The 144,179-nt window shown below is 42.0% G+C and overlaps 4 protein-coding genes across 8 annotated transcripts in view; 1 reads left to right on the plus strand and 3 right to left on the minus strand.

The window, feature by feature from the left end:
- Positions 1–6,975: 6,975 nt before the first annotated feature.
- On the minus strand, positions 6,976–7,699 carry soti (scotti). Its single transcript, XM_064693819.1, has one exon. The coding sequence runs from the start codon at positions 7,549–7,551 to the stop codon at positions 7,069–7,071; it is 483 nt and encodes a 160-aa protein (XP_064549889.1). The 5' UTR covers positions 7,552–7,699; the 3' UTR covers positions 6,976–7,068.
- Positions 7,700–17,805: 10,106 nt separating this feature from the next.
- On the minus strand, positions 17,806–112,259 carry cv-c (crossveinless c). Of its 4 annotated transcripts, XM_064693076.1 has the most exons (17): positions 111,296–112,259; positions 90,109–90,285; positions 78,763–78,804; positions 65,949–66,038; positions 58,659–59,971; positions 53,303–54,009; positions 41,940–42,572; positions 35,915–36,555; positions 34,918–35,845; positions 34,436–34,478; positions 25,467–25,538; positions 21,912–22,063; positions 20,216–21,854; positions 19,673–20,159; positions 19,336–19,608; positions 19,094–19,273; positions 17,806–19,028 (listed from the first exon to the last, which is right to left on the minus strand). In XM_064693076.1, the coding sequence occupies exons 5-17, from the start codon at positions 59,944–59,946 to the stop codon at positions 18,914–18,916; spliced, it is 7,158 nt and encodes a 2,385-aa protein (XP_064549146.1). In that variant the 5' UTR covers positions 59,947–59,971; positions 65,949–66,038; positions 78,763–78,804; positions 90,109–90,285; positions 111,296–112,259; the 3' UTR covers positions 17,806–18,913. The 4 variants fall into 4 exon arrangements, with proteins under 4 accessions (XP_064549146.1, XP_064549145.1, XP_064549147.1 ...); XM_064693075.1 differs by lacking the exon at positions 65,949–66,038; XM_064693077.1 differs by lacking the exons at positions 65,949–66,038; positions 90,109–90,285.
- natalisin lies at positions 44,101–47,876 on the plus strand. The gene is made up of 3 exons (XM_064694032.1): positions 44,101–44,781; positions 46,304–46,704; positions 46,935–47,876. The coding sequence occupies exons 1-3, from the start codon at positions 44,222–44,224 to the stop codon at positions 47,747–47,749; spliced, it is 1,776 nt and encodes a 591-aa protein (XP_064550102.1). The 5' UTR covers positions 44,101–44,221; the 3' UTR covers positions 47,750–47,876.
- A 29,891-nt stretch (positions 112,260–142,150) lies between the features above and the next one.
- Positions 142,151–144,179, minus strand: part of HtrA2 (HTRA2-related serine protease) — a 3,372-nt gene continuing 1,343 nt past the window's right edge. Inside the window, exons 2-3 of one of the 2 annotated variants that reach the window (XR_010437444.1) lie at positions 143,823–144,179; positions 142,151–142,428 (exon numbers count right to left, since the gene is read on the minus strand). The exon at positions 143,823–144,179 is cut by the window's right edge and continues 42 nt beyond it. Coding sequence is in view for 1 of the 2 variants with exons in the window: in XM_064693104.1 (XP_064549174.1) it covers positions 144,056–144,179 (124 nt within the window). In the remaining variant the exon portion in view is untranslated. Of the gene's footprint in view, positions 142,429–143,789 lie in introns of those variants that run through there. The other variant, XM_064693104.1, reaches the window with a different exon arrangement.

Below are 144,179 nucleotides of genomic sequence, written 5' to 3' on the forward strand. Positions count from 1 at the left end.
TAATGTCAATCGAAGCACTCCCCCTGTGCAATTGTGTGTAAGTAATAATGGCGTGTGTATGTGTATTTCTGAAAGCAATTTCCGCTTGTGTCCGCAATTAAAAAGCAATATCGTTCCAAGTAGACGTAAACACAGAATTGAATTGAATTTTTATGATGTGTTTGTTAAATGGTTTCATAAATGGCAAATATTCTAGCCCGGCGTTTACACCATACCTAAATACTTACATTACACACCCACACACACACACACACACACAAAACACAACACACAAAAGTCACAGGCGCACAGCATCAACGTGCCACGCTCCAACTCTTCAGATACATTTGTTTGTATGTGTACGCATGTGTACATGTGTGCACACAGCTGTAGCTGCAAAATTGTGGCTGCAGCATAAATGCGACCGTAACGAAATCAAATTGTAAAAGGCAACGGCAACAAATAACCAGGGCCAGAGTTGGCATATGAGCACATATTGGACTTGCCGCAGGATGGGTTTGCTGTATGATTTTTGGAATCTATCTGGGGGGACTTTGCTCTGGAGCACGGTCGTGCTGTTTGCGTCCATGTGTTTCATTAGCGCATTTATGCAATTTTTAAATGGACTATGACATTTCGGATGTGTGAAAACTTTATTGAAAATGACTAAATGAATTGAATTCTTTGCAAGTTATTTCAGATATTAAGTATCATCAATGTAGCTGGAATGATGGAATGTTCATATATACTTGTTAAGGTACTTATGCTCAAAAATATTTAATTAATATTTTTGTTAGCTTTCCTTTACTTAGCCAACTCTACAAATATGATTTTAATTATCAATTGATATATTATTATAATATATCAACTTTATTTAGTTTTTAAACACATATCAGCTTGAAAATTGATAAGTTGGTTATATTATATATCTCTATATATAAAACTGTTTGTCCTGACTGACCGACTGACTGACTGACTGACTGACTGACTGATTGGTGATCAACGCACAGCCCAAACCGTAAGAGCTAGGAAGCTGAAATTTTCACTGTAGCTACCTTATGTGATGTAGGTGCACGTTAAGACGGGGTTTCGGGAAATTCCACCCGCAAGTGTGGCAAAATCGCGAAAAACGTTTGTATGTAACTTTTTGTTTACCATCAAAGATCTTTGTTCAAATTCATTTGAGGGGTGTTTCACACTTTTCGAAAAATACGTTCCTCCTTGGTGGAAATGGAGGTCAAAGATTTGGTGGGCGACGTTTCGCGCTCAATTTCATTTCCAGAGATCTATAAGAAAAATCATTTGATACGTGTTTCACACTTTTCGCAGAATTCAAACTTTTTCGGGTGGAATGCGACTCAAAGATTTGTTGTGCGAAGTTTTAAATTGTGTCCGATTTGCTTCAAACCTATTTTCAAAGCTCTACATAAGAATGTAATGAATACGTCTTTCAGCGATTTGGGAAATTCCACTCGCAACAGTGGTAAATTGGCGGAAAACGTTTGTATGAAAGTTATTTGTTTACCGTCCGATCAGTTTCAAAATCATTTCAAATTTGTTTGAGAACATTGATTTTATAACATACTTACCACGGGCAAGGCCGGGTTATACCCGCTAGTATATTATATATATATAAGTATGTAGAATCCTTTTGTGTTTCATCATCATAACTGAACGAATTTTATTGTATAACTAGGCGATATACTTATAGGTATATTTAAATACGGCAGTATATCTTCCAATTAAGCTTCAACCTAATAAAAAAAACTTTTGAGTATCTCGAAAAACAAATTCTTTTGACATTTTCACGGTCTCTTATGCTTTTACGAAATAAACCTCCTCGTGAAAACTCAACCTGTCTTCTGTTGAACGCAGCTTCTCCAAAGCTTCATTTGTGGCATGCCACGACCCTGATTAAGTTTATGCACAATGAAATTTCGCAACCCTGCTCATTAACATCGTGCCGTCCCACACCCCCTCAGGGGCGGAACAATAAGGTTTTTTTGTGATTTCGCCATTAATGTTCAGTCAATAAAATGTCATAATTAAAAAATAATTCTGCCCATATTGAGAATGCGGCATTTGTGGCTGCAACTCCTGCTGTTGCTGTTGTTGTTGCTGCTGCTGCCAGAATGACCTTAATTGCTGGCGTACGTGTGGCAGCGATTCATGTGCAGCACTCTCAGTGTGCCAGTGTGCGTTTTGTGTGAGTGCCAGCCTGTGTGTGGCAGCAAGTGAGCCTGTGTTGCAACTGTCAAATGAATAAAATTAAGTGTAGCTGTGTGCTGCTGCTGCTACTGCTGTTCGTGTTGCTCTTTCGCACGATACAGCAGCAGCAGCAGCAAGAGCAGCTGGTTGGCAGGATATGTTGTTGCACTAATTGAATGTGGCAGGCATTCAGTATACGGACAGAAAGTTGAGCTTGTCTTTCGCCACAGACTGCTGCACTTACCATCTCGCTCTGCCTGGCAACGAGATTGTATGTGTATCTCTGTGTATATCTGTGTGTGTAAATGTGTCTGTATCACTGTCGGGCAGACAAGTAGCTTCATTTTTCGCCACAATTCGTATTCGCATTTTAAGTGCAACGGCATACAGATTGCGATTGCTGTTGACATGGCAATGCAATAAAAGTTTGCCTCGTTCTGCTGCAAATGCAGCAGTGGCAGCAAAAGGCGACTGCCAACCCGGCTGCATCAGAAGGCAGAAGGCAAATGTCAGACGACGGCAATTGTTTCCCATTATTGCTTATGCTGATGATTAAGAGCACCAGGCGCAGTACGTTCCACATTGGGTCGACGACGACCACACAAAAGCCATCAGCTGGCGGCAGATTAAAATGTGTTAATGGTTCGTCCTACACACACCCACACACACACACACACACAGGCAATGAGAGAGACAAGCACACATATTTGTTGATAGCAAGGAGTTTGCGAATTGCCATCAATTAAAATTACAAATTCAATTGCATTGCTGAGTGAATTCACATTGCAGTTGCCGTTGTTGACTGCCTCGCCAGAGAAATTAGTGAACATCACTTTTAAATTTAATATGCAACTCAATTGTTTATCAAATATAAGTTTTCATGCTATATTTGTATTGCCTTTTCGCTCGAAACAATAAAACGGAAATCTCATTGGGACAGGGCAACGCCAATGCCAAAACAATAACTGCCTGGCATTTGTGCTGCAACATTAAAGTTTTTGAATATTTTCTAAAATATTTATAAGCATTTTGCCAGTCAAAAATGCTGTTCAGGCATTTTCCTGCCCGACTACCTGAGCTGAGTGTTTGCACTGGCGTATTGTCTATTTACTTGGGCAACAACAACATCTGCCTTCAATCTGTGTATATTTCTGTCTGTCTATCTAGGTGTGTGTATGTGTGTGTGTATCCATTCATTGTATATCTGGCTATGGAAGCTGTCTGTTTGCGCATCTTTGCCAAATTCCAACAAGTGCTTGACTGCTAAGCGCAGTGAAATGAATACTATTGTGCTGTAAAATCAGGCTAGTGCACTTTTTAGAACGCCGGGAAACTTGATGGACATCAGCTTGAAACTGTTTGGCTATAGCAATGTATTTTTTATCCGCCAGGTATTGGCTCTCAAATGTAAATTTTCAAGATATGTGTAGCATGTATGACTTGGGCTTGGGTTGGTCTGATTGCAGAAATCTTTACACAGCACTATGACTTATTGATTATATCTTGTATTTTTTATGTAAAAAGGTAACAAATTATTGTTTTCTTTCTAACTTCAGCTTCGGGGTGTGTCAATTTATAAACATAATTAAATTGAACTTTGATATCTAATATTTTGACTTTAAGCTCTTCATCTTTATGAAAAATTTATAAAAATGGCATTTTTGCTAGTGAAAATAATATAATTCAACCTTTATATCTTGGTGTGTTGTACGTCAGGCTTAGTAAAATCTCGACTGGCATTCTTATCCCCAGTTACCAGTGGCAACTTTATGCAATACTGAATTTGATACATTCCTTAGAATATCAGGGCAAATGCTGCTCGAATAATGTACTCAGCGGCACGAACGACGACTTGAAAGGACTTTACAGCCAACACACACAAATAAGAAAAGAACTGGAGCATCTGTTGCTGCATTGCGAACAGATAGAAATACGGCTCAGGCTTAGGCACAGTCAGGCTCAGACATTGTTAGTTGATGTTGCAGGTCTGCTGCTTGTATTTAGACAGACAACTTGCTGCAGTCGCAGGTATCTCGATCTGCATTTCCAAAAAGGAAGCCGGACGACCCAACGGATGTGCCAAGCGGCCCACCCACGCCACTTACGCTGAAAAGCATGTTTAATGTTGCTTACTTTGCTAGCCATTTGCTGTATCCCATGGATGTCGTTGGCTCTGTTGCTGTTTTTGCTGCCGTCTCTACTAAATGCTTGCATACATATATTTCCAGCAATTTGTAACATGTACTTGGCCCTGTGTCTCTCTGTGTGCGTGCGCAATATGCTGCAGGGGCACACTCGACTTGCTTGGTAATGGTCGTAGTCGTAGTCGTAGTCACCGTCTTAAGCTCCGATTCACTAGACGCGCCCCCGCCCACGCCCATCTTCGCTCTCCTTGGGCGGCTTCGCAAAAGTCAAGGTAGGTATTTTACTTGTGAACTGTTTGTAAGTGGAAAAGTTTGTGCACACGTTGCGCCATAAATACAACAAAAGCAACTCCGAAGCGAGCCGAATTTGCAAGACACTACAAAAAATATATAAAATATGTATTAGATAATATCGAAAGATACAAACCTTTTGACGGCTTACAACGCATTTGAATATACAAAAGAAAAAATCAGTTTTAATAGGGTGAGTACCGCAACTAAAATGATTTAATTTAAAAAGAGAGCATCAGAAGTTTTAGCTAGTTGTTAAAATTTGTTGTACGTCTTAATTTTCCGCGTAAAGTTCAGCAATTTCTGTCGAAACTGCGAGTTGACATACTCGCATATTTATAAGAGAGTATTCTTGTAATTTGGCAAGCTATTTGCCATTTGCCCATGACATTGAAATTACACTAATTGATAAATGGCGTTAATGGGCGGCACGGTGAAATTAGCCATGAATGCACATAGAAGGGCAGCAAAGGCAACATCAATTACTCAATAAAAGCCAGGTACGATGAAGGGAATTTCCAGTTGGAATTGCCAGTGGTAGATAGATCAAAAGCCATCAAATAACGAACAGAGCGACATACAATAAAGCAGTAGCAATCACATTTCATGCATTCACTGCTGTCGTGCTAACAACCCTGCCCCAACACCGAACCAATGTTAATTCGCAACCCCCCACTTCATCCTGCATTGACAAATGACTTTTATGGGTGGGAGCTGAGGATTTGCGGGTGAGGCGGGCAAAAAGCACCACTGTCATGGCCAGATTGCTGTTGCATTTGGTAAATTAATCAACCCTTGCTGATTTACACAGAGCTTGGGGTCGTGGGTGAACTGTCTGCTGCTGGGCGACAAGCCATAATTACGTTTGAAATGCAACCGTTGCTTTCTTTGTTTCTAGTTCTAAGTTCCCAATCCCTTAACAGAAGCTAAACAATTCGAAAATCAATTGCACTCAATTCAATTAGAAAGGCTCGGCAACATTGTTGCAAGTGCCGAGCTCTAAAATCAAATGTCGAATAGCCAGAACAATTGGTTGGTGGCATGCCAGGTTGGCGTGTGTGGTTGGGTGCACCACATAATATTGTTCAAGTATCTTGCAATAATAGTCGTGAATTGCCAACGCTTTGAGCTCTGCGTTTGCATTGTTTACAGCTACAGATAAAAGATAGTAGATACAGATACAGCAGATACTTCACATGTTTTATAGAATGCATTTAAATGAAAACATTTAACTTCTGAATAAAACAACACATGTTGTTTATTACTGGAAATGAACGAAAATGGAAAAATCCAAAGTGACCGTTTTTCACAAAAGAAAATATTTTGTTAAATAAAAAAATATTATATCTACATGCATAAACGAGTTTGTTCTGACTAACCGACTAAACGATGACCAGGTTGAAATCTATACTAAAGCTTCCTTTTGGGTCGAAAGCGACCACCAGGACGGGAAAATGGGGAAAACTTTGGTGTAGCTTATGTGTCGGAGCGTCGAACTAACAAGCAAGAGGTTGCTGGTTCTACCTTAGCAGCATTTGTTTTACTTTTATATTTCTATATTTAATTTGTTATTGTTCATAAATTAAAATAAATAAAAAGCAAATTGAAAAATAAAACAGATTTTTTCTTAAGATTAAAAGAAAAAAATTAAACTTATATATTTTTGTTGCGATTTACAGAGCATCTGATAGTCGTGCTATTTAAAAGTTTGTTATTGCGGCTGCTGGTGGTCATATGCAAAATGCGTGTAATTTAAAAATTGCATTGTTGTTGCTTTTGTGTGCAGCAGCATTGCAGTTGTGTTTGTGTTGCAATTGTGTTGTAAAATGGGGTGTAGCTTCTGTTTCGATTTGTATGACCATCCAGATATCCATAAGCCCGTGCGTGTGGTTGCATCCTATGGTGGCACAAGCCCACAATTTATAAGCCTTTTGGCTACATTTTGTGGCTTTGATTGCAATTATCTTTTGAATTTTGTATTTATTTGATACACTTTGCCCAATTGTACGGTCATCGGCTTTTGTATTGTCAATGTTATTGTCATTTATATCCATATGTGCACATAAACTGCAAGCAAGTTGCAAATGAAAGGGCCACAGGGTGTTAGCCTTTTGCATTGTTTTTGCATCGCCCAGGCTAGGATTGCGGCGCTGCACTCTGACTGATAGCAGGTGTGTGGGCGTATGAACCCAATTCAGTTTTCAATTTAGCAATTTGCCGTTTATTAATTGGCAATTTCATGCACTCTGTAAGCTATTTTGAAGAGCCCTGGCCTGATGCTACTACAATAGACAATCTTGTGGCATTCAATTGACTTTTAGAGACAGGATCTATTATAAAAAAGTCATATGGCTTAGATTGGTTTTTATAGGTTTATTGTTGTTTAACCCCCTTCTCCACAGTGTCTGATAACATATATGAAACTAGTCGAGGGCTTGCCGAGAGCTCAGAACTGGCCCCAGCGATTCGGCAACCCTTCGCCATTTGGATAGTTTCGACTATTCATATGCTTAATCAAATAGTTGGCAAAGTATTCACCGCGTTTCTCCGGCTGGACACACTGCACTGCTCTCCAGCCATTCGAAATGAGAGCGCACCTCTCCGGCTGCACATGAAAGGGCTTTGAGATGGTCAAAAAGCTGCGTTTCTTGCGCGGCCGTTGAGGTACGTTCACCGGTTCCAGCATGTGGTGCAATTCAATTGGTGGCTCGTGCGGGGCATCCAGCAACATGGCCACTTGGGGATTCTCCAAGCGCATTGCTTGCATCTGAACCTCATCCAGTTGCCTTTGCCAAGCGTCGTTGCCGTCACCGTCACCGTCGCCGTCGCCATCGCCGTTGCCGTTGCCGTCTCGCACGTTGACAACGTTGACAGCTTCCACCTCGGGCAACTGCAGGTGTATTAGTTCTTCAACAACTCTCTGCTCCATGTGGGTGCTCTTCTCTTCTCTTTGCGTTGATTCGATTAAATTAAAAACTCAGTTAATACGGCAGTTTGAATAATAGCTGCTAATTCGAGAAAATTCTTTGTTTTATTTTTTTTTTGTGTTGTGCTTTCGTATAATAGATTAAAACTGAATTTAATGATAGTAAAAAGAAAAACAATTGCCCAAATTATTCTCCAGGCCTGCCTGACTTGTACTGAATAACTTAACATACTGCCACTTACAGCGAAATGCGCACATTTCTCTCAAATTTGAAGTGCAAACTTCTGATCAATGCTATTTGGGACTCGAAATCAATTTTATATGCGATAAGATACAACTGTGTATCCATTAAATACATACACTCGCTGACACACACACACAGGTACACATACACAAAGTCAGAAGACACATATACATATATATGCCCGTATCGACAACTCAAATGCCATAGAACCGTCTGGCTGCCCAGCGGCAAATGCTGCTGTTGCTCCCCAGCGTCCAGCTACAAATGGATAAATGCTGTCTGACATTTACCCGTTTCTCCCCTCGAATACACGCTCACACCTACAAACAAAAACCCAGCACCCACCCACAATGATTGCACGCATTTAGCCCTCTTTAACCCGATGGCGTCTCACTTTTGTGTGTATGAGTGTGTGTGTGTGTGTGTATTGCCGCTGCCATTGTTGCTGTTGCTGCTGCTGCTGCTGCTGCCGTCACCATCATCATTACAAGCAATTTAATTCGTCTTAATGTTGCCATGAAGCGCGCGCCGCAGCTGCTGCTCCATGTTGCTGTTGTAAATAGCTGTTGCTGCTGTTGTTTGGTCCGTGCTTTTGATGTGCTGTAAATGATGACATTATGGCTGCACAATTAATAACTTTGATTATTAAAAGTGCTTATAATAATTGTAACCCGCAATCGCAAAATTGCAATCCGCGAGCACAGGTCATCAACTGGTAGGAAAGCCGTGCGGCAATTGAGGTGGCTAAATAACATTTTCATGGGGCGCTTAATTCGTGGCTTTTAAATAAAAGTCAGGCAAGCGCGTGGCAACAAGCACAAGCACAAGCACAAACAGAAACACAAACACACACATGCAAAGCTGCGCGCATCCAACAAGTTAGCTGTCAGCAACATGTTGCTAGCAACATTTAAGCAAGGCGCCGTCGCAGTTGCTCACAAACGGCCAATTTGGCGCTCTCGCACTCACGCGCTGTCGGACTCTCTCCCTCCCTCTGTGTGCTACTGCTGGCAATTTATTAAGGTCTATCCTGTGGCACTGTGTGTAATCACATTGTTGCCATTTTCACTTCATTATTTGCCTTTATATGTGGCAATTTTGTTTTATTGCTGGCGGCCTGGCAGCATCCTTCGGCTCATGTTTGCGTAAGCTTTGGCGCGCTCTCTGGCGTCCCCTCACCTAAGCTCTTGCTTCTTCTCCCCCACAAACACTGGCGATTTAGTTGGTTAAGCAATAAGGCCAGGATATGCCACCTTACGCCACCCATTCGGAGGCAATTCTAGCGGCAGTTGGCCCTCAATGTCGCTTATTCGCTTCTAGCTACCTTGTTTGCGTGTGTGTGTGTGTGTCTGTGTGTGTTTCTGTGCATGTGCGTGTGGACAGCAGACGGTAATTATTATGCCATGTCCAGCGATAATTGGATTCAATGAAATGCCTCCATGGACGGTTTGTCTGTGCGCAGTAGCATAAAAAGTTTCCCCTGCCAATGTCTGCGCCACGCTGCAGTCGCACTCTGCACTGTCATTCCGGCTATGTGTATGTGTGTGTGTGTGTGTGTGTGTGTGCATAGGTGGGTTTCTGCAAGGATTTGTATGTTTATTAAATGCTTGGATGACAATTAAATATTGTCAACTAATTGCATACAGTTGGATAAACGCTGACTTATTCCCAGAACCACAGGATACTTATGCAACTCACTAAAAAAAGAAAGTGTGCATTATCTGGACTCGTTATCATAATAACTCTCTGCAGTAAATCATGGAATTGCCTTGTCGCAGTGAATAAATAAATAGCTTAAGAGTTGAGAGGTAGAGCAGATGCTCTAGTAATCAATTAAACAGAAATAAATCATTGTCAAAGACATGCATTTTGATGGGAACTGCATTCAATAAATTGGTAAACATTTTATATATCTATTTTTGTACTAAACTGATAAACCAATTATGCAGAAAATAGTATCAAATTCATAAAGCAGCTTAAGCATTTTTTAAATAAACATCCATTAAAAAAACTATAATAATTGTGGTATATATTTAATTTGTATAAACATTATAATTCATTGTAAACGTGTTTGCCAATCGATTGGTTTTTAAAAAATTTCATAAAAATGCTAAAAGTGTTTTTTTGCGAAATAAAAGCAGTTGACTTACTAAATATAAGTTCTTACTAAATGTGTGGCTATACACTACCAATGCAGTGATAGTTACATTTAACATAGATAGTTACATTGAAAAAATAAAATAAAAAATACAATATGGTTAACGATCACAGGATTAAAGCAAAATGTTATTAGACGATTTCGTGGAATTATTTATGCAAGCTAATTTACGAACAGTTGTCATTTAGAAACCAATTTCAGGAGCATCATAAAATTGTCATTATCAGTTCATGATAAATAAAAGCACATTAACATAACCCAAATATTATACTAATGAATCATTAAACATTGCCCCAATGGTATTTACCAGCTGCCAGCTAATTAAATTGAAATATTATTGCATTTAATTATCGGGCTGGTATTCGGCGTGGCACATAGGACTGCCGCCAATTGCTGAGCCTCCCATTCGGCTCGACCAGAGTCAACTGTTTGGGTGCATTCTCTGGTCTCGCATAAAATGTCAACTGCATTAGCGTCATCATAATGGCAACACTCTAAAGACTGCCCGGGAGCAGGCTGCCGGTCCGACCGGGCCTTTGATCTGCGTTGGCTGCGATGGCGGCAGCGTTTCGCTTGTTGAATCCAATATAGACAAACATATTTTTTACGGCGCGAGAGAAACTGAGATGCGGGATCCGAGAGGCGATATGCTAGATGGGAGCGCTGACTGTGTGTGCTGCGTTTAGCTTTTATATTTTCGTTTTTAATTACTTTTGCGCTATTTTTGAGCTGTCTGCGGTACAGGCCTATAGCCGTACCCTTACCCGTACCCGTACCCGGACCCGAAAGCAGCATCCAAGTAACGCAGAGGCTGCCTCTTTACTAGGTGTTAATTTATTTTTAATTTTTATTATTTATCTGCGCCATGCGATCTCTTGCAGACTGCGACGACAACAACGACAACGCCAACAACGACGTCGACGACATTGCTGCCAGGCCCGTCCCCTTCAAAGAGTCAGGCACACATTTAAGTGGATCGCAGTGCGAAGATACTGGTGCGCCATTCAATTCCATCATCAAAATGTTGACGTTTCTATTGCATGCCAGTGGCAGTTGGTCTCCAACTCTGGTCTCCGGCTCTCCGGGCTCTGCACTCTCGCATGCAATTAATATCATTTTTATGTTCTAATGACATTCGTTGCGCTGCATTTCGTGTGCATTTAGTGGCCCCCAACATCATCGCTCAAAACGGCTTGGCAGGCACGAATCTTTCAAGTTGTAAAAACGCCATTAAATTGGCAGCGAAGTGGATGCCAAGCTGATATTGCCCCTGGCCCCTGCCCCTGCCCCTGCCCCTACCCGGTGCTGATCTGGCATGATCACTCAACAGCCAAACAGCCTGGCGGGCTGCCATTGCCGCGGATGCCTCGGCTTCGTAGCCATAAACTCACCAATGCGTACGGCGCCCACCATTAATGGGTGCGGGGCGGGGCCCCTGTACTATATAGGAGCATGCCTCTTGTTTATTGGCATTAATTAATTTGTATGTTTTTATTTCGATTTGAGTCAAATTTTCTTCGTTCGTTCGCTCTTTTGTTGTAAATATCATAAATACTTCGTTGTCGGCCTCATAAACTTGCTGAAAAATAATAAAACCCCAAAAAATGTAGAGAAAGTTGCGCCACTGACGGGCAGCCACTGGTGGGTGTAGTACTTGGCTACTGTGACTGTGGATACAGTTATTGTATCATGACTGGAATCTTAATGGCCAATAAAGCTAATTAAATCTTAATACGAAAGAATCTTTGGGCCACGGCAACGAGTTAGACAAGTCGATCAAGTATGGGAAATTGTTGCATAAATCAAATAAATACAAATATCTTCTACGATGAGTGTAGACACACACATTACTTACCAATTGTGTGCGGATGAAATGTGAGAGTGTGTGCGTGTGTGTGTGTGTGTGTGTGCGTGTGTTGCGGGATGTGCTTCACAATTTTCACTTTAGGGCTTGCCTTTCGTTGACAGCCGACCAAAAGGCGAATCGAAATTGTGGGATGCTGCCGGCGGGGCTTTCTGTCTGTCAGTCTGGCAATGGCAACCGCCTGCATCTCTTTAACTTCGACAACGACTTGGCTCTCTTGACTTCTTGGCTGTCTTATGAGTGGCCGCCCCTGCTCCTGGCCGGAGTACTTTGGCCAACCCAACAAATCGTCGTGCGTTCGTCGTGGCAACGCATTTTCAAAATGATGCGGTGTCTGCGTTTAGGTGGAAAATTGAATTTTCATTTTCATTTCGAGTTTTTATTTTATTTTATTTTTCCTCTCGCTGCCGTCCGTCGCATTGCGTCTCGTTCGGGGTGTGCTAACTTAAATTTGATGAGCCCAAGGTATTTAAATAAATTGTTGCATGCGCTCTGTTTGACATTTTGTTATTTTTGTTGTTGATTGGTGAAGTTCCCGTCTCGAGAGTGTGCGAAGCCCCACTCCCATCCTGCTGCCTATCCCCTTCGGCTTCCCTTTCTATGTCACCCACTCATCTATGTTGTGCATTTTGGCGCCCCCCTTTGTGCACCTGCAGCGGATGAGTCGCCCACGCCATCGGTTTGGTTTTCGGTGCGTTATAATTTTAGATGAATGCCCACACTACCAATCCATAAATCTAGCTAGGGTGAAAATGTGTGTAAAACAAAAATTTTGAAATGCATTAATAATGCCATTTGGTTTCGAATATGCTACGCTTAATTGCCGTAGCAAAAGGTTAAGAAATTAATAAAAATTATTTTTGTGGATCCATAAATTTGTTTAATTAAACAAAATGGCTGTTAAAATAACATACTCTTAGTTATTAATTTAGAATACTAGGCGATTAAACGAGCCGAGGTTAGAATTCGATTCATTTGATCGAGTTCAAACTCATTTTGAAATGTCTGTTTAAATTATATTAGGTTTATCACAGGAGAGGAATCTGTGCAAATGTAATGTATAAAATTTGAAGAAAAAACATTACACGGACAATGGTGTACTTGTATATAAATATATATCTATCTGTCTAAGGAGGGAGATAGACTTTTATGAATATTATATTAAGTATAAGTGTATTAACATAACTAATCGAGTAAAAGTAGTATAGATAGGGTAAGAGTAAAATCAGGTGTAAAAAGAGGTATAAGAGAGAAAGAGAGAGATAATTGGAGAGACAGAGAGAAAGAGAAAGGGAGAGAGAAATAAAGAGAAAGATAGAGAGGGAGAGAGAGAGGGTAGAGGGACATCGAACAGGAAAGAAAGTATACCACTTATAATCGAATTACAAAATCCTCATAGTCTCATAATTAAAGCACAAAGTCCTGTGCGCTTTACTTGAATTCATGAGAATCGCATAGTAAGGCATTCCCACCCGTATAAAGACTTAAATCTCCTCCTCTTTCTTTAACCTCCTATTTGTTTTATTTTTATTACCATCATTTTCGTAGTTATAAACAGTCAGCTTAACTTATATTACTCTAGATTGAGACATGAATTACTAGGATTTAATTTATGCGAGACATGCTATTTATAATCTTAGTTTCTAAAGTCAGCGTCTGTTGAGTTAAATCTAGATAAGTTTTATAGCTAATTATAGGTGATTTCCAGTAGCTAAAAGTTTTGATTGCACATTTAAAGTTTATATTTCAAAGAGATAGTCAAGTATTTAGTTAAGAACATTTTTAAATGGTTTGGGAAAAGCAGAAGATATCTTTACTACTTAAATAAAATCAATGCAGTCGCAACGAATGCGGGCTGGTGGGTCTCCACAATCAAGCGCAGACATTGCTAATTGCACGGCACTTTCATTAAGTTATCTATGCCCATACCTGGACAGTAAATAGAATCATCAGAGTTCGATAAACGTTATCAGCCCATCACTTTTATAGTCTCTGATTAATGAAGTTGAACGTCGAACGTCGAGCGCCGAATGTCGAATGTCGATTGCCGGCGGCAGCAGCTCATTTAATTGCTCTGATGGCGACTTGGTTGTAAATAAGGCAAAGAGCAGAGCAAACTGAAGCAAAGAGCAGGCGGAGCAGACAGCTTAAAGGCCCACTCCAACATTTACAGGCAGCGGCAACAGTTGCCCCTGGCTGCAGCAGCTGCTGCTGCTGTTGGTGCTGTTGGTGCTGCCGTTGTGCCTCATTGTCTCCGCGTGTCTCGCGCTCTGCGCCGCCTGTGTCGACTCTTAAGCGGCCGACTGCAACATTCTTTGCTGACAACGCAGTAATTAAAATTCAATTGCAATTAAAAGTGCGCACGCAAAACGGGCAACGACAAACAAAATGAAGTGCAATGCCAATGGCGAGGGGGCAACCAGGGCGCATTGCATACAAATTTGTCGCATGGCCAACATTTTGCCTTTTGTTGGATGTCTGCTGATTGTTGCCTGCCGCCTGCTGTCTGCTGCCTACTGGCTGCTCTCTGGGCCTACCATGTGCGTTCTTTCAGTCGCGGTTATTCCACTTGTTCGCACATTTTCGCGTAGGCGTTTGACGTGCCGCTGATTAGGTTGCAGTTCTCAGCTCTAATGGGCATGTAGATGCCGCAGTTGCCGACTATTGATTGTTGCCAAATGTACGATATATGAGATGCTTTCGCATCTCTAAATATTTGTTAACGCGAAACTGCTTAGCCAACAGCAATCGCAATTGACCAGGCTAAGCGCCAAGCGCCGAGCGTCGAGCTCGCTGCGCCTGGGAAATGTTTTCTAATTGCCATCATCCAAACTTCGTGGAAGCCCGTCGAAATATTTGATAATTATTCGATATGTGCATTATATTACTTCGAATGATACTACCCGATCCGGCAACAAAAGCAGCATATTCGCTATTAATTTAACCAACATCAAGCAACTAGCGATTCGACCCTTTTGCGGCCTTCGCTGCCATTGCTGCAGTTCGCGTGAATTTTGTATGTTGTACGTGTCAGCAGAAATTTGGAATTATTAATAAGTGCAAAATTAATAGGAATTAAAAACAATTACATATTGTACAATGGCTTGTTGTTGCTGCTGCTGTTGTTGTTGCTGCTGTTGCTTTTGACTCGGCACTTTTATGCGCATTTAAAGGTTTATGTTTATGAAGCTAATGACCGTTTAGACAGGTGCCAAAAGAGCTCGAATCGAATGAATATGTATGTATGTATATGGATCAATGATTGGCAAACTAGCGTTATTTTAAATTGTATTTATTTAGCAATTAATTGTTATTATCGTGTGTATGGTAAATGCATTTCATATGCTTTTTTGTTCATATTTCATAATATCTACATGCAAATCCAGTTCATGGCAAACTTGTTGCGAATTTCAACATGAAACATGCCAATCAGTTTGTTTCTTTTTATGATTATTGTTTTTGGTTCATTAAATAATTGTAGGCACTGTTTGGCATATGATCTACGTGCAGACACACACACGCACACACACACACACACGTGGGTTGCTGCAGGGTGGATGCACATAATTAATTACGGGCTGCTGTTTAAATGCAATTTAATACCCTATGTCCATTAAATAGAAAATAAAGAGTATATCAAAGTTGGGATACATATTCATATCTATGTATCTATAAGTGAGTGGTAAATTGAATATTTGATACTCCATAAAGTTATCAGCTAAATTTACCGAAACGGTCAAATAACATTTTTGCATCTAGTTAAATCTAACATGACATCCATATTCAATTCACTTCCCCTAAAATATTGGAATATTTGAATATTTAACTTGACATAGCATTTACATAAATAAAGATAAACTTAAAAATACAACATTTAAACATCTACTGACTGGTTTTGGTGTTCTTCCGAAATTTGTACAGGGTAATCAATCAGTTTACTCTACAGTATTCTAAATAATTTGCTTTATTGTCTGGCGTTCATACACTCACCGAAATTTGTATCAGTAAACGATAAAAAAGCGGAGTTAAGGGTTAACATTTGAAGTGTTAAGCAATGAAGATTTATTGTTAAGTTTATAATGTTAACGCTATAAGTTTAAATAGTTACTTGATATGGATAATTTATTAAAAAATAATTCAATTTTTTTCAATTAACTGCGCAGTGTGCTCACGCATACGCATGTGGTAAGAGCCCCGCATAATTGTCACGGCACATTTGCAAAATAATTCTTAAATAATTTCATCAATTATGGTCCTCAACTGTAGATTGCCGTTCGCTGGCTGCGTTGTTGCCATTTCAATTATGTTGATATTAATTTTCATATTTAATTTAACACGAAAATAAAATGGCAAAACAGTAAAAGAGCAGAGAGCAGAAGAGAGAGGACACTCGCCATCATGCAAATGGACATACATATGTGGATGGGCGAAGCGTGAAGAGATACATATGCAGGAATACAACAACATTTGTGAAATCCATTTTGCAGTGAAAACCGCATGCATTATTTAAATTTTAAGTGAAATCAATTACAAGCTCGTTGGCATTGCAGTGCTAGGTACTGAGGGGCGGGTCCAAGGCTTTTTGATGTTAAATGCCAACCGCCGATGAATGGCAACAAAGGGGAACGTCGAGTCGGTGTGGCAAATGGTAAATGGCCACGCCAGCAGTAGCAGAAGCAGAGTGCGAGGGCGACGGAAGTGCGCATAAATGCAGTTGCAGTCGAATAAATAAATAAAAATATATTTTGCCATTAAATTTCAATTAATAACAACGCAAACACACACACGTACAGGGCATCAGCGAAAGTTGTTGTTGTTGCTCTTGTTGCTCTTGTTGCTGTTGCTGCTGCATTCACAGCTGCGACTGCTGCTGCAATATTAATACATTTTGGCAGTCGTGCGTGCGCTGATTGCCGCAAGCCCATGAAATTAAGTCACAAATTAATTAATTAGTGCAATCAATACGTGCGACATTTGCATTTGCAATTACAATTATGGCTTCGCATTGCTTGCCAGCCAGTTAAATCCAACAATTTCTTACGCTCTACATTTAGTTCACATATGTATCTATAAAGCTGATCAAACAGTTAAGGTCGCTCGCCAGATTTGCGAGACACACACATTGCTGGCACCACCTAAACAGGAGCTTGGTGCGCCATGGCGAACATAATTTTTTAATGGACTTTTAATGTTTGTCGCTTGCATTTCACTTGGTGTTATGTATATGTATGTATGTGAGTGTGTCTGTGTGTTGCGTGAGCTTTTTGGGGTCAACTTAGTTGCCTGGGCAAAATTAGCGGCCTCTTGTACTGAACATATGTAAGCTACATAGGTGGGTTTTCCGGCAATGCTGTATGAAGCACTTGACTATCTGGCTGAAAAACTGTACACTTTCAAACGGTTATGAGATGGATTTGCAATATATTGTTTCGAAAATGATTATGTAATGTCGCTCATATATTTTTCTTATTTGGAACCAAATGCAAATCGTAAAGTTAAATAAGTAAATAAGGTTTAACGGTAGCTAACTTTATAACTAACTAACTAACTTTAATTTTCAACACAAAAGTTTGAATATTTAATATTTCTTGCATTGTCAAGCTTATGTTTACTGCTTGCTTTTTGTTATGAAACTGCTTGCTTGAACCTCTGCTATCAGGCAACAGATGGAGCCACCATACAGTTACTGTTTTAGCTTATGGGCAATGGATGGTTTGGTTAATTAGCAGTCTTAGCAACAGCATCATAGGTGGCGCCAACAACAGTGTTCTAGCTTGCAAAACCTATATTAATCTGACCAGATTTTAATACCTTGAAAATGTTGTTCCCTCTTTGGCATTATATTAATCGAGAGATTGTAAAAGATGCTTTAGCATATGCTGTAGAGTAGAGCCACATAGTTGCCTGGGCTGATTGTAACTTCTGCTTCGCCATTCTGTCCCCTCCAATACTTATTAAGTTATTTAAGACTCCAAATTAAAAAAAAACATATTTTGTTTAAAATTATTTTGCACATTTGATAGTAATTTTATTGTGTTTCATTTTCAGTTGTATCTATTTGATTATGTATAAGTAATACATAGGTATATGCTCCGATTTCTACACACCATTCCTTGACATTGGTTGGTTAGGTTTTATTTGTCATTGCTGCCTGTAGTAGTTGATAACTCGTCCTCGCCATACATTTATATTATCGTAGTACATATAGATAGATATACATAGATATATATAAATAGAACTACATATGTGCCAAAATGGGCATTTACAATATATTGATCAAGGATCATAAGGTTCATACATGTACGTATGCATACATACATCAATAATATTTATACGAAGTGCCTAAAACTAGCAATAACTCCGATACTACACCGTATATATATTTATCATTTGCCTAGGCAATACATTTAGATGTGCTGTATATTATTAATATTATCCAATCAAATGGTTATTTTCTGTCCGTAACCGAATCAATGCAATTTTTCGACAACTTGGTAAACGATTTTGTTGAGTGTATGGGGTTAGTAATTTAACTTAAAATTATAGAATTTGACTAGCTGAATTTGCTTTACACATTAAAAGGTCGTTTTTTTCTGATTTCTAGAAGTATTTATCCATGTTTAACGTTTTACACATTGCGAAGACTACGAACTAATTAACATTAAAGATATTGGTGTTCCATAAACATAATTTGAAGCTTTTGTAAGAAATCGTAAAAGTACATTTGTGATATTTATGTGTTGAGTATTTTGGATGTTAGATTTCGTTTTATAAAGTATAAGTAAAAGTAAAAGTATGCATAAATTAAGCCCACGTATAAATATAATACAGTAAATTATAGTTAAACAAAAAACGTATTGAAGCTTCGTAAAATAGTTTTGGAATTATTATAACTAGTTAAGTATTTACAAAAATATATATTGTAGTAAAATATATATACCTATATTCCGTTACTTCTCTTTTTTTGAGTAGTGTACTTTAAGCTCAACGTGGTCCACTCCAGGTTGTTGGATTTTTGTGTACTCGTTAGGTTTACTGAAATGCTAGCGGGCTGTGTGTGGGTTTTATGTATTTCGATCTGTAAAGTTGCATTGTCAGCTTAGACCTTACTCTCGGGCCCATCCGCGACATGCTTGAAGGCCAGACGTATGCGGGACAAGTAGTGCGAGCAGATGTGCCCATAGTTCTTGTTGTACCACTCCGGAGTCTTGCCCCTGAAAGTAGGCAACGATTGACGTATATTCCACCTATAACAGATTGGCATTAATGATTTGCTTACTTGACATCCACGCGCGCCAAATGCATGACTCGCGAACGTCCACTTCCGCAGGGTTCGATGAGGTACCGTGATGCCAGGACGACACCACGCACAGCACAGAACAGCGGCTTGGCCTTGGCGTGGTCAATTGAGGTCTCCACAATGACGCAGGCGCCGCGCGGCAAATCCGTTTGCCAGGAGCTAAGAAAATTTCCAAATTAGGCATATGAGCTAGCTAAGTTAAAAAAATCCGCCAGTCTTACCGCAGCACGCAAAAGTCCGTGGTCAACTGACCATCGAGAGCATACTGATAGATTTCGGTACGATCGTCCAGTTTCTTGACGGTTTGGCATTGCAGCAGATTTGGATCCCAAGAGGCGCGTTGATTGATTATGTACTCCAGCACATCCCGCGGCGGTCCCTCGATCTCCGTAGAGCAGCGCCACAGCCGCAGGGGATGACCATCGCCAACCTTTTTGTACGCAATGTCCACACTGCTGTCGTTCAGCGAATTGATGGCGATCCAGCTACGCGTTCTGGTTGAGTGGGGAAATTGTGGGATTAATTAGTTGAAATTGAAACCGGATCAGAGATACTTACTTCTCGCGCCCCTCTTTGATGGTGGCGCTTGTGCACTCGTATAGGTATCCACGCCAGTTGTGGAATTGCATGCCCTCGCCGAGTGCCTCCAATGGCACGGGTTTCGACTCCTCCATGTAGCCAAAGTTGCATTTACCGAGTTTCTCCTTGGAAGCAGTATAGATTGGCTTGTAGTGCTCAATCATGAAGGACAGACATTCGTGCGAGGCCTTCGCCTCGGCTAGCTCCTTCATGTCGGGCATACCGGAACCCTTGCCCTTGCGTCGCGGTGAGGCCGACACCGATGCGGAGCCCGTTGAAATGGACGAGTGGAATATGGACTGGGCCAGGCAGACGCCCAGATTGTTGCTGGTCATTTGGTTCTGCTGTGAGTTGGCAGCAACAATTGTCAGGAACTCGAGCAGTACATAGAGTATTTCACGATTCTCATCCGGCAGCAGCAGCACGGCGCATTGAACCGCATCCAGACGTACATCAGCGGGTAAATCTAAGGGTAAATAATGTCAGTACCTGCTGAAGGAATAAAGTTGGCCGTTTACTTACGCTGAAAGATGGCCACAAACGTCTCGGACATTTTTGTGGTCAGCAGCGACTCGGGCAGCTCGCGGAAGTATTGCTTCAGCATGTCGGCCACATCGTAGGCCTGCTGTAGGTCAAACACATCCATGCACTCCGCTGTGGAATCGGTGAGCTCGATCTGCTCACGCAGTTTCATAATCCTGGATTTGCCGCCGCTCTTGCGGAAGAGTCCCACCTGGTCGAGGGCATTGAGCTGCAGCCAGCGCAGAGCAGCGCGCACAGCCAAAGGCAGGGCTTGACCGCTCCGTTGTAGTATTAAAAGCAGGGGTACTCCAAATACCTTCTTGTCCTTGTAGTCTGGCATCTTGATCTTCTTGATGAACTTGGGCAGCTCCCAGTTCCAGCCAGAGCGATGAGACGGGCAGTAGCGTTCCATGTAGCCCGTCAAAGTTACCAGTGCCAATTTGCGAATGATTTGCAACTGACCCGCGGACATGGCAGCAAAGGGAATGCCTGCATCCTCTTGCTGGGCATGTGGCTCGATCTTCTGTGAGAAGCATTTACGGAAGATCATGTTGGGACGCTCCTCCATCTGGAAGCTATGCCAGCGTACCACGGGCTGCCGCTTGGAGCTGACAGTGTGCTCCTCCTCGTTCTTTTGCTCCTTGCGGGAGGTGCTGCGCGAGCGGAATGAGGAGGAGCGGAAGCCATCGCGTTTCTTGGCATCTTTTCCCAAATTAAGCGAGCCACCGCGCGTCAATTTTTTTATCTTCACCTCAGTGGTATTGGAATTGGCATCCTTAATGAGCAGCTTCCGTCCCTGGTGGCACTCGGAGTCCGAATGCGCACCAATGTCATCCACCTTGCCGGAGCGCTGCAGAAAACGACGCGCTTTGGAGGGCTTGCGGAGTGAAAGCGACAGCTTTCCGCCCGTCGACGACTCCTGACTATCGCTGTAGTAGGAGGATGAGTCGTCCGACTTGCCCTCCTTTAGCTGTGTCATGGGGCTGGAGAAGAAGTGCAGCGGACTGGTACGCATTGAGCGCGGTGTAGTGGGCGTGCGCTTGGGGCTGGAACGATTGGGACTCAGGAAATTATCGCTGTGGCTGGGCACCTTCAGCTCGTTGCCAAAGAACGGTGCCTTGGGGAATGTGTGTATTGGACTTAACGCGGACGGGGAGGGGGGCGTGGAGTAGACGCCGTCCGGCTTGCGCATACTGCTACGCTGACCCAGCTGTGCCAGATCCAGCACTTGCGGACCACTTATTACTACATTCTCTCGATTTTGGCGCTTGCGACGCCGCGACTTGATGGACTCAACTCGCCGCAGGAAGGCCTTAGCGCCGTCCTTGAAGCGCTCACTGCCCGTGCGGCGCAGTCGCGTGGCGGCTCCATCCGAGCTCTCGTGGAGGGAACTATCATTGGCGTCGCCCTTGCTGCAGCCGGGTATCATGAGGGTAATGCCGCCTATGTCGTAGCTGTCATCCTCGAAGCGATCGGGACTGGATTCCTTGGAGGAGCTTTCGGTTTTCTCCAGGTTCAGATGACCCGGTGGCGGCAACTCGAGACCCATTTCACCTATACGCGACCAGCGTCGAATGTGTGGTTGGAATGTCCAGTTCTCGCTAAGCGCAAAGTTCTCATCATCTGATTCTTCCTTTTGCTGCGGGTATGTAAAGGTTAAGCTAATCTTGGCTAGGATGAGGCATATTCAACTCACCTGTGGCGTTTGCGGCTTGTGTGACTGATCCAGTCGCATATTGGAGCAGCGATTTAGAACACAGAGTCGCCTGTAAAGTGACTGCAGCTGATCGTTCTCGAGATTTGTGTGATCTTTGGCTACATTGTTCAGTTCGATCGGAAACTGATGATCTGCAAATGGCAAAAAATTAGAATAGTTTTGGATGGTTATTAGCCAGAGTTATGATGATGCTGCTGCTGCTGATGTTTGCTGTACACTGCGTCCGCACGCTTCGAAGCCGCGTGAAATTCTAATTGAGAAACCAGAAAAATCGAATCGCCCATAGCGCCTACAGCCGCAACGGCTAGGCGCCTATTAAACGCAATACACATATGCAAATGCATGAGTATGAGTGCGGGTATCGAGTAGAAGACATTGGCGCTGTGTCGCGCTACAAAATTTTCACAGCGCTTTTCCACATATTTGCGTGGCCAATTTGCACGTAGGAAATCAAGTTCCCAGACGACAACGACGACGACGACGAGCGAGCGAGCGACCACATAAAACAGATACGCCAGACGTTTACACATGTCGCGCCGCACTGTTACAGATACAGATGCAGATACATTTACAGCTACAGGCAGGCAGGCAGCGGCTGGCTGGCTGGCAGGCTGGCGATGCCGTGAGATACGAACTGTTGCAGTTCCGTAGGATGCACGCCTGGAAAAGCTGGCTCACTTGCCGCTTTTGTTTGTACAAATATTGTTAGCATTACAACAATAATCGTGCCTCTTGGAAAAGCCATTCACAGTTTGTTGAACTTTTGATGAGTCCGATTCCCCTGACGTCCCTATCCCTATGCTGGTACCCGATCCCTGAAAGCTTTATATAGCTTTGTTTACACTCAAGCGAACGCTTTGCCTCTGTGCGTGTGTGCTGGCTTATTTATAATTTCATTTAAATACTTTACTAAATGTTGTGTTTAGTTTCTAATTGTATGCACGAAATAAACAGAATTGCCGCATGCCAGCAGATTGGAGACCCAATTTTGAGAGTGTGCCACTTTATTCAATAATCTGTGGTGGCACCACCCAACGGGCGGTCCCAACACCACAGACCACAGCCAGCAGCAGGAGCAGCAGCATCATCTCATTATCAGCACCAATGCGCCCCGGGCCGTTGACGTCATAGAAATATTCTTGGGAAACTAATTTGAGCTTTTCGACAGTTTACAACAGTTTACAGGGCAACGCGCCTGCCCGGAACCGATCGGTCCCGGTATTCAGTTTATTGGGCCAATCATATGATGAATTTTTTTTTTCTCTGTGCCACAGTGGAAAAGCGAATTGTTTGTTTGTGTTAGAAAGCAGCAGCGGATGACGCAGCCTGCAGAAATATACATCTTCTGATTCTTTTACTATTTTTTTGTTGTTGTTGTAATAAATTCGTATTTATGGTCAATTTCGGAAATTTTTCAAATCATATAGTATAGATATGAATATTCGACAAGAAGCACAGCTGTAATGGCATTCATTGTGGGTATTAATACTTCTGCGGAAAGCCTGTTATTCACTTTAAATACAGCTTGCCTTATAAATCGTTCTTCATTCCAGCTATAATCGAACATCATTCGCTCTTAAGCACACCCATATGTGGACATGGGGCTTGCCCCGGTGCAAGTCACACCCTCAAATTAAGGCGGCCACTTTTAGGTGAATAATGTGCGTATGGAATGGGAACTTGAAGAAAACACAAAACAAACAAATATTACACACTATCTTATTTTCTTACTCTCATTTCGTTTGGTTATTTTTGTGTTTTGTCTTCTTCCACCTTAAGCAAATTAACAGTCGCTTACAGCTGCTACACCTCCTTTCAGCAGCGCGAGTCCAAATGACAGAGCAATAAAGAGCTGAACCGAACCGAACACCTACGGCATTTCAATCTGTAAATGTGCAGAGCCAGTCCCAAAGGAATCCCGAAATCCTGCACAGCTCTGGATATTTGAGGCGCTCTCTGCGCATGCGCCGCTGCCTTGTTTACACGAAACTCATTAAAATACGCATTTATCATTTGTGGCTTGACTGCGGCTGGGGCTGGGGCTGGGCTCTGTGGTGCACGCGCACCACTGTGCTGCAATTTAAATGCGCGCACAAATTATTCTGCCTGATACAAATTTGGCTGGGTTCTCTGCACGCTCGCCCTGGCGAATTTATGCAACCAAATGGGCATATTTCAAGGTCGGCGACAGCCACACATCCAAATGCATAAGAATATGCATGAGTGTGTGTGTAAATATATGTGTGCATATGTGGTGTGTAGTAATGCAGATCGTGCTGGGGCATTTGGGCGCCTGGGGATATGCCCAAAAGAGCGTGTTCTCCATTTCAGATTCACTTTTTCTTTTTTTTTTTCCTGTTTTGACTTGGGCTGGCTCATAATTCAAGTGAAGTCGGCGAACTTTTTGGCCAGCTCCAAGGAATCTGTTTTTTTTTTGTCGGCGCTTTATTTATTTGAATTTGGAGATTTGGCGGCGTCATCAATCTGGGCAGCCTTCAGGCGTTAAATGCAAAGCGACGGCGCGCAAGAAACTCGGCGACAAATGCGTAGCTGGCTGGAGGAAGGGCGGGGAGCTGCGTGCGGCGATTACGATTAAGAGACCCAAATAAATATGCAGCTCGGCTTGGCTTGGGTTGGGTTCAATGAACCCATACTAACATTTTGGCTAGTGGCTGCGCAAGGGCTCTGCCCTCTGCCGTCAAGAAAAAAAAATAAAACCATTTTAATTTCGGTGCTCGAAATCTTTTTTTTCGGATTCCCATACAAAGGTGGCCTTTATAAATTCTTGCGCAACGTGTCCTTTAGCCTTTTATTATATTTTATCTGCGCTTCGCGGATTGATGAGTTTTTCTGGCTGTTGCGCTTACCTGTGCTGAACAGTGTTTTATATTTTTTACTTTTCGATAAATTCTTTCAGGCCACGATCGCACAGAGCATTGCTCAAAGTTTGGGGCGTTTCTTAGCTTTCGTTTTCGCTTGAGCGGAGATCGCTCCTAATTGTTGTCGCGCCGTCGTGCTGGGCATATCAGATTCACTTGGCGGTTAGCTATCATATCATGGCATGCCACTGCCCTGGTGCTGGAATCTGTGGATGGTGTGCAGTTCATTGCCGCGCTAAACAATGAGCTGCGCGTGATCCAGCACTAACGCTGTGTGTTCTTCTTTATGTTTGTGGTGCAACAAAAGTTGCCACGTCATAAATGCTGTGCTTGCCCAACTGGGTCTATTCGACGGCTATTTATTTTTAGTGGCAGGCGAAAGTGAAAGTGCGCTTCATGGAATTAATAAACGCCACTTGGGAAGCGTAAAATACTACTGCGTGCTTATAAAAACTAAATGGCAAGGCAACTTCCCGAGTCACCGCTGATGACGTCGTCGACAACGTCATTGTTGGCGTCAAGCGAAACCATCAATTAACCCGCTGCCACAGTGCAGCCCACGTGGCCACGCCCACAGGGCAGGCATGTTAAACATGACAAGGCAACGTCTTGGGCAGACGGAAGTGCGTGCTTTTGGGGCACAACTCGTACTTACCTTCGTACATCTGCGCATATTGCGGAAAACCTGCTGCCCGCAGCCATTTACAAGCTTCCACTGCTTCGATTTCTGTAAGAGTGACAGAAGAGAGAGAGAGAGAGATAGTGAGTGTGAGAAAGGGTATTACTATTACGCATACGCCGTGTGGCCGACAAATAATGTTAATTGTAATTAAATTGCTGTGCGAATTCTTGCGCCTGACAAACTTAAATGCGGTTTGCCTGAAACCAATTAAGGCGCGAAATTCGCTTTTACTTAAGTGAAGTGTGTGGTGAGTGGAGTGTGCGTGTGTGTGTGTAGTGGTGTGACATGGCCACTTGATGGATTATGTTGTAAGCTGTCCAAATGATGTAGACGTTTAAAATTATGCGACTGCAAACTTTGCCGCTGACTGACGGCGATTTAAATTGTGTTTTTGTTTTCCCCCTCCCCCCTTGGCTGTTGCGGAGTTACCAACATATTTTGGCTTGCTGCCATTGACTTGATATGAAAGTAAAAGTTATGAAGAAATTAAGGTGGATGCGAAGGGCTGCAGGGCCAAAGTCAGCTTGTCCTTGGCATAATACAAGTCATCTCATCAAACGTTTTCTTTTGTTCTGCTTTGTTAATTTGAGCTTGATATAAAATAAAAATCATATTCACTGAAGCGCATGTAACTAATTTATATCATCGTCGTATGTCGTCAAAACCAATACAAATATACATTTATTTATGCACATAATATAGCTAACGCCAAAGCTAAATCAGTATTTTTTCAGCCACTGCTCAGAAATAGGCAACAATTTCTTTTGTAAGCGGCCAATGAATATATGAATGGCATTTCCTTAAAGAGCTTTCCTTTGACTCAGCTTGGGGTACTCGTTGCCAATTGAGGCAAGTCAACAGAAGAAGGCAGCTATCTATATCTATATCTATGTCTATGAGCTGTCACTTGGGCTGCTATTTTAAATGCTAATCTGTTTGGTGTTTTACATTGCTCGTTGGCTTTCAAAACGAACTCAATTTGAGACACTTCTGCAGCCAAGCCACGCTGGCAACTGATAGCTGGGGGACTGAGAGCTGAGTGGGCTGCAAGCGGGTACCTGGACTATTGATTTTTAATCAACTTTGTGAAGCGGGCGAAGCATATAGAGACGACAACATGAAACACTTTCCGGCTGCTTACTGCCAAAGCAGCATTCTATGCGATGCCGACGGGTTGTTCCATAGGGCGAATTATTATTGAATTTTGCAAGCGATTAACTTGCACGATAGCCAGAAGGGGTTGAGTTGAGGTGAGGCCAGGCAGGCAGGCAGCCAGGCAAGCAGCCAGGCTTGCTTCCTGTGTTCAGGTTTCTCTGGGTTTTTATATTCAAAAATAGCCACAAACCCCTTGACATGCATTTGAAATAAATTTAGCAAGATATTGTAACTGTTACTTTAATTGCGTCCACTTGACACGACCCAAGCTCAACGACTGTCAGTTTCGATTGCAGCAGAAGTATTGTTGGACAAACTGACCTGCTGGGTCTGTGTAGCCTGGACAACCTTACAATTAGCCATAATACAGCGCTCATAATTACACAAAGTGGCACCAAAGTGCAGGTGGCTATCCAAAAATAGCCCAGCAACAGCTCATTAATTATCCATGCGTATGCAAAGAATAGCTGGCAACAACTCTTCTACTAACAAGAGCACCGGCAACTACAACAACAATTCAGTCTGAACAATGCGAATCCACTTGAGCGTTATTAAAATTGCGCATACGCCGCGTTGTCGCGGCTGAGCCACTTGCTCATCCAAAAGCCATTTAAGGTGTGCACATTATTGTTATGGACGCTTGTCAGGGAGGCGTGTGCTACGCAGTTTATTGCGCTAGAGTCAATATTTGTTGTTTTTCCTGGTCGCACAATGTCGCCCACACAATGGGCGGGGGCGGGACCGGGCACAGAATATACGGGCCCTTTGTTGTCCTTACCGTTCTCCTTGTTCGACTCATTTTCGTCGCTCGTTCGGACATGTTAAAACATTTTAAAGCCAGCCTCGCGCAAATGTATGCAGTTGGCTTTACGTTGGATAATTATTATCCTATGTGTGCTGGTTTGCGTGGCGCGTTTAAGGGCACCAGCGATTACCTGCGTCTAACAAACAAAGCAGTTCTTGATTGTCTAATTAAAAGTATACCTTAGCCGGAATGACCTTAAATTAAACCGCAAGCTATAAAATGAGCAAAACTTTTGGTTGAAAATAGTTTTATGTGGCTGGTTAATTGTGAAAAAAGTTTCGAAATGTCAAACTAAAATGTAGTCTCAACTCTTTAACTAAATATTTCAGAACGAGTTCACATTTTCGCTTGCCATTTCGAAAGTTTCAAAGGATTTTTCATAGCAAATAACTAAAAATAATTGAAATGTTAAAATTTAAAAGGTCCAAGGACCACTAAATGGGGGATTCCTTGAATCTTAGCTGCGACTGCAGAAGCAGTTCTCGAATCATATCCGCACAGTTGGCTCCCTATATTTTGCCTTTTGCTCATAATGATTAAAATTCAAAGTATTCTCGTGTTTATTAAATCGCTTTAGTAAGTGCTTAGCTGTAAACTAAATAGACAAGCCTGTATGCAGTGCTCTTTGCTCACAGCAGTGTGTCATTGAAAAGTGGGTAGCCTTAACACAATTGGTGCCTCAAGGATATGCTGCTGCGAGGTCTGTTACTGGCTGACGGCTTCCTGTTGAGTTTGTGTGGGATTTGTGTGTGTTAGTGACATGCTTTGTCTTTACGCGTGCTCCAAAAAAAGTTAAATGAACCAAGCACACAAAACACAAGCACACACGCACACACACACACACACATACTAAAGCATAGAACACAACACGCATTGCATGGAAATGACACACGCTTCCGATTATGGCGAGCAGTTTACATACTCACAACCGGGCTAAAAACTTGCTCCGCTTTGGCATTTTTCAGTGGCTACAGTGAACCGCAATCCACGTTTGAACGCATGTGCCGCGCCGAGGTGTTTTGCCACACTGTTGGCTGTTGCACGTGGCGCGTGGCGTATACGCAACAAAAAGGCCATAGCGTTCGCTCTTGATTTGTTTATTAGAGTATTGCGCAAAAGTTTAAAATTTATCTAACTTTATTAAGTGTCTTACGGCTGCGTTAAAAGCCTTTTCGAAAAATTGACCTTTCATAAATTTCATTTGGTGGTAAATTGATTTTCCAACCCGAACACTAATTGCAAATTAATTGAGTTAAACCTTGCTTGTTGCGGCTGCCTACGGCATTTTGTAGCATTTTATTATTGCAGGCATTGTAAGCATTATTCAGCAAAAATTATGTACAAATTTTTGCCGCTAAATGCTCGCCGCCTGCCTTTCGTTTAGCCGTTTATGCTGATATTTGAAAGCTAATTGAATGGCCCCAGGAGCAGCAGTTATGTCCAATTTTTGCTATTATGATCAAATCAGTCAATGATTTTTACATATATGCGCACATAATATATTTGTGTATGCAAATTGGTTAAAATACTTCCTCTAAATGCAAAATGTGCAATTATCGAATGAATTCGCTTTGTTGTAGGTGTTTGCTATTTATTAATTGCTTTGCACAGTGCCGTTGATGGTCGTTGGGAAAACACGGCCGCACACAAGCAACTAACAAATCTTTGTCTAAGACGCAGATCAAACACTTAAATGCCATTTGCAACATAAATTTTACTCAAAACTGACAACAACTGACGTATGCAACACAGCACTGTTGCCTTGCATTGGGATTAGCCACTGAGGCAAAAAAGCTTTGCAATTTTTAATTAATTACAAAAATTTTGACAAATATAAACAAAAGACCAGAAGTACATAAGGAAACACACACTTTCTAAAGCTTCCTTAACCACACAGCGTTTTCCAAATTGAGGTCTTAAACAGCTTACACAGCATACAAAAATACCAATCTGTGTTATAAATATAGAAAGAGAATATAGAATGAGAGTTGGGGGCTATATGCACGCATTTCCTCTTCATTGGCCATGCAAAAGGCTCATGCCGCCGGCCAGCTAAGGATCAAGTTATTTATAAATGTGTGTGCACAAGGTACAATGGAAGCTGTTGTCCTACAGACCGTACGCGTGCCGGTGCCTGGAGACGAGTTGCGTCCAGAGAGTGGGTGCAACAAGTGGCAGGCTGTCAGTTCAATTTGCCGTAAACTTGACGATGAGCTGGGCGGTCAAAGGCTTGACTTGAAATTAGCTCGAAGCACGCATCAAAGCGGCTTATCCATGGCTACTGCCAACATCTTTAGATTCTGTATCCAAGTTAAGTCTTCTGCCTTCCCCCAGCTACCCCACCTGGCCTGCTTTGATATCTTCCTACAGAAATAACAGATCATTGAGCTTTTAATGTGTTTTTAATGTCAGCGTATTATACGCCGCATATTTCCTGCTGAGCTGTCGAGCGGGCGGTCGTCCACCCCTGCCACCCCGCCACTCCCCGGCTATCAATTCCGCCCGCATACAATAAAAATAATTCAGACAACTTGCTGTTGTTTTGCTACCAAAAATGAATACACAAAAAAATAAAACAAAAGCACACAGCGCGGACAAAAAAAAAAGTTCGCATATAAAAATAATTACATTTGAAAAGAAACGGAAAATAAAATATAAAAAAAAAGAAAACACAAAACCTGGCAAATCAGCAAAAGAGGCGCACAGTACGGGCAACCGGTGGAAAATTTATGCGTTTTAATGTTATAATACGAAATGGGTTAAGGAAAATCCATTTAAATTAAACACCAGCTTCAACGCTGCTGCGAACCGATTGCGAAAAACAACTGCGAGAGGGTAGAGATCATTTACATAATTCTGCTCATGACAATCAAGAAAACATGCTTGGGTGGGGGCTAAGCGCATTATATATCCTGTGCTCAATTAAAAAGCGTTTAAATGGTTGTAAATAAGTCTGCTAAAATCATTTTTTAACAGAAGAAGAAAATGTCTTGGGATATACATTCATGATCAGCATATATTGACGAGTCGATGTGGATAAGTTCAAGTGATTGCTCAGTCCTTAGACCTGGCTTCAATTATGATTAAATCAATCTCAACAAGTGTCTATAAATATATTGCTTAAAACTGGGAACATTTTAAAATACGATTAATTCTGTTCCGGTTTGACCTGCCAATCCCAACTGAGGCAGATCATGCGGAATTCGGGCCACATACACAGAAAACGACATCGAACTGTTTTTGCAGCCGAATGCTTATACAACATCACGGAATACGTTTGAGGGGCACGAGCCATGGAGGCAGGTGCTCATTACTTATTTTCTTTTTGGGGCTTATTTTTACTTATACTGGACGGTATATGTACTCGTATACTATGCACATATTAATTGTATAATAATTTTTTCCATTTATTACTACATGCAAACAATTTTCTTTATTTAAATGAATTGCCTCGCTTGACTGGCACGCAATTTCACTTGGGTGTAAAAAAAAGCGAAATCGTAGCGCAAATGATGATGGGGTTTTGAGTACGAGTAGCCATAGCACTGGGACAGACTGCCAAAGTGACTGACGGACAAAACAGACTGACTGACAAGCTGACTGACATACTGACTGAACTGACTGACAGATGTGGCCAGCTGTGGAGCAAATGCAAATGACAGACTGGCCATATCTTGTGCATGATATGGCAGCAACTTGTTGCAGCATGTGCCCTATTCCATTTTCCTATTCCGTTTCGCTTAATTATCGCTTAATAATGCAATGAATAATTCGATTAAATTGTGCGCGTTGCGGCGTCGATTGATATGTACAGGCTGTGCTAGTGCGGTCCAGCTGAAAATAGCCACACTTGGCTCCTAAAATAGTTGGCGGGGTACCCTCTTAATGTGGTGTGGAAAAACAATAAACAGCAAGCGGCACGCGTCCATACACAGTCGTAGTATTTCTTCTTCTTCATTTTATTTTAGTTTGTTTTGTTCTGTTTTGTATATAACCAATACGAGTTCAAATTTAATAATTTTTGGCCTTGGGCTCGAGCGGAAATCTTTCTGTGCTTGCGATCGTTTAAATTGCTCACCTGCGATTTTGCGCTCGCGCATTTTTCGCCACAGCGCCTCGGCCTTGCGTTTGGGCCAGTTCTCGAACTTCTGGGAGAAGCTCCTAAAGAACTTGTACTCCCTTATAGATACGGACATGCGGCGTTGCATTCTGGCTATCGTTGGCAGAGCCGTTTTGCCGTTTGTCACCTTTTATTAACGAGTTGCACGAACTAAGTAATTGGCAGCAGTTACACTGCCTAAAGTTACGCCTATGTGTGTGTGTTGAACGCAAAAGAAAGCTTCTCAAATCAATCACATTCTGGCACTTGCATGTACCTAACGCTTACGCACTGTGTACACTGCACTGCACAGCACAGTTTTGGTGTTGGCTTTGAGTTACCGTTAAACCGTAACACCTTTAAACAGCAATTGAGTCGCTGGCGTCGACGCGTTCCCGTTGCCTGCCCCTGACTCGATGCGGCCACGAATGCGTCTACCGTGCACGGCGCCTGTAAGAGCACTAATAATTTTGCCCGCGCGCCAAGCAAAATGGCCGAGCCGAGCCGAGCCGAGCAGTGTCCGTGCCGTGCCGTGCCCGACACGACGTCAGCCAGCCGAGCTGAAATGCTAAGCAAGTGAGCAACGGGGCGTATGAGCAATGTTGCTGCTGTCTGGCTGCCTGTGTGCTATGGCTGCTGCTGCTGCTGCCGCTGCTATACTTGTTCCTTGTAATGGCTGCTGGTGCTACTTGTGAATCGCTTGCCATGGAGATCTATCAGTGCCACAATCGTTTATTATTATTATTATTCTTTGTGTGTGTTGTTCTTTGTTCGGAAAAAAAACATGGTTTGCGGCCCTTGGCTCAGGCAAACCAAACAAATAAATAAGTAAATGAATAACTGCTGTCATGATGTTTATTGTTGATGTTGCTTATTTCAATTCAATGTTCATTAAAAGGACTCACACACACACACACACACCCAATATAGTTTCTATAGTCTCTGACAGCTTTTGTTTAAAGTAGTTGTTTTTTTTTATGGCCTCATACATATATGAATTGTGAGATGGGCTGTGAAAGTTTCCAGTCGATGGCCAACTGCACCTGTTGCTCACTAGATTGGCGGCGAAAAGGGGCGGCGCGCTTGTTGCTTTTGTGGCCGTTGGCATAGTTAGCCGTTGAAGGTCAAACTCTTCTATTATTTTTTTATGATTTCTGCGCAATGAAGTATTGAAATATTTATATAAAAACTTTAAGCGCGTTTAATTAAGTGCATTCCGCAATACTGACTTTGATTGGCTTCCACTGAACTGGTTAATAACTCAAACAGCAAATTACTATTGAAATCTTAGCCAATCACAGAAGTAATTTTTCCTATTAATTGCATTTCGTGGGGGGCGTGACAAGGCGCGTAAGATAAACACGACATTGACACATGCTCACAGCTCAGCGCGAAATACATATATGAAGATGTATGTATGTTCATGCTGGCGGGAATTTATGTATATCTCAAAGTATTTTCTCAGACGATGAGCAAGACAAATAAAAATAAAATAAATGCTGGTAATTTTTATTTGTGCAATATCTGATATATATCATGAAATACTGCGTGTTAATCTTTTCAACAAAATAAACAACAATAAAAGCAACAACAGAAGCGCCAGCTACTTGTGATGCCAGCTTCCGTTGTGCAATGACAACCACAACAAAAGGCAGCAGCAGCCCAGCCTCAATCTCAATTCTCATGCCCATGCCCAAACCCAAGTCCAGACACAGCCCTGAGCATATAATAAATGGAATGAGTGTCAAGTCGAAATGACCAAATGGCCATAATGCGATACATGCATACAATATAAATACAACTGATGCTAAAGGCCAGGCCACGACATTGGCACGATAAGAACAGCTTGTTCTCGCCTGACCTTTGCATGCGGCCAATGCAGACGTCACTCTAATGACGTCACACGAAAGTCAAATAAAAACGCGTGCAGATAGTCGGGCAGAAAAGCGCCTCATATGCTGCCACCTCTGACGTCATCGCTGGATGCTGCTCCTGCTGTTGGCATTGGTTCAATCCCAGCTGAAAATGACTCGAAAGAGGACCTCGCCAGTCTATTGAACGCTTCGAGAGGCGGTTGACTGAGAGCACTTTGCTGTTGATTCAATTTTAGTTCATTTATATGCCAGTTTTGGTATAAAAGGAGCTACCCACCCAACCAACACCATCGCCATTCACAATGCAGATGAAATTGGATGTGTGCATGTGCGTGTGCGTGTGTGCGAGTGTGGTATTTGTGTGTTGGCCAGCAGCCGCATACACATTGACAGATTGACAGTCATTTTTGGTCCGCCATTTGTGTTGAAGTGTTGACGGAAGTGTTGGAAATTGGCAAAAGTGCTGCGGCTGCCCGCCCCTCCCTGCTCTGTTAACGTTGTTGTTGTTGTTTTTGTTGCTGGTGCTGGTGTTGGTGTTGGCCAAAGAACATGAAAGTAATTTAAATGACAGCTGCCCCCGCCTTTAAGCTGTCGCAATGGGCTGCTGGCATTGATTGCCTTCAATTGTTTGCTGCAAAAATCAAATTATGCCAGCCAGAATGAAAACGAAAGTTCAGACGGACGCAAAGGGTGGGCTAGTGGGGCACATATTTAAGACTGATATATGAGCGTGCTTCTAGAGAAATATCTGGCCATAATTATAGAAATTATGAAACGCAGTCTTCACTGTTATTATAAACCACTCACGCTTAATAACAGGCCGCTAATTGGCTGGCAGGACCACCAGCGCATCAAATCAACAAGCCTCCCAACATGATGGCTGTTGCCTTTTTCTCTGCCTCGGCCTCGGCCTCCGGCTCGATCTTGGTCTCGGCCAGGCCATTTCAATAACTCATTTAGTGCACAGATACGTTTAAAGCTAAACAAAAACTCGTTGCTAGCCACTCACCTGCTAAATAGCGGTCACTCTGCGAACGAGAATAGCGCAGCGTCTGTGGGGTAGATGAGGAAAAGAAAAAAGAGAACATATTAATGTCTGTTGATCAAGTTTGCGCGAGGGCTGCTCAGCTTATATCGAGAGCACAATGTAAATCAGGCTAATTTGTCAGTCAGTATATAGTTAACAATGTACATACATCTAGTTAATAATTAAATAATTGTTTTGCTTTACGCTATGTAATGAATGTTAAGGTCAAAATATAAACAGTTCCTAGTTATAATACATTTTTACATTGCATCAATATGAATGAATTTCAGACATATGCATACATTATTAAGTAGATTTGTCGTTATATTTGATAGGTTCTATATTGGTCCAATTAAAAAAGTCCTTCATTAATATATTGTCATCTTGTGCATTTACTAACTCTCGATTTTCTATTTATTTAAATTAAAATTAATTTTCTATTATAGTCAGCCCTCGATACTAACCAAATGCTGTGCGGCAAAGTCATCGCAGCGGAGTCGTCGCTCACGCTCCTTAAGCAGAAGCGGTGCCGAGTTGGACTTGGTGGTCAGTTCCTGAATGCCGCCAGTGTCGCTGTGCAACGAGGCGCTGCTGGGCGAAGGTAGCTCCACAAAGTGATGCAGATGCGTGACTGTCGTGGCCGTGGGCGAGAGCAGCGACTGGAAGGGTTCCTGGCGCAGCGCCAACGACAGCTGAGCGCGCTCCTTATGATTGTGGCGTGGCAGCAGCTTGCGTGGTTGTAGCAGTAGTTGATGCTGCTGCTGATGATGGTCCAGCGAGAGGCTGCGCTGACTGCGGCGCGCCACACAGGGCAACGGCATCATGAGGGGCGGTGCAGCGCTGTATTTGCGACGCAGCACAACTGGCGTAGCAATGGAGGCAGTGCCACCACTGGCACTGCTCGCATCGCCGTCGGTGCAGTCGCAGTCGCAGTAATGCTGCGCCAGCTCGAACTCATCCTGGCACTCGTCATACTCGGCGGCAGCTGCTTTGTTTGGCAACTCTTTGACCGCCTGCTCGTCCAGCATGTCGTCCTGGGACTCGTTGGCCGCCTCGCCACCACTGCCGCACAGGCTGAGCACTTCAAGCAGATCGGGATCGTCTGAGGAGGCCACGGAGCCGCTCTTCTGGAATTTCATTTTGCGTAGCGCCTCCAGGCTGCTTACGGACTCATTGTCGGGCGCACTGCCTCCCGTCCTATGATGGTGGTGCGAATGATGATGCTGCAGATGGTGGCTCTTCCAGTATGACATGTCCTTGGGCGGTGTGGCCGTGCCAATGCCGCTCTCGTTATTGTCGTTGTCCAGTCCAGAGGAGTCGAGCGATATGCCGGACTTGCCGGAGCTCAGCACACCGGCAGCCTCCTCGCAAGCCGAAGACGACGAAGTGGAGCTGCGGGTGGACGGGAAAGTTGACAAATTAATATTGAACAAATTTGTAATGACTTCATTGGCTACTCACTTGTTGTCTTCATCGACGGCGCCAACGCTGCGCAGTATGGACTCCTCTGAAGTCCATATTGTTGAGGTGGAGCCTTTTTTGGTCACATCCACCAGATAGCCAGGCGTGGCGGCGCCTTTCGCCGAGGTCAGCTGCGTTCCACTTGCTGCTGCTGTTGTGGCTGCTGTCCCTGTTGCTCCTCCCGCCTTTGCTGGTGGCGGGGTTATAGCATTTCTGTTCGTCAACGTTGGCGACGTCGCGGCTGCTGCATGATTAATGCCCACCCGTTTTGGCATGGACATGGAAGCCGTTTCCATGTCCAAGCCGCTGAATTGACGCTGTCGCCTAGATTTCAAATCGTCCACGGTGGTCGCAGTGGTTGCTTCACTTGTTGCCGCCGTGCGCTCTTCGATTTTCAATGCACTTTGGAAATTTGTCAGCTTATGAGTTGCTGACGTCGCTGCCGCCGTCGACGTCTCTGCATGGCCATTAAATGGGGACAGCGCTAGACTCTTGCGCTGACTCTGCTCACCCGCCGCAGCTCTGGGTGTTGTGGCATGGCCGCCCGGCGCCGACAGCGTCCGCATGTAGGCAACGCTCGGCTTGGCGGCCACCTCGCTGCGTCCGCAATCAAGGTTAAACGATTGCAGTGGAATGGTTGCCTGCAAGAGAGAGAGAGCCAAGAAGGGAAGCAACGAATTAAAATATAGTCAGTCAGGTTTAATATAGAAAAGTCGACACAACACAGCGCTGACAGATTCGAGGGGCCGCAAACTCAACCTTAAGACGAAGGACCTTGAATGCATAATGAGGCTCAGGCTGGAGACCGCAGACTGGCGAGCCTGGAGCTGGTGCCTGGACCAACGTGTTTTCACGTTTTTAGCATGCCAGAAGACAGCATGCGCACAAAAACAATGCCAAAGGAAATATCAATGGCATTTTTGAGCGTTGTCAAGTGGCTGCGGCCAAGTACGAATACAATCAGAATTTGTATTTTATGCAAATGGCAAAAGAAACTGCGCTGCGAGTTAGTTTTCTGTGGAATCTGCTGAAAGCCATTTCAAGTGGCCGACGCGCAAAAGTCCCCTTTTAACCAGTTTTTTATAGTGTAGAAAAAATTTGCTATTGTTGTGGCGTATGATTTATATGCCGCAGCTGATAGCAGGCAGCCTTCCGTGGAACTATGCAGAGTATCCACTGTAGTCAGCAGCCAGTCACCTGTACCTGTCACTGGTCGTTTGCTGGCCAAAAGGGGTGGTGACCGTGGTGCATTCGTTAAGTTGGTTATGTCAATTCGATTTACAAGCCTTTGGCAAGCGATTGACAATTTGCTTTTTGCTTAGCTGCGAACGCAGGCGACAGCCAGCGAAAAATTCATTTTAAAAAGCAGCAACAGGCGGAAATTGATTTAAATGATTTATTGGCAGCAAAATAAAAAAAATGCCTGGCGAGTGCATGTATATGTGTGTATGTGCATGGCTTAAAGCATCAATGTGTGATAAAAAAAGTCTCTACAGCAGGTTGTTGTTTTTGTTGCTGCTGTGGCTGTTGCTGCTGCGGCTGTTGCTGACGCGAGCAATCTCAGCTCCTTGGGGGCTTTTGCGGCCGAAACTGTAACAGCAGTAAAACGGCTAACGAGCCTGGCAAAACTGTAACAGCAATATGAAGGGTGAGCACAGAGGATTCGGGGAGAATGAAAAAGGAAATTTAGTATACATGACCCTCGAGCGATTTGTTCTTGCTCCTGCGCCTTAATATGGCTGCTAAGCCCAAATGAAAGAATTGTATAAACATATGTGGCAGGCATGCAAATACTATTTGCAAACTAAAAGGTTTTGCAAGCAGGGTAACTAACATAGTCAGTTGTTCTTAAATTTTTGCAATATCTTGAATTAGGACTAAACAGCATCCAGCCATTCAATAGGAATAATTGTATGCCGATTTACTAACATTGACATTGCTTGTACGAGGATATATTCACTCAGCGCAGACGTCTATCCAAATATGGCATACCCATAATGTGATTATTTGCGCACAGGATGCGTTCAGCAAGCCTGGCCAAGAGGAGCATGAGTGCAAGCATATCCTTGGGGAATATGGCAAGCCAATGCAACTGTGCCTGTTCCAGATGCGGCAATCAAATTTGTAATGCATTATGGAGCAGCCAACCGATTGCAGTCTGTGTACAACAGCTTCTATGAATTATTAATAAAGGCTCGATATCGATGTCGATGTCGATACCAATACCCAATGGCATGGCGTACGGGCCAACTGCGTGTTAATGAGCCGCCAACTCTCGCTGGCGACGCATTAATTGGGCGGCCATCCGCCACGTCTTTTATGGGCATTCACACATGACTATGTATAGCCAGTCGGGCGCCAGGCCGCGGCTGCAGTTCCGAATAGTAGATCGAAAATTTTTCATACGATTGCACTAATAAAACTTTTACATTTTATGGCTATTTATTGATGCAGTGAGTCTGTCAGACGCTCGTTCTATTAATTTAGCGCTTTTATCAATCTAAACAATATTCTCATTTATGCGGCCCAAGTTGAACTTGTTTTACATATGTTACTCTACAACTCAGACTCTAGTTTTATTCATTTTGATTTGGAAATTTTGTTGTGATTGAAATTGAAGCATTCTACGATTGGGGCGAGTGACAAGGAAAATCAATTTTATTTGTATTGCAGTAGAACTCGATATCCGAAACGCAGCCAAATGCTATAAAATGTGAACATTTCTCACAACAAACTGACAACTCGCCGCACTCAAATGAAATGTTTTCCTCGGTTAGTTAATGAAAAATGCAATAAAATGAACACAAAATGACACAATATATAGCCCTAAAGGGGTTATCTGTGGACAATGCATTGGAAATAGGCAACTTTAAATGCCACTAATTGATCATAAAAGTGACTCGAAGAAATCTTGAGAGAGAGAAAAATTTGTGTGCGAGCTGTCAATGCACGTTTGCTGGTCTCCATATCAAAAATTTAATGACAAATGCAATGCAGGCAACGCCTCAACGTTCCACATTTATTGATGTATGACCCAGAAAGTAGGCCTACCCGTGCACCCGCCCCTGTCAATATAATATGTGGTATGTGGTACGAGCCTGTCCAGACAATCGCAAATCGATTGGACATGCCTCTGCCCGCCTGCGGTCACGCATGCCCACTGATAATAATTATCAAATCAAAACACTTAAACGCCTGCCCTGCCCATCGTTTTAAGGCAAGACCCGACCGCAGGCTGCCTTTCCTCTCGCTTCCTTTGCAAGCAACTGTTGCTCGTCATGTTTGTTTGCCTTGCAGTGATTTGCAAGTTCTACTTAAGTCAAAACTGTCCAATGTCCGCGCTCCATTGGTGCTGCAGCAGCGAGTTGCAACAACGTTGCACACGTTGCTCACGTTGCTTGTTGCTGGTTGCGATGCGTGAAAAGCTTTGTGTGCGCGCGGCCTTTGTGTTTACAGCGAATGCCCCATCTGCCCATCTGCATGGGTCGTCATCATTAACCGCGGATTGGATTGCACTGCATGCCACACATGCGAAGATTCACTTTCGCAGCAATCTGAGCGCGCCTCATAAACATCATGAGGGGCAACTAAATTGGGGCGTTGGGTTCCACTTGGTCTGGCACAGCAGCCCGCTCCAGCTGTAGCTACAGCGAAATGAAGTGCTCTGCAGTAGTCTCTGCCAGAGTTTTGATCTTTGTTTGAGTTTCTGCCGCAGGGCGGCATATTGACCCAATTCGCTGGCCCACCTTTCGAATGAAAATACATCTGTTTTTGCTTTACTTTCGTTGACATTTTGTTCGCTTGGGCCGTTATGGGGTCTGTCTGTGGCCTTTTTGGCAACCAAGGCACGCACTTGTGTCCTCGATAAGGTTGCTGCTTGCTGTCTGCTGTCTTTGATTTATACAGCTATTGGTAGCATATAAATCATCCAGCCAGCGCTCTGACTGACTGACTGACTAACTGACTGACTCACTGTGGTGCCTGAGAAGCGAACCACATTCTCGGCGATAATTAGTGCACTGCAGTCTTCGGGCTTAAGCGTTTTTAATTGGGACTTTTACTCGACCGATTACTGCGAAATATGACAGCTCGACTGCCTACATTTTGGGGACAACCACAGCAGCAGCAGCAGCGAAATGTCAAACAAGCGCCCACATATTCAGCTGCAATTCCTAAAGGAAATCAATTTCGCACAGCTGCTGCAGCTTGGCAACAGATTTTGCTTTTAGCAATTGAATCATGCCTGAAATTGCGCCAAATATTTTTCATGCATGTCATGGAATATTTAACAAAACAGAGCAGAGTCGACATGAGTTTCCTGTTGTGCCTAAAGTTAAAGCCGGGCCAACTGACAGACAGAGTGAGCAACAGAGATAATAAGTAGTAGAAAGGGTAAGCAGGCATGCATATCATTAGCACAGAAAATGTGACGGAATATACATAAAATAATTATATATATGTATATATTTATATATATAGTGTATGGGCTCCTTGCGCCTCTGCAGTTTAACGATTAATGGAAATTTACCTAACTCGCTTTTCAAATTTTGTGGCCTACAAAAACAACGTGAGCCATAGGTCGTGTTTTCATACCCTGCAGTAAGTACAAATAGTTGATATGGGGTATCATAGGTTTGTGCAAAAATATATCTTAGATAAAAGATAACTTCCACCTTTTATGATATTGGATAAGAATGGGGTCAATATGGAGATGTCGATTTCAGAGTCGACAAGACGTAGATATATCTACTTTTATTTACTTTTTGATTTTTTGTGCGGTATCTTCTAGTCGAGCAAATGCAACTCCAGTACTCATAATAATTTTTTTGTACTAATTTTTTTCGATTTTTGTGGTATTTTGGTGTTGTGTTTTTTTCCACTGGCACGCGTTTTGAAAATTAATATTTGCTTTGTTGCTGTTGTTGTTTTTTCAGCTGCAGCACCTTTTTGAGGTTTTACCATAGATAATCACAGCGAGCTCTGAGCGAAATGTATGCTAAGCGTATGCAACAAACAACAAGCAACAGACGACAAACAACAAGAGACCACAAACTCAGTGCCGTTTATGAGCTGCTTGGGCTTATAAATGTTTTAATTAGATCTATTTGATATGATAAGCCAGAGACAGCTAACAAGTTGCTTCGGTTTCTGGGCTTTGGTTTATGGTTAATGTCTGGATTAAGTGGGTCATCGAGTGAGTGTGGATTGAGCCCGTGTGATTGTGTGTGCGTCTGATGACCGCAGTCGAGTTGTGTCTTAGCCTAGTAGAGTTGTAATAGATGCAGTTGCATCAGTCTAGTCTTGAATTTGTTATGCATCAAACTTTTTAAAAAGTAAAAAATTAATGAGCTTCTATTTTTTGGGAACATTTTCTGTGCTTCCACTCATCAATTGTCTTTCAATAGTTGATTTTTAAAGAGTTCACTAATTAGCTTAATTTAATTACACATTTTATAGCGCTTCAAGTCAACGAATCTTCTTCATTCCAGCCCAAATGCAACTGGTAGTCATAAAACTCGCTTCTGTTTTATTCTTCATATATTTTCCCTATCTTTTCAACAGTTCAAAGTTTAACTCATTCAAGTGGCAGTCTGGAAGTGACTGTCTATCACCGCCCTCTGCACCCTGCCCCCCTGCCCCTTGCAACATTGCTGCTCATAAATTTCACGCGCTTCACTTGCGCATCCGGCACAGCCGCGGGGTAAAGCACATGGCACATATGGCGGCAGTTCTTGAGAGAAAATTCCTCTGTTTTTAGGGAATATGCTCGTGCCGCACTTTTGTGGGGCGTTTCGAGAGGAAAAGAGAGAAAAAGAGACAGAGGGGGTGGGGGCTTTGCGTTATGTGTGGACAACATTGTTTGGCTTTAGATTAAATGCCTTTGTTTTAAGCGCTTTTTATCTAACCTACATAAAATATGCTGGGCTTGCCTCATGTTGAATTCGTGCGAGAGATTACAAGAGAATCCAAGCGATTTCATATTATGAAATCTCAGTGCGAGAATTTATGATTGCGTTTAACTTACATGCTTCTCCGGTTTCAAGACGAGTCCGTTCTGCTGCTGCTGCAGCTGCTGCTGTTCGCTGACTACTGCGTTCTTGCCAAAGCGACTCTGCAGGGCTGCGCTGGCTGCTGCAGAGAGCAGCATGGGTGCTGTCCTGGACGTGGGCGAACTGCTGGTCGACGCTGAATCTGACCCTGTGCCTGCCATGGACGCCAGATGCGGTGGCAGCTTATCGCCGCCCATCAGATTATCCAAATCACGTAGAAATTTGTTTGCCCAAATGTTCACATCATCCGGTTGGGCAGCTACAGGCGACAGGCTAGTAGTCGAAGGACGTCGACATGAGGCTGTGCCAGGGTTCAGCGGTGGCGGCGGCAGGGCTCTTAGTTTAGTTGTCACTGGTTTGCTGTTGCTGCCTGTTGTTGCTGTTGTTGATGATGCTGTTACTGCAGTTGCTGTTGTTGCAGTTGCTGTTGCAGTTGCTGTTGCCGTTGTGCTGCTGCTGTCAAAGCCGCTATCAGATTCCGTAGAACGCGACAATTCATCAAGCTGTTTGGCTGCCGCTGCTGCCTGTCGCACTGCTTCGAGTTGCTCCTGCAGCTGCTGTTGCAAGCGCTGCGCCTTGCGTAACTCGAAAACCTCGTTGATTTCCAGCTGCAATTAGAATACGAGTTGTTAGTTGGAGTTGCACATAAATTCAGAGCGCTGCTGGCCGCGATTGGTTTTGATTAGCACTCTAATTGCGTACATATATCAAATGCAATAGCAATCGGTAGCGGAGACTCTATTAATCGCGCTGCGCCCAGAGCACAAGATTCTAATGGATCGAGCTATGATGTATGTTTGCTTAATTTGCCCAACAAAACAGAAAGAATGAGAGGGCGAGATAGAGAGAGAGAAAGAGAGAGAGAAAGATACGGATAGGCAAAGACACGATCAGACATTACTCACATTGAGTCTGTGGCACTAAGGCACAGAGACATGGGGCACAATCAAAGACAAATAAATTAGAACACGACCGCAAAGGCAGAAAAAGGTTTTTCAAGCAGAGAGCAAAGAAAACTGCAGCCACGAACTGCAAACAACAACAACAACAACAACAACAATGCTACAAGAAGAACAGCCAAGACGTGCAGCAGCAACAACAACAAATGCAAATAAATTGAAATGAAGCAATTTGTTAGCCAGATTAAACAAAAAGCTGCAACAACAAAAGCAGCAGCAGCAGCAGCAGTAGAGAACAGTTTCAAAAGAAGATCAGACAGAGGACCCACAGGGCTAACAAAGTCAGCGAATTACTTAATTAAAAAACGTGGCCCTAAGATACAAAAGAGCTACTCCAGCACGAGAATGGGAACGAGAACTGGCCGTAGCACCAGGCCCAAGTGACATTAATAACGTGCCGAGCTCATTACTCAACAATTGTGTTTGTGTTGCGTTGTTGTTGCTGTTGTTGCAGCCCCAGCAGCCCTTGTTGCAGACAAATGCGATCAAGCATTAGCAAGTAATAAATTCTCAAAGGTAGAGCCCATCTATTGGCTGTGCCATGAAAGAAAGCGCCGACGTGGACCGTCTAAGGCAGCCACATCCATGTCCGTTCGGTCTTCGACGGAGATTTTATCGCTGGGAATGTTTTTTGGCAGAGCTGCTGCCTCATTTGTCCTGCTCGTGTGAGAAGTTGCCAGCTAATTTGTGCCGAGACCAGGCTGTGCCAAAAATCTTTCCCATGACCAGGCTACAAAATAGAGCAAAACAATCAACAGTATTGTTAACAGAAAGCTAACGGATTGTTTTGCCGCCCACTGGGTAGCTAAGGCAAAAATAAATGGCAATTCTGGATACTCTTTGTGGGCCCATAAAACATTTGCGCATATAGGGTTAGGGCATAGAAATGTGTCACAGAATATTCTGATGCTGTAAGAAACCTCTCTAGTGGCAACATTCATATTTCCCAGTTCGATAAAGCGCGTCATAAGTACACTTACATTTTCGAATTTAATTTCATGGTGGAATGCGCTGGACAAACAATGGCCACACACGCGTGGTCCTCCACATGCGGCTAAGGTCCAGAGCGTATTCCCAAAACTCCACGTGCAGACTTGGCCACTGACCAGCCAGCATCTTGGCGGCTATAAAAAGTGAAGTTGCTCTGCAGCCACTTTCAGTTTCTAAGAGCAGAACACAGCGGTCGCAGCATCAAAGTGCCCGACGCGAGGCAAAATTGGAACAGCCATTCCGATCGAGGCAGCCCAGAGGCAGACTTCGAACAGCCACAACAGCCGCAGACGCGCAGCCCAGACAGCATGAGGCTCACGCTCGCCTGGCTCTGTGTCTGCCTGGCGATTTATTGTAGCGGCGGCTTTGCCAACAACGGCCGAGGCAATGTGGTCTTATCTTTGCCACCATCGCTTATCGCGGCAACGGAGGTGGTGGCCTTGAGACAGCTGCAGCAGCAGCAGCAGCAGCGGGAGCAACAGCAGCAAACGCTGCACGAGCATCCGCGCTGGAAAAAGGATGCACGCGTCCTGTTTGACAGCGGCAGCGATGCACTGCGCGATATTGCGCACAGTAAGGAGTCCGCATCCGAGGCTGGCAAATACATGTTGGCCTACAACAACGACGACGACGGCGTCCGCGTGGAAGTGGAGCAACAGCCGGCGGATTTAAATCGAAAAGCATTGAGCGAGGCTTATGATTTAGAGGCACGACAGCAATCAGCGCCGCAGGAAATTGCGCCGCAACATGGCCATGGACTTGAATTGAAGTCTGCCACGCCCACGCCACACAAATACTGGGCCAATCGCTGCCAGCCTGGAAACGGCAATTGTCCGCGGGAACACAATCGCGCCATGCTGACGGTCAGGTGAGCTCAGGATGTGTCTGTGCCTCTGGGTGGCAATCGTTCGGGTTAAATCTACATGGCAAAGGGTTCAAGGTAATCCCGGAGAGTGCCCAAAAAACTTTCTCGCCTTGGTGCAAGTCGGTTGTAAGCCAATTAAAGGCGGCTTGTAATTTATCAAGCGCGTTAAGCCCAAAGTTAAGGTTCAGTTCAGGTTAAACCTTTTGAATATAGCGCCTGGGCGCCAGGTTTTAATGGTAAAGTAAAAAGTCAACAATGAGAGCAACAAATCGTCGACAATTTGGCTGTCAGCCAAAAACACGCAAAACCAATTAATGGGCGTGAAAAAATCAGTTCGTCGATTGCAGTTTTGTTTCTGCAACACCGCGTCGCATACATATGTTGATTTATTTTGTTAATTTTCGTTAAATAACAACTGTCAGCAAATTCATTGGCCCGAAACGAAACGAAAACAAAACGAAAAATTTGCAATGTGCATTGAGTTTCACTTTTCATTCAGCATAAAAGCTGAAAGGGAGACGCCCCCCTTGCCGTCCTGCGAAAAGTGAGAAATTCGTCCATGAAATTTCCATTGTGACTTATAATAATTATGCTTAATTTATATACCCTACACCTATTCCACGCATTTGATATGCTTTGCAGACACAGGCATTTTTATAATTATTATACCCTGTTTTAAAAGTTTCAAGTGGTATATTGGCATACAACTAATGTAGACTACACTAAATAAGAGTCTGAATTTGGAAATTTGGCAAGTGAGAGGAATAAAGCAGGCCACGACTTGAGTCTTGTACAAATGTCTTCCTTTTTTCACCTAACCAGAATAGTAGACATACTCGAAGCAGAGTGTGCACAGTGTCCTGTCAACTTTAATCACAAGTAAAGGGTATACGTTATAGTCGAGGCATCTCCTCTTAAGTAATTTAAATTGTATGAGCAGGGCGTTGAAAAATGATTGGTCTTGGGCGCTGCTATTAAATTACAATTAATCATTTCTTGTGTTTTCTTCGTTGTGTGGCTTTGTTGATTTGTTAAATGCGTCGATTAATTGGACTTAAGCCCGCATAACTTTCAGTTGTTTTTTGTGCCTTTAATTTGTAATTTTACACAGCAATTTATAAAAGGGAATTGCCTAAAATTGACTATTGATTGGATGAGCCGACATGACAGCAAGATTACCACAGAGTCCATAGTTAATTCTGCATGGCATTTTGGGGGGGCTTTGGTGGCTTTTCTGGGTCAGCTGCTCGAGTGGCTGCCATTGTTATAAGCTGCCCACGTACACAAACATGTTCATCAATTTTAGGCAGGCACTGTATGTGAGAAAAAGAGAAACCCAGCGACAGCCGTGCACGTGTAATTGAAACCTAGGCGGCCCACGCACCATCAAAAGAAAAATGTTTTCAGAAATGATGCACAATGACGATCCTTAAACTGACGTTGAGCTACAAATGATGCTTCATTAATCTCAGCACAGACACTTTCATATTATAGAATTTCAAACAGCAGTTTCTCATCCCAACAGAAATAGAGAAGCCGTAGCCCGTTTGCGACATCAGCTAGGTGAAATGCAGGATCAGCTGGATTCCGGCAGTATAGATGCTACTGGCGACACCTTGGACACTTTGGATGATTCCAATGAAGATATTAGCTTGAAGAACAACAACAACGAGGTTATTATGCTGCTTACTGGCGAACAGGATTTGGTGAAGTTCCTGCACTGGGCCATGCAGCTGCTCTATCCCCATCAACATCCAATTGATGATTTGACCGGCAGTGCTGCAGACTTTTATCACCCGGGCATGTTCCTATGGAAGAAGTTCAACTTCTCGGGGCACTTGGAACCGCCGCTGATTGTCGACGAGCCACATTATTTGCTGGTGCGGCGCGAGAAGCAAAATCTAAAGCATGGCTACCAACTGGGCGGTGAGCATGCATAAATCATTATTCCCTGGGCGTAACGAGTACCAGGGTGTTGAAATTACAAAGTACCAGTCTCTAGTTCAGTTGTGCTCAGTTCTATTTTTGCTTCGCTTAATTTTAAATGCATGTGGCATGGTATATTCTTAATAATAACTTTTGTGGCCATTGCAACACGCATTAAGTGGGTCCCTCTCCTCTCCTCTCTTTCCCTCCCTCTTACTTTATGTTTATAGATGATCTGAAATCAAAGGACGATCCATTTATACCACCACGCGGCCGTAAGCACACTACGCCCGATCTGGAGGAGCTGTTGAATCGCTACGAGACCTTTGTACCGAATCGCGGCAAGCGCGACAAAGTCAAAGATCTGTTCAAGTATGACGATCTATTTTATCCGAATCGCGGCAAAAAGAATCGCGACATTTTCAAACTGGACGATCCCTTCTTTCCACATCGCGGCAAAAAACTGAAACTGCGCGATCTTTACAACGTCGACGATCCATTTTTTCCGAATCGCGGCAAGCGGCAAGTGACAGCAAAGCCAAGTCCGCTGCCGGCAAGCATGTGGGGAAAACTACAGTCCGGCAGTGACAACAGCTACGACGACAGCAACGACAACGACAAAGGCGACAACTGGCCGCAAAGAATGTCAACGCATGAAATTAATGGTAACGATCAATCAGTCAAGACATCAATGTCAACCGGGGATGCAACTGAGGGCGCTAGCTGGCAGCGTCTGGCCACGACCCAAGTGCAACTGCAACCGCCGCAGCCAGCTAATAGATTGCACTCGACAAGATCAATGTCAGCAAATTTACAACAGCAGCCGGACCAACTGCAGCGCCTGAGCTTCATTGTCAGCCCGGGCATGCGCCAGCAGCAAAGGCAGCAACAGCAGGTGAAAACATCCTGGCCAGCAAGAAGCTATCAGCGCTGGCAGCGATCTGCGAACGATGCCCGGGAGACACAATTAACGCGGGGGCTCAACGCTAGTCCCACTGGCCATGACACTGACTTTGACATTGATTATGGCCAATTGGACATGTAAATGGCGATCGTTTTGTGGTGTGAGCACTTTTCGAGCGAGCTTCCTTAAGGCACTCGAGTGTCGTTTTCTTTTTTGAGTGCACGAAGGTTCAGTCAGATTGTAAAAAGTAAACCAAAAATAAATGTAAGCCTGCAATTGATTTTGAGCAAATCGAAATAATCGAAGGTTATATGTCTGCCCCCGGTGCCTGGTGCGATGCTTGCTGCCAGCTGCTAGCTGCTAGCTGCCATCTGCCCTTGGGGCCTTTCTAGAATTGTGCTGTGAAGGTCTGTGCCCTTGTGGCAGCCTCTAGAGTATCTAAAGCCTCTTGGGCATCGCTTTTTTATATTTATTTTTTGTTTTTCTTAATTGTATTCATTGGCTAATTTATCGGTAAATGTAATCAGCATTGTGCTAGCAATTCAAGTTTAGAGTTCGTCGCAGACCCCAGATGCGGTCGCAGACTCCACACAGCTGCAACATGGAGACGCGGGCGTGGCACGCAGTTGCTGATGCCGATGCCAAGCCAGCGATACGGCTGCCACGCAGATATGCAGCCAGATAGAACAACAAACACTACAGCAACAGCAACAGCAATGACAGCAAGAGCAGCAGAAGCAGCCGCAGCAGCAGAAGCAACAGCAGCATTAACATTAACAAAGCTGTGACTACTAAGGTCAGGCTGCTGTTGCCATGTAATCCCCAAAACGCACATCAATCAAGCGGCTGTGGCTTTAGCTTATTAGCAAGCATTGAACCTACAAAATATCAGTCAGCCAGTTACCGACTGGCGGTTGGAGGAAAACCAAATAAGTTTTAAGCCTCCGTTACAACAGCAACTGAATTTTTCCACTTCAACAAATTTCTGACATTGACATTGACCAGTTGGCTGCTGGCTGGCAGTCAGCATCCAAATCGACAACAACGTCAAAATATTTGGAGAGACGCAAAGTCTGCTGGTCAGACCAGACCAGACCAGGGCAGGCAGCCAGTCAGCCAACTCAGCTTGGTTCAGTGCAGGCCAGGCCAGCTCTTTGTTTTGTACAAATGACCATTGAAGGTCATAGCAGCCAACAACAAATTGGTTAAATAATACTCACAGTACACACACAATCACACACACTTGTACACAAATGTTAAGCAGATGCGCGTCTGCGACTGAATTCGGGTTTTTGGTAGCTTGACGTTTGCGATCAGTCCAAAAACATATGAAGATCATTGTAATTTCAATGGCACTTCAGTCTGGGGGCAACCACCACAGCTGAACCGAACTCTGCGTTTGGCTAGAAAAATGAGTGCAGCAATTGTTGCTGTGGTGCTGTGGGCACTCAACTGGGCAATGACACTTTAAGTGATCCACCAAAGTGGTCAAGCGAGCCACACGTGCAGCTCTACCATGATGCAAAGACGTAGACATATAATATGATCGACTGGGACGCTATTAGGATTTGCTCTGAGTTGGGTCTGCACTTTGAGGGATTTATGTCACAAGCTAAGATATTCTAAATTAATTGAATGGATAGGTATAAAAGTATGTGAATTGCGGATTAATTAAAATATTATACCTAAGTATATTCGTAGCTAGTTAAAAGGAGCGCGGTATGAGACGAATCGTATTTAGGGAATAATTCTGATTGATAAAGCCAAATGGAAAATAACTCGATGAATATATCAATAACTAGATATATCCCCTAGCGGAAAATGTCGAATCAAAAACAATATTAATAAGTTTTCATATATATCAAGGGCCGTGCCCTATCTTTTGGCTGAGTATACGTAGAAAGGAAATATAAACTCTCAATCTAATGTGGATTCTTTCTCTCGAGTGAAAAATCTTACTTATTGATAATCTTTTAGCTTAGAAGGTGGTAAAAAAGTCTTTCAAATCGAAGTGACTGAACCCAACATGAGAAACTGTCATTGCCTTTAACAAGAACTTACACAATCGGCAACCACTTGCAGCTCAAACTCTCTTTGCCAATAAAAATGAAAAGCAAAAACTCATGTCCGTGCGTATCATTTTGTTGAATTTAAACTTTTCTCTTGTTTGTTTTTAAAGCATTGAACTAAATGTGTCAAAAGTGAAGATTGTATAAATCAAATATTGTTGGATTTGAGTTTGCGCATTTAAGGCTGCAAAGACTTTCAAGCGGATACTACAGCAGCATTGACTACTTTGTGTCACTTGGGCCTGACATTTGGCGAGGCAGCCACAAAAAAGAAGCCCAGCCATATGTCAGGCCAAAAAGAAAGTCGGTGTCCAGCTCAAAGCTGCCATGTGACGGAGCGTACGATCCGTGCAGCGGCAGCAACAGTCGAGTCGCGTCCAGTCCCAGCAAATTGGCGCAATTTTTGTGGCAATGGTTTTTTGTTGCAGCTGATTTGCTTGTCGGAAAATATCAACGCATTGTCAGCCATGCTGGAATGAGCCAAACGCTGTTGACAACACGCCAGGCACAGGTTTAGACACCGGCTCAGTTTGGGGCGAGGGTGAGGCAATTGCGCGCACGGCAGCAACATGCAACTGGCAACTGGCAACAGGCAACAGGCAACAGGCAACTGCAACTGTAACTGTAACTAACTCGAGCAGCATGAGTAGCTGACAATATTTGACAGCAGCTTAATTGCTGTCTGCAATTATGATTGCTGTTGGTGAAATTGTAGAAGCTGCTCAGAGACCGTCGAACAGTTGGGCAGTTGGAGAGTTGCTTCACTTTCATTTGATTTGTGGCAATGACAGCGCTGTAACATGTTGCTGCTGATTGTTGATTGTTGACTGTTCACTGTTGATTTTTTTTTGTGTCTTTGTTTTTTGGCTTCATTTGGCGCATGGCTGCGATTTCTGGTTTATTGTCTGCATTGGGAGACGGCAGCAACTCCTGGTTGACAAAAATAGTAACGTGCACAACGCTGGCACTGCCTTTTATTGCCATTTGTTTGCCATTTGCCGTTTGCCTTAGCCGTTTGCCGTTTGCTGTTGACGTTGACAAAAAAACGTCATTTGCAAATTGGGCAAAGACAACTTTCTCTAGGCAGCTGCGCAGACGCAGTTGCAGGCGCAAATTACCCAGCTCCAGCTTTAGCTAAAGCCGTTGCATAAAGTTATAGACTCGCAGATAAGTTAAAGGCAAAACCGTCGCCCACATTCATTAACAGCATTCGCATAATTGGCTGATATTTCGTGGGTTCACTGAACCGCCCGTCTCAAGCTGAGACAATCCCTAGGAGGTGCCCCTCCCCCAACTTTGGCTGAGTTGCTGACTTTTACGTCTCAATTTCAGATTGCCGCATTGTCAATATCTATAATTAAAATCGTTTGAGAACACACGCAAGCCTTGTTATTGCTGTTGTCGACGGCTTATCAGATTTTGTTGAATGGCTAAAAACGTTAGACGTTGAAGGCTTGATTGAGCTGATGACTCGTCGGCCGCGTCAATTATGATCGGTTGGTGCCGTAGTTAAATTATGGATTATGTATATATGTTTGTAGCCAAAATGCAACACAAACGCTAATTGATGCAGGAAGCGCGAAGCAAAACGAGTTGCCGAACGCTTGTCATATTGCATCTGTTTCAAAGGCAGCCCACCAGATTTGCTGCACGCTTCGCTGGCGCGTCCAAAATGGGTCAGGCAACCATACAACGTAGACAACAACAGCGCCGCCATCGCCGCCTCCACAAACGCATTTCATAACTAGGCAAATTAAGCCTAAGGCCACGACTACAACAAGCGTCTTACCGGAGTCTTAAGAGTAACGGCAATTTGGAGCTAAAGTGCTGCACTATTTGTCATAATAAACGCGCCGCACAAATGTTGCCTCGCGGGGTGGCAACGGCGGGGGCAGCAGCAGCAAAAGAAAGCGACTGACTGCCCCGTGTGGGCAGCACTGTGACACATTTTGTCATCATTAGCCACAGTTGCCGGCTAATAATTTCAATTTAGCCAAAAAATTAGCTGCATTCAGCTGAATTATGGAAAAAAGGCGTTTAAATCTAGCTAGTACAGGCCAGGGCCAAAGTCACAGCCAGAGCCAGAGCCAAAGCTGGAGCCATAAGCCGACAGCCCACGCCAGCTAAGCAACAGCAACAACAACACAAGCAACGCATGTAACGCCTCTCAGGGCGTGGCTGGTCGCCCGATGGGTGTTGAGGTGATGACACTGATTATAAAATGTGCATAGATAGCGTGCCGCCTAATGGCTGCCATTGACCAAAAAGAAATGTAAGGCGAATCCCATGTGAGTACAACCAGAAAACGCTAGAAAGACGCGCGCGCCTTTAAAGTGCGTTTTTCACGTGCTTGATATTAAAACGAATGTGAGCAGTTCACAAATAAAAACAATTGTTAATTAATAAGTGGGTTAGCTAAAATTTATAATCGCTTATGATTTCTTACAAAAAAACTTAAAAGTCGCGAGCGACTGTGCAGCCATTTATATTTGCTGCGCATAAGCACAGCCGGCAAGCAAGCTGGCGAGTTGAATTAAAACAATTAGACAGTTAATGCAATGTTTTGAAAATAAGCATGCATGCCATTTAAAAATTATCAATTAGGTGACACCCATTTCTGACTCAAAAATAACTAGATCCGAGGCTGGCGAACAAGTTCAGTTTATGGGAAATTCATAAAACTCAATACGTGCTAGTGAATTTGGTCTAGATATAAATGCAATCCCCATCTTACAGATAGTTTCCACGAATATAGACAATCAGGTCAGTTTAATGCTATTTCAATTAAAATGCAGGCGTCGTTTTGGGTTAACTAGTGGAACCGTTAGTTAATGCTCGCAACATACGAGAAACGCGCGCGGCTTGGGCGCGTTTTTGCCATATCTTCGCTCGAAGAGCGCGTCGAACTGCGCAGAACCATAAACGCAATGCTAATGAACAACGCGTGCGTGCGCTGCTTCCGCTGTGGGCAAAGAAGCAACTTGGCTGCGGACAAATTTCATGCGAAACAGTTATAAAAATAACTAAAGTTTCGGCCGGCCATTGACGTTGCCGCTGACTTTGGCGCTGACGTTGACGCTGTGTCTGGAGTTGACGCTGACGGTGATGTGTCTCTGAGTGTGTAATATTGCGCTTTCCGGTACAGAAACATAAAATTTTATGTACACGACGCTGACAACGCTAGCGCTAACGACAACGACAACCACAGCACCGAGTATCAACAAAAACCAAAAGCGGAGCGTGCAACGCGTCGTATGCGTTACACATTACGAATACACTGCCGCTGCTGCTGCTGCTGCTGCTGCGCCCCAGCTGTGTTTGCTTTAACACATTTTTCTGTCACGCAAAATAATCATTTGCAAAATCACGCACTGTTGACAGACCAGAGAGGGGACAGTTAGCCGGGGGCTGGGCAGGAGCAGACAGGAAGGGGACCGGCAAGTAAAATGTGTGTGGCGACAGCAACTGTCGCTTATCATTATGTGAAAATTTATGAAATTGAATATTTTCAGTCAGCAACAAGTGGAACGAGCCTAAAAATGGCCTGAATTCAATTCAAGACTGGTGCAACATGGAAACGAACATTCGTTGAAGTTCACAGCTAATTGAAAAGCCCAGCACTTACCTTTACACGCTCCAAGTAGTCCTGGAGTGCAACATATGGATCCTCGCCGTCGTCATCTATCAGGTCGAGGCTATGGGCCAAGTCCAGATTGTCTAGTGCGGCCAATTTGAGTTCGGCCTTATCGGCAAATTGCAGCTTATGATGTTGCTGTGCTGCAGCTGCAGCCGACGCTGAAGTGTTGGCGGCGGGTGAAGCACGGCTTAAGAATTTCTTATCAGCTGTCATGGCGTTGGCTGCCGCTGCTCCTGCAGCATTGCTTCCGTATTGGCGAGTGCGCGGCATAGTTGCACAACCGGTGCTAAAAACGCTTGCAGCTGGCGCAGGAGTGGCAGATGAAGTTGCAGTGGCTGTGGATGTGGCTCTGACTGTATCATCAACGTCCTCGTCGGCCGCTACATCACTTAATCCCGATTTGTAGCGCGTCGTGTCAGTTGCGATAGTCGCACTGGAGACTGACGTGTTGGCTGCTGCTGCTGCTGTTGCCGGCGGCGTTGTGTTGCCGTTGATAAGCGTTTGATGTTGTTGCTGTTGCTGTTGCTGCTGACTGCTGCTGGTGCTGATGGTGGTGGTGGTTGTGAGGCTGCCACTGCTAATTGCACTTTTCACATCGCTTGTCATGTTGTTTTGATTTGTATTGCACTGAATTTTACTAAATTTCTTGCCGCTGTCATGTTGCCGCGCCGCGTTGGCTCCAATTTGTTGTTGCTCTGCAAAGGTAGAGGAAGAGGAAGAGAACTAGTGAGACAGTGTTTAATTTTAGCGATAATTCTTCAGCGAGTCATATAAAGTTGTCACTGCTGCCAGGCCATGCACAAACACACACACACACACACACACACACAGCCATACAAATTTGCTGCAATTATTGTTGCCGCAACATGTTGATCATATTTTGCAGCAACACTTCGCTGAAATGGCGCGCCCAAAAGACACATTTTCATAATCTTTTTTACAGCAAATGAAAAATTGCGCCAAAAAGCGCCAACTCTTGGCTGCCACATGTGGCAAGCATCGGCGTGCCACTGTGCCGCTTAAGCCAAATCCGTGAAAATTTCTGCGCTAATCGCCTCAAATTGTGCGCCGAATGTGCGCCATTTAAATTGTCATAAATTTTCGAAACATGCCCAGCACATGTGTGGATTTAAGTTTTTCCAATTTCTGCCTTTTGTGTGCTTAAACGTATGTGTGTTGGTATTTGTGTGTGTGTAAATGTTTTAATTAATTTCTGGATGGCGAGCAAATGGCAAGCAATTATTTACATATTTGATAATATTGCTCACACCATTCAGAGCTTATCCATGCTCTCAATTATTCACAATATTTATTTTGCGCGCTGTTTGCTTAACTCGTTGCCGCACCCAGCAACAATAATAATTACAACAACAACAACTGTGCCAATGGATTTATTTCATGTCGGATATAGTTCTTACGGCCCAGAAGTGAAATACGAGTCTGTCAGCTATTAAATGAATACGAGTCACCTTCATACTTATAGAGTTTTGAATACGATATTTATGCAGATTGCAATAGGAATTTATTAAAACAATTTTATCACAAACAAATAAAATTTATCAAAAAAATCTTAAATAATTGTATTAATTGAATAAGAAACAAAAAGTGCATTCCTCACAGAATGGGTTTGGCTTGAAAACTGTGAACAAATAGGTCTAGCATTAGATGATTTACAATTGAAAATTTAATTTGCATACGACAAAATTTTGTTCAATAAAAAACGATTAAAACTCAGCTTTTATATATCGCACATTTTGAAAAAAAAGTTTAACTGATCCTGAAACTCTGACCATACAAAATTTGACCTTCATTTTCCGTCCAAGAGGGACAGGTTTTCGAAAATAATACGAAGCAGGTCTCAAATAAATTTCGGCCACCAAATCTTTTACCCCTTTTTCCACAAAGAAGGAATGAATTTTCTGAAAATTACTTTAAGGAAAGAATGCAAGAATGAGTCTGAGGCCAACGGAAACTGTTTCCCTAATTTTTTATGGTGAAATTTTCCAAAGCGCCGCTGGGCACCTTCATCATTTAAGGTCACTAGAGAACAAATTTTAGCCCATTAGCGAATCTTATAAACATATAGATGGATATACTTTTTGAATTACGAATAGTCAATATCCATTTCTGTTGTTTTCCGTATATCTGGTGCAAAGGTTCTGACTACATGTAACCTCCCAAAGATATAGATATTGTGGTAAATGTACACTCATTTTTCGCAATACTTCTCGGCACATTTGCGCTATGTACAGCCCACATGGAAATGCAAATAGGCGAAGGTATCGCCATAAATCGCATTAAAATTCGCATAGGGGCAAAGCCTCTGAAGATCAAATGAACTTTTTGTTGCTGTCCGTCAGTCGCTGTTGTCGCCAGCCCCCAATCGAGCGCATAAAGAGAACCCAGGAGGCGACCGGCCGGAATGTGTGTACTTCTGTGTGTGTGTGTGTGTGTGTAAGTGAAACGGTTAAGTATTTTTGTTGTTGATTTGATAGGTTTGATTTTATTTTTGTTTTTATTGCGCATGCGTGCGTTCGATTGGGTTTCTTGATTAAAATGTCGCCGCCACCGTCGCGACTTGGCGACAACAACAGCAACCGGCAGGCTCAATCTGTGGCTTGGCTGGGGTCTTGGCTGCTGTTGCTGCTGCCGCTGCTGCTGGTCAGCGTTTGGCATTTAAAAATTCTGAATCGCATGCGTTACACAACGACAACGACCCGTGGCGAGCTCGTAAATCAGCGGCGCAAACGAGTCAGTCAGGCAGGCAGGCAGCGAAGACAGCGACAGTTTGGCTACATTTTATGGGGGTCTGGGTCTGGTTGGAGTCAGCTGGAAAGCGTCCACCAATTGATCGTCTTGTGGCGATTGGCAGGCCGCCAGCCAAGCGAACCCAGGCCGGGCCAGACCAGGCCGGGCCAGAGCAGGCCCACACTGGGCTGCAGTTTTCTTCTGCCTTTTTGGCAATATTTCAATTGTGCAACGCTAACGGTACATTTGGCAATTGGCTGCCATGTGGCATGTGTGATTGTGTGTGGGAGGCGCGTTGAAAGTTCATGGGAGGTCTTCCCAGTCACAGTCACAGTCCCAGTCACAATCACAATCGAGCCCTCCAACTTGGCGACATGTGTGCGCAGCTAGCCATTTTCTGGCTGCCTGTGCGGCATTTAATTAGCACAACTCAACGGACGGAAATAACTCTCTCTGCCTTTGTTCTACATGATGGTGGACGATAAGCAATTTTTTAGACTTTGTGCCTCTACAAATATACTATATATAAATACACACACACATATACAAAGGTATATAGGCAAACAAAAGACAACGCGAGAAAATGAAATATATTTGTACTTATTTGCTTATTGACTTAAAATAAAATTGTTTGCTGGGTGTGTCCCGCTAAATGGCCACTGTCCGTCAGACATTGTTCGTGGATGGGCGTGTGGTTGACTGTGTTGTTGTTTTTATTGTTTTTATTGTTGTTGTTGTTGCTGTTATTGTTGTTGATTGATTCTGTGACTGAGGTCACTTGAACGTGATTAATTGCTCATTGCGCGCGCACCGGGGCGAGAGGTGACACAGGCATTGCGCCTAATTGAAAGCAAAGCGAGGGTCTGTCGAGAGTATGTTGAGTGCTAAGATGACTCAAACAAATGCAGCTAATGGAGGCCTACCTCAATGCACTTAACAACAACAACTCTGCGCTGAACACAGCTGTTAAGTTGGGTATAGAGAGTAGCAGTGCGAAAACAAAAAGCAAATAAATAAAGAAATAAAGTAAATAAACGTGTGCACAGCAGCAGCTGCCAGCAGCTCGGCAAATCCAATGAAAATCGGGCCAAGAGCAAGGCGAGGAGGATCCAATGGGCAGGCTGTCCATTACGATGATGATTACCAATGCTTGAGCGGTTGTAAATGAAAGCCGCTCATTCTGTGAAGCTGATGTGCGTTTGCTTAGGACAACGCCGTCGTCATTGCGATGATTAACAGATTGGCGCCTTAAGCCGTCACACGTCAGCTGGGCTAAGGGCAAGAACTCAGCTTAACTTGGCTGGAGACCAGGCCGGCTTTCAAGCCTCATTTGCCTATCAAAATGATATAATATGCGTTCGTGACGTCGATCATGTTGTACGTGTTTCCTGTGTATTTGCAAAACTGGCAACTGGCAACTGGCTGCTGGCAGCGGGTGGCAGTTCGCAGTTGGCAATTGGCTATGGGGCGTGTCACAAGCCAAACGAAGTGCACTTTACAATTGGTGACAAAGCAAAATGCAAGGAGTGTTTTTTTTTGATATCTTTTTTTTTTTTTGGGGGGAAAACGCAAGTGCGTCGAGCAACTGCACCCAGCTAGGAGATAATAATTTTTTATGCAACTCTCTTGAATGGCAGCGGCGCATTTACGACATTTCCAATTGCCGCACAAATGCAGACGCACTAATAATAAAAAAATTTTTCTTTTATTATTAATCACAATTTCAAGTGACTTTTTTCATGAAAAGTATTTATGCGGCTTTAAGTGGCTTTTTATTAAACATTGCAGCATTTAATTGACTTGTAATAGAGTCGACTGTGTGTTTGTGTGTGTGTGTGCATGAGTGTGTGTATGCATGCCTGTGTTATGCAAAAGGTGTGTCGATGTGAGTGTGTCAGGCTAACGGAAATCCAAAGCTCAACGTCATGCATAATTCATGATAAAATTGCAGTCAATTTCTTTTGATTTTTAATGTAAATAAAAGGCAAATAAATGCTTAGGAAATTTTCTGTACACGCCCTTACCAAGTGGCTGGCATTATAAATTGATCATTTCAAGCATTTAGTATTTATATTATTGCTAAAATTTCCAGAAATTGTTAAACGTGGCCTTAGTCAGCGACTAACAACGCATTGTCACTAAATTGCCTTTAATTGATCGCATTTAGCATTTTAAGTAATTGGCCTGTCAGTGATTCAGATGCTTAAGATTCGGTATCTGATCTTTAGTTTAGATGATATGGAACGCTTTTTGTGCTTTGTGGCAGTCTGTGCTCAATAACAGGAAATGACTGGACAATGAGCTGACCGACCTTCAGTGTGTTGCCCCTAGGGATGCATGACCAGTCCGTCAGACAGTCAGACAGAGGCGCGAGCTTTGCGGTCTGCAGCTAGTCATGATTCTTATTCCCTTATGACACTCGACTGCACAAATCAATTAATAACTTATTGTTAGCTATTAACTAGCCTAATGACTGTGTGCTCAGCCAGTGACCGCTTTTCCCACAGCAACAACATTTCCGCCCAGGCACTGGCGACAACACAACTTAGTTGCCAAAGCTGATTAAGCGAGAGCGAAAAAAAAAAGAAAAACTTACCATTTCCTGCCGCAAAGGCGGCGATGCGCTCCCTAACCGAACGTCTGGGCTCGTCGTTGCCGTTGTGGTTGTTGTTGTTGTTGTTGCTGCTGCTGTTGATGTTGGTGTTGCAGCTGTTCGGTTGCAGCATATGCGTCGCAGTTGCCTGCGTTGAGTCATGGCTAGGACTACGCTTCACCATTGTCGTTTTGATCACAGTCTTAAGGCGGCTGGGCGTGGTCGGACGTGCTGCTATGCTGGGCTTAGGTGTTGTTGTTGGCGGCAACGTTGCTGTCGCTGTCAATGTTGCTTTATCGTTGCACAGCACTTCTGTGGCAGCACCCACAAACTCTTCTGCTGTTGTTGTCGCTGTTGCTGTTGCCGTTGCTGTTGCTGATGTTGGCAGTGTCAACCCACACTCGCTGGCTGTGGCCGTTGCTGCCACGTTCGTTGTTGTTGCTGCTGTCGTAATTGTCATTTTATTCTGCGACGACTTCGGTGAATCAATTTTCGAGTTTTTGTTTTTGTTGTTCGTTTGGGGCACGGCGTCGTCGGGTAATTTACAATAATTACAGCACGGCTTATTGTAGTTGTTGCTTTTGTTGCTTAGTGTATTTTCCTTATTGCTATGTTGCAGTTGTTGTTGCTGCTGTTGCAAGCTATTGCTAAGTCTTTGGATTGGTTGTTGCTGTTGCTGTTTCTCTTGCTGCTGCGGCTGCTGCTGCTGTTGTTGTTGTTGTTGTTGCTGCTGCTGCTGCTCATTGCCACTCTGCTGGCCGTTTGTGACAGCGCAAGTTTTACTATGAATTGCTGTTGCTGCTGCTAGTTCACTGCTACGCTTGTTGTTGCTGCTGATGTTGCCTTTGTAGTCCTGCCGCCATTGTTCAGGCACATTTCGTTGATTCATTAATATCAACGCCACATTTCCGTCGTGGTCGTTGTTGCTTTTGTTGCCAGAGATCTCAGCGATATCATTTGCTTCATCATCATAATCATTGCAATCGTAATCACTGTCGCAATCTTGGCGTCGCTTGCTGCTACTGCTACTGCTGTTGCTGTTGTGGCTGGCGCGTGGCACATCATCAATATATGTAAAATCGTTATCGACGAATATATTTCTAGCGTGCAGCGTGTTGGCTGACGACTTGAACTTGGGCTGCTTCAGAGTGTAGCGCCTGCGCTGCGGGCAACAACAGAACTTGATGATGGTGCGCGGCGAAGTTGGCGATAGCCCTGGCAGAGTCGGCGTCGGCGGCGTTGCAATGTCAGCCCATTTCTCGATCAATGCCAGCTCGCGAGCATTGGACATTGTAGTATAGCCATGGAGTGTGATTCTGCAAAACAGACAGAAGAGGAAAAATTCAATTAATTGCATATGCCAGAGAGAGGCAGAGAGAGAGAGAGAGGAGAGCGGGATGCACCAAAAATCAATTAACCACATTTCTCAACGCATCTCAGCTTTTCACCAGAGTTTCCTCATTCCTGCGCCGGCGCTCTCTGCCTTTGCTGAAAGCCAATTCGATGCGCACATCAGCCGGTCACAGCAGCGCCATCTGTGTGTCATGAACGTCTAGACGACAGCAGCAGCAACTGTTGCTGTTGGTGGCAGCGGCAATGCCAACATGTTTTAATTGCAAACTGCTTTTTGCGCAACACTTTCGAATGCGGCTTAGAAGTGACCGCCAAAAATGGTACCAGCCGCCAGCCGGCAGTTGGCAGTCAGCAGTCGCGAATCGGCGGCAGGCAGCAGCCAGGCCACATGTCGATGCATGATTAACTGCCGCGTTAAACTGCCAGTGGCGGCGGCCTGCATCCATTTAATTGCATTCGCTGCGCTGCAGAGTCAGGAGCAGCAGCAAACTATTTTCCCGCAGGGCAGCCAGCAGCAGGCAGCAGGTAGCAGTGGCAGTGGCAGTGGGCAATGTCGTCGCCCACTGGCCGCCACGCCTGTTGCTGGGTTCGAAACTTGACTAGCTCAACTACCCTTGGGGTTGACGTTGACCTTTTGTGCCGGCCTAAAAGCTTTTGTGAAAGTGCCGCTCTGAAATTCCTTTCACCAGCAATGCTATGCGCGCGTGTGTGTGTGTGTGTGTGAGCTTCTTTTGTGAGACCGACTGAGTGTCTGTGGGCCACGCCTCTTGTCAAATGTTTGACAAATTAATTTCAATTGTTTAATGCACTCGGCTTATCTTTCACTTTATCGATTGCCGAGCGACAGCGAAAATAAATTAACAATAAATAATTTTAATTATTTCATGAAGATGTCAAATTACACACACCCACGCAATGAGGCGAAAGCCTAAAAGCCAAGCACCGCCACAGCTCACAACTGTTTGCCATGTGTGTGCCAGGCACAGGGCCCGCACCCGCCCCGATCAGCCACCCGGACCCCAACCCCAACCCGTGCTGGCGTGGAGTGTTGCGATCTTTGCCACTAACTGGCGGCTATTTTGAGGCTTTGCACAGCTGCACAGCGCTCTTTGTATTTATTATTATTTCTCCTTTTTTTATTTATTAAATTTTTGCCAAGGCTTTTAGCGTGCCTATGGGAGTTTGGACAGCTCTAATAGGATTTTGTAAAGTCCGCTGAGCTCAGCCGTTGGATGCAGTGCTGCGTATATATTTTCTCATACTACAAATATTCAATGAGCTTAAAGCCTGCAGTGAAACTTCAATGTTGGCTGTTTGTTGTCTTTGTGGCGCCCTATTTATAGCCAATAGGTCTCACATTACATCTAAAATTCATTTGTTAAATTTGTGATATTACACAAGAAGCTGCCAATGGGCGTGCTACCAACGATTTGTCAATTTATTTCTCTTTAGTTTTTGTCTGCATGCTACAAACTGTGAACTCTGTTGCATTTAATGACCGAGCAAAGAAGCCCAAAAGTGATTATAATCGAATGAGAACTTGAATGAATAGGAGTATGCTCGACTATGGAATACCACAGGTAAGATCTTCAACAAAGTCTACTGAGATTCAATCATATTTTGAAAACTTTTTAATGCCTTGAATGTAGGGAAATGTTGGGATACATTTAAATTTTTTTATATATCTTAATATCGAATCTATGTTTGTTCCATGCGTGTTTGGGCATAAAAAACAACTGGGAACGATGGGGAAATGGCCACACAACCTTTTTTTTATGCATATCTTAAATCATTCTATGTACCATAAAACTACCATATACCCTATATTAAACCCCTTTTAAGCAATCCACGCATAAGAAACATCATAAAAAACGCATAAAAAAACAAAAACTCAAAATATGCCACAGCTGAAACCTCAAAAAACAGCAACAAAAAAGTGGCTGCTGCCTCCTTTGCCATATGCTTATGTTCAATAAATCCAAATGCGGCATATAATCGTGTGCTTATGTATGATATTGTGATTTATGGCCCCATGCTCAGATGATGTTGTTGTTGTTGTTGCTGCTGTTGTCATAAGGAGCAGAAAATTAATATTGAAAAGCTACTAAATCCAGACTTACGCATAAATTAAAACTTAAGTAGGTTGACAGTTGTTGTTGTTGTTGCTTTTTGTTGTTGTTGCTGTTGTTGTTATTTGTACTATTTGTATGCACAATGAAAACAAGAGAAACAGCAACAAAAACAAGCACTGATCACCCTTCTCGCATGCTTTACTCGTAATTTATGGCATCGAAAGCTGGAAATTATTTTGCACATTTTGCAATGCATTTCAATGCGTTTTCGTTTGACATCGTAAATACATATTTGTCAATGCACTTTAAGTCGGGTATAAAAATAAATGTGTATAAAAATAACAACTAAATAGCATATAGCATGATTATATTTATGTGCGCATGCGTGGCACGTACATAGCCCGATGGGGTTGTTTATGAAGTCTAGACGCCCGATTTGGCATATTTAAAATTAGCATATAAAAAATGTGGCAAATGTTATTGGTGGCAAGAAACGAGAAAAATAACGGTAGCAAAGTTCTATGAACTTGCCCGCAGCAGCGCAACTGTCGGCTTTGGCTAATTGAGGGGCACTGGGAGTTGACGGCAGCCGCTTAATGTCAGCTAGTCCGTCACTTTGGCCGGGCCATCGATCAGTCAAGCAATCAATAAGTCAATCATATGCATGAGCAGTCAACAAAGCGCATACAAATTGCCGCAATGTCCGCAGCTTTTATAAGTGCATTACATGCTGCAGTTTAAAAGTTTCGCTTTTCAACTGCAGCAGCGAGCGAGATAGCGAGAGAGAGAGAGAGAGCGGGAGGGAGCAAATAAGAAGAAAATAAAACATGTATCCAATAGATTTATAAACGCATTCGTTTTAAGACGCACAGCGCAGGAAAAGTTTTCAGCCGCGGGCGCATTGGCAGGCAATCAAAGCGACAGACATTAACGCTCCGGCTACGACTCCAACTTGGAGCGTTGTTGGCCACGTACGTTGGCCTGTTAATGCTGCCCATTAACCTGTTGACCCCGGGAATTGACTGGCTGCTGCATTGCGTGGCCAGCTGGTAATGTCTCTCTTTCTCTGTACCTATCTCTCTAGCTGGGGCACTCTTCACGCAAAAATGCGCAGAAGCCAAACGCTTTGTGGGCTGCCATTTGCCATTTATAACAAGTATTGGCCCAGTGCAGTTGCCACCAGCTGTACTCGAATCTGTTGCCAATTTGCTGCGCCACAAACTTTGGTTTGGTAGTCGCCCAATTAATTTCCGCATTTCCCAGACAAACTTGGCAATTAATTTTGGAGTTTGCATTTCTTCAACCTTGTTGCCTGACCTTTTGGCTCAAGTGATTCACGCCAACGCCAACGCCATCCGCCAACCGACATCTCCGGACGTCAGCGTCAGCGTCAGCGACAGCGTCATTTTGGCCTAACGAGAATGCCCAGGCTCTAAGTCGGCAATTAATCAAAGCGCCTTTGGCCGCAGACAAATCCTTTTGTATATATGCATGTAAGCTCGCCAGCACTCGTGCTCGTATATGGCCAAGCAACTGACAACGCAAATGGCCAAAATGACAGCGGGCCCGATCCGCGTCATGAGTCAGCCAATGCGCAACGGTAACATTAACATGCGTTGGCTTTTTGGGCGGCATTTCTTCCAGCCAAATGCTCCGACTGACACAGCCGCCCGACGTGCCCATGCCAAAGGCCACAGACAGCGATGGCTGTTTATTGAAATTAACTTTGTTGCCTATTTATAAGCCCGTATTGCCTAGTAGAGGCAGTTGGCCATGGCAACAGATCACACAATGTCTAATCTCAGATGCAGTATGCATAATCTTGTTTAGTTTGTTAAGATTGCTCAAGAGAACCAAATAGTCCACTACGTCACAAGTTTAGTTAAGACGACCGAATGTGCACGTTTGAACTTAATTATCTACTCAAAAGTCTGTTTGCTGCATCAAGTATTCAAATAACTTGACACTTGGCAAAGTCACAAATGCTTGGAAACAGTGCGAGATGAGTTCAAGTCTCACAAAATTCGCCACAAACTAAGTCGAGCAATTCATAAAAATTATAACAGACAACATTATAATGCGGATTATAATGTTAATAATGTTATTCCTAAAATATAATAAACTGAATCCCAACATATAAGATAAATCGTTCAAATTTCAGAAAAAGATGTCAAAAAGATTATTATTCTTTAGTTGAATCATAGAGACCTCGTCTTACTTAAAATCTAATGAAGGGCTGGATTTTTTTGGTCCAAGTCTATGTCTAATATTTCACACTATTTTATTGCCAAGAAAATCCTGTTTAAAATTATGTGGCTAAATATATAACAAGTCAGTGGTTTCTGATTCTTGGCAGTGGCCTTAAGCTGGATTTCACAGCTAATACCGACAAGTCTTTTAGCACATATTAACATCTGTCAGTTAGCAGGTTAATCCATTGCTTAGCGAGCCCGCATTATTTGTATGCACACTGAATAGCTGAGACAGTACCATAGCGTTGATACCGCTGCCGGCGATTGAGCTGGCGCCGGCCCAGCAGCGTATTGATTTCACGCTCTCGTAGCCAGGGACAAGGACAAGGACGCCTTGTGCAAATACTTGATATATAACTCTCACAATTGACAGTATTCGAGTTGGCTCTTTGACGCGTTTCGATAGCCACTCAACGCGCAGTGATTAGTGTTAGAGCCCAACACATTGCGAGTGCTTCACCTGCAGCTGTTTCAATTGTGGCTGGCTGTGGCTGGGGCAGTGGTGCGTGGTCGGGGCTTTTGGCAAAGGCCAAGTTAATGAAAATATCATTACAGTTTAGCCCAGAGCGTAACAATAAATTTTTGTCTACAGTTTAACGCTCACGTCTGCGCGTGTCCCACTCAGTTTATTGACTCATGAAATATGAGCACTTCTTAGGGTGTGTACACTGTACCGACAGCATTCATTGGCTTAGGCTCAGTCAGAGGCGACTCTTTTGAGGTGCGTGCTAAGCGGGCATTACTCACCAAACGCTCAGCAGCTCAAATTCTGCGCGTGTGCGCCAATATTTGCCTCATCCCGTTGCGCAGAGTGCGGAGCGCCCGTCAAGATTAAGCGCAAGAGCTGCGCAATCGCTGAGCGGCTGCTGTCAATTTGACAAATGCTCAGCGCTCAGCGATTGTGACAGTTTTAGCGGATTCGTAATTAAGCATGCGCGCGCATGCATAAATAGCATAAATACTCAGCCAAAGAAAAGACAAAGCCATGGTATGCCTGTTGATTTTGGCCAAATGCAAACACATGTAGCACTTCCCTGTCCGCTGCCCCGTTTTTGCCGCAGACTGTCAGGATGACAAATTGCGCACATCGAATGGGCTGCTAGCATGGCATTTGCGCATATTAAAATGTTGGCAATGCGAGTGCTGCGGCCGGAGCTGCTGAAGGTAATTAAAATAATGCAGAAAAAGGTGTCAAGGACTTGCGACGTCAAGTGAATTTTAACGCAAAATTGTAGCTGGCGCTGCCGGTTTGTTAGGGCATATCAGCTGCCACTTGGAGTGGCAGGCTGTTATATTTATTCATATGCTATTCCACTTATGTATGGTGATCATTATCATCATGCATATATTAAATAATAATATATTATTTATATTATAAACAATCAATTTTTCGGAATTTCAATTACAATTACGAATAATTTGTAAAATTGAAGTTACACAGCATACTTTATATAAACAAATCTATTAAATAAAAGATTGTTCGGTTAAATGTTTACACTGCGTATGCGCAATTTCTTGTTACTCATTTCGCGTGCGGCGTTTTAGACAGCTGATCACTAATATGACAGCATACGAATCGTATATAGACACGTTTAACTTAAAGTCAAAATACTCACATTTACATATATATACAAATACACATATCTGTATACTTAATCTGAGTCTGAGACCGGCTGAAAACAGTTCAAAACATTTGCATAATTTACCTGTAAAGAAACAACAGACACATAAATTATTTTTGGGAATAAACAAAATAATAAAATAAAATATAAGCACTCGATTTTTAAAATGAATATTTAAACAAAAGCCACACCTTTTGCAATAAATTGTAGACATTTCGCACAGACACACATTATAATTATTTGCACTAAAAAATGATATAAAACTTTAAAAGGCAATGGCAATCGGAATTCACAGACTGCACTCGTCTTGAAGACGTGTGCACTGCCGGCAACTTCATTGACAAATAAATTCGAAATTCGTTTCCCCCAAAAAAATTGAACGCCCTGCAGCGGCAACATACATAACTCGGCATTGGCTTCCTGCACAATATGCAACATTTTGCCGCACGTCCGGATGTTTACAACAAAATAAACAACAGGGCGGGCGGCGCACACAGCGCGCATTCATGTTATTTGAATGCGCACTCATTTCACATCAAAATCGATATTCAATGCACAAAACTTGTTACAATTTCTGTTTTGTTTACTTTGGCAGCGCTTTGTGCACTGATCAAAGTCACATGGAAATTTATTATATAACCCCGTTAACAACATGTAGACAGGGCACCATCCAATAATTGGGCTCAATCAATCAGTCTGTGTACGATTTGATCAATTTAAATTGAAATCGATGCAGCGTTAATCTGCCCATTGACCCAGTTGACTTTAGGATATATCTACTAATATCTATCCAGCTGCTCGAGATAAAAGCAACTGCAGCTACAGGTGAATGCACCCAAAGCAATTCTTATACGCATTCTGTTATTTTGTTTACTAATGAATTCCACAATGGCATACCGCATACCACGAGTGCGCCGAGAGATCTGTTTGAAGAGCTTTGCTTGTAATTGTTCTCTAAATGATTGGGCGAGGCCTTGTCGTCGTCTGCGGTTACGCCATGTGGCTTTTGGGTCGCCATAATGAGGTGCCAAAGGTAAATAAGCTGCACAAATATGACCAAACGATTTTTTCTAGTCGTCTCAATTTTTTTCTTCTTCCTATTTTTCTATCGTCTGACATCTGCAGCGTTCTTTAATGAGCTTTCGTAAATCTCAGACGCGCTTGTTTTGGTAATTAGATTTTTTTTATAGGTGTGCGAGGCTCTTGTTATGCCCTTTAGTAATTAATGATGTATCGGGTATATTGAGTTTCTACATTCATTTGAATTTAAACATTTTGTAAGCTATTAATCCTCACATCTATAAAAATCAATACTCCGTATCGAAAACTTTCGATTTAAATGGTTTTCCTTTTAAAAGATATCATAAACAATATTATATTTAATGGGATTCTTTTTTTTTAAAGGCATAGTTAGTTATTGTTACCTTTTAAATGTAAATAGCAATATATTTCTAACCATATTAAAAAAATGTATATTCTCAAAGGGTATCTCATGGTCTAGCAACTACATTGTATGTAGTTGTTATGTTGTTACAATTGCGTTGTAATTTTAAGTCACAAAATAAGCACGAGTGTATAATCATATGGCAAACCCATCTTAGCTCTACTCTAATTATATTTTTAAGTGTTATTCCAGACAAATGTGAGCTGCAAATGATGTACAACTTTCCCACTGTGGTATCAACTCAGTCATCGCATTCGCACGCTTGCCACACACAACTCGAGTGACACAGACAAACACAGCTGTTGACTCGATTGAAGCTCGCAATTGTTTAGAAATTTCTGCCCCAAAAAAAAAGAAAAAACATATTTCAATAAATACTCGTTTACGAGCTGGGTCAAACCATTTGGCATGACTGCATATTGGGAACGCATCAGCCGAAACCCAATTTGTTTGTTTTTCTGATTTATTTTTTTATTTTAGGCAAAAGCGCTGGCTGCTGATAGAATTGTAACAACTGTCGCCGCATAAATAAAGCGATTTTGATTTATGCTCCTTTGGAGGTTATGAAATCTGTAAGAAGTCTCGTTGCAGTTGCAGTTGCAGCCACAGGCCAAGGAGAACGGGCGAAGCAACGAGTGGCTGCCGTGCCGCATGGATTTGCATGTCTAGCGCCAATAATTCTAAGGTGTGCACTCCGATGATATTTGAAGTGGTTGGCGGTGCGCCGAGATGTCGACGTTTGATATGGCGCGAGGCAATACGACTAAAAGCAATCGCAATGGCAATCGCCAATCTGTGGCCCATCCATCGATGTGAATGTGCGTGGAATTGTAAGTTGTTTTTTTTTCTTTTGCCTTTGCAATTGCAATTAAAAGAAACCACAGCTGCAATCTCTGAGCATGGCTTTTGTGCATGTAAGCGGCGCTTTTCAAAACTTGTGCTGCTTATCAAGCAGCTTGTTGTTGTTGTTATTGCAGATGCAAGAGCCGATTGGCGCGCCGGCACGCAAATAACCAACGCACGCCCAGTTTCAGTCCCAGTCCCAGTCTCAGTCTCACTCCAAGTTCCTGCAAGTGAAAATCATTGTGAGTCACAGGGAGCAGGCTGAGCACAGCCCACAGACAAAAGCCTCATTAGGCGTCATAGTCTGCAACATCTTGCTCTCGAGTCTATGTCTCAGTCTGAGTCTGGATCTGGGCTCGTTTTAATTTCAGCGTTGGCGTTGAAAGCGCGTCGAGCACTCCTTTTAAGTACGTAGTTATAGTCATTGCAGGAGCAGACAGACACCCAACCACTATCAGGATGATAGCCTCATCCTCATCGTCTTCTTCATGTTGGGCCCATGAGGCGAATTATGCTATTTGCGTAAATTATTGTCAAGTGGCCCGGCATGGTAAATCATAGTTGCCAGCCGGCTGATAACTATCAGCTGAGCTGGTTTTCACGCCGATCAATTTGTTTTTCGGAGTGAAATCAAAAGTTCCGTTGACCCACAAAATAAACAAAAAACCGCTTGCGGTCAGCCCGAAATTCATATTTATTTTTGCCATGGCCTATTAAAATATAATACTTTATACATGCGAGTAACTTGTGCCAGATTTTTCTGGTATAGCGCCTGCGCAGGCGCAGAAACAAAGCCAAAGAACATCGGAGCCAACTTTCTTATTAAGAATTATATATGCGACCATAATGAAAAGCCATAAAAAATGATACTTATATGAATGCAGCTACCCCTCGCAGTTATTTGCAATGTGCTGCAGATGGAGTCGGAGTCGCACTGGGCTTCTCCAAATTTGACCCAGAATTGGGAATCGCAGTTGCAGTAATGCGGAAGTGCTTTTTACTGCTCTGCAGTTGCCCGGTTCCAATGGTTCGAGTGGTGCCTTTCGTCGCGTATAAATAAATTTAATGACTCAATTTGTAATGAAAAATGTGCACGGGTTAAGACCCATCTTGTTTGCTCTGCTCAGGATCGGCACTCGTAAGCTCCACTTGCAGAGTTTGCCATAATTTTGCTTAAATTGCGGGTGTCGGCAACGCCTTCGCTGCGGCTCGTATTAATATTGACTTTCTGTCGGTTTTAATCAACAACAGACCGTTCAAAGAGTTGGCATTTCCACTCAATATTACATAAATTATGTAATTCACGGGATTCATTTGCCTTTGTTCTTCGAGCCAAGGACTTTAGAACCCGCGTGATATGCAAATAATTGTTGTGTCTTTGCGTTGACATCACCCATTGAAACTTAAAACAGGTTCAAAACTTGATTTGTTTATTTTTATATATTATCGTATACAATTTTTATTTGTCATACAGCAAAATTCGCTTAATTGCGAATTGTGTTACAAACACGAAAAAAACAACAACAAGCATTTATGGCGACATTCTTTTCAGCTATTTTGACTGCTTTTATTTTTTATGGGCAGAGCAAATGGCAAAAATAAAAAAAAACAAAAAGTGTCAATAGGCCACAGTGCATAAATTTTACTAATTAACATTTATTGTTTGCTGATAGTATAACAACAACAATAAAATAAAAACACAATATCGCCAGGCCATAAGACAGCATTCAATTTGTTTGCCATAAAGTTTTATATTTTCGCGATTTTGCTATTGACAAATGAAACTCGTTGAAAGACACCCTGCCAAAGAGAGAAATATATAACAAATGAGGGAGACTGTCGCTCAAGACTTTTATAGATTTGCTCACAAAAATGTATGTATAGAATATATTAATCTTCGAGATTAAAAAGCCCTTTTTAGACACATTATTAATGTAATATCGATTGATTTCAACTTTTCCATTTAAACATCAATTTCTCTATGGAACGGTTTTAAACTTAACTTTTTCGTAAATGAGAATAAGAAAGATTTTGGTATGGAAACTAAGTTATGTCGCTTCGGTATCAGACTACTAATTATTTAACTCGTAACTGTCAAGTTATGTCATATTTTAACAAAAGGTTCTTTTTAGTTCCTTAGACATATAATAAGTTATCCGATCCGAGCTGGCAACGACTATAAAGTTTATAACATAAAAAGACATAAAGAGACGCTCAGAAGCATATATACTTTATGGCGTTAGAGAATGTTCAAGAGTAAACAAATAACAAAACTCACAGTTTAATCATTTCAAATTAATAATTGTGTCTTAGCAATAGTTTATTTCATGGAATTTGTTCCTGTCTCACTCGTTGATAAGAGCTGGGAGCATGGTCCATGCAACATGTAATCAGCACCCAATCATTGCCCCCAGTCGCAGTCAGTAAATGAAGACTGGCGACGGGTAATTAACCCAGTGCATTATTGACCGTTTGCTCTATAGAAATACAAAATGTTTTATAGCGCACACACAATTTAAAGTTCTTTAAAAGCAAAAAAGGGAGACAAACGCGGAGGCAACTAAGCGGGCTGAGAAACCAAATTGATATGATTGAAGCAAACGCAGTGCGTGTTGTCTGCGTCTTTGTCTTTGTAGCGGTTATTATTATTATTATTGTTGTTGTTTTTTGTTGTTGCTGCTGTAAACAAACTAATTAAAATTGACACTGACAGCTGATGACAATTTACGCAGCTGCTGCTACTGTTAAGGGATACTGAGGCACATTCGAGCTAAGCTCCAAGCGAGCTACGCCTCGGGTTTCTCCGCAAGAATTTATGAAGTCTGGGGCAACATGTCGCACTCTCCCTTCCCTATACCGCATAATAAATGTCGCAGCATTGCATTTGTTCAATTGAAATGTTGCACGCGTAATTGCAAAAAACTTCAGCTGCACTTTAAAGCAGCAATAACAATCCACCAAGGAGGAGCAGCAGCAGCAGCAGCAGCAACAGCAGATGCATTAAAATAGAAATGCAATTTAAAAGACGATCATTTAAATTAGCGGCAACTGCGCGCGGCATACAAATTGATGATTGCCACCAGCAAATGAGGCATTGGCAACATGTTGCCAACAGCTGCTGCCGTTGCTTTTGCTGGCAACACATGTTGCACACGTCTAGCCAAATATTGCTGCTCGCTATGCATGACTAGCAGATATCCTGTAATGGGCATCAAATTGAGGTTCGCTGCTTTTAATGGGTGATAATACTTATTTGCATGCCCCATGCCATTTTTGGAAGCAGGGTATACATATGCATATGGCAACAATCTGTGCACAGACACACCTTAGAGCAATGCGAGCGACTACGACGACAGTCAGTCTGGCAAAACATGCGAAACGTGGGCAAATAATTATATGAAGACCCACTTGGCATTGCTGTTGTTGTAGTTACTGTAATTGTTGTCTATTTGGTGTTGGCTTTTAGCGTAAATGCAAATGCAAAACAACAACAAGAGCAACGAGAGCGGCAAACAAAGCGCATGTTTAACTTGAAATTGTTACACATTTTTGTTGCTGTTGCTGTTGTTATTGTTGCAGCAGCAGCAGCCGCCGAGCGAGCAACCGACCGACCAGTGACAATCATAATTTTTCATAACTCAACCGGTTTTTCGGCGAGCCTGACTGACGTTTATGTTGCTTGTTTTGTGCTAGCGGCATTTTTAGCTTTTATATGCCAACAAAATCTGTGTGTGAGTGTGTCTGTGTGTGCGTGTCCCTGTGTGTGGCTGCACATGCGCACAAGTGTCGTCGGTGTTGGCGTCTGCGTCCGCATCTGACTCGCCATCTACAGCTACTTACACGAAAAAAAACCGCTAAGCGGCAACCCGCATGCCGGTGGGGGGCAGCCGGGCGGCAGGGTTCAGGGAGCGGTGTCGTGCTTATTGCACAAAAGAATAATGTGGCATGTGCTCGGCCTGTAATTACCTGTGGGTACACGCACTCATACCTACACACACACACACACATGTATACACATATGTATTTGTTGGAGCTCGATCGCGTAATTAGCCGCATTTTTTATGAATTTGTTATTGCTGCTGGAACGCAATGAAGGCCCTTGTCTCAAGGTACGAGTATTTTGTTAATTAAACATGTTTGCATAATATTGTTGCTGTTTATGTTGTTGTTGCTGGGCAGTTTCATAGATTTTTGACTGTCAAGGTGAGGCGAGTTGTTAGAAACTTGAATATGTAATCCACAAATACGTAGCTATAAGTAGCTTTTCTGTCATATATAACAGTTGGCCATTTGTGATTCCAAATTGTTGGCTAATATATATTCTTTTACATATATTCTATATTTTGGCTTAGCTTGCAAAATAATTGCTCGTGGGATTCGGACCGACATCTGTGAAATGTATACGACAGAGTAGTCTATAATTTTCAAACATTCAAGTGCCCATCATGCTGGCATGTCGGAGCCATTTTTCTCTTGGTTCAGTTGTGAAAGGAAGTTGCTAGTAGACAGCAGCAGCAGCAGCAGCAACAGCAACAGCAACAGCAGCTACAGTATTGCCAAAATGCCTAGGAACTTGGCCAGTCGACAAGACAACAACATGAAAAACTATTGCAGCTGCAATTACTCGCACTTCAAAATGCCAACATTTTGAACAAAGAGAATTTTTCGATGCCGTTTTTTTTTTCGTGCAGTAAACCCAAAACAACACAAACAACAAAAGGCAGCGTGGCAACATCAATCATTTTGAATTTTGCATTTGCGTGCAGCAGACAGTAGCCCAGCAACAGAAACAACAACAACCACAGAAATAAGACATAAATTAGCCACAGGGTCTGTGTTAAGTTTTAATGTTGCACTTGCTGCTGGTGCCCCTTTCGCTGCACGGGGTGGAAAGTGTTGCTGGAAGCCATAGCAATGAGGGTCTATTGTAAACTACCCAACTAACAATGCCCTTTAACAATTTAAAATGCCTCCAGCCAATTCATGAACAGAACTGAACTGGCTTTGAGGCACAAGTCTTGGACTATTTTATGGACAACTCGCCGCCTGAGTCATACAGCCCAATAGCGTTAAAGTCTACTTGAGAGCCCTACGTTGTCATTTAGCTACTCGTCATAGCAGTTGGTTTACATGTTTGTTTCATGGGAATTTTTTTTTTGCAGCGCTCTTGTCTGCCTTTGTGGTGTACTCCAGTCACCCACACTCGATTTTATGACAAGCCCCTGCGATTCCATTGACCACATCCGCTACGACTGGGTGAGTCACCTAGCTAGTGGGTAGATTTGCTCTCTTGCGCAAAAATTTGCATTTGGCATTTGCTAAAAAGATCATAAAATTCTCTCATAGAGGTCAAGGCCTTAGAATTTGTTTTTCAATTTCAGGTTTTCAGTATGTCTAATTGGAAAAGGGTTAGTCAATTGCTTTTGCGATAACATTCCATAAAGTTTTTTTCCGCTTTCTGTCACTTTCATTGCAACCTGATAACAATGGACATAAATACTTGTAGCTGCAGATACGAGCCATTAGCTATTGTTATGGTTGTTTTGTGTTCTCTGATAATGCAAACATTGTAAGTAAAGAAAAATGTTTGACAAAACTTTAAGTTTAAATACACTGGCAGAAATTGTAACAACTATTAAAACTGAACCCGGATCTGCAACTGAAAACGTGCTGCTCTTCAAAAGGTGGAAGTAGATGGAGGCAGCATCTTAGGTATATGTAGAATAGAATAGCAACACTTCCATTATTCAAAAGGTTTATCATAACAAACCGTAACGATATCCATTTAGCCCATAACACAGAAGAGTCTTTTCTTGTTATTTCTTCATTTAAGAGCTGCTGACATAACATTTCGCATGGCCATGATTTATGCAAAATCCAAATGCGTACAAACGGACAGGCTTATCTCAATGAGCTGCTGCCGATGGCCATGGGTCCGCCTGGCTAACCACGCAGCCAACTTTTGGCTTTAGCTTTGGCTTTGGCTTTGGCCATATGCGTGCAGCTTTGGCTGTAGCCACAACACCAACTATAACAACAACAACAACAGCCACGACACAACAGCGATATTGATAGGCGCAATTAATTATACGCGCCTCACACTGACAGTAAGCGTTTTGCTTTGGTCGCACCGTGCGGCACCGCGTTTGCCCTCACACCACTTTGCCCCCCTTTTTACTCTTCTTCTTTCCCAGCCGAATGCGGTTGGCGGTTCGGACGTCGTCGCACGTATCAATGACCAAATGACATATTAGCCTTCGTCTTAGTGTAAAAAGCCGCGATAACTTTGGCAGACGCACACGCAACGTGGCGGCGAGCGGCCAACAATACTAGCAACAGCAAGAGCAGCAACAACAATGCCTCTGTCTCTGCCTCTAAGAACTGGGCGGTCAGCTAATCGTTTATTGAACCCGTCTGAAAAATAATGCGCATACGCAGCGTGCACCATGCAGCGTTGTGTTTAGCGTTTTGTGGCCGCTTTGGTTAGCCAAGTGCTGCATTTCCAACTGTGCCGCACCGCTGGCCCGCTGCTCGCGTTGAGTGCTCCAAATTACTACCAAATGGCACCGGAACCCCATAGGGCAGCACTGATTAGCAGCCCAAATATGGGCAACTATGTCTGTATGTGTGCGTGTGTGTAATAAACATAAATGCATATAAGTAGGAAGTTTATGTGCACGTTTCGTTTGAAATATGAGCAGCTAAGCGACTTTATCACAGGGTTAGAGACAACGACAGAGACAGGAACAGGGATAGGGCCAGAGACAAGGTTTGTGGTAGGAGAACTGTCACTGGCGCCATTACAGCGCTTCTCATGAACTGCGGCCATGTCAAGAGAACAGAATGTAACTCCCACGCTATAAAGCAGCTCGTTTAGCGCATTTGTCACGTATTTGTTGTTGTTGGTGTTGGTTACTTCTAGCCACAGTTGCAGTTATTTACGAGCGCGCAGCGTGTTGTGTGCTGCCTAGAATTATGATGGTTTCAGGAGCAGACAAAACAAACAAACCACCATGACGACAGCCACTGATAAGTGCATGATATAATAAATATATATATATGCTTATATAGATAGTTCCTATGGGTCTTTAAGTACGTTTGCTTGTATTCAATTCAATCGAGTTAACGCACTTCCTGCTCATAAACGAATGTTATTGCAAATTGTCAGTTACTACTGTGCAATCAGGCACAACAATAGCAGCAGCAGCAGCAACAGTAACAGCAGCAACAATTGCAACTGCAACAACAATGCTTATTGCATTGCCATAGAGCCAGCTTCTCCAGAACCCTCTCCAACTGATTTGCTAAACAATTACGAGTACGTATACGCTCTCTGGCAGTGCTGCAAATAGGCTGTACAAGCACTTAAGATAAAAATCTTAATAGAATTGCAAGGCGCATTGCAATACAAATACTTGTAGAAATACAAATACATGGGCAAAAATATATATGTGTGTATAAAAAAAAAGAGTAAAATATAAAAGCAATGGAGCACCGCTAGTTGTTGTTGGGGAGCTGAGACCTAATGATATTTATCAGCGATTTATACAATTTCCATGGGGCATCATCATATTTACAAGTTAATATTTGCGCTAACAAGATTTGCCTGGGCCCCACAATGCCAACAACAAAGCTGGCGATCAGCCAGCCATTGGCTTGTCTGAGCCGTCTCTGCCTTGTGCAAGGAATCCCACACAAAAGGATCGCATCTACGGCAATGGCATCTACGGGCGAGAGAGCGACATGAGTAGACAAGCAAAATGCTTGTTAAGGCACAAAACATGCAGATTTCATTAAAGATATCGCGATACTGTGACTGCGCCTGCGACTGCGACTGCAGTCGTTGTTGAAGGGCGCACAGACCAGGGCCACTTTGCATGTGGCACCACCAGCGGATGTGGTTGTGTCTGTGCCAGTGCCAGCGCTTGGTGGTGCTATATGCACTGCGATCTGACCGTTTTTTGATGCGTAAATGAAGTGCAAGACGTGACGTTCCAATACGAGTTCTAATAAGGGACAGGACTGCGACTGCGACTGCGACCGACTGTGGCCTAATAGTTGAGGTAATAAAATGGCAATTAAGTGTCTTTATGGTCCGGAGTTGGCCTGGTCCATAGCCGCTGGACATCCTTTTATGCGTAGCAATAAAAATACTTGTTTACCCATGTAACAACAACTTCATACGAAGGAGCCCCGGCTTTTCGGCATATACTTTTTAGGGCTTGTCTGCTAGCATGGCTTGTTTATGCTTATTGTACGCATAAGTTTGTGCTATTTTATAGTTTTATGGCTTACACATGTCCAACGAATTCGTAGGTGGGCAGGCGTTGCCCAGTTTACGTTTATTGATTTTAAGTGTGAGTTTATGTTGTGTCCCGGAGCCCGATCGCGGCCGATGAGTGCAGCATGTCCATAACCATAGAATGATGCGAATGCAACGCTTTCCATTCGCTCTGCATGTCAAGCTCATAAGCAGCGCACACAATTAACGTGCTCGGCGCGGCAGAGTGGGAACGAGACGAGTGGAGTCATGCTGTGCCTGGTAATGAAAGGAATCAGACGCGGGCTTCCATTTCCATTTGGGCAGCATAACAAAAGCGGCGTTAAGATTAACGCAAATCAAGCAACGGGCGGGCATATTTAGACTCGTTCTGCTTAAATGGAAAACAAGAGCGACACATTATGACTGCCGCCGGGACCAAGTGGTTAACTTGGCTATATAAACATTATTACAAACAATCCGAATTTATTATCCACAATACGAAAATTGTAATTTCGTTAATTTATTTAGTATTCAGTGGCCACAGTTTATGGATGATGTCCATATATACCTTTAAATACAACACAATTCTTTAAGCATTTCCCAAAGTGGCAATAATGTGTACAGAAGAAAAACCAATTTAAATGTAGGAAAATTTTGAAAAGAAAAATTTTGCACTTTCTACTTTAGCTAATGGATGCACTATCAACTTGTAGATGGCTATCTGCGTAGTTTCCATAATGGGAATTTTATTAACTCGTTTATTAGTTTAGCTTAGAAAAAACACAATAAAATTTTTAACTAGAGCAAAATTAATCGTTTAAACGGAAATCGCTCAGCCGATACGTGGGCTAAGTAAATTTCATTTGAATTTATTGAAAAACATACTAAAAATCGCAATAAAGTGCACTGCCTTTGCCCATACATCAAGTCATCTTTTGTGAGTCATGTCTTGGTAAAAACAACAAAATCGCTTCACTGGGCGTATGCGTAATGTTATTGAGCATTTAGCTGTTTGCTTTTACAGTTGCGCTGCTCTCTGCGAGCAAAGCTGGTTCTGATCTGGTGCGGTGACAGAAGCGCCGCAAATTCACGTCACATGGCGAGTCAGTTGGCACTTTATGGGCCGTCTTTATCTGCGCTGTCATTTATGGTTATTTAAAAGTGTTAGTTATCATTGTTATTGTTGTTGTTGCTGGCTGTTGTTCTCTGGCTGTTGTCTCTGGTTGTTGTCTCTGGTTTCGAGAGTTGAGCGCACAAAAAAAAAGTTGATTTCACCTTTTACGCTTAACTCGTTTAGAAATTAATGCGAATTCGATTTTGAAATGTGTTTGGCGAGTTTGACGATTTGAGTCACAGAAATTTCGCAAGAATCCGCAGCCATAGCCATAGTGCAATAGCTGAAGAATATTTACGTATATATCGTGCTTAGCAAACAGTTGGGGAGCAACAGAAGCTGCAGCTACAACTCGTCGGCATTGGCGCTGCATATTTGCATAAGAATTAGAAAACCCGCAGCGCGACAACGCGAGGCACGCAGAAATCTTGTACGGCATGGGGCGGCCATATAGAGTCGGCGGCCAACCAAAATAACTCTCGTGTCTACACCTTCAACAGCAAGAGCAACAGCAACAGCAGCAACGACAACGACGACGCGAGCAGCAACAAACTGGCCCATCAATGCTGCCAGCGGCAGCAACAACAACAACAGAAACACAAATGGCAACATTAGCGCAAATTTCAACGGCGCACAATTTGAATTTGATTTTGTTGTGCGACACACACATACACATGTGAGAAACACGTTTCTTGTATATATTTATTTTGTTTCGGTTTTTTGGGCATTTTAATATGCATATAGAAGAAAAAAAAAAAACAAAAACGAAACACTCCAGAGGGGCAGGCAGACATTACATTAGCCAGGTCTATCGGGCCTCTGGTCTGCGGACTCGGCCTGGCCAATGACTTCGAAAACATGTGTTGATTAACATAAATGATTTCTGTCTGCCTCACAGCACGTTGTTGTTGTTGTTGTTGTTGTTGCTGCTGTGTATTTCTTGTCATCTGCTGCTGCTTGCTGCTGTCTTGACTATTTGTAAAATATATATATTTTTGGAAATCTTTATTGCTATTTGGTGTCAAAATGCGAATAGCTATGCTTTGACATCAGCAGCTGGCAAATATTTATTGACTTAATTGGCATATTTGTTCATCATGTTGTGAAAAGTCTTTATGCGTTAATAATGAAAACGGTTACCTACCTTTTTTGGTTGCAATTTTCATGCAAATCTATCAGCTGCGAGCTGCAAAGAGAAAGGTAAAGTTTCTTAGTTTAAACTCAACAACAGTGTGATAAATGATAATTTTTTTGATTTTGTTTTATTTTTTGAGGTTCGCTAGAAATCTTCAATCGAAGGCAATAAACTATTGATAAATATTTGGCTATTAATCTAAGCAAGTGTTGAATATTTGGCTATTAATCTAGGCAAGTGTTGAATGTGTATTTGTCTGTCTATGTAGGTTTCGCGAAATTAGTATGCAGCAAATGTTCGACACCGATCGACTTGTTGGCTAGTTGATTAGGCGACCAGATTGGTTATGCATTAGGGCAAATAATATATGCATGTAGGAAGATAGATATAATAGCTGGCTAGAGATAATTGCCAAATGTATCATCCGACTTGCAGAGCAGCTAGCTCAAATTTTTGCAATTCAATCAGCTGGCATTGGCGCAGTCAACGGAACCAGACGTCATTTGAAATACAAATCGCTACACGTAGCACATCAGGTTTCGCCATGGCCACCAGAGTCTGACATAGTCGGACAGTTCGTCAGTCCGTCTGTCAGTCATTTAAAGCTGTAGAATTTCTAAACTGGTTGAGCGACACAAAAGGCCGGACTGTACGTTCGGTATACTGAATGCAAGTATAACAAATTCCAGTAGGTGCTGAACTGTTTTTACTTTCAAATGCCGCGCATATTTCACAGCCAACTACCACTGACAGCCACTCAGTGGTGCGATGGTCAATGGCCAGCTCCAGTCATTGGTAGCTCTGGATAATTTGCGTGTGTTAATTGAGACTAAATGGCAGCCGACAATTGCTGGGGCCAGCACAGCCGGACGGCGGCCCTAGGTCTTTGATTAATTATGGACAGGCTGTCATAATTTACATCGCAATGGAGGCTAACGGATAGACAAATGGACAGACCCACAAATCGACAGACTGACAGCTGCGCCTGTTAATTTGCTGTAATTGCGATGCACAGGCAAATGCAAGTAAGAGTGCGACATATGTTGAAAGAAAGCCGCGACAATTTGTTATTATAACCCACAAATATCAAATGGCACTTGAGGCGTTTGGCCAAACAGTTGACAAATCATCATCAGATTTACTTTTCAAGAATTAATCCGCCAGCGCGGAAAATAACGCCAACTCACTGCCTAATCAAAAGTAAGAGTAAAGAAATTGTTAATAACGCGCAGCGTCAAGCATCATCATAAACAAATACAAACACAAAGCACAAACACAAATATAAATACAATCAACAATGAAAACAAATAATTGTTGGCTGCGCATTAACCCATATTTTTGGCATTGCCACAGCTGGGGGAGAGTACACGAGAGAGAGAGAGAGAAGTGCCTTGCGTGCCTGAAGCTTATTGATCAGAGCCACGTGATCGAATCAGCAGCAGTCGCAGCAGCAGCAGCAGTTGCTGCAGCAGTTGCAACTACTGACACACCTTTCGTCGCAGACGAGAAACAGCAAAGGCAGCAGAGCTGCAGCAACTGTTGCAATAATGAGCAACTGCCAGGCAGATAAGACAATTGTGTGGGTGCCACAGTTGAAGCCACCTGCATTTGCAGCATTCGCTTGGCTATTTGAAAGCCTGCCAATCAGCTGGTAAACAATACGAAAACCGCTAGGCTACTCTGCCACAGACTGTGGCACAGCGTGTGACTGCCAAAATATTGTGTGCACACGATTTTGTTATGCATTTCAAATGCAAATTGGTTTTGAAAGGTAATTGATCCCAGGCGGCGCAGGCGGCCAATGACAGAATAATTCTGTCCGTTTACTTTCAAATGCAACACAGGAAATACAGAAGAAGAAAAAAACCTAATACAACAGCACACGATTTGTGAACTGATTTTGTATGCCGTCAGCGGAGACAAACAGAAAAACAAATCGAAAAAGAGTAAAAAATTAAATAAACTCTGCACGCGCTATGGCACATTTATAACTTTGAACTTGACGGGGGCCAAGAGATCGAGAGTCTCGCCTGCTCTTTCGTAGCCAACTCGGATTTGTGATATGACAGCGTTAATTGATTTTTCGTTTTCATTAACATTTTTTCGTGTGGCACAGATTTTTCCTTTACATGGATTTTTCTTTTTGTACGCTTCGTTGGGAAATCGAAAACTACTTATCACAGGCAAAGCTCGGCAGAAGAAACCAGCTATCCCAAGTATTTAGTACTCTCTGTAGGCCTGTTGCTAATAGGGTTAAACGGTTCATTACGCATGCACGCAAGCGTTACAAATTAACCCAGTTATTTATGATTATTTAGTTTCTAATTTGGGCAGTATTGAAAAATGATTTATATACAAATGGAATAACAATGGGAGCATAGCTGGAGAATTTCTCACTTTATCTCTTCTAGCAGTTGCCTTCATCAGCTTGACATAGGCGTCTTGCCCCTGAGGCCAGAGTATAGAGAACATCATGTAAATTGCATAATCATTGGGCAGCTGGGCAGCCGCTTGGCCACTCTCTAAAGGCAATAGATAGATAGATTCTGTGCTAGCTAAACTTGTTTTAGAGTTTGACTGGCGTTAGACTGCTCTGCTCCATTTTCCCCTGGTAATTGGCCAGCCAATTGCAATTTGCAATTGTGTTGCCTGCTGCCCCATCCAGATTGATGCCTCAGTTTGATAATGGCCAATGCCAAGGCATGCAATTTTAACGGTTGCATGCTGACCGCTCCAGAAAGAGACAAGCAACGTGGGAGGAAGAGGGGAGGCAGATGCTAATGTGTCGATGATAATTCCCAGTAGTCAAACTGATGTTGTTGCTGCCACAAAGGGGCAACAAACTGAGCCATGACTCAACTGCGTCCAAGCTGCGCCCCATAAAGGTGCAGCGGTCACGTGCTTGGCTCCAAAAGGAAGCCTTCTACTGAAGTTAAATGGCTTTTCGCATTAAATCAGTTTTATTACTCGCAGCATTAAACAATGCATATAAACGAATTTATTTATGATCGTATAAAAGCAAACAAACACAAATTTATTAAACGCGCAATAGGCGTCATAAAATTAGCAAAGACAAAGTGTTATGCGCGACAACTGTTGGCGACAATTAGGCGCATTTTGTTGTCGACACTTTTTCGCCCCTCCACCTGCCCCTGGATCATGCCACGCACCCGGGCCGGACAGCGAACACAGTTGTGGCGGTTGCATTGAATTCCCCAAAAACGAAAATTGTGCAATAACAATTTGAGCTGCACAAAAATGCGCCAGCGACTGGCCAAAAGCAACAAGCTAAACAAGCTAAACAAAGAGACTGCCACAGCGTTTGCCTGGCCAAGTGGCCGGCCAGGGGGCAGCTTTTTATAGCGGTGGGTGGGTGTTGGCGATTGCACACAACATAGCACAAACAAACCACATCGAATTTGTTTCACACAGTTCATTAAGACAAACAAATAAATAAAGTTCAATTGTGAAATCGATGACGATCGAAAATTGTCAACACAACGTCGACAAAACGAGTGCAACAACAATAACAACAATTACAATTTATAGCTAAGCCAAATGAAGGTTAATGGACAGCAAAGTGCAGCTAAAAAATTGTCAAAACTCTAATGAACGTCATGAATGTTTGTATGGAAACGCAGGGGGCGGGGGGTCGAGTTTTGCAATGCAAAATACACACAGTTAATAAATCGATCGAATTTCATTAATTGTAAAACAAAACTGGAAACCAGATGAGCCGCTGGCTTCGGGTTTTCTTTGGTTTATATACCTTGAGGAAGCGTAGACAACAATCAAGCGGAAAATGCGTTGCGAGCTGCAGCTTGGCAGCTTGGCAACTCTGCAACATGGCGACAACTGCATGCCAATGAAAGGCTGCTGCCTGTCTACAATTGCCAAAGACACACACACACACACACACACAAAGATGATGCGTGTGTTGCACCATTGAAGCAGTTACAGATACAGATACAGATACAGACACAGATACAGATACAGCTGGAGCCACAACCATAGATACAGATACGCACTCGCACCGTGCTGGACAGTGTGCTGGCATTGTTGATTGGTAGGCTGTTAGCTGGCGACGTTAATTTCACTTTAACAAACATTTCGCTTGTCTCTCCGCCGACCGCAGTCGAAGACTTTTGCGGCTTTCAGCTTGATGTCTGTTGTCTGCTGTCTGTGACAGATCATATAGAAATGTGTTGCATTTTTAATCAAAACGATCGATCAAACGGTAGTTTTATGTTTGACTGGCACCATGGCACACTCACGTACACCACGCACACACACACACACACACACACACACACACATCTAAATATATGTACTAGGCATATACGCACATATATATTTATGTATGAGGGGCAAGATGTGTACGCACATATGGCGCTCACTGTATGGCGGTCCGCCCGTTGTTTGTCGTTTTGTCCCTCTGTTTATCTAACCGGCTTGTCTGTCCGTCCCGCTGGCAGTTGCTGTGCATGCGAATGCATTGCTTGACATACGATACCCTTCCTTAACCTGGCCTGCATATATGTGTATGTGTGTGTGTGTGCGATTCCATTTCGAATTTGATCGATCGCTGTTGAAAATTTAATTTGGATGCGTTTGCTTTTAAGGAAATGCCTATGGTAGGGGCAGGGATAGGGCTTATATGATCTGCTATCAGCCCAAAAAAAAGTCTCAATTACTTCATTATTTGTGTTGGAAATCTGAGCGTGCAGCTGCCTTGAGAAAAATATTAGACTCAGCTATTAGCTGTAACCTTTTGCCCCTGGACATGCGCAACCCTTAGCCTTGGCACAGTCAACCCTTCAGGCAACCTTGAAGCCAGCTTTGAAAAGCCAAACCGTTTGGATTGCTGTCTTCTATCCACTTAAGTCGCCTGCGCGTTGTTGTCTTTGGAGTATTTATCAACATCATTACGATGAGGCTGCACATTTTCATAAGAACTATTACCGTAACTAAACAAAACTAGACAACGCATGCAGCATGAGGCAGCAATGAGTAATACGTATGACCCCGCGACGCATGCTCCCACCCACCACCAGCTGAGACAGCGGCCAACGTTTGTTAGAGATACTCCGACAAAAAAAAAAAAATAAATAAAAAACAAAAATGTATCTTTACATTTCTAAGAAGTATTTAATGCCCTCACACGCCGACGCCAAGCAGGCGGGGCATGCGTGTTGTTGTTGTTGTTGTAAGACTTTGTAATTTCAGCTTTGTTGCAGCAGCCACTACGGCTGTGGCTGGAACCTGGAACTGGCACCAAGACTGGGGCGCTTTGCTGTGGCAAGTGTGACTATTAAATTGGCGGCGGTAATTTTAGGTTATTTCTCTTTTTGTTGCAAGTTGCAAGCCCAAACTCAGACACAAGCACAGACGCCGAATGCACGCAAAGCGACGTCGCCTGCAGCAGCAGCAGCAGCAACAGCAGCAACAACAAGAGCCTGGGCTTGGCAAGAGTCTGGACCACACAGCCAAGCCCGAGACTCATTGCGTCGACGACGCTTTGGGTTTGTTTGCCTTTACTGAAATTAACTCTGTTGTGCCTCTGCGTGTTTCACTGTGTGTATGTGTGTGTGTGTGAGTGTGTGTGCTTGATTACTTCAACTGAAATTATGCAATCGCAGCGGCTGCGTTGCACCCGCGGCACATATGAAAAGCGAGTCTGACAATCGCTTTTGAGAGTCTCCCTCGATTCTCAATTGAATTTTATGACTAACTTTTTATGGGGCCATCTTTAACAATCAGGCAGAGTTTCTGCCTGGTCAGTGGGCCACCCAGCGTTTAATTGCCCATCGATTGTGTAATTAAAACAGGTCTTTTTCTCACACAACATCTGCGGAGCATCGCAGCAAATCTGATTAGCGACCTACGCGCGATATTTCAGAATCTTTTGCGGCATTCTTGACTGTCACAGCGCAATGGCTGCTGGAGCTGAAGCTGAATATATAGCTGTAGCTGTAGCTGTAGCTCAAGCTGTAGCTGGGGGCCTGTCCAACTGTCAGGCGATTGCCCACACGCTTCGCTGCACATGTAAAGCAGCTTTGGCGTCTGTCACAGGCTGTTTATTTGTGCCGCCTAAAGAGGCTGCCAGCCAAGCAGTGCCATCCAGTGACAAATCAATAGCCAGAACGTAGGCCGATCCGCTGGTCAGACAGCCCCAAGTCTCAGTCCGGCCAAGTGTAGGCATTAAATATGCTGCTGACACTTTTAAATCTGTCACACTGTTCGATGCAGCCGTAATAAGCTATGAAGCATATCTCTGACTAGCAGGCAATCATTTGATATTGCAACATTATCCGAGAATCAAGTATTTTTTGCGTGGGCTTGCAGCTTATTAAACAACTTGTTCAGCGTTTGCCAAAAATAGAAAATAAAATAAACGATAAATGCTTTCGACATTCCCTCAACTTTGATGAGTTCAAAAAAACGCACGTTAAAACAGAAAATGAGCTGAAACTAAGATAAAAGGCTGCCGCGTAGCGCTTGTTACAACTTAATGAGCTCACTTTAACAGTATAATAATATATTTTAAGAGCGGTAGCCATAAAAGGCGGACGTGACTTAGGCTACCACAATTAATGCTAAGGTCAAGGACTAGGCATATTTCAAACTAAAAATCAAGCGCAAATGGGTCAGCTTTAGATTAAAATTGCCTTGAATCTTGATCATAGCTTGAGCTTAGATATATACGTTAGGAATGAAAATGAGAATATATAAAGAACTGTGAGAAGAAAAGATAAATTCCAGAGATAGAACTCGGTAGAACACACGCTAGGCAAAACGAAATGTATATATAAATAAAAGACTATATTAAATACTTCAGTAACCATGCTGGAATTTAGAAGTAATTTTAACATAACATTGAAATCTATATATGTGTTCTTTAATTGCTTGTATGAGTTAAATTAGAGCTGAGAATAAAATGACTAGTTTGCAGAAAGTTTGTTTTTGCGCTCTTTAGATACATATATAGGAGCACATATAAATAAATACTCTTTAGTACTCACTAGATATAATAGAAGTAATCATATGTACTTACAAAATTAGAGTATTCAAGAACGTATATGTTTTATACAATATATTTTGATAGCTTACAATTTTTTTTAACATAAATAGTCAGAAGCATAAGTTCTCTTTGCCGTTTTAGTAAGTAGGTTACACAATTTTCTAAGAATATTTTAAATATGTTCTATCCTATACTTTTTATAAGGTTTTCAGCATTACCCCAACTTTTCCATTAGCATTTGGCTCCAATCTCTACTCACATGAAATAATTGGTCACATGAGAGTGCCCCCCACATAATTTGTTTGATTGCGAATGCAATCGGATGCAAGCCGACTGAGCAAAAGCGGAGCTGAGATTTAAATGCATGGCCAATCAGAAGAAAATCATTTGATTTACATTTTATGCGCCTGCTGCTTTCATTTCAATTGCGCATTCTGAATTTATTAGTGAGCTGCAAAAGCCGAATGCCAAATCTAATTTATGCGATTTGAAAAGCCCGGCACAAGACAAAGCACGCCAAGCAACAGCCTAAAGCCAACATCCGAGAGCCATGGACTTATGGACTCATGGACTCTACGGCTCCAGCCAATTCCTATGCCAATGGCAATGGCTTTTAAATGCGATTGCGTCTGTGAATGCGAGTACGAATGCAAATTTTTCGTTGTCTCGGGCCACTTGAACTTTTTGCGCCGTTTGCCATTGATGCCCAGATACAAAGATGCTGATGCGCAGGACGCTGTTGTCAGTCAGCAGCAGCCAAGTGACGGCAACAGCACTGGAAGCAGGCACAAGCCAAAAACAGAAACAGAAACACAGAAACTGAAACATTGCACTGCAGAGATCTGCAGCTTGGACTCTGGATCTGGCTATGGGGTTTCTGCCATAGCTGCCACAAAGCCGACGACTTTGCGGCTTATCTTGTCACACAGGCATAGAGCTAGATACCGATAGCTCTGCCCGGCGCTCCGCTCTGTTGCGCCTCGGCGACGAATTGACGTATGTTTTGGGGCATGCTCATGGGACAGAAGGAAAATAGAAATGAGAGAATGAGACGAGCGATTGGCCGGCCGAGCTGGCCAAGCTGATACATTGTTGGAGGAAGTGATCTCATCGTAAATTACAAATTACCCAAAGTCACGATATCAATTTCAGATACACTCGTGTAGCCGTCGCTGATGCTGCTGCTGTTTGTTGTTATAATTAAATTGTCGCTGTTTTCTATTCATTTTTGTTTGGTTTTTTCGCGATCTAACTCGTACCAGAAGAAAAAAAAAAATAAAACAAATGTTTGCTGTGGGAATTGATTAATGTATTTAAATTTGAATTGATTGCGCTTCACAGGGAAAAAAAACCCCGAATTGAGCTAATTGAAAAAGAATTTCGGTGTCGACCGAAATTTACATAACTAAAAACAACAAAAATCGTTGACTGAGGGTCAAACACCTACAACACAAAACAAGTTGGGAAACTTTGCTACCCATTGGCTGCGAGAACAAGTTCATTAGGAGCAGCGCGTTTTCTTAGATCTGTGTGGTGGTGCCGTTGCCAGAATGGGAATTCTCGCCGGCGAAAGGTGACCCACATGCCGGTGAAAGCCTCGGCATTAAGGCAATGCGCCTTTAATCAGCAAACAGTGCGGCCTTTGCCTAAATTTTCAATGAAAAATCTCCGGAAAGTGCATGGTCATGGCATTAACTGAACCGCTAATAACTAACTCTGACCCATATCTGTATGCACATATGTATGTGAGCTGATTCCACCCACACACACAGACACACAAACACACTTGCATACGCACAACACGGGCATTTTAATTGAAATTCAATTTGCTGATAGATTTTACAAGCTGTTTTTGGTTCTTGGAAGCAGCTTTTGCAATCGTTCAATCGATGAACTAGTTAGCCATTACCTGGAACCGGAACCAGTTCTCTTTAAACGGTTATTGGCCTTTTGCCGCTGGCATTTACGCAATCGCCATCGAAATCGCAATCGAGCAAACAATAATTTATAACCATAACAAAACAAACTTATCATACTACTCGTCCCCGTAGCCCGATGCACCCGACAGTTGATCGGCTTCCGCCTCTTTTCCATTAATCATAAATGCAGTCCACACGTGTTGCTTGTGATCTCTTTGTCTTTCAAATTGTTTACCCGCTTTGTTGACATCTGGCTAAGTGCATAAGTTTTAATCATGAAGCGAGCTTAAAAGCTGCATTGCCAAATATTATTGAAATATTCATGGCATAAACAAATATTATTAATAAACATTGCATGCAATTGCAGCGTTGCCTAATTAATAAAGCAAATATTTTGCTATTTGCGGTGCGCATAAAAGCCAGGCAAAAAGCAAACTTATGCAACATGCTGCAACGACAACGCCAACAACAACAATAAACACTGTCATAAATTTACACATTGTCATGTGCGCAGTTTTTCGTTGCTGTGGCTTTTGGCTGTTGCCAATTTTCTAACAAATTCTGCCAACAACAAAAATTTGTAAAATATTTGCATGCACAAGTGTTTTGCTCTCCATTTTGGGCCATGAAGTTATCTGTGGCATGTCCAGGCCTGTCATTTGGGTTACTGGTAGGTGGCATGCCTCGAGGCAAAAGGTAGGACAGCTCAACTATGCAATATTAGGCGGCATATACCCTGCCCAAAAAGAACAAAATAATTTGTATAGCTAATTGTTCATAGACCCACAGCTGGCTCAGGCTGCAAGAATTTAAAACGGATCTCAAGATTTTGACTTCTCCGCATAACAAAACCCATGTTAAAGGTATGATACCCTAGCTTAGGGTATGCAAAAATGCACATATGCACAGCTCTCGCCATGTGAGTTCGAGTTATGTCACCCGGCTGGGCATGGGCTGCACCTGGACGGTCCAAGCCGTCGTTTTTGACGTGTTGCAGACATAAACAAGCAACAGAAAAAACAACGGCAACAACAATGCCACGTTGCACTTGTTGTTGACGCGCTTGGTAATGTGAGCCGACGCGTCGCGCTGTTTTCGGGCTGCAAACTGACGGCTGCTGGATTTTGCATAGTTTTTGTTTAAGCTTTGGCTGCTGACCTTCGGTGTTTTGTAACTATGACCATTTACATGGCGACAAAAACAAAACAAAATAAACAATAATGCAACAACAAGCAGCAGACAGTTGATCCTGACCAGAGCCAGGGACAAGGTCAACTGCATATAAAAGCGATGGCCTTTTTATGTGCATTACAAATCAATATAAATCGAAGAGTTATAAAAAGCTGAGCAGACCATAAATAAAAGGCCATACAATGAAATGTCTCAAGATGCCACCAACAGCAGAGGCCACAAACTGGAATCGTTCGGGTGAATGGCTGCCAATGCAGTTGCTGTTAAAGCTAAAGCTGCCTTGGGATGTGCATGTGCTCGGGATGGGAGGTAGTGGCTGTTGTGCCTGCTGCGGCTGTTGCCTGTTGGCTGCTGTGGGGCCAACGCATTGATAACTGCAACAACACCGACGGCAGCAAGATGCTTGCCAGGCACATAAATCTTTTCACACCCAGCCGCTGCCTGCACGACCAGCTCCAGCTCCGGCTTAGTATCTGTGCAAAGTGCATGTAGTTTTTGAAATTTGAGCTACGTATGCGACGTTCAACCAGCTAATTACTAGACCAAACTCAAAGCTTGCAAACAATTCTGAAAAGTGCCACGTAGTGTGATTATCGCTGCTCATAATTTACAGAAAACAACAACAGCAATCACAGATATATTCTGGTTTTTTAATTGGCAAAAACGAAGCGGCATGATATCATATTGTATATACTATATGCAGTAATAATTTATTTTTAGCCAAATTGACAGCAGTTGAGCGAAGCCAAAAAAGCAACAGTTCAGATAAAATTGTTTAGTTAAGAACGAAAGAGAAACGTAGAGAGACAGAGAGAGAGAGAGAGAGAGAGAGAGAGTAAGCTAGACTAAGAGAGAGAGAGAGAGAGAGAGAGCGTAAGCTAGACTAAGAAAGAGAGTAAGCAAGAGAAAGAGAGGCTGGAGGCGGGGACGTTTGAGGGAGGCTTCTCACTCAAGTACATAATCGAGTTCTCATGTGGCTTATCAATTTTTAGCATAGCATACGGCTGATTTGTAGCCTGGTGTGAATGATTGCCGGTACAGTTCAAGGTTCAATGTCGTAAAAAATGCCAATGAACATTTTATGGCTACAGCAACAAGAACAATAAGCACAACAATGAAATGCACTTTTGTCGATTTTCTATTTCACTTTTCCAAGCGTTTTGCATTGCGTGGAAGCTTGTTCGAAATTGTATGTGTTTTATTTTAAAGTAAATGCCAACTCACCTTTAGTTCAATTGATTGGCTTTGTACAACGTACCACGTTGCGTATGATTGACATGCGCCCAAGGCGCACTATGCACAACAGCAGAGAAATTAGATGAAAACACAAAAGCTATACACAACTGGTCGCACGCAGTAAAAACGAAATGCTCCTTAATCCATGAACGAAACGCTTCGAATCTGTAATGAAACCAACGAAAGCAACAATCAAAATTAATTGTAAATTGTTAATGCAATGTTTTTCAGCCTTTGCTTGTGTATGCCCCCAGAAAAAAAAAATGTTTACAATCTTTGCTATTTTCGTTTAGGCCATGCAACAACAACAACGACGCCAATGGAGCAGGCGGCATATGCGCTATTTGAGCAACAAAAACAACAACAACTACAACTCTGTTGCAAGTTGTACGTATTTGAAAACGCATCGTGTCGTATGGCAATCAGCGCGCACAGCTGGAAGCTTCTAAGTTTGTTTATATTGAAAGCAACAACACAACTTTGTATGTGAAATATTTTTTAGCTTTATAACTACAATTTACACTACTTATATAGGGTATATACCCAAAAGATTGTCAACATATATATACATATATGCACAGAAGTCTCTTTATACTGCAATTGAAACCTAAAAGCTTATTTAAGAGGTTTGTTGGTATTGGTGTATTTGAGATTTATATATAGGGTATCTTCCAGTCAAGCACTGTCGACTAGAAAATCTATGTTTGTGTTTCTTTTTGTGATGCTTCAACTTTCGTATTGCTGCAAGCAATAACAAATTATCAGAAAGGAAAATAAGCAATAATAATAATTAAGGCATCCAACAAGTGTATAAGCTATTGAAGACTCTATTATTGTTATCACTCTTAATATTAATTTTATTATAATTATTATTATTCATTAGGAATCAAATTATTATGGAATAAAATGACAGAGGGAGACAGATAGAGAGAGAGAGAGAGAGAGAGAGAGAGAGAGAGAGAGAAATATCGAGACAGGGAGTGTGAACAAGTGTGAGAGTATAAGCAAAGACAAAGCTTATTAAATTGCCAAAACAGCTTGTTTGTATTATCACAGCACAAAAAGCAGTAAGTTTTAGTTAAGCGCAATGGAATTGCTAAGGGCTATAGGTTGTGACCCCAAAATAAAGAAAATTATTTTCTAATCTATGATAAATTTAAAAAAATTTTAATAAAGGTGACTTTTTGGTTTCAGCCTTGCAACTTGCAACGGTAATTAAGAAAAACACACTCACACATTTTTGTAGTAACAATTCCAATAACTCTTCAACCATACTAAAAGTACAAAGTTGAAAGTGTGATTATAGTATATGTTGGGAACGATACAGATTCGATGAGCATACATCACAGCTGAGCTCGTGAAAATCTGAACACTCACTACAAAACAACAGGCGAGCTTTTAAAAAGTCAAGAGGCTATCTGATAATGCAAGCTTTGGCGCCACACTTATCAGCAGCTTCTCGACTTTAGTCGGTTTTCAGATGTCTCTGTGTACAGAAGCTTAGAATCGAAATGAGAACTTTAGAAGTATTACTACTACTTGCGGTGATTTACCAAGCCTTTGATAGAAGCGAGTCAGCTCTACATAATGTGCCCGAAGGTGTAGCCAAGGTGCAGATCAGCCCGCGACTCCTATACAGACGAAAAGAGGGACCATTGCCATTGGGTCTAAGCCCGGTGGGTTTAGTAAGAGAACTGCTAAATAAGCTTAATTTGGAACACCTGACATATAAGCTGAAGCAAGCAATTGTTTTGAATAACAATGAACTGCTTTTTGAAATGGAAACATATCTGTTGGCGCTGGAAGTAGTCAGGGCTTGGAATGCCCAGATTGAGGAGAATGAGCTTAATGCATTTGCTGCGGAGGAGTCCGACTGTAATTCAGTTTGTGTGAATAATGAGTTTGAGCTGCTTCGAACTGAAAGGGATTTTTTTAAAGAGCCCCAGATTCAATTCAGACAAGCTTAAAGTTAAGAACTCTCGCAATATAACGAAATGTGAATAAAAGTAAAGTTGGCATTACAATTTCTATAAAATGGATTGTTATTCAGTATTTAATCTTAATATATGTAGCTTGTCCAAGTGCTGTTTATCTTATCGCAATTTGAGTCAGATAAACATTTTCAGCCATCCTTTGTTTGGCATATGGAAGCATGTATGTGTTTATGTATATGTACCATGTATGTGTGTGCTACGAGCTTATCAATGAAATTGTATTCATGCGAAATTTCTATAGAAATTTCTATTATCGGACTTGCTTTAATTCCGAATAAGTTTGGGACATATTAAAAGCTGCCTTGTTGCCGATTTTGAGTATATATATGTGGCAAGTCGATGCCTTGATATCGTATTCGAGCAAACATTCACCCACATTTGTGTGCGCATTTCCAAATGAAATTTAATGCATTCACCACTATATGAAATTCAATATAGCTGCTTGACTTTATGAGTAATGCAATTCTACAGCCTTGACTTAATTTGCAGCGTCTCTTTTTACTTTGAAAGTTGCAACGAAAACAGAATTCACACGCTTGGCCAGTCAACAATGTGGCAACAACAACAGCAGAAGCAACAACAAACAAACAACAGCCAACCTATTTTCAACGGCACTTGGCTTTTGTTTTCAATGTCAAGATATAGCTAAACTCTCTGAGAACGAGAGATAGATAGCTACACGGTGGGCAGGGAGAGAGAGGCATACAAAGGTTTGGGTGCACAATCGATTGTTGTCCCACAATAAATCACTAATGGCACCGAGCATATCTGTCTGTTTAGGGCGCAATAAATTTATAAAAGCCAAAAACAAAAAACAGAAACACCGAAAGATTCTAACACCTTTACCAAAAAAAAAAAAAAAAATACACTCCATACAACTCTCCCATTGGCTGCAATCGACGGTATTCATAATTTATGCGATCTGCAGGCAACACAACTCTTTGATATCAAATTGTTGTTGCCGCCACATGAATTATAGCACTTTATATCCGCCGACCAAAATGATCTTACATTCTAAGTCCCAGATTTGTGTTATTTTCTTATTTTTTTTTTTTGCGTTGAATTCAGCGCGCCATTTCCTGTCTAAGGCAACGCAATTAAAGTTATGGCCCAGACGCATGCCAAGCCCCAAAAGGCAGGTAGAGCAAGCTAAAAGAAATATATATACATATGTATATTAACATATATAACTTATCTGTATATACTCTTTAAGTTCATTTATAAATTAGATTTAAAAACTTTAATTTTTTTTTTTTAAATCAACGATTTATATAGCCGTTTTCTCCGTTTGTTAAAGGGTACAAGCCTGCTTCGCTTGCGCAAGTAACCTCTTGAAATTTGCATAAAAATTATTATAATTACAATAATAAACAAAAGTCCAGTGCCAGCCACAAATCACATAGATTAGCCTCTCTAAAATGCGCATTAACATTTGAAAGAGCGCCAATAGAAAAATCGAAATCTATGGCTAAGCTGCTGATAATCGAAAGCAAATTGAATTAATAATAACGAGCCAATAGCTGTCCGCCACAAAAAAATAAATTTGAATTATTGTATTAGGAAAATTGTCATAATTTCAACTAATGTGCCATGAGAGCGACTTGTCACATTGCGTATACGCCGCGTTGCGCTTTCAAGTCGCAGTCACAGTCGCAGCCACTGGCATTCGTGTTGTATTTGTGCACGTTATCGAAAAGAAATTTGTTGTACGCATTTTGCTTGAGAGTTTTTGGCTTTTTGTGTATGCCAAGCGTGCTTGTCAAATAAAATGTAAAGTTTATCTGACAGTTTGGCGATTAAAAAACTGCTTTTGAAAACTGCGTTTTGATGTCAACGGGCAGCCAAAAGAGATTAGAAACTGTCGGCAGGCCCCGAAATATTAAAAGCCAAATCGAAAATTATATTTAAATGTAAATTAAGTGAGCCAAAAATTACCAAATATAAGTTATTTTAGTGTTTTAAGTAGTGAAAGTATTCGAAACTTATTCATTGAGTAGAGTGGGTGCGAACTAAGGCTTAACCACGAAACGAAATAAATGAATGCGCGCATAATTAAAGCATAGTTTATGGGTCTGAAATGGAAAACTTTGGCTGCATGCGATACATCTATCAGCACCACAAAAACTGACCCTTGACACAGTGCGATACCATGTTTTCCTTCTCCACTATAGTTGCGTGGCCTAGCGCAACTTATGCAGGTACCTCAATTACATGCAGACAGAGAGCATTTCGTATGAGGGTTGACGGGAATATATATATATATATAAAGACCGATAACATTTCAACTAAGCATGCCAAAAATGCTTAGCTCAAGTGCTCAAGAGCCGCAGAAAGGCAGATAAATAAAAATAAATTAAAATTGAAGCAATTAAAATACGACCCCAACCAGCAGCAGCAGCAACAGCAGCAACAACAATGGCAGCAACAGCCGCACCACCAACTGGCAACTGGTATGACAATTGCGCATGCGGTACCCGTTCCTGTTCCCGTTCCCGTTCCCATTTCCATTTCTATGCCCGTGGTTGCTGAAATTACCACCATGATCGTCGTTCAACAATTCCTTTACAGCTGTGTATATGCTCAAACATTCATTTCGTGTGCCCAGCAGCAACAACAACCACAAAAACTCATTGCAAACAAAATGATCGACGATAATGCGGCCCCAGACGACGTCGACGGCGACGGCAACGACATCGTTTCAAGACAATGTTTGGCAGTCCCGCATTTAGCGACAATTAAGAAATCAAACCTGGCCTGCGCCTGGCAATTGTAATGGAAACCGCTTGCCAGGAGCTGCCAGCAGTAGCTCTGGTCGGCCCCCTCCCGATGCCAGGCCCAGCTTTGGACTGAATTTCTGCTTTCCACTCTAATGCAAATGTGCAATTAAATTGTTGACGTCGCCTGTCGTTTGCTGCTAATCAAAATTGTACGATCATAGGACATGGTCCACAGACCCGACCAGACCTAACTAGACCCATAGCAGCTGTGGCAGCCAAGAGAGCGTAACGGCAAACGTCGCGCATTTGATGGGTTTTTGAAAAGCCGGCAATAAGTTGTAATTGACCTTTTTAACATCGCCAAAGCAAATAAATTGTGGGCGGTCGTTTGGCAAATGCTTTAAATCCAAAGTGGGGCATGAAAAACCAATAGGAAATCTATAAACACTAAAACGCTAAAAAGACAGCAAATGGGCAGAAAAACATTAAAGATGCATTACAAAAATACCTTAACAACTATTTCCAATTATATATTTGCACAAATTCATTAACAGTTGCTTTTGCGCTTTTTATAGTATAATAATTGTTTTTTCTTTTCTGACTCGACATCAAGATCTCTGCAAAGACCTTCTAATGAGCGTTGTGTCACATATTTCATACAAAGCTCCGGCAACTCAGCTGTAAGGCAGGGTATACAGTTGACATAGCCATAAAGCAGCATGAAGCCAGCCGGGCGGCCACGGCCGCCACATATGGTTACAGTTCAGTAATTTTCATTTTGTTTTCAAGTGAAAAATCTATGTATGAGCGCCAGAGATGTGTATCTTGTGTGTGTGTGTGTGTGTATGTGTGTGTGTGTGTGTGTGCGACGCACACCAACTATAAATTGAAACGGGTGTGTCATTATTTTCAACTGAATTTCATGCCACATGCAATGCAGGGACTATAGACATGTTGTTGTTGTTGTTGTTGCCGCTTTTTGTTGTGTTTGCCTGGACAAAAACAACGTGGGCAGGCGCAACATTTTGACAGAACAGTTAGTCAGTTAGCCTTTTTTAGACAAGGTGTTGCAAAATTCAATAGAACGTTTATTGGGCAACACTCTGGCGGGCAATTTATAGTTCCAACAACAACAACAACAGCAGCTGAGGCACCGCAGCGTCTGAGTTTTAGTCAATTGCATAAATGAGGCACAGCTGTCCGCAGTATCTATACATGTGTAAATCTATCTGCAGCTATACACATACATACAAAACTGTTTGCATCTGTATGCAAAAGCCGTAAACTGGCCAAGAGCAACGCCAGTTTGATGGCAGCTAAAAGTCTACAAAGTAACTAAAAGCTGCTAAGCTTGTGCGCAATTAGAATAGCCAAGCAGCAGCAGCAGCAGCAGCAGGCCGGTTGTTGTTACTGCTGCTGCCGCTGCCGCTGCTGTTGCAGTTGTTGCTGTTGCAACATGGCTACACATGTTGCTAGTTGGCAGAGGCAGCGGCTGACTGCGCTTGGTTTGTTTGTTTGTTTGTTGGTTTGTTTGTGCCAGGCGTCTAACTAGCTATCTATATTTGAGCAGATTGCGCTGCTAACCCCATTGCAATCTTGGCCCAAGCCAATGCCAACAGACAAACTGACTGGCCAAAGTGAGTAACTGACTGCAGTTGAGTGTTGCTCGTTTGGTTGGATATCACTTCTACATTTATTGCTCGTATGTGTGTGAGTGTATGAGTAAATTGTTAACATGCAGACAAGTGTAATTTAGTTGTTAGGCGCGATTGAGAGAGAGAGCGCGAGTTGCAAGAACTTTCAGGCTAACAGCAATAGTTGCAAGCATTGACAACACGTTGACTCTTCAACAAATTGAAATTTAAAACGCGCCTTTTTGGCCAAGCGCCAAACTGGTTAACCAGCAGTTCGTTTGCCTGTCGCATTTATTTAAATTGCATCGAAACCATTTGACTGAATTTATTATTAGCCAGTTGGTGGCTTAATTAGCTGCCACGCATGTGATTCTTGAGGCATATTCAATATGCTGCTAATACAACACAATTGTGGAAAAGCGTCTGCATGATCAGCTGTTGCCAGCTGCATTGTTGTTGCCCCCGACTGCTTTGGCGTTGTTGTTTATAAAGCTGAAAGTCGTTAACCTTCGTTGTAACACATTCATCATCATCACTCACCTCAGCAGCCGGAGCAGCCGGAGCAGCAGCAGCAGCAACACGCACACTAATGCAACAACAACTACAACTGCATCTACAACTACAACAACAAGCTGCAAATACAAAAACGTTGCAGTCGTCGCAGCTGTATAAAGAAGTCGTCTTAATCTTAAACGACGTCTCCATCCATCTCAGAAGGCAGTCGCAGCAGCAGTCGCGGCTGCAGCAGCAGCAGCATCGGCATCAACATCGCCATCAGCTGGGCAGTGGCTGCTCTTAGCCAGTTTTGTGTTGATGCTTTTGTTTGCCTGCATTTGAAAACAAGCAAGGAAGTTTACTGCCAGACTGACGAAGTGAAGAATTGACGGGTGACTGTGCAGCTACGGAGCCACTTGGCCTTTAGAAGGCAACTCCAACGCAAGTTGCTGTTGCTGTTGCTCTGACTGCTGCTGCTGCTGCTGCTGCGACACATACAACAACTAAGTAAACAACGCGCACTTATAACAAATTAGCTTGGCACAGAAAGTCCAAGAACTAGGCAGCCGCATGGCTGGATCAGAGTGCCGCTGCCGCTGCTGCTGTTGCTGGCGCTGCTGTTGGGTTAAGCTACAAGCTGCAGGCGAGCTATTTGGGAAATCGTCATGGCCGTCCGACATTTGAAAGCGTTTGAAAGTGTCACGTTTGGTGAAATGTCTAGAACTAAATATGGAGAAAATTGGGTACAGCTGCAATGCAATCATTTGACTTGACACTTTCTAAGCCACACGAGCAGACGATGCCGCCGCCGCCGCCGCACAAATGAAGAATGCAAACAGACGGGGCCGCAGCTACAGCTGCTTGCCACAAAAAGGTTTGCGGCGGATGTTTGCCGAGAGTCAAAATAAAAAACATTCTCCGACACCGACTAACTGTAAACGAGCTAACAATGCAAGAGCATCAGCGGCTCGGCGCGACAGCAGCCAGTCGAGTGAAATAATTAAAATTCCATGCTCATAACTTCCGCAATTAAGGCTGATAGACTGGAGAAGTCCTACGTCCCAACGGGCCGCAACAGGACAGGAGTCGGCAACAGCAGCTAATTTCCACGCACAGTTGACGCGAGCAACTTGTGAGTGAGCCCTGGCCAGGCGCAAGAACAGAACTTGCCACTCGCAATGTTGCAACGTCGCAAAGTCAACGGTGGCGGCGACGACGGCGACGCCGCTGTCTGACAGCCAGGCAGACGCTTGGCTGGGTAGCTGCCTGGCTGGTTGGCGTGTATCTTTGAGATACATGGCCGCAACGACGACGACGACGACGTCGACCAACGCATGCCACACGGAACACGCCTGCACTAATGAAGTAATTCATTGAACCGTGCTACGCTAGCGCGGCTGCCATTAGTTTAGCGTTGGTTACGCTGCCTCGCGTACCGCACCCACGCCCTGCCCCTGGAAAACGTACAACTGGCAGCCCTTTGTGCCTGCCATATTGCTGTTTATGCCTGGCATTTAATATTTAACCCACAGCTGGTAAGTTCAGCCGCTGGCTTTGTTTACTGCTGGCCTGCTCCTCGTCAAGCCGCATCTATTTGCTGTTTGCTATTTTGGCAAACAACTGGCGACTGGCCGAGCGCTTCCTGGATCGCACATTAGATCACTCGCCCTGTCAGACGTCCGGCATGCGGTCGGGCTCATCAGCTAATGCCGCTGCCGTTGGCTTGACCTCGCCTTAAATACATCGAACCGAACCGGACCCAGGCACGACCACTGCCACACAGACATTGCCACTCCTCTGTGGCGCACTATCAGCGCGCTGACCAAGCCCAAAATGATGGCCGTTGAGAAAAATGTCTTTGATAATTAAACGGGCCAATGTACCACTCACTCTGCAGACCCCTCGCCCCTCACCACTCACGCCCCTCACTCAATCCGCAGCAAGAGAGCGCATTCTAACGATTGCACTTTCACGAAAAGCGCAAGAACTTTATCTGGCATGCCGTATGCCGCATGCCGCAAGCCGCTTGCCACGCGGCAGGCATAAAAAGTAGCAACTTAAAGCGGCGAGTGGCTGCCACTGGAAAGTGGCCATTGGCCAAGGCGCATCATCGTAATAGAAATATGCGTGCTTAGGAGTGTGTGTGTGTGTGAGTTGCTGTGTGTAAGTGTGTGTGCGAGCTGCTGTGTTGTGCATATCAAAATCCATTAGTGGCTTTTGTAGAAATAATCAACAACGACACCAAAAAAAAAACTGCAAACGGCAGACGATGCGGAATTTCCGCTGAGTAGAGTATCTTTCTTTTAGGAGTCGCGACGGTTTGGTTTAGTGGTCATATCTATGCCCCGGCTAAGTGAACATTTGTAATGGTCACTCAGGCGGCCAGTGCGTCGTCTATCAGCAAACGCGTTTGTTACAATGTCCACACAGACACACGCACGCACACACACACACCATACATATGCATGTGTGGCTTGTTATTTAGCCATTTCTATAAGGCACCGCACATCAACAACAACATGGCTTTCGCATCTAATCATTTGTTTTCGTTGTTTATTTCAAACAGAGCGTATCGAGCGCATTTTGTAAAAATAATTACAATTGCGGTTATTTGACGGACGCGCTGTGTTGTGTGTTGTGTTAGTCTGTGTGTGTGCGCAGTATTCAATCGCTTCGCTTAGCTGTGCGCTGGTCAGTGCTCCTCTCAGCTATAGTTAAAGTTGTTTAAAAAAAAAATTGCATTTAATTATAAATTCTATAATGAGGCAGCGCAAATAATTTATGTACAATCTTTTTTTTCGAACCATTTGGCTTCTTGGCCAGCGCCGGCGGCGGCAGTCGCAGTCAGCGATTAAATTAATCAGCGTCATGTGGTGATTGACTTGTCGGCATGCAAATATATTTACATAGTCGCCCTGTGCACTTGTGCTGTAAATCATATTTCTTTTAAATAAAACTCTATATAATTTATGGCCAGGCGTTGTAAGCAGTGGCAACAACTACGGACCCAGTCTGACGTCACTGGCGGACCTTAATCTAGCCATCCATATGTGCTTTAACATTGCGCGTACGTTTAAAGCCTCAATAAACTGTTGATTACATTCATGAAATATATGGAAAACACGAAAGAAAAACATTTGTTAAAGCACCATCATAGACATTGTATTCTATATTGGTATCTTCGGGTTGCGTTGCTATAACCACAAAATCATACGGCTTTTTTCGGCCGTTTTTGTTGCCTCATAGATTAATGTCCAATTCGACCTTAACCAATTTATTATGGTATTTATAAGTGGCGACGTTTGTAGCCTTTCGGACTTCATATAATTTTTTACGACGCTCCTAACTAAATGTCCGCCCTGCGAGACTATATGCACACGTATGAGATGATGAATATATCTAAATTTTGATTGCTAAAAATCAACAACGCGGCAGTAGAAGGCGTAGTATTAGACGCTCTAGCCCATATACTATAAAATTTCTATAACAAGAAAAACAACCTGGCAAATTTTGGCAATTGTTCAAGGCTGACGCACATGTGGAGACTACAGAGACTACAGATTTGGATGGCTGGCGCACAAATAACATACAAATTGTATACAAAAAACGAAAGCTAATTTCTAGCGACATCGTCTAATTTTTCTGGTGTTGACTGTCTAACAAACCGTATTACTTAAATATGAAATCGGGTTTGCTTTTCCATTTTTGGCGACCCACTTGAATGTCCACACTCATAAGCTAATCAGAAGAAAGTTCTACCTGGAGCATGGCTCAGCTACTTGCGGCAGCTTCCAAATCAGTTTGGAATATATTTATGCACACGTAAATTTATTTGTTTTTATTTGTTTATTTGCTTATCAGTGCTACGGTGTCTCTAATTAATTTTTTTTTTTCGACTCTCACACAAGTCGTTGTCGATGATAGCCAAGAGATCCGGTCGAGGCGACCGCGCTGCCCACGTAGCCATAGCAAACTAATTAAGTCGCATATACATAACGCCAACTTTTATCAAAGCGATATAATAAAATATAAAAAACAGAAACACAGAGGAAAAATATATAGAAAAAAAAAAATAACACCGAAATGAAACCCTCGCTATCTATGAGAAAACCAACACACATACTCGTATGTGTTTTGTAGATAATCGACACAAGAGTCGAAAAAAAGAACTGGAAACTGTTTATCAGCCCCTAATGAATGAAGCTTGGTCAGTGATAAGAGAGCCAAAAGAGTCTTTAAGCCACGCACGTGTGCTGCCAAAAACCACAAGAAGAAACAGAAAGGTTTATATATAGTATGTAAGTTATTTGAATACCCTACACGATTGACTAAAAGGGTTTCTTCATTTTTACAAATAATAATTAGATTCAGTTATTCATAATGTAAGTTTAATTTTGGTATAAGTTATGAAAAATTAAAGTTAAACATTTATTAAATTTGCACAATGGTCCTGCCTAAATTTGATTTAAATTTAAATAGTTATATCCACATTAGAAAAACAATAAAGTTAAACATAAACCTCATTCCAGAGTAACTATTGACCAAGAATTGCCATTTCCAATTTTGTTTCTCTTTTATAATAATTTTGTATAACAATTGCTGACGCTGCTTGAACGCCCATCAATCAAAGCGCTGTCGAGTGTCTCACAAAAATATTTATAATAACTTGAAACTTTTTTTTGGGCACTCGCGAGTAGCTTTCAGCGTTTTCAATTTCATTTAGAGGCCTTTAATTGCCGAAATCAATTCAAAAGCCAGTTGAACGCGTTAAAAGCAGCCACAGCAGCCACGAAAAACAACAACAACAACAACGAACGGGCAACAAACCAAAAAGTTTAATAATTATTAACAAGACAGCGAGTTCATTAGCGCCGCAGGCGCACTAAATACAAATAAAAAAAAAAATAACAAAAATAAACGAAAAAATTCAGAAATTTTAAATAAAAATACAAATAAATGTTGGGTAATTATGACTTGTCTTCTGTATATGTAGATATTACGAGTACTCGATACATTGTGTGTGCACGGCAACGAAAAGGCGTCTGGAAACTTGTTCTACAACTTGTTTTTACATACCGTCCATAGACTAGAATTGCACACGGGCTGCGACCTGGGAGCTGGCGGCTGGGGGCTGGGGGCAGGCGAAACTCAGGCGATAATATGTAGTCGCACCATATGCGATAATGTTGCGAGCACATGATATAATAAAATTGGAATGTGCAGCAATTGGTCGCACACACACACACACACACAGGCGCACATAGATAGAGATAGTACTTATGTATATAAATAACAAACTATTGGCTTGTATTACACTTTATCAAGCCATGAGCATGGTTCAGCTTAGCTCAGCTTCAGCCTCAGCTCAGCCCAGCTCGGTTCAGCTCGATTCGGTTCTGTTTACGGTGCAGCATACTTGGGCCGCAGTAAATTTCCATAAATTTACATGCAATAAATCAAATTGAAAATGTTTTTCTGCTAGCAGACGAACTGAGTGAGCTCTCTTATCTCCATTGACTGGCTGTCTGTGCGTCTCTGTCTAGGCCTGGGCTGCTGTGCGCCGAAGAAACTAAACAGTGGGCTTATCAATTCAGCGCTGACAAAGTGCAATCAACTCTGCAGCGCTGCGTTTCCTCGTAAGACCCAATCGTGCTGCTAATGATGGCGATGATGATGATGATGATATTTGTTGCTGGCGATGACTAACTTGACAGTTGAACACCCCACGCAGTCCGCAGACGCAAACCACAAGACTGGCCGCATGTTTTATTATTTGGTTAAACAAAACACAGCCGGCAAAAATGGCAAATGCTGACGCCGATGAACTTATTCATTGCTTCCATTCATGCAGCGGCACATATTGCCAAGAACTGAGAACTGAGAAACTGAGCTGCCGACCACAGACAACAGCCCCAAAATGGCAGTCAGTCGGCGAGGGAGTCAGTTGGGAAGTTGACTGTTGGTATATTGACTGCCTGCTAAAATGTACTTAACATGCCTAATGGATTTTTGAGCTGGCCACCACAGGAACTGCTGGCTAAAAGGAAATGCACCAACAATAAAACGTGCAAAACATCAAAGTAAAAGCCAAGTGTGCGGCTCTTTCAGCTGTTTTTGTTTCTCTTCTTCTTTTTTTTTGACTCAACCGATGACTAATTCACACCGCAGCTGATAAAGTCCAAGCACATAAAGCACACAATGCATATGCATATATCGAGTGCGAATCCCTTGACTCGGCGCTTCTAGTGTCAACAGACACTATGCTAATTAAGCTATGCTATACATTTGGGGCAGCTTGGCAATTACGTCATCAAGAACAACATCATCAACATGATCATCCGCATTGGCTAGCCAAGAATTGTAAAATTTCGCCTTCGTTCGCATATTGCACTTGGCAGACAGTCGAATTGCTTTTGTCGGTCAATTCTGGCTGTCATATGGCGCTACTCGCTTTCGGCCAGTGCTGTTGATAGCACTTTTCCACAAAATGCACGTTTAGGAAATTTTTTATATTTTTTACTTTGATTTGTATTTATTTTTTTTAACTATATATATTTTTACTTGAAACCAAAACAAAAACATAATAGCGACGACATGTGTTGTTGTGCATGCGCCAAGGAAAAAATATTTCTGCTTATTTTGTAGAACTTTACTTACGACTCAGACAATTTTGTAGGAATTATACTAAGGAATAATCGATAGCACGTACCTGTAAAGAATAAACAAAAAAAATTAATATTTAATGCACATATTAAAAGAAATCTAAGCAATTTACTATGCATTAAGTTAATAAATAAACTAAAAATAAAAAGTTGTATTAAATATTTTATTAAGAGCGATAGAGCACATTATCATCTAATAAAAATTCCTGGTATAGATTTCATAGGCATATCTGTCAATCTAAGCAAAAATAATATTTTTTCAGATAAGTCAATCAAATTGTAGGCACAATCTGAGCAGAACATAACAAAAATTAAATATTATATATATATCAGCTAATTACAATTTTTGAAGGCAAAATCTTGGCAAGCATTATATATATACTCGTATGCCTTATCGATAGAGATAGATCAGGCAATAAAAATTTATGAAGGCGCCAGCGGCGTGCATTAATCATCCAATCAGGCAGAGATAGGCACGACATAGGGCAGTGGATGGGAACGTGTTTAATCTTATCTATATCTATATGCTTGGGTGAATGTATATATGCATGCATACATATATTTCGTAAGTCGCGAATTATCACGCAAGCTGATTCACACATTCTAATAGCAAAACAAGCGTACGAAAACTTCAATTCAATTAAAAAGAGCTTTTGGAGAAAAATCAATCAATTATTGAGAAGGAAACTAGAAAAACTAAAAACAACAAAAACCAACGCTCTAACGACAAATAAACTTAATTAAAAATCAAAAATGTGGTGCACAAGTCAACAAACCACCCACACAGTGGCAGAGGCAGCGGAAAAAAGCAACTGCACAAATTGAAAATAAAAAACAAACAACAAAAAAAAGAAGAAAAAGCGAATTGCACTTCAGCGTACAATGGCCATAAATTTGAAATCGTATGGTAAATTAATGCTATTATAGCGTCTAAAATACAACACACGGTTAAAACTACTCTGTAGAAGAAAAAATGTTTAGAAAAGACTAACAACAACAACAACAACAACAGCAGCAGCACCAGCAACAGCTGAAAAAAGAGCCATATTTGAAGACCTTGTACGTGTGCTGCCTACACAACCAGTTCGCAGTTTTAGCTTATTTCAATTTTGTGCCTAGCCTGGCCTGCTCTGGCCTGGTCTGGTCTGGCCGGCTCCGGGGACTGGCTCTGACGACGTTTTGGTTTCTTGGTTTATATATGTATGTCTCTCTATATATATTTATATATGTATATTTATACATATGGCGGCACTTGATTTGCATAACAAATGCAGCAGCAGCAACGGCAGCAACAGCAGCTAAAACAGCCCAGTTCGCTAAAGCATATCAAAAGCACCAAAAAGATTGCTTGCCAAAAAAAATGAAAATAATAACAACAAAAAAGAGTGTGGCAAAATTCACTTTAGATTCATCAAATGCGCACCCAAAGTCAAAGCTCGTCGCGCTCAATTACGACAAAATTTCACTCCATTAAGACACACACCTCGCGCGCCCATAAAAAGTGAATGTCTATCATTAAGAAATATTTGTCCCCTCCCCAGCCCCCTACGACCGACCAGCCATCGGTCCATTATCAATGAAATGCTCTCAGCGCGCACTGCGCACAGCAATTTTCCATTTCCGCTTTTATGCAAAATTAATTGCACTTAATTATGACCGAAAATTGCCGGCAATTGAACGCCTTGCGATTAGCTCACCTGGCGCAAAAAATTGCCATCACAAATTTGAATAAAAATAAATATAAAAACAAATTAGTCTAATAAAAAGCAGCGACAAATTTGTGGTTTTTTATTTGCATGCCCAAAATGACAGTTGAATATGTTGTTTATAAATAATAAGCTTAATTTCATAATGGAGCTCGTTAAAAATGCTAATTTCCAAGCAGATATTCAAAATTGGCGCCATTCTGACGCCCGCGCCCTTTACATAGGGCACGCATGGCGCGCCCTACCCCCCCGTTGTAAACATGCCGCACGATCTGAACTGTGGCAACTACCTACACTACAGACGTGTCAGTTATTGACAAATTGGCAAATAGCTGCGCGGCAAATAGGGAATGCCTAAAATATTGTACACTACGTGTCCGACAGAACGGCCCTTATATAGTGTCTGTGTGTGCTTGTATGTGTGTGTTTGGGTAGATGGACATTAGTCAGCATTTGACGTTGATTGCGTAGCACGGTGTTGTGATTGTTTGCATTTTCACATTTACTTATATTTATCTATACCTACAACACACATAAACAAATTACGCTGTAAACAAAAGCAAACGTAGCGCACTGGCGGGCAGGCGAACAGGTGAGTGGGGGGGACGGAGTGTAGACATCGAGGTATGGCAAATATGCATAACCAGGCAAAAGGTTAATTATGCAGGGTATTTTTACAATACAATTTTCTACATGGAATTAGTCAGCTTCGTTCATCAGTCACTCAGTTCGTCAATCATTTTGTGTAGTGGTTGCGCTTTACTTGTACATGAAAATCGTGTTTGTAGTTTTTATTATTTTTATTTTTGTTTTTTTGTTTAGCATTTTCACTGCAGTTTAACAGCCAAACAAATTTTTTGACAAGCAACTGACAGAAATTGACAAGCGCACGAGCAATGGGCCGTCAAATGTATGGGGAGCAGCAAATGGGGCGGCGGAGGGGCAAGACTAGCAGCAGAGCAGAGCAGAGCAGACCAGTCTTAGAGCATAAGCAGAACTGTACAGTAATGTGAAAGATGATTCCAGCTGTGAAAAGGTCAACATAGAGACCCAGGCATTTAGCCAGACATGCTGTGTGGCTGCCCGTCCGTCCGTCCGTCTGTCTGTATGTCTGTCTGGCTGTCTATCTGTCGTGTGTCGTGCAGAGCTATAGCTGTCATGTAACTTGCCTCACTTTCCAATGGCTAAAAGAAAAGAAAAGTGCAGCCTGAGAACCGATCAGGGCATTTCTCCCAGCCATCAAACGAGGGTCGTGCTGAAGACGAGCTAATATTGACAAATTAAATGCAGTCTAATGTGTGTTTAATGTGTGCGTCCAGTTGATTGTTGATCGGTTTCATTTTTTTAAGCGGAAGCCTCCCGTCGAGAAGCCCCCAGGTCCGTATATACATATACATATATAATACATGTGTACACAGCGATGTCAGCTTCAAAAGCTTGCATCATTTTCACATGTTAATTACTTTTTTTTGCATTAGTTGTTTATTGTTTACCTCCCCAGTTGAAACCTATTGATCTATGGCTGAGACCTGGGGCCAGCTCGGAGATGAAGAGTTTAACAAATATATAAATCTCGTTAACTGCTTGAGAAATGTACAATTGTTGAACGAAAAACACAAAAATAAACAATCCCTGAATATAGTTATATAGAATTATAGCGTTCTGATTCCTGAGCTGATTTTAACTCGCGCGTTATTTTAATTTCGGTTATACAATAAAAGAACAATAGAAAAACTATCATATAACAAGAATTTTTATGCACAAGAAGATCTGTGTAGAACAATAAATCAGTTTTCTTAAAAATCCATTTCGAATAAATTTTAAAAAGGAAAGATATTACTCAAAAATTTAATTGAAAGATCAATCATATCTATGGCTCTTGCTAACATATTATTAAGCAAGTCTTTTCTTTCATAGTTGTTTTTCCGCTTATGAAAGAAGATAAGAATTATGTACAAAAAAATAAAAATAAAATTTATAATGTTTAATATATTTTACAATTTTTAGTCATTTTTATATCCCATTTGAATTTTCAACAAGCCGAACCATGTGTTGACAAAGTTTCAACACTCGACGAGTGATATAAAGAGAAAATCCCGCTGCACAAATGCATCTGCTTGCAATTTGAGGCAACATATGTGAGTTTGCCTAGGCCCTGGAGCATAACAAATATATACAGAAACACAAGAGTACATACAACACATGTGTTTGCGTGTGTGTGTATGTGTGTGTTCATGTGTGTTAAAACTGGCAGCCAAAGGCAAGGCAATTCAAAAGTCATTGAGGCGCAAAAGTCAAGCATAAATATTTCAAATAATGTTTGTTGGCCCCGGCCGGAGCCCCACAACGCCACTGGGCACTGGCAATAGCTGTGGCTATAGCAATACAATTGGGTCTGGGTCTGGGCCTGATGCTCTCTGCGCTCTGTGCTCTGTGCTCAGGGCAGGCAACGTTGTGTGGCATAATTTGGTGAGAGTTCGAGTTCAACAGCTGAAAAACAGCCACAACAACAGAAACAACAACAACAACAAGCGCATTAACTCGAAATAAGAACAACACGAATCCCAGAGCAGTGTTTCGAGGAGAGCAGCGACTGGAGGCATCGTTGTAATAGTCGACGACGACGTCGCTGATGACCTCAGTTAAAAATAAATAATACTTTACATTGTTTGGAATTAGTTGCTGTTTTTGGTTAGAATATTGTTGCATCCATCTACAACTGTGTATATATGTATCTGTATCTATGTATATGTATATGTAGCTGTGCTGCTTGTTTAGGTTGTAAGTTCAGGGTGGCGCTCAGTGTCGCCTCCCGTTGATGACGATAGCAACAACAACGATGACAACGCAGACAACGACAACAACATCGGCATACAAATCATTTTGTCAACTCAACTTGTTCTGGCAGCTGTATAGGGTATTTATGTAAATTCTTGTACGACATTTATCACAGATGAAATTGATGAACCTGCCCGTGATATATGGCCATAAAGATGAGGGAGTTATACACCAGACACAGCGAGGGAATACGAAATAAAGAACACTTGCAGCAGTTTCTTAAACTATACCGTTCGTAGAATTAATTAATGACTAAACGTTTAATAATGTTTTCGGGCTGTTTTTTGAATGACAAATCAAATTTTTCAAATTATGATTTCTATATAAGAAACCAGATGGTTTTCGAAAACTCCATATACCAAGATCAGAAAGAGAAAAGTTTTTAAAACAGTTGTGTTAAGCATTTAAATTAAACTCACTTTTTATACCCTTGTATAGGGTACAATAAATTTGTCATTAAATGTGTAATGCTTAGAAGGAAACATGTCGATTCCCATATATATTCTTGATCAGTATCACTGTGTGAAGAAGCTTTTTGTTTTTTATGATATCTTCACCAAACTCTGCATTTACGAGCTTCATAATTCTCCTAACATATGCGAAACCATAAGACATACGTCTGTGTTGTAGTTTTCATTAATCTCGTCTTCAAGTATGTCCAGTTCTGATAAAATCAAGCCGATTTGAAGTTGTTTCAACATAAATCTCTTCTGAGAAAGCAGGAATACGATTCATAGTAAAGGAATACGATGCGGTATGGTATAAAAACATTTTCTCAAATATTGCTCCCTAAGACTGCATGGCATGTTATGGTAAGAATAAATAAACAAATTAATGTGATTAAATCTAGGCGTTGCATTGCAATTTTATAGTGTTATTTCTGGACAATTTAAAATTCTAGAGGTTTGGTTTGGTTTGTAATATTTCAAGGATTCCGCTTAAAACACTTGGCTATATTTTGGGTGCTCACCTATCAGCTGTGTCTCACTTTACCGAAACGGAGCAAACAGAAATATAAGCACAAACCATATTGTTTCAGTTTTATTTACCCCGAGTTTGCCGTTAAATTAAACGAGCGTACGCACAAGTGTTTCTTTATAGGTTTATATACTTGTATATATGTAGGTACATATAAGTATATGTATAAGCATATGTGGAAAATAAACAAAAAGGTAAAAAAAAAACCAGTTTATATGACGGTGGTGTAAAATGCGCGTACCACTCCAAATACATAAGTATATTGTATTCTATAGCTACGAATCGAATAAAGAAATCGAGCTGAACTCCCTTGTGCTGCATAAAAAAGGGGATGACGCATGCATAATAATACCGGAAATATATCGATGCAAATCAGAGAACCGCAGCTCATTGAAGTATTGTGTTTATTTCATCAACACAACATCGGAGAATTCCAAACACCAACCACAACTCGAATATAAAGTTGAGACAATAAATAAAACGGGGAGAACAACTGAGCGTTATCCCAACATTCCATTTAATATGGTTCGAAAATTTTAATAACATATTAACCAGATCATTAAATTTTCGATCGACTTTATTATTACTGTGGAAAAAAAGTGACTTTTCGGAAGTATAAATCTTTTGCAAATTAGAATTAATTTTCAAAAACGAAGCGTTCTTTTTGAGAACCTACACTGTATTTGGAAGATCAAGAAACACTGCTTATGATTTATGATTTCTGATTTTTGATGCCATAACGCTGACAATCGAAACTGTCCCCAACGATCGTCGGAAACGCAGCGAGATAAAGTCTCCGGCTTGTTGTCTCAAGTGCGAGTGCACGATCCGATTTGGATCGCGGTGATGAAACTAGAAGAGAGAGGCAGATAATGCATGCGACTAACTAACTGTTAGCACATGCGTATGGTATATAATATAGGTTATCACTATATCATTTCGGAGTCGCTCGAACAGCCGAGACGAGCCACCACTCAGCGAGCTGACAAGATAAAGCGGCCTAGCCGACTAAAAAGGAGAGACAACCGCAAGCCCAAGCCCAAACCCAGACGCAGACCCAGGCCATTCACAGGCGCAGGCCAATTGCGATAGTGATAGTGATAGCTACGTATAAGTGTGTGTATGTATATGTGTGTGTATTAGTTTTGTGCTTGTGTGGCATATGCCGGTTTGAGTAGAGTCTGTTTTTTGTTTTTATACCCTCTACGCATTCAAAAGAGCAAGAGAACGGGTATAATGAAGTTGTACACATGAGTGTCACGAGCAAATAGAAGCATCTTTCATTTTGGTATACACAGAAAATTATTAGAAAGACAAATGAATCGCTTTGTACTTTGTTTTCGCAATTTTAATTTCAATTTGTAATAAGTATTTTTTGAATCAAGTATTAAGAATCAATATAAGAATTGTACTTTAAGAACAAAAACGACTTTAAATTAAGTACAAAACTCTTAAAAGCAAGAAATATGAATAAACTAATATACAAATATATATTTTGGATAACTATTACATGCTGATTCAATTTAGACAAGTCGAGTTGATTGAAAATCATTGATAACTCACACTCTTATCCAAAAATTCATAAAGACCGATTTTCAGTCCGGATAGTTTAAAGTATATCGTGGAGAAAATGAACCATTACTAATGCACATGACAGTACATAGTACAACTAAAGGTTAGAAATAACTTTTGGAATGCTATTTTGTATTTCTCCTAATGTTAAAAATAGAATTTTCTATGTTTAAAGCAGTTTTTTTTTTTTTTGGAATAGACACATATTTGAGTGTCATATTTTTATTTTTTATGTTTGATTAAGGAATGTAACAGCAAGCTACCGGCTACAGGGTATCTGCTAGTCAGTCAAACACGTCTGGATCACTCTTGCTGGTTATTTATTTATTTATTTCGTTTAGTTGTTAATTTTTATTTTTGGAGTGAAAGTAACTGCAAACATAGCAACAACAACTAAATGTTTTCTAACACGCTCTGTTCTAGGAAACGTCTCTCGCATTAACTTTAGCATCTGGAGATGTTGCTGTTGTTGTTCTGCTTGCTGTTGTAGCTGCACACAGATAAGCTAATGTTTGCCCGCTGCCGATGATAAGCGCCATGGGGTCGGCTCTGTCGATTTAGACCAACTTTTACACGTACCTTTTAGACGAGCTTGCAGCTGCTTTGATGCAAAAGAGATGGAGACACAGATAGAAAAAGAGGGTTTGTGCTTAAGCGCAAAACACAGACAATTCTCTTTGAACACACAAATATAATTATTTTTATTTCGTATTAGCTTCACTAATTTCTAATATTTCTGCAACTTCAATTTATTAGATTATATTCCAATTCAATTTCAAAAAACTTTTCACATTACGCACATTTACTTTGTTGTTTTGCGCTCGTTTTCGACATTTCAATTTCGATTATAATTTCAACATGTTTTTCTTTTCTTTTGGAGCTTATGCCAGAATTTTGTAATCTAAAACAAAAACAAACGCGGCGCGCTCTCCCTCTCTCTCTCCCTCTTTCTCACTCGAGAGCACACACGCACACGCTCACAGCGGAACCGAAACGAACCGAATAGCTCAGAAACAGATTTTTACGCACTATTTAGCTTTATATTTTACTGTAATTTTTTCCTGGTTTTTTATGTGTGTGAGTGTGTGTATAAATGGTTAAGTGCGGGAAGGCGGGGAGCTGTGCGAAATTGAAGCCGAAAAAAACACGCGAGTTCGCCGCGTCTTGACAATCGAAGCGTTTGTTTTGTTTGCAACTGCAATTTCCGCGCTCGTTTCTTTTTGTTTATACTAAAAGCGATTTTGTTGTTGTTGTTGTTGCTGATGGTGTTTTCGTTGTTGTTGCTGCAGCAAAACAAACATTTTCTTTCTTAATAAACTTTTACGCTGCGCTATCGTTTCGTGTGTGTCTTGTTTATCGTATTTTCTTCGGTTTGTTTTGTAATTTCGTTCACGTTCTCGTCCACGGCCTCTTTGCGATTGTATGGGCTGAATGAATGTCTGTCTCACGCTGCGCGCCGCTCATTCATAAATCGTAGACCCGTACGAAACAGCGACAAAAACTTATCTCTCGACCCGTCTGCACGTCTGCTTAGCTTGGCAAGCGGTTGCCGACTAACGGTTGCAACCAATCGGCAACGGCGTCCACGATCGTTTTACGTTGCCATCGAACATGTTCCATTCGTACAAATGCTTAACAGCGGGCTTGTTGTATTGCGTTTAAAGAGTAGAAAAAAATTAAACTTTAATTTTACGGTGGGCGTGATTAATATTTAGGATTGAAGCATTTATTAGAAACTTCCAACACGGATAAAGCTTTAACTAAGGCATGAGGCGTGTCCAACCTAATCTCATATACCTATATAAATATAACTACAGCATGGACTAGCCTTCGAACTCATCTTTTGTAGCTTAATAACTGTGCAATGAAACACATAGAATATTTAAATAAAACAAGACTCAGACAAATTTAAATGTTCCAAACAAATATATTTAACACAGGCTTAACATATGTAAGCCGTTGCCCACACTTTAACAGAGCGAACATACCGCTGCTTAACCGTTTCGATGAGCGAACTTGTTGGCTGTGGAACCAGTGCAAGCGCACTTCGAAACGTTCAAAGAATCGGCTAAAAGAACTTTTCGTCATTGAAAGTAAAACCGAGAGGGAAAAACTCCACCTGCGGCGTTTTGGTGTGTAAATTTACACACTTTCCAATGTTAACAAGCGGCGATAAAGCACCATGGAATAGCTCTCCTCAGTCTGTGTTCTCAGTGCTCACATTGTTTGCGCCCTGGGTTTTATGGGGCTGTGCTCACAGTTTGCCGCAAGGCAACTGTTGCATCTCTTCTTGCAGCCTCCGAACGTTTATCGCCGTCCTAAATCATTAGTTCTTATCAGCGAGTCGCCTATCTGCCAGTTTTATGACTAGGGCTTTTCGTGTCATTGTCTAAGTGTCAATTTCCAGGAAAGCGTCTTAACACTTTCATTGTCTTAATTAGATTAGCGCCTTGTGTGCAGTTGGGCTTAGCGACTTCTTCTCACTCTCGCGAAGCAACATTTGAAACTAAAGTCATTTACGGGCTTGGAGCAGAGTTTAATATCATTTAATATTTTGATCGAATAGCCGAATAGAACTACACAATTTTTATTACCTAACTTTTATTTTTGTGGAAAACAGTCTGAAAATTTTAGCATTAACACAATATGACCTGGATATTTAAAACCCTGAGAAGATGCTGCGAATTCGCCATGGCACCCCTGAATGGAAAGCCTCACGTGAGCTTCTCGCCAAGCACGCTTAACATAGAGCGGGAGCGCACAATGCGGCACATTGCCTCCCCGATACCTTTCCAGAACTTCTTAAATGAGATGCGTTTAACTGCATTAGATGAGCGTGGAAAGGATCATATGACATTGAGGGAATCCTCCCTGTTGCGCAAGTCCGCCATTCGCCTATGGTCGACTTTGAACGAGGGTCAAAAGGATAAGTATCGCGTGTTGGCAAACAATGCCACGAGCACCCGTGTTCCAATACACATAATATCCGAAAGCAAAAGCAGGCCTCAGTTAACCAACAATAAAGTGACACAAAAAAGCCATTCAGAGTCAATGGTGAATTGGGGCCTGTCGCCCAAAAACGCGAGGAAACCAAAGACTAATTGCTCCGAGCAGCAGGTTGGGAAGGACTCACGCAAACGGCAGTCGAAGGAAAGGCAAGTCACCAAAAAGTCTGCAAAACAATCAAAGATCAGAAAGCTCGATAAGCCAAAATACAGGACTTTCAAGAAAACTTTGTCCAGATCCAATTCGTTATCGCTGCCAACCGAAGAGGAAGTCAATATACCAGTTGACCTTGAAACCTCTCCGCAAACGTCTAGGACGCAATTGCGCCTGTCGCGAAAGCGACAACAGAGCGACACAAACCTAGACAATTCGGACAGCAGCAATGACCAGATCATTTCTATGCATGCGGAGCATTCTCAGCCGGAATCGCCCCAACTAGGTCAGTTGGGGCCAGAGCCCGAAATGTCACACCCGTTGATTCGAGGGGCAAAACGTAGACGATGGAGCAACCACGCTGACCATTGATGTAGATAATAAACTAGATTAAATTAAAATATATTTGGGATTTTAAAATGTTCACAGATATATAAACATAATAATCAAAGTAAACAATCCAAACACAGGAAACACACAACTCGATAACTATTCATCAGGATTAGCCGTGTCAACTGTTTCCTTTTCTACTCTCGGCTTGGAATTATTTAGTTTTGTTTTTTATTTGTTTTCGTCTCTCCCTCCGTGCGCCAGTTTCATAACGCTGCGAGGTGTGCCAGGCGGCGGCCACATCCTTATCAAAGGTGCGCATCAACGTCACAGAAATCCCCAGCTCTGACCCGCGTACGTGCCTGCGTTCTGTCTTTGAAATCGAAACCTCTGACGTTCCATTGTGTTGAAATCTAAGCGTTCCCCGCGCTGCATGTTGATCGATCGCGTCTGCGGCCGCGTCGCATCGCGTTTTTTGTTTTTTTTTTGGATTCCAATGAAAAGCAAAGCAAGACCGAGGAACCAAAACAAAAAGATTCTACTCTGATATATTCAAGCATATTTTGAATAGTTTTCAATGCCAATGACAGGAACGCACATTGGCCCTTGAGCCGTAGAAAAATACTCAAGATCTTTAATCGTGTTTTAAACATGCTTTTAAATGTGAAATAAAACATATTTAATAATAAATATATGTATTATATGTTTTTCCGAGAGTAAACGTTAAAAAAATTACATTTTTTTTTTTAAATATTTAATATAGGATTTAGGTAATAATAAACTTTATTTTTTAAATTGTACCTAAAACAATATAAAATTGGCTCTGTAATTAGTTTAAGTTTCGTCAATAATGAATATATTTTAGAAAAAATTATTACACAATGCATTTCTTAATCTGATTTTTTTTTCGCCTTCATTAAGAAATGACAGCATTTATACTCTTGTCTTGGTTCCGAATCTTGACCTTGTTCCATTGGATATCGAAACAAGCATATCGAGCAACAGAACGGGCTCCAGGTTCTGTTGCTTGTAAAAAAAAAACTCAATTATTTTTAAGCAAATATAAAATAGTATATCAATTTTATTAATGTGCAAAACAAAGGCTCGCGTTACCCTTATCTGGTAAACTAGGTATTTCGGACTAGTAAATTGTGATCTTGGTGTTTTTAAGTTTAAAAGTATATATGATATTTTTTTAATTTCATCGTTATTATTATTTTTTTTTGTATTTATGCATCTGTGTGTCTCACAGTTGTAAACGCACATTTCTTTCTCTTTTGCATAAATAATGCAAATAAAAGCCGATAAACGATAGTTATATATTAGCGCACAGCGGGTAGCTGACCAATAAAGTCGTACGGACATTTGGCCGGGGCTTTCCCATCTTAGCCAAAGCTCTGGCGACCAAGTGAAAATTGCCATAAAAAAGGCAATGCTCGCGCACTCACTCAACGATGGCGACATCGTTCTGTTAATAGTCACACTGTCTCCCTCTCTCTCTCTCTCTCTCTCCCTCACTCTCTCTTTCTCTCTTTAGAGATCGCCATGTCAATTGCGATCCTCCACAGTCCTGCTGCTGCTCGATACGAAAACGCATTTGCGCCATTTGGCGGCGCTGGTTGATAAGTCAAGTTTTTATGGCTGCGCGCGCATTTAACTTGATTATAAACGACCGCAGGCGGCCGGGTAATATAAAATCGCTTTTCATTATAGCCGGGGCATGTGAAATTAATATGCCAGCCAGCCAGATAGCAGATAGGCAGCGTGATACCCAGCTCGGCAGTCAAATCTCCAAGTCAAGTTCGTTGCCTAAGTCTTTTGTTTTGTTTCATTTTTTTCAACATTATGTTAACCATTTTTTTTTTGTTTTTTTGCCAATGCCGACTGCCTGCTGTGCGTGTTTGTGGCTAAACAAAATCAAAGTCACTTCAAATGTTCATTAATTCAAATTGATTCTAATCGTGGCGCACTCATTAATCCCAGCGCCACCCCACGCATGTGGCCAGAGCTCCAAAGGATTGCCAAATGCATTTCTATTGCCTGCGAGTTTTATTGATGAGCCGCAGTTAGCTCCCGGACTTGCGACTTGGTAGCAGCAGCAATATCGTGATTAATATGCCCAGCCGCTGAAGTATGCTTCGAGTGGCGACTGGCTGCATAGCTACTGCCATGTTCTATGCCAATCTAATATATATGTATTTATCTTTATATGGCTCCATACAGTTGCGGCGGGCAGGTAGCCAACTGCGCATTGACTGCTTGTTTGAGATCCTTTTTGTGTGCACTTCCGCTTGCGAGCCACTTGTTACTTTTGCAGGCAAACACGACAAAATGTTAAGTGGTGTGTGGCTAGCAGATAAGCCATAAAAAGGGAGATCCTTTACTTCTAAATGCCCGACAGCAAACAAGGCAGCGCATATAATGACACCTCCAGCGGACTGACTTACGACCAGGAAGACACTCGGCTCTGCAAACAGCGCAGTCCGGCAAAAGTCAACAAGTACTCACATATAAATAAACGCTCATATATATATATATATATATTTATATGTGAACAGATCATGCTGAAAACTGTGCTATGTGTAAATTAAATACACACAGAGCTAACGAGCAAACATCAGACAATACCATGTGGCCCAGCTGGCCAACAGCCGAGGCTGTCAAGGCGGCGGCCTCAGCTTATGCAAGCCTCTGGAGCGGGACTCAAGGTTGCCAGCCGCCAGCATTGGGTCAAACTGCGTATTAACGGCCGGCCGTGTGAAAATCTTGTACGACATTAAACGCCAATGAGTAAATACGAGCATAAATCAACATGACAAATGACTAAATATTCTGTGTGCCGACAACATCACAAGAAGGTAACAAGTATCAATGCGACAGTTGAAGTGGCCTGACTGGCAGATACCTCGTACTAATATTAGTGACAAACACGATTTAATAGAAAGCATCTTAATACAAATATAATTGCTCATATTTGTATTTTCATTTTAAATATTAACAGAGGGTTGAAGAAAAGAAATTTTGTTTTAATCACATGAGCAAAGGCATCATGAGAATCACATAGTGAGGAGACATAAATGAAAAGAGAGAGAAATATATCTCAAGAGTAGGATTGAGATTAGGTATTTGAAAAAATATTGCTCTATCTTTCTCTTGATCCAACTCACATCATTTGACCCTGTCTTTTCTTTTTACTTTATTATAGAGAAGTGCAAAATGCAATCTAATAAAAAAGTGTCAGAATGATGAATCAATAATACTTCAGCTCACGAAAATCGAATCAAATATTAATTCGCATGTACAAAAGAAAGATTCATAGGAATCCTCAAATTTTAACTTTAAAAATCTTAAGAAGAGTTGTCAAAAGTTAAACTAAGTGAGCTTAGAACCAGATGGATCTTTATGAGAAAATATCTGCTCTAACAACATATATAATTAGCAGTTCTTACTCAGCAGTTCTTACTTTGCTACGTCAGCTTGACATACCCCATATCCATTCCTGCCACAGGGTATAGAAAGGCTGCTGTACTTGCTGCTGTACAAGGCTCCCGTGGTTGCTGTTTATGTTGTTGCTGTTGTTGTTGTTGTTGTACAGGCCATTGTTTCGGTAACGAAATCTGCATAAATGGGTCAGCTTTTGGCATCGGCTCTGCCTTTATGTACTTGTTACGCCCGCTCGCGCAATGCGAGCGCATTCATCGAGGTGCATTGAAAGCTTTGTTTTTGTTTTGGCTACTTCTTTGAGCTCACTTTTTTATATTTTTGGTATATTTATTTCAGCAGTGCACAGCCCGCAGCCACAACAACAACGGACATTGTTTTGTTTTGCATTTAATTTTTATTTATGGCTTGTTAGTCGCTGCTGCATTTTGACGCCAACTCATGGCAAAAAATTGCTATCAACACCACAAGCAACAGCAGCAGCAGCGGCAGCGGCATCAGCCACATTCCAGGAAGCTCATATTTCCAGAATTTTTACAGAGTGCGAATCTGCCTGGCTGCTAAGTTCAGAGCCGCCATGAAATGTGCAGCCTATGAGCTGTTGAAAATGTGCCGCTGACAACATTAAGCTCAACAGCAGCAACAGCACCAGCACATCCGCTGACAGCATGCGGTGGCAAACAATTGTGCGTGGAGTCAATTCTATATGCGAGATGCTGACAGGCCCTATAGATACGACAGGCAAGCATAGCAGCACATTCTGGTCAACAAATGCAGTTTTAATATTATAATTTATGTGGATGTGATACAGTTTTGTTTGTCTTTGTTGGCGTGCTATCACTGATTGGGCCGTGAGCCTAGATTTCCAAAGCAAAGATATTACATTCACAGGACTTAAGTATCTATTATTCACTTTGTACTTGAGATGGTATATAATATCAAAACCCTATTACCGAATCTATTAATCTAGATATTTTAATATTACGTATATAACATCAGAATTTATTTGAAATATATCACATTAAATTATTTTTATTATTATTATTGATATAACTATTATTATTATTATTATTATTGATATAAATATTATTATTATTATTTTTTTATTGTTATTATAATTATTATTATTATTGATATTATTATTAATATTAATCATAATTTTGTTATTAAATTTAATATTATTATTTTGTATTGTTGTTATTATGAGCTTACTTAATATACTTAAAAAGGATGTTTTAAAGTTTTTGGCTCTGCTTTAGTATAGAGCCGGTTCCTCACTGTTAAATCTACCAAGTACTGCATATAATAATTATTCTTGATAATGTATAGAGGATAGTCATACATTATTAAACTTACTTTTCAATAGCGTTAAATACTATGACAAATAAACACGAATTCTGATATATACTTAGATTTGGAATACATTGATTACACAATTTGAATGAACTATATTGTGTGCTTGCATAATTTTGTAATTCTCATCCGACTTTCATGTACATATGTTAAGTCACCTAAGCTAAGCATAAAACACATTTGTATTCTAACTCCTTTACATAGATCGCAATTTTTTTATTTATAGATTTTTAAACGTTTGGCAACCAAAATTGATTGCGGTTCAATATGTGGTTATTCAAAATGACTTTAACCGCAGCCACACACATACTATCAAGACAATCTGAATAGAAACACATTCAGCGGAGCATACGAAATACAATTTTAGTCGCCGCAATGTCTACCTCATACGGACTGCCGCCTGACGATAATTATAGAGAACGCTCGATGCCGCCGTGTCACAGTTGCCACATAAATCAAAGCTTGGCGGAAAAGTCAGTTAGGCGGCCAAAGTTGCCGCTTGCCACGCGCGACTTTGCTTTCTGAAATCATAATTCTGTGCCGTCAGCAGCGGCATTTTCAAGTTCCCTTCCTCGCCACAGCTCGCTGTGCCCCGCTCAACCAGTTTACTTAGACTGGGTGTTATCCACCACGTCGGCTGGCTTTGTCTTGTGCTTTTTGCACAGCTTCAGGTGGCTTCAGGTAGCTTCAGCCAGTACAGTGGTAACTTTTGTGGCATCCGTCTTTGTAATTAGGCGCTCATAATTAGCCGAGCTGAGCGATTTTTTATAACACACACACGCACACACATAGTAAAAGGCGTCGCTAGCCGCTGGCTTTAGAAAGTTTGCGAATTTGTTGATTATTAGCGCGATTATATTTAATTAGATTTTACCAGACACTCTGACGTTGTGAAAGGCAGCACCAGCTGCCCAGTTGGACCAAAGCTTAGATTTTGGGCACGGCTCATTAGGCAAAGCCACAACAGCAGCAGCAACGCCAACAACAAGTGGGTTGCTTTGCATATGACCGTTTCCGTTTGGAAAAACTTGTAATTTATAGTACTTAAGCTGAAAGCTGCACCGCTCAACAGCGCCGAGCTGCAGCGGCCTTGATCGTATGCGACGAAGCGTTGCGAGCTGCAAATGTTGCAACGTTTGTTCTGCTGATTGTTTTGTTTATTTGCCAATGTGTTTGTTAGGCAAAACAAAATCATAAAACTGTAAACACGAAATGCATAAATTGCAAGTCGAGAGCAGAGCCGCACTTAACCCAGTTTTGTTACCTGGTTGCAGTCAGCGTCAGCGTCAGCAACTGTTGCTGTTAAAGATCAGCAACATTGCGTGCCGCTCTGCCATTGATTGGAGTGCAGTTCTCGCGATCTGGCGACTAGACAAACAACGCTTACTTGCTGGCAGCTTCAGTGGGCTGGCTTTTGCTTAGCAGCGACTATAATTAGACGTCCTTGTCCGGGCCAAGCCCCGAAAATTGCAGTCAAGTGCATAAATTTGTTGCCGTTTGCTGTCGTTGGGAGGGGAAATGAAAAACAATTGCCGACACGCAATACAAATATTGAGCGCTGCATAATTCACAAATCAACAAACATATCAAATACATTATCACCTGGCAGCAGTGCGCCTCACTATGGAGGGGTGGCCCAAGTGCGGTAGCCAAATGACAGCAGGATGCAGCAGAGCCGTCAGACGTCAGCTGTTGGTTGTTAGCTGTTGTTGTTGTTGGTGTTGTTTTTGCTGTTGCAGTAGCCACACAGGAAACACATGCGGCTGGCAACTGCAATACACACACACACATAGACACACAGTCGTAGGCACACATGCAAATGGCATAGACAACGGCTTAATCACCTGCGGGCTGATAAACGGATAGACATACGACAGCGCTGGCAGGGCGTGGCCAGACAAGGCGACTGCCTGGCTAATTTCTATAAACAAATTTCATAGCGCCTAACCCACCCCAAACGTACCGCCTGAACTTTGATGTACAGTTAGGAAAAACGAGCGCCAAGTTGTCTGCAAGTGTTGCACATCGCACAGATGCCAGCGCCGCGATACAAGCCAAAGGCCAGCGACAACAACAGCAACAACACAAAAAACAAAATCAAAAACAATGGTGGCAGCTGCTACCGCCACAAAACATAATCTCTGGCGATATCTCAGCGAGCAGCGGCATTCGTGTGGCTTCCTTGGCCTGCTCCTCCAGCAGCAGCAGCAGCACCAGCCCCAACTGCAACTGCAATTGCAACCCCCCTCAGCAACTGTCTAAGTAGCTGCAGCCGCTGCCTGCTTTTTTCTTTTCTTTTTTTTTTCTTGAAGCGCCGGCGGGCCAATGCTTTGGTTTGCTTTTTGCTCACCGTTGCTGTTGCCGTTGCCATTGCTGCTGCTGTTGCTGTTGCTGCTGCTGCTGCTGTTGCCCGGGCGTCCGTAACTAATAAAAATTTCAATTTGTACGCTAAACGGTTATTGACGTATTACCGCTTGGCCAGCAACGGCTGCAATGGCAGCCAGCAGAGAGGTAGCAGCAACGCCTTTAGTTATTGTTTCTTTTGGTGCATTGCAACGCCTTCGTAATGTTTTATTCATGCCAACAACAATAGCAACATCAGCAACAACAACCACTGAAGTGCATCAGGGTTTGGCTTTCGCTGGCAATGCGAACATTTTGAGCCGCATTGCCAAATCTTTGAAAGCCAATTTTATATTGCCTGCTAATTTCAGTTCCAACTCCTTCAAATGCCCTTGACACTGTTCAGCTCGTTGCTCTATGCGGCGCCGCACCTGTCTGAGAGTCTGCGGCAAATTCAAATTATATGCCACCAGTGCAGCGAGCAGCGCTTGATCATGTCAATTTTCATATCCGGCCGCATCTTAATTACACATCTTTGTGCGCCTCAATAGGCCAAATTATTGTCTATCTTTATGGTAATTACGGTAACTGGCTTAATTACATAACCAAGGCGTCTCCCGCAGCGCTCTTAGCTTTGAAAATTTCATACAATTTGTTTTTGACAATGCGGCCTGGCATTAACCTGAAGTACGCCTTAATGTCAAATCCGATTTTCATGAGGCGTATTCAAAAAACTGGCTTAATCTAGACAGACGCTGATGAGCCAAACAGATAATGCCGAAACTTCTTATAATCAACGTGGAACTATTCATAATTTTTTTGTTTTTGCCAATGACAATGACCTTTTGTTGTTGGGATATAACAATATAGCAACTTGTAGTAATTGTACGCATATAAATAAGTGTAGTTTGTGGCCCAGGTCAGATTTATAAAAAGATTAGCTGGTACTTCTCGGCCTTGTCCCGGTCCAAGTTTTTAGTTTTAAATTTAGAGAATTTTCCAAACATTAACCCTCCGTAAATCTACCCATACTTTCTTGTAATCTACGTCTAAGCTTATACAATATTTGAAAATGAATCATGAAGCCATCTCTTAAATTACAAAATATTTTTGTCGATCTCCGACTTAGAGTAAACGCAGTAGAATGTAGGATGAATTAAATTACAGAGACAGCAAACAAGAAAGACAAAAAGACAGGGAGACAGATAGAGAGGGAGAGATAATCTTAGGAAGCAAGAGAGTGTAGGAGAAAAAATTGTAATAAGAGCAAGGTCGGATATAAAGATTAGATCTACGATCAAAGCCTGCTAATAAGTAGTTCTTACATGAAATCATAAGAATCGCAAGCAAACTAAACTTGGTTTGCGTTTCGTATAGAGAACACACATGCAAACATACTATATACATATGTACATATTTACCTACGCACTCAAATACATAAATGTCTGTGGAAAAATTTAAATCTTTGCCAAATATAATAATATAATATAACCTATGGGCTGAAGTAAAAAACAAACCATAAACAATACTTTATTATTAGTAATTTTTTTCCACGCATTTTACATTCTTGGTGTCGATTTTACAAAGTCGGTCGAACACGTATTCAAACTTGAAGAGAAACGGACGAAAATACAAACTTCACCAATCAGACAATCAGTAAATCAGTCAGGACAAATAGTTTTTTTAATAAAAATACTCGCGTTTGTATATTTGCATATCTTTAGCTATAAATGGATACAGGACATATAGGAATGATTCACTCTAGGAAAGCAAACTGCAGAATGAAATAAACGAAATGCTGTAGAGCAAACAATAAAGTAGTTTTTATTGCACTGTAGAAAAGCTGACAAAAAAGACCCGGAAAGAGCTTGATTAACTACACTTGACCATATACAAGGCTCAGTCAGGCATTGTCGCTGGCTCATCAAACAAAGGAGCCCCACAAATCCTGATTGCCTCCCACTCCCACACACAATTGCCAATTAAGGGGCAGCTGAGGCTCGTTGAAAACACATTTATTTTCCATTTAATTAACTTCCTTAAACGCTTAACATGTTTTTACATAATTATTGCAGCAACAACAACAAAAGCAAATTAAATTAAACAAAGCAACAACAACAACAGCAGCAACAAAAACAACAGCAAGTTATGTAGGTCACACAGGCCAAAAGAAAAAAGTTGAAAAAAGGAGCCAACAACAAACGACAAACAGTTTGGCAGACAGATAGACGGACGGACGGGCTCGACTCGACATAAAAGGCTAAACACATCCAACTGTACAATCGCATAAAGATCACGATTAAATGAGTGCGCAATTGGATCAAATTTGCGCCAAGAGTGAAGCCAAAAACTAAACGAAGCAACAACAACAACAGCAGCAACAGCAACCAGAGCAGTGGAGGGACCCAGTCTGAGGCTCTGTTCAAATGGCTCATAAAATTGCTGGCTCGTTGTTGTTGCTGTTGCTGTTGCTGCTGCTGCTGCAGTGCCATGGCAGTAAAATTGAATGCGTGTGGGTTGCAATGTGACACATACTGTCATTATTACCAGGCAACAACCTCTAGCGGAATGGCCTGTCCAGGCTCATATTACCGAAGCTCAATGCGAGTTGGCGGCTCGTTACAGGAAAAGTTTGGTTTCTTTTTGGCAGTGGAAGATTGGCGGCAACGGGAAGAGCGCCACAGCAATTTATGCATTATGCAATCGGCGACATTGCCATTTGTTTTTTTTTTTCTTTTTTTTTGTTTTTAATAAACAGCTTAGACAAAAGCTGATAGTGTGGGCAGTTGCGAGGTGTAGTCCCAAGCGGCATCTATCATGATACTGCAATTCATAAAGTAGCAGAAGCGAAAAATATGTTCTTAAAATAATATATAGTCTTAACGAGAAAGTAAGTATATACGCCACACCGAAGATTTAATACCCTACCTGTCTACACATTTGCATGTTGAGTTTGATGAAAATATCTTGGAAAACAGAATATTTTGCTATAAAAGAACCTACACTTCGACCGATCGTTCCTTTGGCTTTATGATATATTGGGGGCAAATAGATAAGTTTTTGCAAATATATAGTGAAGCTTATAAATGCCGAGTTTGGTTACGAAAAACAAAATCATTGTCCATATAAGAACCGACTTTTCGGCCGATCGTTCCTATGGCATCTATATATTTTGGATGTCCAATCCCACCGGTTCCGAATTATAGACTGCCTGTAAAAATTAAAATTAAAAAAAAAGTAATTTTATCATAAGAAAAATATATATCGCCAAACAATATTAATGGAAATTATTAATAAAAACTTTTCGAAAACATATTTATTTGATTTTTATCCTTTGGGGAATAAATAAAAAAAAACAGAAGCATCAAAATAGTGCAAGGTGTGGAACAGATATAATTAATAAAGACATCCTCTGCTTGCTTCTTGCTGCTGGCTCTTTAAATCTTGCAGATAAGCATAAGAAAGAACTTACATTGATACTACCCAGGAGAGTAACTCTTATGTGTAAGTATTATTTGTTAATAATAATAAAATGCTCAATCAAAAAGCACAAGAGATTTTATAAAGCTTTAAATTCTTCTATCTCTTTAGCACTTTGGTACCTTAGTTAATTCTTAAAATATTGTTCATAACATAGAAAAAGAATTGTATGGTTTCTAAGCTGCATGCGGAAATGGGAAATGGGTAAAATGCCGGGTGCCCGATCTCTGGCGCTTATTTAAAGGCATGACGGGCGAACGGGCACAGGCACAAAAACAGCTCTTATTTCTTCTAGTGAAAGCCAAGGAAGCTGCACAACATAGCGTAACACACAACACAAATGAACGACGAACAACGAACAACGAACATTGCCACTGATTAGCCGGTAGCACAGTTGGCCTGGCTCGAGGTGCAAACTTGGCGCGCACCTTGGCAAATGGCAATAAATTTTGCACTTGAAATAAAAAGTAATGCTGGAAATTGTAACATAAAGCAACTGTCACACATAAAAAAATCAAACGACTGTGGACCAGGTCCAAGACCGACTACGACTGCGACTCTGACTGCGAGTCCAAGTCCAAGTCCGAGCGGCAGCCGCGGAATTTGCAGGCCGCAGCCGTTGACTGACTTGCAACTGTCACTTTTTGGCCAAGTTGCATGTCCGCGCCAATTGCTACCATTTTCATTTCGTTTGCCGCCACGTTGACAATTTTTCTGTTGATTTTTTTTTTTGTTTTCTTGGTTAACATTCACCCATCGGGCGTCGGCTGCGTGGGCTGCGCTTAGTGAAAATTTGCAAAAATATTTGGTCAAAATGTAAAAGCTATTGCAGCCGCTTGGGAGACGTCAGCCGTGCTGGCGGTAGCGGCGGCGACGGCGGCGGCAGTCTTCGTCGTCTGGCAAATGTTAATTTACGATTTCAATTTGGCGGCCGTTGCGGCTGGCGCATAATTTATGCGCCTTAATTGAACCGGCTCATGGCTCATGGACAATGCGGCGGTCTTCTTGGCGTACGGCCCGGCTCGGTTGGGGGGGTGGGCCACCAACTTGAACTTCAAAGAGCGCACTAAGTTATGACATGAAAGTCGGTTAGTCACGTCTGCAGCATCGTCGACGACTGCATGATGCATTTGACACACATTCGAATCCAGCTGCAGCGGACGGATTGCCGCATGCCACATGCTGCATGCCGCCTGCCGCCTGCCGCTTGCTGTTAACCACCGTTTGCCTTGGCACCTGGCAGCCGGAGCTAGTGCCAGAGCCAGTGTGCTTGTGCACGGGTTGCAGCTCAAGGTCACAAGAGCGCTTGGAGCTGCGTTTGGAGTTCCATTAAATCGACGCGTTGAAATGACATGCAGCTTTTGTCTGGCTGTCATATGCGGGCGAACCAATTTATATGAATTTAAGCTAAGTTCGTAGCTAATTCAAGGGCATGCCGGCGGCTGCTGAAGTTAGCTGCAGTTTCACTCGGCTTTAAAGTAAAGCAATTTATTTCAATTAGAAACTCGTGTGTGTGTGTGGCAATCAGTCGGAAGGGTAGGGGCAGGGCAGGGCAGTGCCAGCTTTGTTGAATTTTGTAGTGCCTGTAATCGAGCTTAATTTGAATTAAATGAGTTGAGTTGGTTGTAATTGAAAAATGCAAAGTGCTTAGAGCTCATTTAAAAATAGTTAACCCAATGTGAATAACCTGAACTGTAGTTCAACCTGCCTTAACATATAGAAGACTGTGGGTATATGTTCCAGATGATGTCTGGCTATATAGCTTGGGGGGTTATTAATATCCATAGAGGAAGTTGTGACCCAACAACCTTCAAACAACTTTCGTTACATGGCGTAACATGGCAGTTGCACGGCGCTGCCATGTAATACAAATCGAAAAGGCAACACCTTTCCACCTTTCGCTTGTGGCACATAGCTGCAAGTTAGTCAGGCATATCAGCCTGCAGGCAACAACAGCAACAATAACCACAACCACTGACACAATGAGTGCTTTCTAAAGTCCAATGCTGACACCACAGCCAAAAACAAACAGTTATGCCGGGATTCCAGCTAATAAGCCCCAAACAAATGTTGGCCATAATAATGCAAATTGAGCAACTGCAACTGATGATGATGCAATGCGAGCCCCAAATCAACCGCAAATAACTGCAATTCAAATAGCCGGAATATATGTGTGTGTGTGTGTACATTTGTGTGTAGCCGCTGGCTCATATCCGTCCTCGTCCTGCCAAGCACAATAAAGACGCCACTGCCAAAAAAAAATACAAGGCAAAGCTTCGACTTGTCTGGTGATTTGTATTTGGCCATGGCAGGCGGATAATGGCCTCTATTATGTTAACTCGATTTGGGCAAACAGTGCGCTAAATTATTGTTATTATTTCCGCCTCACAACAAATTGGCAGCCAAAATAGAAGAAAAAAGGCCAAAATATACAATAGCAAAAATTTCAAAACTCTTGCGAAATTGGGCGCACAAAATCGCCAGGCCTCTCTCCCTCCCTCTCTCTCTCTCCGCCTTCTCCTCTAGGCCATAGTCATATGTTTAATATTAAATGGCAAATTTTTGGCTCGTTTCGTAGCTGATACAAATCAATCATTATATTTTTGAGGCAGCATAATTTGTACCCTTTGCTTGTTTTCACTTCCTATTAAATTATATTTGGCATTTAACGAACGCCAAGTGGGCGCACCACCACCACCACCACCAGCACCAGCACCGCTACCAGCACCAACAACAAATTGACATCAATTACACGGCAAGCGACTCCTGTTACCAGACTGCGGGCCCTGTGCCTGCAACCAGAGCCTCTGGGCGCCCGAAAGGCGCGGCATTGACGGCTCTTTGGGTTGCATTTGACGCGCGTTCGCTGCAAACTTAACAAACTTCATAAAGAGCCTTTCTCAAACGGCACCACCAGCCTCACCACCCGCACCACCCGCAATCGCTGTGCAGCTCTCAACGTGATTGAGTAATTTCGATTGTCTTGTGGCAGAAGTTTATCAAGCCATATAATATTAACGACATGCCCGGATTGCTGCTGTGCACAACACAACAAAAAAAAATTACCAAAAGAAAGGCAAATAATGCGACTGCCGCACGTCATTTATGGGTGGGTCGGGGTATATTTTTGGGTGTCGCTGCTTGCTGGTGGCGCAACGTTTTTAATTATATTCCTGCTGCTGCTACCAAAGTATCGAACTGAAAGTCAGGCAGGCTTTTCAACTCTTGCAGCAGCAGCAGCAAAAAAGTAAATTGGTTTTGACTGGATTTCTGCATAACAAAGTTGCCCCGGTCGATTGGCTGATACTTTATAAAGTTTATTCCCGAAGTCGTTTTACGCACACGCCTCAGTTGGTATATTGTAAATTAATCATATATGGGGGCATTCTCATGTATATTAATATGCATTCTGAGTGGCAAAAAATATAATTTATATGACAGGAAAAATGTGAAGAGATGCATCCAAAGTTTTACATAATCTCTATCTTAAGTTTGTTTGCTTTGCACTCATTTTGAGTTGCATATACAAACAGAGGGGCATAGTTAGATCGACTCGATTGTTAAGACTAATCAATTTATATTAATTTACACATTTTTATGAACTTCAATTTAGTTATTATTATCATAAGGGAATTATTGAAGAACACCGCTCTCATTCTTGATACTTATTAAGATTTCAAGTATTGCCCTCTTGACATCAATTCATCAACACGCTTGTAACTCAATACTTGTCAATTATCGTGGCTAAATCAAAAAAATTTCGACAATTCATTTTTTTGTTGATGCATTTTTGAAAGGCAGCCCTTTGCGGCTTGTGCAATTAACTGGGTCGTCTTTTGGGTGCCTTTTTGGGGCACCTGGAACCATCATACAACATGCTGTGCACTTTTTCAACAACTGTGTAGAGATTGCACATATCAAATTTCATGCCGATCAGTCTCTATACCACATAACTTTTAAAGCCCTTTAAAGACCATTAACAGTGCCCCGCTGCATACAGCCCAAGTAACTGAAAGCCTTTCAGCCTTTCGGCGAGTAGATTGGAAGATACGAGTACAAAACAATCAGTTAATAACATTAACAACAGTTGCTGTTGCTTTTGCACGCAGCTGCACAAGGTCGGTCGCGTAAAATTATTAATTAAATCATTAGTGTAATAAATTATTTATTAAGTGACCCATTCCGATAGCGCACACACAGTGCGATTTTTCAGCACGCATGAGTCATTAGCCGACAGCAAGCACACAAGACTTGGGTGCAACAAAAAGCTGGCAATGTGCGAAAATGCTGCAATTAGCATGCAGCCAGCCGCAGTCAGTCGCAGCAGCAGTCGGCAAGGTAGCTGTGAAAACACTTTCCCAATCATCAAAGTCATTCAAACGCTTTTCAACTGCACGCGCGTGCAGCGGCCTTCTGTGTGTATCTGTGTATCTGCGTATCTGTTGGATGCATATTGTGTTGATATATTAATGATGATTTCTCGTTATTTTTTTTCTTTTTCGTTCGTGTCTATTGAATTGCATGATTCAACACTCACACACACACACACACACACACTAGCCAAGCTGCGACTCTGTCGTTGGTAGGCTGCGTATCTGCTTGCAACGCTTTGTACCTGTGTATCTGTATCTTTGGCTGCAGTCGTAGCTGTAACTGCATCTATTATGGCTCTGTTGTGCGCGTATCTCGTGCAGCTTTTGGGGGGCGTCAATTTTGTAATCGAATTAGCGCGCCCGCTGCGCAAATGAACCATAATTTTTATTTTGTGTACACTCACATAATGTAATAAACATCATTTTATTTAATGTTTACACGACTTATCAGTAGGGAACTCCCTGCTCTTACTTATAGCAGGTAAATGCGAACATTTGTATCATTGTCAATATTTATAGGCACGTGCAAACAAAATAATGATGCAATAAAAATTGTTGAAATTATTGTTGAAGAACAGCCAAAACTTTTTATATTTATGGAGCTTTAGATAGTATAATCGTGACAGAACTTCTCTGCTCAAAATGTTGAAGACTCAAATACTTGTTTGATAGATAGGAAACATATATAAGCCTATATCTTTTTACGCCGATTGTTCTTTTATTATCTGAATCGCATATTAATGCAAGCTGAATACAATTTTGATAAAAAATATTAAGATATCAAATAGATTTCTGATTCTATATTAGAATCCAATTTGCATATAAAATATAAAAGTTCAAAGGCTACAAAAATTTATTTTATATAAAAATTCAAGCTGTTGTTGATGTTTCGACAAAACCATTGAATTAGCTTGTGGCACATCTATTTTTTGCCAGCCAGCTGCCAAGGTAAATCAGAAATAGCATCGCATATCGAGCTCTATTTATTACTCACATCATTCATATAATGCATATTTCAAAGCGAGCCACAAATTGTCAGTTTTCATTTGACAATCCGAATCTGTTGTCTAGATATATTATTAGCACATAATCGCGAATATATATTTTTAGTGCTCGGGCAAAGGCAGACAGCGATGCGACAGACGAGGGTGAGTGTGAGTCACCTTTGGCATCGTTCCCGTCGCCGTCGCCGTTGAGTGATTTGTTGTTTGGCGATTTATTCATGGCGAAAAGCTAAGTACGAAAAGATACGTAGTTCTTAAGCATTAGCTGCGCGAGACATTTGACACTAAATGCAATTTAAAGGCAATAAAACAATGCACAAAATCCATTTAAATAAATGCTCATTATGCATGCGGCGTCATATCTCGAGAACGGCTCGAGAATTGCTCGAAATGTGAATTTGCATACAAGCGGGCGCAGGGAGCTGCCAGGCAGACATGAGATGCAAAAGGGAGTGCCATGTCTGCAGCGGTTCTTGGAGGCCTCGAGGTGACAACCAAGTCGCCGTCGTCGTCGTCGTCGACGTCGTCTTTGTCGCCTGACACACTGACACTGACGAAGCTGGGGGCTGCGCCTAATTGATTAATTGCAAAACAAGAGTGAAACACGATTTGAATTTGGATTTTGGATTTCGGATTTCGATGTTTTTTAGAATGCAATTGGAACTGTCAATTTGCATTTAATTCGGCAGAAATAAATTGCCGACTGACTCACGACTTGGCTGCGGGTCGAGTAATTTTCGATTTAAATGAATCCACAAGGCTGAGATTGTTTTTTTAAGATACTACAATATATCGAAATTACTCACATAAAGCAATTTGTGCCTCACATCAGGCCATCAGCAGCAGCCTGACGGGAAATTCAATTTGTTTTTATTGATGCGTGCGATTTGAGTCTTTATATGAATTGCCATTATTCAGATGCTAATTTAAAGCGCAAGTCATTAATAATTATAATTGTCATAAGCCTAGAGCTGACCTTTGGCTTGGCCTTGCATAAAACAAGTCGCATAATGCAGCTGATTACAAGCCTGGCAACATGCAGCTTACATTGTATGCCTCCAGGCAGCAACAGCAGCAGCAGCAGCAACTAACCGGACAACAACAACAACAACAACGACAACAGCAACAACGGCAACGTCAACAAAGTGTCGATGTTAACATTAAGCCAGCGACAAAATGAAGCAGATAACTGCGGTTTTTAATCAAATCAAATGCAACAACACAGCACAAGGCAACAAGACAACAACACACATCGGATAGCTGTAATGTAATAGGCACAACAACAATAAACAAACGAATGGAAAGTGTTAAAAATCTGATTATCATGCGGTAGCGCTGTTTTTCACATGCATGCACATTTTTCTTCCCTCTGGTTTTGCATGCCAACTGGCAATTGTTGTTGCTGCTGCTGTTGTTGCTGTTGCTGTCAGGTAAATGAACTTATAATTGGCCATAGAGTACACTCTTATTGACTGCTACTGGCAACAACAGTCACATGCAGCTGACGTGCGTTGGCCCACAAATGTTGGGAAGCTGCTGGGGCAGTGCATTTATCGCATTTTTAATTAAAATGTCGCTCTGTGCGGCGGCAATTTTTCAGCACATTTCAATATTTATCGTAGCTGCCACAATGTGCAAATAAACTGATAAATATGTGCAGATATATTTTTTGCGCTGTCCATTGTTGTCGATAGCTTAAAAAAAAACGAAAATAAAAAAAGCCGAGTAGCCACTGCCACTGCCACTTCCCCTGCCCCATTTTGTATGGTGGGCGCCGGCGCAGTGCTAAGCAAATGATAATAAACTTTCACGCCCATTAATTGGCTTTGCGTGTTTTTTCTGTTTCTGCAACTGGCAACTGGCAGCCGACAAGTGGCCAGTGGCCAGTGGATGACGTCGCTGCTGCCCGGCGCTTGGTCATTTTTTTATGGCATGTAATTCGTCAGCAAAAATACTACACATAAGTAATATTATGGCGGCGGCCATGAAGCCTGCGAAATGCAACGCCATGTCACAGAAAAAAAAAGGTCATAAAACAACTGCAAACACAACTAAAAACACTTTCACTGCAACCTTGAGAGCGCTCCCAGCTGCCAGATCTGCTCTGCTCTGGTCAGCTGGGCTGTCCATCTGCGTGTACAGCGCCTGTCAAGCAACTGTGGCTGATATGACTGTCTGCTGTCTGGACAGCCGCCCAATTAACCACATTTGTTTCGGGCTCGTTACATAGTTGGTTGGGTTGTACTGTGAGTGATTTCATTTCAAGTTCGATTACGCAAGTCTGAGCCGGCGAAAAGTTCTGTGCGTGGCCAGACGGAAACAAAAGACTTAAGCAACAAACTCGTTTTAGCATGCTACATGGTGCAGCAGCCGCGGAAACGTAGCTGTCTATTGAAACGAACTAAATTAACAAAATCATATATCACTGGGCAGTTGGGCAGCCCAGCGACCTCCCAGCAAGACGACTCGCTGTTCGGCCCCTCGCTGTGGAATTGCCGCTTGTTGCTGGCCTGATTTATGTCTTGCACCGAATGAAATGAATTGTGTAACCCTTTTTTGCCGGGCCAAAAGCATGAAGCAAGTTAACGCGAATTTCTTGTTTTTGATCGTGGGCAGCAGCACGCAGCAGCATCATGTGGCAACATCAGCAGCCCGGCTATTCCATCTCATCGTCAAGGAGGTGCTGCAGATGCTCCTTATCGCTGGCGGCGCATCGCGGGCACGTTGCGGCTATAAAGCAAATCAAATTGCAACAATTGTTGGTAATATGTTAATAAATTTTTCTCATATTTATTTTTATTTTTTACCAGCAGCTTCACTTTCATTGAGTTGTGCGCGATTCTGAATAAGCTTCGTTTAAAGTGAATTTATTACGAACTTAACCAAACGTGGGTCACGCAATTTCATTGCCGAAGCAAGATGCTGTAGGAGATGATAATCAGAGACAGTCCTACGCAATTTTCACTTGTATTACTCTGATTATAATCGGTGACTTTTGGGTTACTTTCAAAAACTGCAACGCCATATTATCTTATGAATAAGAGCGGCTGGCATGGAAGACATCAAGTGTCTCAGCACTGTAATCAGGCTTGAAGACCGAAAAAAAGTAATCAGACATCCGAACCAAAACAATAATGTATTTAACATGCCTTATTTTATATAATACAAATTAATTAAATTAAAGCTTCTTTAACATAATACGTTGTTCATTGTTTTTTTTTATTTTTTGCTGACTCGAGCAAGATTGTTTTGTACCTAATTATACCAAGTTTTTTGTACTACTTTGCTATTGTCTTTTATATTAAATAGACTGTTGATATTATATCCCATTCAGTCGCTGACGCCATCTTCAGTCTTATAGTCTCCTCTTTATTTTAATTTTATATGTTATATAATTCAGCTCTGCCTTTACCCCGTTCTTGGTATAGATACTCATTTGATTTAACTAAAATCAATTATAATTAATTTTATGTAATTTGTGTTTATCGTAGGTAGAACACAATTAGCGACATATTTAATTTCATATAAATAATTTATTAGCGAATTATAAAATTCTTCTTGAACCTTTTAATACTTTGAACTGGCATAAATATTTAGCAGCTGAACGATTAAAGCCTTTTGATTAATATTGGGAAATACTTAATTGCAAATTATTTAGCTATTATAGCTAGAACTTCGCATCATCGCTTAACAATTTGAGTAATTACTAAGAAAAAAAGGAATTATACAAAAAAAAAAATTATATAAACCTAATGACCTGACGTTATAGCAGAAAACAAAAGGCGGCAACGGATTTGTCGACCGCAAAAATTCTCATGATTGTCAACTGACAGCGTCAGCTTTTGTAGTTGCCAGACCGTAAAGCGGCGCAGTAAACTAACAAAACAAACTTATGAGTATTAGCCGTGAGTTTGGCATTTTAGCCAAATATGGCGCTGCATTTGAGCGGCAATTTATGTGATTTGTGCAAGATTTTGGCAAATGTTGCGCCAGTGCCAGTGCCAGTCAATGGCCCATTGCCAATTGACTTGTTGCGGGGTAAAGCCAGCTGAGAGCCGAGAGCTGAGAGACCGGCGACATGCAGCGATGAGGCCTGTCCAAACTGAGCCGCCATAGAGTCCCACGACTTATGTATGACTGGCCACTGAGACTGCGACTGCGACTAATACAAAACTTTATGGCTTAAATCGCATTTGTTCGTCTCAGAACAAAATCAGCTTAAGGCCAGACACGCTGACACAAGCACAGCACAAGCACACAGACAAAAATCGAATACAGTAGCTCATGTGGTGTTGGATTTTCTATTTTCAAAAGAGAAACGCACTCGCTGCAGTCATAAAGTTAAGCATTAAGGCGCTGAGCCAAGCGTGGGCAGCTGAAAAGCCGAAAAGCTGAAAATGTTGGGTCCGCTTAGGTCAAGGCAAAGGCGCATTTACTAAGCGCAGGCACTGTGCTGAGGGCTTGTCTGGTCTAAGTGCGACCTTGATTCCTGTTGGGGCCACGCACAACAACTTAATTTGCTCATAATGAGAATCAGCTGGCTGGGCAAACAAGCGTTGCTGATTTTCCACAAAGGGCGCTCGTTGCTCTTTTCATGGTAATCCTGTAACCATGAATTATGCGTCCCGGCCATAAAAACCATTTAACAAAATGCGCAACCAGGCACAACCATAATCATTGTAGAACCTTGAAGTGCATTTTTAATGCCAGTGCTTGTCTGATAAGATTAAGTCATGAAAAGGCTGCGCCCTGCCAAGTTGTTAGCAACAAGCCGCATGATGAGCAGAGCCAGCAGTAGACCGGGCGCTGGCCAAAAGGGGAGGGCGACGTACTGTGTGTGCTTGCGAAAGTGCTTTTGGCCGGGTCTCAAGTGTGTCTACATGACTCTCACTTTTAGGCCACAGGACTGCGTGGCCCAGAGCTAGCCAGAATTGCGAAAAAGAAAAAAAAGAGAAAAAACCACTTTCCTGGCCTAAGCCAAATTGTGGCACGACAACTGCTGCAACAACAATAACAACAACAGCAACAGAAACAACAACAATTTTAATGTACATTTAAATGTCGATTTTGCAAATTGTTGCCTGTTGTTGTTCAATTTCAATTATGTTCGTTGCGCAATGCGTTGAAATTGCGCGTACTTTTTGCTATTTGCTGTTGTTGTTGTTGTTGTTGATGTTGTTGTCGTTGATGTTGCTGTTGTTAGCTGGCCAAAATAGTCATTGGCTTTTGTCTTACTTTGGCTGTGGGCCCCAGCAAATTGTTTCCGCCTCTTGCAACTTAATTGTCTTGAACAACATAATTTGGCAACAGTTACTAGCGCCAAAAAGAAACAACAATTTTTACCAACAATTTATGTAAGTTAATTTCAATTTGTTGCAGTTGTTGTTGTTATTGCTGTTGTTGTTGTTGTTGTTATGCGCATGTTGTTTTTGCACTCGAAAGTTGCCTGGCATATTCTCAACCAAAATGTGTGTGAGTGATAGAGAGAGGAAGAGAGAGGGTGGAACGACCCAAAAAATATTCCCAAAAATTGCCAATTCATGCAGTTTAAAACATTTGTTCGACATTTCAAAGCGGTATTTCAATGCCGCACAAAAGAAAGGCATTCATATGCCGCAAACAAACAGACAAAGCCAGAAAAGGTCTCAATTCCCGCCGAGGTTGTTGACCTTGTCGGAAGCATTCCGTGTTGCCAGGAGCGAGACTGCGACTGCGACTAACTTTGCTAACAACAACAGCTTTATTCAGCCAGCAATTAACTTATTTTTGCAGCTGACTAAGACAAACTGTGCCACTGATTGCAATCACCCAACAGCATGCCACACAAGTTGCCCCAGCTAAGGCTGTGCCCCAACTGCCCCATACTATATCTCTTTAGTGGAATTGAGCCAGCACGTGCCGCATAAATATGCCAGGCTCTGGCCAAAGTAAGTCAAATGTATTGCCGCCATAGCCATAGACATGAGGTATGACTCAATGCGATGTTCTAGCTGAAAATCATTGCATGCATCGCTAAATCAACGACATGCAAAATGCTGACTAACCAACTGAGACGGCCAATGAAATGTATACAGGCCTTTGGAAAGTACTCACTGGCAGAAAGCGATTGCCAATGTGGTTGCTCTTGTTGTTGTTACTTGTTGCTGTTGTTATTGCTGTTGTTGTTATTGTAGTTGTTGTGGTTGTTGTTGGTGGCGATTTCCGCGAAATGTTTGCCATGATTCACTGAACAGACTGTGGCATGTACTTGTGCTCTTGTACGAGTATTTTTGCTCGTAATTTATATGTAGATTTTTCCAGGCATATGTGATCAATTTGATTTTCAACTGTCAATATGTTTGTTAGCATTGTCAATGTGATTGTGATGGAAAGTTGCAGCGATGGCAATTGCCAAGTCACTGGCCAATAGACTGCAACAGGCATTGCTGTAAGTAAGTATGTTATGTAGCCCACAGCCTGGCCTGAGACTCGAAGCAATAGCAACACAAAGCAATGATTTGGATAGTCGACACTTACAATACAAATACCCTACAATAACCTAATCTATATTGTGTGCAGTTGCTGGTTAATATTGGATGTAAGCCCATATTCCTGATTTATACGTGACTTCTTCCTTGTAGCATACTTTTGGGCTAGTGCTTATTTGAGTAATTGATTTTAAGCTAGCTCTGGACTATCTCAATTAATCATTGTTGCTTTTAAGCTAGACATAGGGTATCTTACAGTTCCTCATTCAATCTCAATTGATTCGGAGAGCATTGTACGTCAAACATATGAGGGGGCATCTAATAGTCGATCATCCGATCAAATCGCAAGACATCTCAGAATTGTGCAGAAAAAGGGTAGCTCATTAACGAGAAGGAATATACACGAGGAATATAACTCATAAATGAGCACTTCATTTAAAACAAATCACAGGATATATCGCAGTCGACTTCTATAGAGCGCAAATTGGACACTGAGTATTACAAAGTCGAGCATTTATTTTTGATTTCCCTGTTGTTTTTTTGTTGCTTTGAAACATTTTTACTAATTGCACATGAACAACGTTTATCACTCTGACAACATCAACTGACAACAACTGCAACAACAACAACACTAACAACAACCACAGTTAAGGAGGAACAGGCGGGCATTTGTTGTTGTTTTTGTTGCTGCTGCAGCTGTCTCTATCTCACTGTTTTTGTTGTGGTTGGTGCTGTTGTTGTTATTATTATTGCTGAAGCTGTTACAAGGAAAACTCATAAGCATTATCATTAACAATATTATTGTTGTTGTCATCAACAACAGCAGCAGCAGCGGCAGCGGCAGCAACTACAGCCCCTGCATCATCAATAAGCACAACAAACGGAGGAGCAGAGAGTATCCAGAGATCGTCGGACGCTGCCTGCGCATAATCAGCAAGGCATTTAATAATTTTTATGTTTATATATTTTGTACATTTTGTTGCACACCCACGCAGCTCCATTGACTGCAGACGACGTTTTGTCTGGGAAAGTTGTTGTTGCTGTTACTTTTGCAGTTGGTGCTGTTGATGGCGTTGATTTGTCGTTAAGTTTGCGTTAAGTGACCGTCATTAGTTAAATATGTGCATTTTTCTTTAAGGATTTTCGCGTTTTTCTTTGAGATAAACACTGGAAATTGTTGTTGTTGTTGTCGGTGTTGTTGCCATCAAATTGCCATAATTCATGGCCAGCAGCAACAACTTTCCTTTTTATTGCAATTTCACTGCCTTGCTACCTTAAATTTGTGATTTTCAAATTTGTGTCAGAGAATTGGCCAACATTAATTGAATTAGCTGCCAGCTCAGCACATAAATTGGCATTGGCAAGTCATTAAAATGAGTTGGCTCGTAAGTAGCTGGCAGTTGTTGCAGTACGAACGGAAGCTGATGCCGCAGTTAGTCAAATGAAATTGAAAGACAATTAACCTGATTAGCGTGCGGCCGGCAACATGTTGCCGCAACATGCATGTGTTGCTTCTGTACTACGATAGCGGTACATTTGTATCGTTAGGAAGTCATATGGCCGAGCTCTGTGCTGCCAGTGGAGATCATTAATCACAGGCTGGCCGGGACTGCTGTGCGGATACGTAATTTAGTGGCCATAAATAAAAGAAACTTCGCACAGAGCTGCGAGTGAAATTGAAATGTTTAAGCGATGAGACAAATGCTCGACTTGATTGGAGCACAGCTTTAGCTTTTAGTTATTTATTTTTGCCTTGTTTTGGCACTCGCCGAGTCTGAATTAATGACATTTTGCATGATTTTCGATGTTGTTTATGAAAACAGCATTCAGCTCGCATTTACAGTTGGTCGCACTGATTGATGCATGTGTTAAACAGAAAATGCTCGTAGTTCATATATATTTATTGTATATTGCTGGGAATACCCACACAGTCAAATAGTGCACGCACAGCTGTCTGAGAAACAAAAGACTTAGGCAACGAACTAGGTTGACGAAGACAAAGCGTGTTGCAGCTTTTGTTGTGTCTATGGCTATTTGTAGGTTTTATGACAGCCATAGAACATAAAATTGAACTACCATCCAACAACAACAACATCCGTAAAAAAGCCTTCTGTGTTCACGCAAAAGAAAAAAAGTAGGAGAAAGTGTTGCAGGGGGCCCCCGGTCAGACAGCGCTGTTTGCCACATTGTCAACGCTGCGACATCTGCGAGGAAATAGTAAAAATAAATTATTGCTAAAATAAAAATCAAGAAAAAAGCTGGCAGCCGGCAGCAGCCAGACAGCCAGGCATGCAGCCGTCCAAGTCGGGATGCCGCATGTGTTGTAATTTCAATTAATGTGGCTTATAAAAAAAAACTTTTAGAGCTTTGTGCCTATTTCGCTGCCTGGCATTTAATTAAAACATGTGACGGCATTTATGAGGGGTGGGCGACATCAACCAGCGCTTCATGCGTTATAAACAAAGGCACAAACAACAACAACAACAACAACAGCAGCAGCAATAGCAACAAGATCATCAACTGAGGCGGTCGAAACAGTGGGAAAAAGTGTGAGAGAAATGCCTCAGGCGTCGAGCATCGCCCCAACGCGCAGCGGAATTTGAAAAGAAGTGAAATTTTCGCCGTGCTCTTGTGTGTGAGAACCGCAAAGCAATTAATTTGTATCAAATACACTACAGCTATCAAAATAAACGACTAAGGTAGTTACAACCATACGAGTATTGGGTACACTAAAACACTTGCATTTAAATGGAAAATAAATTATTTTTTAGATATCTATCAATATAAAATAACTAAACACGAATTCAATTTGCGTATGAGCTGGAAAAAGCTCGTTAAAGATTTAATTACTTCGTTAAATCTATTTTAAATTTATTTGTAGTAAAAAAATAAAATAATAATAATAAAATTTAAGGCTGGTTCATGAACAGAAACAACTGTACTTGCAACATTAAATATATCCATAAAATACAAATAATTAAAAAGTTACAATGTAGAGTATCAATTAGTCAATCACAAATATCTAATGGAACTTTAAGTTGTTTTTGTCTTTCAACTTTTTTTTTTTGCAGCCAACTTGGTAGCAAAAAGCATTTTATAAATTAGAGCAACACTTGCTGCGCTGCTAGCGGCCGCTGCTGCTGTTGTTATTGTTTTTGTTGTTGTTGTTGTCGCTGGCGTTGCCGCCTTTATGCCGCACCTTGCATGCGAAAATCTTTTCACGCCTCGGGCCAGGCAACATGCGAAAAACTAATTTCGGCGCACACGTCGTATGTCTTGCTCTCAGTGGCTGCGGCAGCACGGCCTCAACCTGCAGCTAGACGACTCTCCGTGCCGGAAGATGTTTCAATTTTGTGAAAAATCGCAACAATTAAGTGATTCAGGTGGCCTGATTTCTACGCTTAGTCGCCAACTTTAGCGCTAACTGTGCGAGCCCTGGCTGCGTTAGGCTCTGTTGTGTTTGGGTTAAATTTGATGCGCCATTACGATGACATCATTGCATTCAATCGATTTTGAATGTCAGCTTTGCATAATTTGTCTAAAATGGTCAAAAGACATTTGAACATTGAAATCGAACATAAATCGTGAGATGCTTGTCTTGTGCGCTAGTCACAAACGCAGCGCTGACAAATCAATCAAGCGACAAAAGCGCGGGGAAACCATTGACATTTGACAGATAATACTTGTAGTAGCTACATTTACAGTCTGGCTAAATAAAGTTTAGAAGCTTCCAATCAAAACGGTTATTGGCGCCGTCATTGCTCCAAAAACAAACGATTTAGGCAACGAACTTGTGGCCGCACTTGAGCATAATTGATGAATTTACCTAAATAAAGAAAACAACTGTAGAAGCTACGCTTTTCCAGCAGGTGAAATTTTCATAATTATTAATGATGATGACTTTTTACGCCAGCGCAAATATTTGACCAACTCTACACGGGCAGAGAGCACGACAGCTAAACGGAGCCAGTACCGGGACAGAGACCCCAGACCCCATAATGCCCAGCCAGATGTGTAAACTGACCCACTAAGCTGGCCCCGCAACGCCGTTGGACATTTTCCAAATGTTATTTTACCAAGTGCAAAATGTAAATGAAAACTGTGCAGCGCCCTGCGGCGACCCGGCACCAGCAGCCGACATTGGTTGCAATAATTCAGTAATTTTAAAGCTTGTGCAATTTCATAAATTCACATTTTCAGCCCAGTGGCAGGCGGTTGCCACACATTTCCGCGTAATCATCATAATTTTTCATGATTTTCCATGATATTTCATTTAATGCATTTGTTAATTTAGTGAAGTCCGCATCGGAGTCCATTACCAAGTGAACACAATTTGGCACACCGCATAAAATGGCACATTTAAATACATTTCAATTTGGACAGTTCCACTGACGATGACTTCATTAGCCAACTCGTTTTGCCTGCAAAAGTGTTTCTCGATTTCTTGATTAATGCTGGCCAATGACGGGATCGATGCCAAGACACAGTTTCTATATGCGCACACATATTTTGCTTTAGCTTCAACTATGCTGCCAGTTGGGGCTCTGCTCCCCCGACGCCCAGTTGTCAGTTATCATCATCGTGCGAGCCCGTTCGCATGATCGCTTTGCCAGAATTATTATGTAAGTTTTGGCATATTTAAATGATTTATGGCCCGCGGCATTGGCCATCGGCCGTGCGGTCCAGCTTGCTCTTGGCTTTGCTTTTTGTCTAAGATGTTAACGTCGCAGTTAAAGCTGAAGTTGAAGTTGAAGTCGAAGTCAGCGTCGGCGTTGGCGTTGGCATCGATGACTTCCTGTCCATGACCGACGTTGAGGAGAACTTTTCATATGCGGGACTTGAACTTTTGGGGGCGCTAAGTCGCAGCCATTTGTTATCGATGGTAAAAGTTGCAGGCACTGAAATATTTTACAGTTGTGTGTCATGAACTTTAATGTTAAGCATGTTTTTTTTCTGTTGCTATTGCAATTGCAATAGATGTTGTTGCTTATGCAGTTTTCATTGCGCCTGCCGATACCTTTAAATGTGAGCAGTTCATGGGAACAACATTCGAGAAAGTCGTTGTTATTGTTAATGTAGTTGTAGTTGTAGTTGTAGCTGTTTCTGGTGTTGCTGTTCATGTTGTTTAGGCGCACATTCATAGGTGCCAAAGCTCGCAGACGTGCTGAGGTCGCGTCAAGCATCAAATGGCAGACCCAACACATAATTACACGTGCAAAATCTTATGTCTGACAGTTTTGGGTTAACGCGACAAAGCATCACACGGCTTCGACTTGATTGTCGGGTGTTGCAATTAACAGCACGTTTAATAACTCAATCAAAAGCACCAGAGATAGCCATGGATATGCCAAACTGACCCTCATCGATATAATATGCAATAATAATGAGCAGCCATCGATGGAAGCTGCGCCAAATGCGGACCTAGCTAACAATTTATAATTATTGCCATTTATGTAAGTGTAAACCAGTGTAAAAACATACGCATAAACATTAATAAACATATAATATATAAGTATTGTTAATGTAGACAAGGCGTGTGAACTTGATCAGCCACAAAATACACGACGGCAGGCGGTAGGCGGCAGACGCACAGCCAACCGCATTATACACATTATTATGATCTTAATTAAAAATACAACAAACTAATCTATATTATAACAAAAAAGAGGTTTTTGATAGCCGAAACGTAGATGCTCTTAAGATATACGAGACACGAACTGTGGTATATGGATTCCTCCATCTTTGCTTTTAAGAAAAGTGAACTAAATGTAGAAAAGAAGAATATAAAAAATGTGTGTTAGAAGAATGTATAAAAATAAGTGATTATATATGTTAAGTTAATATATCCATATCAATATCAGACTTTTGTGACTATAATCATTTAACGCAGAGTGTTAATAACTATTTTACGATACTCCTCAACCTTTAGAAACATTTATTAACAATCTTAATGATATAGTTTATAGACATCAGCAAAAAAAAGTAGCAAACATATTTCTCACAGGTTTGTAATTTAAACTCGCCAAAAACAATAACAACAACAAATTTGCGTATGTCGACCACAAGTTAATTGTAACGTTTGAATGCGGTAGTTTTGTGGACTTTTAAAATATTTCAATTAGTTGTAGTAAAGGTGAATAGCAGACGAGGGAAAGAGAAATGTGAAACGTGCAGAGTACCGAGAGTCTGGCCAGGGAAGAAAGTGCAAGCGCCATGCGGAGAAAGAGGTCTGTTTGCTTAACCCCGTCGAGTATTGGCAAATTTATGAACATAAAGCTGCATTTATGCGTGCGGCTTATATGCAATAAAGGTAACTTAGTGCCAACAGTGTCATAAAGGCCGCTGCCACATAAACAACACATCACAACAACTACAACACACGCACACACACTGGGGCGAAAAGTGAATTCAATAAGTGAATTTATGTGCAAAAACTAAAAAAGCGTAGCAGCCAGGCACATTGCCAAAAGCGAAAATAAAATTAATAATCACAAGAATTTCACTTTTCACGCAACGTCAGAAAACAACAACAACAGCAGCAACAGCCGCATCGGCAGCTACATCATGATCATCATCATCATCGTCATCGTCTGCCTTGTCACCCACAAACAGGCAAAGCGCTGCGAACACAGTTGCATAAATTTATTGAAATTTGCATTTCGGTTTTTTGGAAGCTGACGCTTTTGTTGTTGCTGTTGTCCCAAGTTTTAGCCTACAAAAAAATATGGCATCGATTGATCGCAACGCAAGATATTTCAATTAGCGTAAATACATTTTTGTCGTTGTTCGATCGGACGGACAGACAGACAGACAGGCACGCAGACAGACAGACAGAGAGGCAGACGGCAGTCAGATTGGAAGACGAGCAGCCGCGAAAGAGAAATCGAAAATCTTTACACACGCTTTTAAACAGCAACAGATGCGTAAATAAAGTTACGATTTTGTCGTCATTTCAAATGGCCAATGATAACCGCCAGCTCCACGATCAATGCAAATTTCCTAGACAACTTCGTTAGCGCAGCCTGGTTCAATTATGGGTAAGAAATGTTTACTTTAATGCGACTTTTTGAATTTGCATTAAACTTAATTGCAGCAATTGACTGTTGACTTTGTCTAGTTACTATTTATATTACAAATTACAAATATTTTATTTTACCTGAACTGTAAACACCGAAATTTGATTTGCTATAATTTGAATTGAATTTCGGGCGCAGCATGATAATTACTGGATGCTATGTGGCAGCCACCTAATTAGCGGACTGCATATGCGTTACGGTGGCAGTTCCTCTTTATATTGCAAATCACAAAACATACAAATTTATGCAAAAGCATTATACCAAAATCGAGAGCGTTTATATGTGTATAGCAGTGATCAGGGATAAAACTAGATCAAGGATCTTCCGGCGTAATAGTCACTCGCATTTGCTTAACGCCACGCAAAATGACAATATCCAATTCCTTTTTGCCGTCTGCCAACGCATCGTAAACATCGGAGGAGTTTTTGATTTCCTTC

This window comes from Drosophila montana, unplaced genomic scaffold (genome assembly GCF_035044405.1).
Source record: "Drosophila montana isolate Dmon_TW-CO22-7 unplaced genomic scaffold, ASM3504440v1 contig_3733_1, whole genome shotgun sequence".
NCBI lineage: Eukaryota > Metazoa > Arthropoda > Insecta > Diptera > Drosophilidae > Drosophila > Drosophila montana.

Excerpts from the sequence above, each read along its gene's own strand:
- soti (XM_064693819.1), bottom strand. The coding sequence starts at position 7,551 with ATGGAGCAGAGAGTTGTTGAAGAACTAATACACCTGCAGTTGCCCGAG.
- natalisin (XM_064694032.1), top strand. The coding sequence starts at position 44,222 with ATGAGGCTCACGCTCGCCTGGCTCTGTGTCTGCCTGGCGATTTATTGT. Across the intron at positions 44,782-46,303 it reads CGCGCCATGCTGACGGTCAG|AAATAGAGAAGCCGTAGCCC; the intron begins GTGAGCTCAGGA and ends TCATCCCAACAG. Across the intron at positions 46,705-46,934 it reads GCATGGCTACCAACTGGGCG|ATGATCTGAAATCAAAGGAC; the intron begins GTGAGCATGCAT and ends TTATGTTTATAG.
- cv-c (XM_064693077.1), bottom strand. The coding sequence starts at position 59,946 with ATGTCCAATGCTCGCGAGCTGGCATTGATCGAGAAATGGGCTGACATT. Across the intron at positions 25,539-34,435 it reads GAGTGACCGCTATTTAGCAG|AAATCGAAGCAGTGGAAGCT; the intron begins GTGAGTGGCTAG and ends TCACTCTTACAG. Across the intron at positions 21,855-21,911 it reads ACAAGCCGCAAACGCCACAG|CAAAAGGAAGAATCAGATGA; the intron begins GTGAGTTGAATA and ends ACATACCCGCAG.